General features: G+C 39.0%; 2 protein-coding genes across 4 annotated transcripts in view; one reads left to right on the forward strand and one right to left on the reverse strand.

The window, feature by feature from the left end:
* MAPK14 (mitogen-activated protein kinase 14) overlaps positions 1-4,270 on the reverse strand; it is a gene marked incomplete at both ends in the record, with an annotated part of 75,487 nt that extends 71,217 nt beyond the window's left edge. For all 3 annotated transcript variants that reach the window (XM_084259597.1, XM_084259596.1, XM_084259598.1), the window contains one exon: positions 4,155-4,270. In XM_084259597.1, coding sequence (XP_084115723.1) covers positions 4,155-4,270 — 116 coding nt within the window. The remainder of the gene's footprint in view (positions 1-4,154) is intronic.
* Positions 4,271-16,181: 11,911 nt separating this feature from the next.
* SLC26A8 (solute carrier family 26 member 8) lies at positions 16,182-82,455 on the forward strand (the record flags this gene model as incomplete). Its single annotated transcript, XM_084259227.1, has 19 exons — positions 16,182-16,366; positions 21,515-21,654; positions 32,487-32,603; positions 34,079-34,260; positions 43,874-44,038; positions 44,649-44,798; positions 49,678-49,760; positions 56,210-56,357; positions 58,060-58,173; positions 65,179-65,256; positions 67,187-67,282; positions 68,674-68,780; positions 68,859-68,928; positions 69,355-69,447; positions 69,557-69,685; positions 72,543-72,914; positions 76,764-76,818; positions 76,917-77,101; positions 82,159-82,455. 19 exons carry the CDS (start codon positions 16,182-16,184, stop codon positions 82,453-82,455), a joined length of 2,766 nt encoding a protein of 921 aa, XP_084115353.1.
* Between the last annotated feature and the right edge of the window lie 44,590 nt (positions 82,456-127,045).

Here is a 127,045-nt window from a genome sequence, read left to right on the forward strand (position 1 = left end):
TATGCCTCTGTAGCCAATTGGACTGAATTCTTTCTTAAAAGTTTTTATATATCAAGAATACAGTATTTGCCATCGTGTTTAAATATTTCTTATTGGTTGGCATTGATGACATGTACCAAATACCTTGCTTTTGGTTACAAAGAAAAGAAATGGGAAGAAGGATCTGCATGGGCCCATTACTACCACTAGAAATGTAAGGGACATGTCCCTCATTGACCAGGAATCAAGAAAGTCATCTTTTGAATGGATCACGAAGATGTGGTATATATACACAATGGACTACTACTCAGTAATCAAAAATGTAAACTCATGCCATTTGCAGCAACTTGGATGGAGTTGAAAGGGATTATACTCAGTGAAGTCAGAAGGAAAAAGAAAAATATCAGATAGTTTCATTTACAGGAGGAATAGAGGGAAATCGAACAAAGCGTCAAAGAAAAAAAGACAAAACTTGCGGGCAAAATATAGATCTGAGACATACAACTGGGAAGTGAGAGGGAGAGGGATCAAAATAGGGGAGGGAAGAGCGCAAGGGACTATGGGGATGGTTCATGGGTGATGTGGTGGTGGGAGATTTATGGGCACTACACCTAAGGGGAGAAATCTTATACTGTACAAAAATGAACAGTGATATAAGAAAATAAAAAAGTTTCACTAAAAAAAAATCATCTTTGCATACTCAGTGACATATTTTTATTTATTTTTGCCCTGTTTCAATCTAAAAGAGATTTTTTTTCTTTCTTGTTGGCCATTAGTGCCAACAAAAAGTAACTTCATTTATTTGTATTATATTTATTTATACACAATCTTTTTCCACAAAATGTTTAGGAAGTTGAATTTGATTTCTTAGTAAATCCTGCCATCCTCTCACTAAAAGCCTTATGTATTTTTTATGCACTGATATTAAATATAGGCTACACAGCACAATACCGAGAACATAGCAAACCATCCATAAAATATTATTATTATTTTTGCATTAGGCTAGAAGCTCTATGAGGAGTGGAATGTCTTGTTCTATCTTAAGAAACCTAGCCCACTATCTGGTCCACAATTGGTACTGAACAAATATTACTGAATAAGTGAGTGAATATGGTTTAAGGATAATTCTCAATTCTCACCTACTTTGTGGTTACTAGCACCCTACGCCTCTAATTAACAGCAAAGGTCTTGAAAACCCATGCTCCAAGGAAAGACATTTAAGTTCCTGTTTATATATTTCCTTAAACTTACCACAAAGATTTCCCCCATCTGTTTCAAACCTACAAAAATCAATGCTTTGCAACGTGTTCTTGAACAATTTTGCATCATTTCCCCTCAGGGAGGCTGCATAAAGTTCCTTAAAACTGTTAAGACTTAGTTTAGTTCCCTTTATCCCTTAAAAAGGAAAAGGCATATTTGTAAAACCCTATCAATTCTCAAATTTCTAGTCTGATTCCTTGATCTTTGATTCACTTACAGTTGGTTATAAAAGCGGCTGCTACTTGCATTTTTTACTATGTACTTACTGTAAATTAAAATGCAAGGCTTAATGTAAAAAAAAAAATTAAGTTGCACTTCAGAGCAATCAACTTTAGAGACTGGCACATATTTCAGTGATGCTGCATTCCTTCAAACACTTTCAGAGATTCTTTTCTGGATCAGATTTCATTGTGATCCAGTTCTACAAGTCACACAAGAAATTCTGTGTCATTACTTTATACTTACAACTCCTAGTTGACCTAAAGCAGGTCACCAACCTGATTACCTAACCTCTTTCACCAGACTTGAGTTCAAATTCTCTAAGAAATTTGGATTCAATTTGATTTTGTTATTACCTAAAATCATACCTGCCCTCAGTGGATTAAAAACAGTGAAAAATAGCACAGGTTTCAAAACAGATTCTAAAAGTTCCCTAAAAATGTTTTCTGCCATAACTGAAAAGTTGCTAAATTAAAGAACAACTTCAAATAACTATTCTGAATGAGAGCACATGTACCTGTAAATCTAAATTCTGATACTGCCAATCCAAAATCAGTTACATTTGTTCAATTTTCATATAATTTCACACAATGTCAGGTAATTTCAGTTCATCCACCAAGAGATAACACCTTATCTCTACAGGTTATACCTTAAATCCCTTTAGTTGAACTACTACTGAACACAAACATACTCTGCCTTCAAAACTTAACAGTGGTTGTCTCTGAGAAAAGGAATAATGTAACTGGAGAACAAGAAAGAAAAGACTTTCCACTGATCTCCTTTTATACCTTTTGAATTTTATAAAATGTAACTATTATATATTTTTAAAAACTTGTTTAATAAAATTATAGATACTACTGGAGTCCATAAGCCAGAAAAGCATAGCACTAAAGAAATGTGGAGATCGTTTTAGTAGCACTTCATTTAAATCTGAATCTCCTGTTCCAGTGCAGAGCTATAAAAATTAACAGTAGGGAAACCTTGCAAGCAGTTTTTTTCAAGCTCAATCAACTCCCTGTAGTTGGGCTATTCTTTCCAATAAAGTTTAAACATCAGCTGGAAACAAAAATTTGATACCACAAAAGTTAATGTGTTGATTTAATAACGAAAAATGAAGGCAAACTAATGAGCTATTAAAGGAACCCAAGTACATATTTGAAAATTCTCTCTCTCTCTCTCTCTCTCTCTCTCTCTCTCTCACACACACACACACACACACACAAGTGCTGCAAATTCTTTCAAATGTAAATTGCCATACTAAAAAAATGTAGAAAAGAAGTCGAATATGGTGCCATCAGCAAGATAACTCACAGAGCTTGAACTAGAAAATGCAATATGATCTGTTACTGGACACTATTGCACAATCTCAATTACCCAGAAGATTCTACCAAACAGGAAATTCATGATGCGACTTTAAGAAATACAGGAATTATATTTAACCATTAACAAGTTCAAAAGACTGGAATTTGTTCCAAAACAAAAAATAATTACATTGCCCCCTTTTCAAATAATGCATATGCACGAACTAGTTTCTAAGCAGGCGCTCTCAATTTACAGTACATCTAAAACATAGTGTACACAATCTGAGAAGTCAGAGAAGTATCTCAGGTCCTGAAATTTTTTGGTAGCAATTTAACACACAGGGTGATTTTAAACTAAAACGTGTCTCTTCCATCCTTTGTTATTATTCCACATCCTTATGAAAACCTCAGGCTATAAATGTAGATAAGTTCCCTGTTAACTCTCTACGGGGCCTTAAAAACACAGTATTCACAAGAATTATCGCAATGTAAAAATAGTTACAATACCTCCCAGCATTGTTAATAACTTTTTGATCTTGAGGGCGTCCAACGAATCTGAATCTCACTTGCTGCAAGTGAGAAAATTGTTTTGTCAAACAATACTTAAATGAGCAGTGTGGTATGTGACTAATCAGTGAGGAGGCCAGTTTCTCAAGCTGCAGAATTCTCACAGGCACTGCCACCCCCACCCCTGCGAAAAGGAAATACGCTTTGAACAGGGTCGGAAACACACCATTCAAGTTGGCACAGTCCTCACCAAGATAAAGTCAGTATTTTAAGCTCTCTGGTTTGCTGCTAATTCAAGAGCGAATTCAGAATGAACGCTTCTCAAAATGGAATTTCGACGGAGGTTTGCACACACAAAAAAGGCCGGACAGAACGCCCTCCGTGGTCAATTTGGTTCAGATGACTGCAGTCTCCCATTTGGGCTGTGTGCCCTTCTGCTGCTCCCAGCGGCAGCCGGGACTCGTCTGCTGCGAGGGCAGGCTCCTGCGCCCCAGGTAGGCGCAGCTCCGGAGAGGATCCTTCTGCTCGAAGCCAGCAGAGAGCTCCCTAAAGAGCTCCCCCATTCCGTGCCTGGTCCCTGAGCAGCAACCCCCCCCCCCCCCAAGCCCTCTCAAGAAGGGAATGTTCAAGGAGCGAGCCAGGGCCGAATTCCAGCACCACCACCTACCACCCATCGTGGACGCGCGTCCTGCACACGTCTGACGTGGGTGTGCAGGTTGAGGGGTGCAGGGGGTACAGGAGTGCAGGGCAGGGGCCGAAGGGGCAGCAATGCCCTCCCCCGAGAAAAATTCCTGGCGCCTGGTGTACTGCTGAGCCGAGGGGGCAGGCCTGGCTGTCGGGCATGAGCGACCACCCAGCCTACCGCGGCCCAGACCTGGTGACACTCACCACACGGAGCCATAGGCGCCGGAGCCCACCGGGGACAGGTTCTGGTAACGCTCGGGCACCTCCCAGATGGTCTTGTTCAGTTCCTGCCGGTAGAACGTGGGCCTCTCCTGAGACATCTTCCAGCGGCGGCCGCGGAGCGAGGAGGTGGCCCCGCGGGGCTGTGCCTGCGCCCGCACCCGCTCCCCGGCCTCTTCGCCTGCCCAGCCGGGCGGGGACCCCGCGCTGGCTGCGGGCGCAGGTGCGGGTGCCGCGACCCCGCCGACTCCCGCGCGCGCGGCCCCTGTCAGTGCAGCGACTGATCGCGCCTCAGCTACCGGGGCGAGCCCGAGCTAAGGGCTGGGGCGCGCTCCGGGGCTCGAGGCTGCGCCCACCGCGCTCCCCCTGCACCCTCCCCGACCAGGCCGCCTCCGGGCTCTGGGGCCGGACCGTGACTCCGACTGCAGCCCACTAAGGCTCCAGTGGTCGCGGTTCCAGAGCCAGCGAACAGGAGCCTCCCGCCGTAGTCTCGCGAGAACAGCTCCCGGGACTCTCCGTGAGTCGAGATTTTACCCAATATGGAACATGCCCGCGGGAGGGGGCTCCTGAAGGAAGGGGGACGAGAAGAGCAGTTCTCGCGAGAAGAGAGAACAGCTGGCGACCAGAGGCAGGAACTCCCCGGGTCTGATCAGCGCCGAGCGGAGGTGGCGGGGGAAGATGAGCGGGCAGCGCACGTCGCGTGCGCCTCGCAGTGGTCGGCGGGGCAAATGCCTGGCTGCACGGCGAGAAGCGACAGGGACAAATAGGGTGTCAGGAAAAGAGCCAGAAGATCTTTGAACTGCGGGTCGTCACCAGCAGCCGAGCAGCTGCTCAGCGGACCCCCAATTTCCAAAGAATGCTTGCATAAAAAAGGGGAAGGTTCCTGCCAGAAAGTCGTTGCATTCCCATCTGCTCAAAAACATATGGCTTATTCTTCGGAATTCTGTCCCAAAAGCAAATATTAGCCCTGCAGTAAGACTGAGGTTTTCACTCAGACTCTCCTCATAGTTCTCAAATTTTCTGTGCAGGAGCAGCACCCTGGGAATTTAAAAATGCAAGTACCCAGAACCCAAGGAAGGTCTAATAGGATAGGTTCGTGATGAGCGCGCACAAGTGCACACACACTCACACACACACACACAGAGTGCACTTTAAAAATACATCCAAATAGTTTGATCCAGATGCAGAAACTGAATCTTCCTTAGGGAAGCATTATTATTATTATTTTATTTTTTATGTATTTTTACTTATATCTTTTATTTACATCATTGGGTATTCCCGGTAAAGTTTCCACCACCAGATCACCTGTGAACCATCACCATAGTCCCTTGTGCTCTTCTCTCCCCTGTTTTGCTCCCTTTTCCTCCCCATCCTTCACAGAATGTCTCTTAGTTATGATTGCCTGCTAGTTTTGTTTTATTATTATTGTTATTATTGTTGTTGTTTTTTCCTGATCCTTTATTTGGTTCTCCTATATTCCTCCTAAAAGTGAAGCCATTAGATATTTTTCTTTTTCCTTCTGGCTTATTTCACTGAGCATGATCCCTTCAAGCTCTGTCCATGTTGCTGTCAACAGCATTAGTTTATCTTTTTTGATTGCTAAGTAATATTCCATTGTGTATATGTACCACCTCTTCTTGATCCAGTCATCTTTTTGAGCATTTGGGTTGTTTCCATATCTTACCTACTGTGAATAGTGCTGCAATAAACATAGACACTGTTAAAAGAAATAGAAGAAGACACAAAGAAATGGAAAGACATCCCTTGCTCATGGATTGGAAGAATTAACATTATCAAAATGGCCACCCTACTGAAAGCAATTTACAGATTCAATGCTACACTGATAAAATTTCAAAGACATTCTTCAAAGAAATAGGACAAGTAATGATGAAATTCATATGAAATCACAAGAAAACCTCGAATAGCCAAAGCTCTCCTGACTAAAAAAAAAAAAAAAAGAGTATGGAGGTATCACACTCCCTGATTTCAACCTATACTACAAAGCCATAATAATTAAAATAGTATGCTACTGGAACAAAAACAGACACACACAGAGACCAATGGAATTAAATAGAAAATTTCAGAAATAAACCCACATATATATGGACAACTAATCTTTGACAAAGGAGCAAAGAATATGCAATAGAACAAGGACAGTTTGTTGATTAAATGGTGCTGGGAAAACTGGACTACCACATGCAAAAGAATGATAAGTAACTGATCGCAAAAATCTACAAAGAGCTCATAAGACTCAACAAAAACAAAGTAACCAATCCACTCAAAAAATGGGCAGAAGAGCTGAAAAGGCACTTCTCCAAAGAGGAAATGCAAATGACCAACAGGCATATGAAAAAAATGTTCAACATCCCTTATAATCAGGGAAATGCAAATCAAAACCACAATGAGATACCACCTTACACCAGTGAGAATGGCACACATTAAAAAGGCAGGCAACAACAAATGTTGGTGAGGATGAGGTGAAAAAGGAACTCTCCTACACCGCTGGTGGGAATACAAACTAGTCCAACCACTATGGAAAGCTATGTGGAGTTTCCTCAAACATGTAAAAATGGAGCTTCCATATGACCCAGCAATACCACTCCTAGGAATCTACCCTAAGGTTACATTAATTCAAAAAGGGAAGCAATTTTAAAACCATTATCCTGAAGGTCTGTAACTGACTTCTGTGGGGAAGAGCTTCCAGTGAAGATTTCAAGCTTTTAATTTTTGCCTCTCAGAGTAAGAACAGAGCATATTCTCACTAGGTAAGTCAATTCAACTTTCAATTTATACTCTTAGTTACTTCTCTTAGAAATAACTAGGTCCAGGGCCTCCCCGGTGGCGCAGGGTTGAGCGCTGGGTTGCGAAGCTGCGCGGCCTCTGCGGCGCCGGTTCAATCCCCGGCTGCTCCCCGGCCACCGGAGGAGGGTCCCACATGGAGTGCAGACCTCTCCTGCCGCCCACTGCTCCCCTCAGCAGTGTACTTCGGTCCTTCTGCCTGCTCTGCTCCCTGCTCTGGCTCTGGTGAGTTCTCTCACCCTCCCGCGCTTCTGACTATACCCAGTGCATGTATAAACAAATAAACAAATAAATAAATAAATAAATAAATAAATAAAAACATGCCTCTATTAAAAAAAATATAGACTATTAAAAAAAAAAAAGAAATAACTAGGTCCAGGGCCTCCCTGGTGGTGCAAGGGATTAAACACTGCACTAATGAAGCAATATGCAGCCTCTGCAACACAATTTTGATCCCTGGCCAGGGAGCAACCCCCATGGTACAGCAGACCTCTCCTGACTCACCCACTGCTCCCCTCAGCAGTGCATTTCAGTCAGTCTGCCTGTTTTGTTCCCCACTCTGTCTCTGGTGAATCCTATCACCCCACGTATCTCTGGCCTGGATCCCAGCTCTTGTATGCGTAAATAAATAATTTTTTTTTAAAAGAAATTACTAGGTCCAAGCCAGGGCAAGTCTCATCACGTCCCATGATTATTCTGTTTTGTGCTGTACATCCATTGGAGTGCTCAAACTGTGTGTCTTGTCCCAGCATCTACAATGTCAAACAGATTATGAATAATTACTATGATCTTTATTTAGGAGGAGGGGTAGGATTCTCAGCTCTCTTCAAGGGGGAAAAAAAAAGTCAAACCTAATGTCATAGGTGATTTGTGGAATGCTTTATTTTGGATTCAGTGTGACTTAGCCTGAATTCTCTTGCCTACTAAGACATGCTGCTTGAAAATGTTGCAACATGCAAGTTAGGGAGTTTTCTAAGAAGTAATAGAGGTTGAAGGAAGAAGTGAGAGCAAAAATGTAACTTTGAAGAAATGAGGGGTGGAATGAGTGGATGAATACAGCAGAGGAAACTTGGAAGTAGAAATCTTAAGAAAATCATATATTTATCCAACAAATAAGGATAATAAGGTGAGATTTGCTGAAAGGGTAAAGATAAAGTGAGCAGTGCATTCACTCACTCTTTTTTTAATTGACATTCAGTACAACAGGTATACAGTGAATGTTTACTAGGTGTTAGGCACTTCTATAGAAAGGTAATTAAAAAACAGACACAGTTGCTGCCTACGTGGAGCAATTACATTGACTAGAGAATAATCATTCAAAGCAAATTTATTAACTCTTAATACAACTACCACAATTTTCAGGCATTGATAATACAGCACTTAATGTAAGACATCGAAATCCCTGCCCTTATGGAGGTGAGATAATTTATAAAAAGAAACGTGTAGAGTGAATATTGTGTTAGGTGTTAATACAGTAATTCAACAGGGATAAAACCGTAAGTGGGTCAAGCAAGAAAACAAAACAAAGTGAGAGAAATGAGACAGTGACATGAGTGAGCTACAGGAGGAGGTTGTGGGTGGTGAGAGAGCAAGAGAGAGACAGACAGAAGATTTAACAGGGGAGACCTGGGCAAGAGTGTTCTTCAGTGGGGGAGAGCAAAGGGTATGCAGCAAGTGTTGGACACCTAGGTGAGTCCTAACCTCCTATTTCCTGACACGTCTTCTGACCCAGGATACAATCACTGTCTTTGAAATGCAGGGCTCCAGACCTGACATCAAATAGGTCTTCAATCAAAAGCAATCAAACCTCCAAGCCAGGGGCGGCCTGGGCGGCGTAGGTAGAGGCTTCCACGGTCCAGACACCGTCTCCCCGCCCAGGCCATGCCCCCCTTCCTAGCCCTCACTCTAGTCCCCCGCCCGCCCGAACTCTCGGGGGTTCGGCCGCAACGGCTTGGGAACCGCCGGTGTGGGGATCCGCGGCGCCGCCAGCAGGGAGGGATCCCCCCTTGGATCCAGCGCCTGCTAGGGAACCAGGTGTGCGGCCGCCGGGAGGCGCCCGGGAACTGGGGGCTGCAGATTGTGAGCGACGAGGCCAAGGTGGGTCCCCTGCGAGCGTGCGTGAGCGAGCGACCAGCCCCGGTTACACTTCAAAGTCCCGAGGTGAGGCCGTGGCCCGCAGGGCCAGGCACGTCGCAGGAGACGAGCGGAGGATATTTGTGTAATGAATAATGGCTGCCCCTGGGAGCTTATCTCTCAGAGGGATTGTCTCTGCTTTTGAAACAATGGAATGGCACTGACAAGAAACAATGTGTGCGTTTTGCGAGCTGACAGCATTGCTAACTCGCACTTCTGAGCTGTCAGATGGGCCAGAACTGGTCAGCGGCCCGCCCAACCTTACTAAGTGGCCCATCTCTCTCCTCCTGAGGCCTGATGCCACACGGGTACTTTCAGATCTCACTTCCTTTATTCACAGTTCCTTCTCACTAAGCGTTTTTCCTCCCGCGCCCCCACTTCTTATCAAATCCTTTTTATGTGTCAGTGTCCGCCTGTGAAGCCTTCTCCCACACCCCCAAAAATGACTTTCTGTCCAACACATTTTACTGGTAATGGGCACCACTTGGCATTAAAGGTAGTTGTTTAAGTGTCCAATGGTCAGTTCCTTGAAGCTGTCTTTTTTATTCATGCTCAGCCAATAGACACAGTGACCCAAAGCTCTTTGTTTGTGCCTTTATTATAATCCAAATACATTCCCATAATAATGTAGGTAGTAATGAGCAAAGGGAGGTTTCTGGTGGAATTACAAATACTATTTTGAAATTCTGGAAGTGAATTTTACCTTCCCATGAATAAAGAAAACATATGAAGATGATTTGTATCAATGGAAAGATATTATTGCAACTACAAAAAGGTTCAGCATTCATGCCTATTGGGTAAATAGAAAGTTTGTTGCACTTACATTGCTTATTTTTGGGTTATTAAAATACTTCTAATACATATATAAGTGAATAAATGGATGTCTGGATAGATAGGGAGAAGTAGTACGCGGGTAGAAGGAATAGGACAAAAGTGCCTATATTTTAACAGTGGCCCCTGAATTTATCACTGCAAACCTGACTAAAGGTAATTGGCTACATTCGCAGGGGTCCTCTTACTTTAGTGTATCAGCATCACTTGGAGGGCTTCTTAAAACACTGCTGGCTCATTCTCAGACCTTCTGATTAATTAGGTCTTGCTAGGGGGGGAGACTGAGAACTTGCATTTCTAACAAGTTCTTAAATGATGCTGATGTTTGTGGAACCAAGTGTGGGCACCAAGTGGGGGCTACAGTGATTAAACTAATTTCTCTTCAGTTAGTAGTGATTTCAGATACTCAGAATTATGTCATATTTGTAGAATAAGAAAATTAAATCTCAAGAGTTCACACCGATGGTTCATCCACCTAAATATTTTGTCTGATGGCAGGAAGCATCATGAAAGTGTTTCCTATGTGGATGCTTTTATCTTCAAATTTACAGGTAGAACATAGGACGTTGTCAGTCATACTGAATGCAGAAACCCCATGGAATTGATGACTTCAGGAGTCAGTAATAAAGACTCCCTCTTGTATTATCTGAGCTAAAAAAAAAAAAAGTCATTAGCCCATCAGTGCAATTTGAATAATTTTGTTATGAAATACTTTGCCTTATCCACACCACAGTACACCTGCAACCTGTCAGCAGGAGCTTCTGGTCATTGTATCTTGTTGGGCAGGGTACTGCTAGTGTGTGAAAATGAACCACTAGGGTTTCTATGAAATCAAGAAAAACATAATGGAGCTGGAGAAATTCCAGAAAACTACTTTTAAAAAATAAGGAAATCTGGGGTCTCCCTGGTGATGCAGAGGTTAAGTCTCAGCTCTACCAAGCCTATCACCAGTCATTGCACATGAGTGCCATCCAGGGCAGGGATCTGACCCACATAGCATAGCAGACCTCTCCTGTCTGGCCTGCTGCTCCCCTCAGCAGTGTATTTCAGTAGATTCACCTGTTCTGCTCCCCATTCTATCTCCGGTGAATACTCTTGCCCCCCACACCTCTGGCATATTCCCCAGTTCTTGTATGCATAAATAAATAAATCTTCAAAAAAATTAAGGAAATCATGTTTTCCCTTGCTGTTTTAGCCTGACATTTGAAGAGCCCTTTAAAAATAGCATTCCAACTGTCCCTCCCATCCATCTTGATTGTGGTCCCATGAGTTACAATTTGTTATCTCTCCCCTGGACTGCTGTAATATTAATGGCCTTCAAATGGTCTTTTTGCCTCAGTCTCTCCTTTCTCCAGCAATATGCAACAGAAGTTTCTGTGATGATGGAAATATTTTTATCAGTGCTGTCTAGTACTGTAGCCCCTGCAACTTGTGGCTGCTGAGCACTTGAAATGTAGGTAGTGTGACTAAGGAGCAGTATATTTCATTTGGTTTTATTTTAATTACATTTAATTTAAATAACCACAAGAGTCAGTGGCTACTGACTCTAGAGCATTCCACTGACACAATTTGTTTTCCCAAAGCATGTCCATGCAAGTTATTACTCCTGTTCAAACCCTCAAGTCCCTCCAGGACAGGTCGCAATCTACTTTTTTTTGGGGGGGGGCACTTAACATGGATTTAACACTATTGAATGGCTGGCTTTATATAGCTCTTTAATTTTATCCTATTCTCTTCCTCAAATACCGTATTTTCCTCCCTGTTTAGACAGAGCGGAACTCATATCTCCCCCAGGAGGCCTTCCTCCTCCCTGTAGGCTTAAATTATTAATACCACTCTGGAAGACCACATGATCTTAGCATGTGGCAGCTCTTTTTTTTTTAAGATTTATTTATGCATACAAGAATTAGGGTACAGGCCAGAGGTGTGGAGGGTGAGAGAATTCACCAGAGACAGAGCAGGGAAAGAACAGGGAGGTTGAGGGGCTTACCTGGTGGTGCAAGGGGTTAAGACGCAACCTATAAAGCTATCCACTGCCACTGCAGCATTAGTTGGATCGCTGGGCAGGGAGCTACCCACATGGAGCAGCAGACCTCTCCTGTCTCACCCACTGCTCCCCTCAGCAATGTATTTCAGTCAGTTTGCCTCTTCTGTTCCCCACTCTGTCTGTGGTAAATCCTCTCACCCCCCACATCTCTGGTCTGTACCCCAGTTCTTGTATGTATAAACAAATACATCTTTAAAAAAAGAATTGACAGGCAGATTGACTGAAATACACTGCTGAGGTGAGCAGCAGGAGAGTCAGCAGAGGTCTCCTGCACCATGTGGGTCACCGCCCCCCCCCCCAGCTGGGGATTGAACTGGTGCTACAGTGGTTATGGATAGCTTCATCAACCCTTTGCACCACCAGTGAGGCCCCTGGCAGCTCTTTTGGAATCAGAAAGAAAGACTTGGTTCAGATTCTGGCTCTGCTCTTTGCTGTATGACTGAAGAACTCAATCAACTCACCTGTAAAATGAGTAGATAAAGTCATTATCAGGAAAATAGTCCCTATCTCTTAAAATGATATACGTGAAGAACTGCCTATACGGCAGGGCAGCAAACATGCTCCTCCCCATCTTTGCCATCCCTAAACTCTTGCAAGCCACATTTTGGTGTCTTTAATCTTCTAAATTGTAGCATCTTTGTTCTGTTATATCCCCAGAGCACCCAATGTTCAGCAAATGTTTGTGGAATACAAACTTTTTTTAATTAATTAAAATTAATTGCCACAGGTTAACAGTATTCTTCAGTTGGAAATGAAGACCAAGAATGCATATGGCAGAAATTTGTAAAGTTGTGAAAATTAAAGATTAACAAATTCTAGCCTAGGAGGTAGGGACCTCTCCTGTCTCACCTGCTGCTCCCCTCAGCAGTGTATTTCAGTAGATCTGCCTGTTCTGCTCCCTACTCTGTCTCTGGTGAATCTTCTCACTACCACCACCCCCATACTTATGGCCTACACCCCAGTTCTTGTATGCATAAATAAATAAAAATAAATCTTTAAAAAAGATACAACATGGGCCTCCCCTGGTGGCACAGTGTTGGACACTGGGCTGCAAAGCTGCCCGCAGCTTCTGCAGCGCCAGTTTGATCCCAGGCCGCCGGTGAGGGTCCCACATGGTGTGCAGACCTCTCCTGCCACGCCCGCTGCTCCCCTCAGCAGTGTATTTCGTGGGTCTGCCTGTTCTGTTCCCCGCTCTGGCTCTGGTGAATTCTCTCACCTTCTCTATCCTTGTGATCATGTGGCTGTTTGGGAGCCAACTGGCTCCCAGCTGGCTGGTTGGGAATTGCAGCTTGCTGCCCCCGCCCAGCATCACAGGAGAGTCCTACAGCACTTATGAGCTAGCCTGAGGAAAGGTTTCAGTGCCAAATCTGAAGTGCATTTTCTACCATTTGCATATTGCTCCCGCATATCACTTTCAATTGAAGTAAAAAAATCGTTAAGTAGACATTCACAACAACTTGGATGAAGCTGGAAGGGATAATGCTCAGTGAAATAAGTCAGAAGGAAAAATATCCGATGCTCTCACTTATAGGAGGACTACAAGGGGTCAGGAAAAAAAAATAAATAGAAAACCAAAATTAACAGGTAACTATAAACCAGACACTCTGCAGGGGAGAGGGAGGGAGTGGAATCAAAACAGGGGAGGAAAGAACACAAGGGACTATGGTGGTGGTGCATGGGTGAACTGGTGATGGGAATTTTTATATATATATATTTTTTTTTACATCGGTCTCCATTTTTTTTTACAATGTATGCTTTCTCATTTCAGTTATAGTCTCCATGAAATTCCCACCACCAAATCACCCGTGCACCAACACCATAGTCCCCTGTGCTCTTCCCACCCCTTTTTTGATCCTATTCCCTTCTCGCCCCCTGCAGAATGTCTCTGGTTTATAGTTGCTTGTTGATTTTGATTTTCACTTTATTGTAATAACTTCCCCCCCCCCGATCCCTTATTTGGATCCTCTACATTCCTCCTATAAGTGAACCCATCTGGAATTTTTCTTTTTCTTTCAGGCTTATTTCACTGAGCATGATCCCTTCCAACTCTAACGATTTTGCTGTGAATGTCATGAGTTTGCCTTTTTTGATTGCTGAGTAATATTCCATTGTGTATATATATCACATCTTCTTGATCCGCTCATCTATTGTTGGGCATTTGGGTTGTTTCCATAGCTTACCTATTGTAAATAGTGTTGCAATAAACATAGGTTGCAGGTGTCCTTTTGAATTAATGTTTTTTTGTCCTTTGAATAGATACCTAGGAGTGGAATTGCTGGATCATATGCAAGCTCTATCTTTAGTAGGTTGAGGAATCTCCACACAGCTTTCCATAGTGGTTGGACCAGTTTACACTCCCACCAGCAGTGCAAGAGAGTTCCTTTTTCTCCACATCCCCGCCAATATTTGTTGTTGCTAGTTTTTTTTGATATGTGCTATTCTCACTGGTGTAAGATGGTATCTCATTGTGGTTTTGATTTGCATTTCCCTAATTAGGGGTGATGTTGAACATTTTTTTTATATGCCTGGTGGCCATTTGCATTTCCTCTTTGGAGAAGTGTCTTTTTAATTCTTCTGCCCATTTTTTTGACTTGATTGTTTACTTTTGGTGGTGGGAATATTACGGGGACTACAGCTGAGAGGAAAAAGCAAATATTGTACAAAAATGAAAAGTAATGTAAAATATATATAAATAATAAATTTAATTAAAAAACCATAAGTAGAACCATCTTTACTAGGACTGTTATGGGAATTAAATGAAATAACTCTTTAAAAAAACTCAGAAATCTCGTGCTGTGCTTGCTGTACAGTAAGTGCTCTAGAAATACCAGTGATGATAATACATGATCATTATGAAGGAAAACAAAGTTGCTGATACATTAAACTTGTTTGCAGCCTCACCTGCAAAACTTGTTTGCAGAACTGTTTGCATGATCTGCATAATTCGAGTGTTTACTTATATATTTTCCGGCTATGCAATACATTTTTCAATTTATGTGAAGAATTTTAGAGTTTGATGCTTTTTTTCTTATTCAAAAACACAGATGGTCAAAAATGGTTATATTTTCTCCCAGAGATGAATCTATATCCAACCTCATTAATGCCTTCTTTTTTCTGTAAAGAGTAGGTGACATAGTTTTTTTTTTTTTTTTAAGATTTATTTATTTATTTATACAAGCCCTGGATACAGTCAGAAGCACGGGAAGGTGAGAGAATTCACCAGAGCCAGAGCAGGGAACAGAACAGGCAGAGTGACGAAACACACTGCTGAGGGGAGCAGCGAGCAGCAGGAGAGGTCTGCGTGCCATGTAGGACCCTCGCTGGTGGCTGGGGATCGAACGGGCACTGCAGAGGTTGCGGGCAGCTTCGCAGCCCAGCGCTCAACTGCTGCGCCACCAGGGGAGGCCCTGACATAGATTTTTTTTTAAAGCTTAATATGACCCTTAGAGATCATATGGTCCAACCACATCACTTTATGGACAAGGAAATAAACTCGGTTTCTAAGAAACTTGCTCCCAATCATATACTAACTAGAAAAACAGCCAAAGCTAGAATCCCAGTTTCCTGATATCATACAGGATAACTGCTTTTTCTACTTGACAGTCATTCAATAAATATCTGTTAAGGGCCTACCGAATGTCAGGTCTAGTCTGAGCCCTCGGGATACAGCCATGAACAGTCAGTGTATCGCCTCTTGGACTTACATTTTAGTGGAGGGAACACAAGGTAGGCAAGGAGACAAATATTGAATCAGGTGCTGGTAAATACTATGAAACAAAGGAAAGAGAAAAAGGATAATGATGGATTCTATTTTAGAGTAGGAGTTACAACACATTATGACCACTTTTAGCATTCATCTGTCATTTCTCTGCAATGCACCAACATAATTTAATGAAAATAAAACTAGGGGTTTTAGCAGGACGTTTGCATTCTAGACCTCACTCTGTTGTTAAATACCCAAGAATGTTTAAAGTTGTGGTCATTGGTTTCTCCATTTGGAAAGTAAGAATAATAGACACCTTGCATTCTTTCTAGGGTGGTTTTGAGTATAAACGTTGTACAATGCGTGAGAAAATTTTATAAAACTGCAATGCATTATACAAATAAAATACATCATTACTGGAAAGTTCATTTCTATAAATGTGTGCCAAAAATCAAGTTTTTTTTAATTGTTTTCATTTCCCCTTTCTACTCATCCAGAAATGATGCACGCAGAAAGGAGCAACCAGAGTTTTGACTCTAAGTTAAGGACAGATTCTTTCACGTATGATGTTAAGCGAGATGTGTATAATGAGGAGACCTTTCAACAGCAACACAGAACAAAGACCATTTCTTCTAGGAACTTGGACATCGACATCACCACCTTCAGACACCATGTTGAGTGCCGGTGCGTGTATACTGTCCTCCATGGTCACCAAGCTCAGTGGTACCAAGCCCCTATTTGACTCTTGTCTTCCTCCTCTGAATTCCTGTCATCAGAACTCTTAGTTTGCTGTGTAATTTCTCTGCAGCTTTTTTTGTTTGTCTGTGTTGTAGCACCTTCACAATTGTCAACTTCTTAGGCATAAGGACCTTGGACGACCCACCCAACAATGGCAATTTAGAAGCAATTTATGGTTTTCAGCATACAGATGTTAAGTTAGATTTAAACTAAGTATTTCATTCTGGAGGAGACAGTGTAAATGATAATGAAAAATAGATTTGGCTTCTAAATTGCTCATTGTTTGAATATAGAAATGCAATTGACTATTGTGTTTTCACCTTGTATCCTGCAACTCATCTAAAAAAATACATTGTTCAGGTACCACGATGACCATTCCCCCAACAACCACAACAAAAAAGCAACCATGGCGGACTAAAGAAACAAATGGTAACAGAATGAGATCCCTGTCACCTTGAATCCACTACTTGTAGTCATCAACATGAACACAGATCCCCATGGCTCTGATACTCACTGTGACCAGGGCTGCTTAACCTATTTTTGTGCTGTGAAGTTTTTGTAGTGTGGTAAAACTCATGAAGCTCTTTTCAGAATACTTTAAACTTTCCCTATTGCAGTAAAGTATGTAAATTGGCCATTTTAACCACTGTGGATATACAAAATAGCATGGAAGTCATTCTGAAGGCTGTACAACCATCACCACCACCTGTTCCCAAAATGTTTCACCACCTCAAACAGAAACTGTGTACCCATTAAGCAATTATTTCCCATTTCTCCCTCCCCTCAGTCCCTGATAACTTCTCTTCTACTTTCTGTCTCTATGAAATTGTCTATTACAGAGATTTCATTTAAATGCAATACTTATCTTTTGTCTTTTGTATCTTGCTTCTTTTATTTAGCATAATGTTTTCAAGGTTGGTCTGTGATGTAGCATGGATGGACAGTACTTCATTTTGTTTTATGACTGATGATATTCCATTGTATGCATCAGATTTTATTTATCCACCAGTTGATGGACACCGGTTGTTTCCACCTTTTGGCTTTGTGAATAATGCGGTTATATAAATATTTGCATAGGAGTACCTTTTTGCCTCTCTGTTTCCAATTCTTTTAGGTATATTCCTAGAAGTGGAATTGTTAGATCATATGTGAATTCTGTTTATCTTTCTCACAGTGTCTGCATCATTATACATTAACACTAGCAATATACAAGGATTCTTATTTTTCCATAGTCAGTCCAAAATTTGTTATTTTCCATTTCTTTGATTTTTGCCATTCTAAGTCGGTATGAGGGTATATCTCATTGTGGGTTTTTTTTTCCATTTCCCTAATAAAATATGATGAGCATCTTTTCATATGCTTATTGGTCATTTGCATGTCTTCTTTAGAGAAATGTCTATTTTCGGTGTCTGTTTAAAAATTAGGTTGTCTTTTTGTTGTAGAGTTGTTGGGGTTCTTTATAAATTCTGAACCCTGATTACATGTATGATTTGTAAATACTTTTTCCCTTTCTGTAGCCTGTCTTTTCACTCTGTTGATAGTATCATTTGGTGCACATTTTTAATTTTAATGAAATCTGATTTTTCTATTTTTTTCTTTTGTTGCCTGTGACCTTGGTATCATAATTTAAAAGGTATTGCGAAATCCAAGATTATAAAGAACTCCCCCTAAAGTGTTTTTCTAAAAGTTTTAGTTCTTAAATTTAGATCTTTGATCCATTTTGCACATGGTGTAAATTAAAGGTCCAACTTAATTCTTTTCCCATATGGACATCCCATTTTTACAAGCACCATTTGCTGAAGAGACTGCTATTTCCCTATTGAATGATCTTGGTCAGAATAATTTTCTAATGCATCAAATACATAATTTTATAAAACAGTTACATTGAAATATAACTACCAAAATATGAAAAGTTCCAAAATTATGTTATTTAATAATGTGGATCTAGTAACTATAATAATTTCAAGTGGTGAAAATAAATGGTATTTTTAGCAATTTTAAGATATATACAGCAATTTTAATATCATAGGAAAATATTTGGGATTTATATTGGTGACAAAGTAAAATTCTGCTGATACTACTGAGCTTTGTTATCATAATAGCAGGAAATGCTAAATTTCAATTAGAAGGTTAGTGAAAATAAAGATAAAATTTTTCCTCTGTTCACATATCCACATGAGTTCTATTCTATCTATTTCTTGGGGTCCCATACACTTTAGGTTAGGAAGGCTTTGTGACCTATACCTTGGTATGAACCCTAGTTACTTAAGTTGTCCTCTGAATTTACTAGTCCTACTCATCTCTTGCTGAATCACTCACTATTGGCATGTGTTGAGTAACAAGAGAGGGCGATCTCTATACAACCTACTCCAGCTCTTCCCCTCTTTAAGGCTTTCTCAATCCTTAGCCTGCCTTTTGCAGATTGTGGTCATGGATATCTCTACCTGGTCCTGCTTCTCTACTCTCATTTTCTCTGCTCCAGGATGGGTCATGGGACACATGTCCCTGAAGGCATTTGGGGACTACATTGGTTTTGTCTCTACAAAAGGATAGTCTTTTTCCTGACTTACCTTATTATATAAACATATTACCAAGGAAACTTCAGCCTAATACCCCTCTACCTGCCCTAGCAGTGGCCACTTAAACCTGACCTGTCTGCCTCCCGTGGGTTTTTATAACAATGCTTATTCCTTATTTTTAAAACATAAAATTATATCCATTTATGAGTTTTAACCAGAAAGGTAGCACAGCACAGTGGTTAAAAACAAGAAGCCAGATTGGCTGACGGAATCCCAACTGTGACCTTAGTTAAGCTATCTAACCTACTGTGCCTCAGTTTTATCACTTGTGGAATGGGGGTGATAATAGCATCTATCCCATAAAGTGATTGTGAGGGTTTAGAGTATTCCTAAAGCAACTAGCAAATAGTAAGCACTATATAAATGAGGTATTTTTAGTTGAGAAAATACATTTCTTTGAACTGCATCTCTTCTTTTCTGCAGAAAACCTCATCTCTTTTCTTCCTCTTATTTAGCAATTGCAAATATTTCCTTTCTTGTAAAAATCTCCTCTGTGCTTTTACATCAACTCTTATAATTCCCTCTTGCAGATTCCTTAGGTAAATCCAAATTCACATTGAAATGCCCATGTTTCCCCATCAGCTTCAATTGCTATTGCTCTGAAACTTCCCCTTCCCCCAAACATACTTGATTACTTTCAGTATTAGATCTTCATCCTTTTATATCAGTTTTATCTTTTTCTATGCTAAAAAGCTTTGATGACTTTGCCTAGGGTCCCTCGGGTGACTGGTCTTCTGCCAAGTGGCACATGGAGAGGAGGGGAGACTTGGAACAGGTGAAGAAATAAGTTGTCCCAATCCTATGCACCACTCTCCTGCATAGAGGGCCATAACTGGAGAAAACAACTGTGCATCTGCCTTATACTGAAGGACTCTCATAAAATAGCGGTGTGATATTCCTTCCAAACCAATGGTCTTGCTTCTGGCACCTGAGCAGAATTTAACAACTATCAGTACAAAGAGTGAGGAAATAGGGTGGATAGCAAACCAATTCTGCCCACACTTAACTGCTGTGACTTTGGCAAAGTCACACTTATTTGACCCTTATTAACTTAGGGTTTATAATGCTCATAGTGGTGAGAGTCAAACATATGTGAAATACTTATATCCGGAGCACACATTTTGGCCGTGCATACACTAAAATTATAATAGTTGCTGTAGTTGAATCCCAAGTATTTAGCCAACACATGTATGAAAAATCTTCATACTCTTTGCTTTCAGTTCATACTAAATTGGAAATAGCAAAAAGCAATTGAAAACCAAATTAGTTTTACTAATTGATTAACTGATGATTGATTAATGATGATTCTGCTGTTTCAGGAGATCTAAAGATTATAGTAGATTTTCTCAATCTCAGTATGATGACATTTTGAATCAGAAAATTGTCTCTTTCAGAAAGCTCTAATGTGCATTTATCAGCATCGCTGGTCTTTTCCTATTAGATGCCTGTCGTGATAATAAAAAATGGCTTCAGACATCACCAAATGTTCCCTGGGGAGCAAAACTGCTTCTGGTTGATAGCCACTGAGTTAAAGGATAATAAAATCTTATTTTGGGCCTCCCTGGTAGCGCAAGGGGTTAAGATGCAACCTATGAAGCTATCTGCAGCCACTGCAGCACAAGTTCAATACCTGGGCAGGGAGCTACCCACATGGCAAAGCAGACCTCTCCTGATTCACCCGCTGCTCCCCTCAGCAGTGTATTTCAGTCGATCTGCCTATTCTGTTGCCCTCTCTGTCTCTGGTGAATCCTCTTACCCGCCCCCCACACACTTCTGGCCTGTACCCCAGTTTTTGTATGCATAAATAAATACATCTTTAAAAAAAAATTTAAAAATACACCTTATTTTACTGCCTTTTCTTTACATGACTAACTCAAGCATGACTCCATATTCTATATTTTCTATAAATTTTGACATATGACGGGACAAAGCCACATAAAGTTAATGTCTGGTAAAAATTCTAGAATATGGGAAAGATGTGAATGTGTTAACTGCCCCTGCAACCACATCTCAAAAAAACAGACCTTACTGGGAGAAAACAGAAATGTCTGTTTTTCTATTGGAAAATTAGTAGGTTTCATTCTTACCAAACATCCTGTAAAAACACAGATCTATATTTAACCTATCTAACCCCACTGTGCCTCATTTTTACCTTATTCTTATGCTGGACTTACAAGGCTTAGTTCTTGTCATACACACAGTGCTGGTTCTCAGACTGAAGGCAATTTTGTTCCCAAGAAATATTTGGCAATATCTGGAAACACTTTTGGTTATCACAACTGGGGGAGGGAGTGCAATTGGCATCTAGTGGATAGAGACCAGGGATGCTGCTAAACATCCTGTAATGTACAGGACAACTCACCAACAAAGAAATTTCTAGTCTAATGTGTCAAAGTGTTAATAGTATGGACAAGAAACACTGCTGTATGGGGAGGAGAATTATGAACTGTGCCTTTTCTTGTCTAGGTGGGCATTTTCTTGAAGAACCTAATCAAATCTCTGTTCTTTCTCACAGCTGCTCATCGCCCAAGTTCCTAAGATGCATGCTTACACTCTTTCCCTTCCTAGAGTGGGTATGTTTCTACCGATTCAAGGACTGGCTTCTTGGAGATTTACTTGCTGGTTTAAATGTTGGCCTTGTGCAAGTTCCCCAAGGTAAGGAAGATATAAAGTCTTTTCACCCACAGACAGTATATAAGACCTTAACCACTCGCCCAGAACACACAATTATGTTGTGCTAGATGAATAGAAAAAAAGGGAATTCCATTTGTTCCCTTACCTGCCAGATTCCTAACTCTTCTAAGCTAGCTCCAAGAGACTCAGTTTAATCCCCTGAATAATTTTAACAGTATTTGCAATTCCCACTTAAGGCCATCATTTGTTTAATTAGTCATTTCATACTCACAAGAACACAATAGACCTCACTTGGCATTGGTTTTTCTTAGAAAAGTGAAGGAAAGGAAACAGCACAGTCATCTCGTCTACAAGTCACACGCACTGCAGTCAAAGGGTTCCTCTTTGGACTTCCAGGTGGCACTTCAGATATAAGACAATAAGATCACACAGAGCATTCTGGGCTTTGGAAGTCTGCGTTCCCAAATAGGAACCAACATCTTTTGGAAATCCCCAAAGTGTTGCTTCCATAAGCAATATGTCCAACTACAGAATTGTTGAGCTCGGAGGAGCCCAAAGCTAGAATTTCCTACAGGATATTTTTCTTTCATTCACAATCCTCTTGGTCCAGACAGGGTATAGTAATTGTGCTCACTTTTATCATAACCAGTGTTGACTTGTAACACAACTGACATTTCATCATTACCAGGTTTCTAAAGAAATAAAGCTAGAAAGATACCCCAAGATTAAATTTATCTACAGAACAAGTGGAGAGATTTTTAATCCTTCACTAACAGTAGTTCGCAATCCCCTACATAGTCTTTAAACACCTCCATTTCATTATTCTAAGGTGCCACTATGCCTGGCAAGATTGAAACTTATGATTATACAGGTTGTACAAAACACAAAAGAGACCAATCAAAGGAGCAGGTGGTAGTTGAAACTCAACATTGACACAGAGCTGTTAGCTAGGGGGAAAGAGATCTCTTTTTACAGATAATCATCATATAGTAAAACTGACATTTTTTTTTCTATTGGTATACTGTTCTATGAATTTAAACACAAATTTAGATTTGTGTAACCACCATTACAATCAAGATACACAACAGCTTCATGAGCCCCACAACTGTCTTAAGCCATTCCTTTTTAATCACATCCTCCTTTCAAATCTAACCTCTGGCAACTACTGGATCTGCTCTGCATCACCATAGGTCTGTCTTTTTGAGAATACCATCTAAATGGACTCATACAGTGTGTAACTTTTGAAGGTTGGTTTTTCTTAAATTCAGCATTATGTCTTTGAAATTAATGCAAATTGTTATATGTAACTATACATATATTATTATATGTATAGTTTGTTCTTTTTTATTGCTGAGTCATATTCCACTGTATGGCACAGTATGTTTATCCAACACTTATTTAATGGGCACTTTGTTTCCAGTTTCTGGCTATCATAAATAAAATTGCTATGAACATTCATGTACAGGTTTTTGTGTGTGTACAGGTTTTTGTGTCATATACATAGTTTTCATTTCTACAAGGTAAACCAGGAGCGGTTTTGTTTGTCATGGTAAGTGTATATTTCACTTTTTAAGAAACTGCCAAACTGTTTTCCAGAGTGGAAATAATACAAGTGTATAAGAACACATGTTCCTCCACACCTTTGTCAAAACTTAATATTGTCAGTATTTTTAAATTTTGAGATAATTATAGATTCATATGCATTTGTAAGAAACTACAAAGAGATCCCTTATACACTTTAACTAGTTTACCCAATGGAAACCATTCACAAAACTGTAGTTCAATTTCATAGCCAGGATATTAATGTTGATACAGAACATTTCCACCACAAGGATCCCTCATGTTGCCTTGTAATAGCCATCTCCATTCACCTCCTATCCCCTCCCTAATTCCTGGCAACCACAATCTATTCTTCATTTCTATAATTTTGTCCCTTCAAGGAGGTTATATAAATGGAATCATAAGTAAGTAAACCTTTGGGGCTAATTTTTTTTTTTACTCATCTAAATCTCTGGAATTTTACCTGGTGTATATATATATATATATATATATATATATATATATATATATGGGTTGCTTAATGATGGTGTTATGTTCTGAGAAATGCATCATTAGGTCATTTCATCACTGAACAAATGTTATCATGTACTTACATAAACTTAGATGGAATAACCAACTATGCACATAGACTATGTGTGAGGACCATGATCATACATGCTGTTGGTCATTGACCAACATGAGGAGTTCACTCCTTTTTATTGCGGAATAGTACTCTATGGTCTGGATATACCACAGTTTAAACACTCACCCCTGAAGAACATCTGGATTATTTGCAGTCTAGGGCTGTCAAAAATATAGCTACTATGTATGTTCATGCATGGATTAATGAACATGTCCTCATTTTTCTAGGATAACTGTCTAAGAGTATAATTGTTGGTTTATATAAGTAGTTGCATGCTTACTTTTTAAAGAAACTGCCAAGTTGTTATCCAGAGAGGCTGTGACATTTTACATCCTTAACAACAATCTTCAAGTGATCTAGTTTGCTCAGTATCACAACTAGCATATGGTGTTGGCACTATTTTTTTTATTTTAACCATTCTGATAGGTATACAGTGCTATCTCATTGTGGTTAAATGTTTGCATTTCTCTAATGACTAATGATGCTTAACATCTTTTCATGTGCTAAGTTCCCATCTGTGTATTTTCATGAAATGTTCTTCCTGCTTTTTGCCCATGTTCTAATTGGACTGTTTGTGTTTTTACTTTTGAGAGCTCTTTATATAGCCTATATACTAGTCTTTTGCATTTTGCAAATATTTTCTCCTAGTCTGTAGCTTGTCTTTTCCTCCTCTTAACAGAGTATTGATAGAGCAAGATCTTTAATTTCAATGAAGTCTGTTTTTTAGTATCTTTTATTTTAGCCATTCTAAGAGGTATGTACTTGTATATCATATGTAGTGGTTTATCATCATGGTTTTAATTTATATTTCCCTAATGGCAAATAAGGTTGAATTTTTTTGTATTTTATTTACTGTCTTCTTTGGTGAAGTGCCCACTCAAGTGCTTTGTCTAGTTTTCTACTAAGGTAACTCTGGTTTACAATATTGTGTATGTTTTGATAGTGCAGGTTCACGTCCCTTCAAATGCATGTTGCCACACCATGCCCACCACCAAAGTACCAATAGCCCTCCCCACAGGCTACTGAACCCCTTCCACTCTTTGCTTCTATGTCCCTCTTTTTTTTAATGTTTATTTTTTGCATTTTTGTTTATTTTTTGCATGTTTATTTTTTGCATAGAAGAACCAGGGTGTAGGCCAGAGGTTCAGGGGATGAGAGGATTCAATAGAGACTGAGTGGGGTGAAGAACAGGTGGATTTACCAAAATACATAGCTAAGGGGAGAAGTAGGCAAAACAGGAGAGGTCTGCAGTGTCATATGGGGGTTTGCTACCTGGCGGGGGATTGAACTCAGGCCATAGCAGTGATAACACGGAGGCTTAACCCATAGGCCATGAGGGAGGCCCCATATGTCCCTCTTTATGTGGTAACTGCAGTTCTACAGTCAGATTCAAGGGTTGGGTTTGTTTTGTTTTGTTTAAAGATTTATTTATTTATGCATACAAGAGCTGGGGTAGAGGCCAGAGATGCGGGGGATGAGAGGATCCACCAGAGACAGTGGGGAACAGAACAAGCAGATTGACCAAAGTACACTGCTGAGGGGAGCAGTGGGCGTGTCAGGAGAGTCTGCTGCACCATGTGGGTTGCTTCCTGGCTGGCCAGGGATCAAACTTGTGCTGCAGAGGCTGCGGATTGCTTCATAGAGAGGTGCTGAACCCCTCGTGCCACCAGGGAGGCCCTGTTTTGGTTTTGATTCTGTCTTTTCCTTTGCTTTGTTTTTTTCATATTCCACATATGAGTGAAATCATTCACTATTGTCTTTTTCCTTCTGACTTATTTCACTTGGCATAATTCCCTCTACTTCCATCAATGGTACCACAAATTGCAAAATTTCATCTTTTTATAAAATCTCTGAGCAGTATTCCACTGTGTATATACCATATCTTTTTTATTCAATCACCCATCATTGCCTTTGCCTATATTTTAATTGTAATTTTATTTTCTTATTGTTAATTTTTTAAAATTCATTACTTATTCAGGAACACAGATGGTAGAAATCAAGTACTGTCCAAATATTAACAATGATGTAAGAAAATAAAGTAATTAAAAATAAAGATAAGTACATTTTTAAAAGGAATTCTTTACATACTGAGGATTTAGGTCCTATGTCATAAAAGTGATTTGCAAATATTTTCTTTCAATCTTTAACTTACCTTTTCATTCTCTTGATAGTGTCTTTGCCAAAGCAAAAGGTTTTAATTTTGATAAAGTTCAATTTACATATCATTTTGCTTTTATGGATTATGCTTTTCTATCACATATAAGAACTCTTCACCTAACCCCTTGGTCACAAAGATTTTGCCCTATGTTTCCCTCTAAAAATCTTACAGTTTTATGTTTTACATTTAGATTTGCAATCCGTTTTGAGTTAATCTTTATATAAATTGTGAGGTTTAGGTTAAGGTTTATTTTTTGGTTGTATTTTAAACATAATTTTTAAAGAAGAGTATCTTTGTACTTTTGTCAAAGATGCAATAACAATTTTGTGAGTCTATTTCTAAACTCTCTGTTTTGTTCCATTGATCTATGTGTCTATCCTTTTGCCAATATCATGTCTTGCCTAAGACTTTATAATGAGTCTTAAAATTGCATAGTTGGGTTTCTCAAACTTTTCTCTTTTTCAGAATTGTTTGTTATATTCTCATATAAATTTTAGAAAAAGCATATCTATACCTACAAGAAAATCCTACTGAGATTTTTGATAATTGTTGCATTAATTCCACAGTCCACTTTGAGGAGGACTGATTTTGAGTTTCTAATCCATGAGCACATTATATCTTTACATTTATTTAGGTCTTTTATTTCTTTCATTAGCCTTTATGGTTTTCAGCATACAGATGTTATACATATTGTGTTAGATTTAAACTAGGTATTTCATTCTGGAGGAAACAGTGTATATGATAATTAAAAATACATTTGGCTTCTAAATTGCTCATTGTTTGAATATAGAAATGCAATTGACTGTTGTGTGTTCACATAGTAACCTGCAACTCATTTATCAGTTTTAAGAATCCTGTAGAGTCCCTGATCTTTGGAGGAAAGCATTAAATCTTTCACTATTAACTGTAGGATTTTTGTAGATATTGTAGACATATTCTTGCATTCCCAGAATATAGGAGTACCTTTGAAAATTTCCACATGGCAACTGCAAACTGAAACGATTCAATGTGTGAGTACATTCACTTCCAGAGTAGTATCAGAATGTCTCTCGGGCATTCCTATGGTACTGTAGTGAGAGACCTGAACTCTTGGCACTTTTACTTTAATTATGAGTACTCTACTGACTCCCATTTTATCAAAGGTGTTTGTTTATGGTCAAAATTTGGGGATATCTCAATGCTAAATTATCAAGTAATCAGCATAATTTAGTACCAAAACAAGAATGGCATCCAGATGTGTAAATGTACCTAGCATACAACACAGTACCTAACACATAATAGGTACACAAAATATTTGCTGAATAACAATGATTATGTAACTATATGAATGAACCCAAGCAACTCTTACAAACTGACTAAGGGATTATGTATTATTTTAAGGAGTGTGAATAATGAAATAATTTGTAGTATAAATAATACTTACATTTGAATTAATAGCACCTAACAACTTTTTAAAAAATATTTTATATAATTCTTACATCATTTTTTATTTTTGCACAATGTATGCATTTTCATTTTGGTTCTATTCCCCATACAATTGCACCCTCCTTATTTTGACCTTAATCCTTCTTCTCCCCAACTTAATTTTTCTTAAAAGGTGAAGACCTTACTTAAAAGGTACTATATTTTCCTTACAGTGGAGTCTTGACTTATCAATGTAAAAGAAAACAGAAAATCACTGCTAGGGAAATACCACCATAATAATTAACTCTACTAACAGATGTTTAAATTAGTTGAACATTTGCAAACCATGTAATGGGATTTGCATAGTTTCAAAGTATCTTCCTCATGATAGTGATTAACTGCTCTACCATTTTACAGTAAAGAACCTGGGAGAAACCAATTTTAGCAAGTGTTAAATCCAATATATCATCATCAGCAAGAACACATGTGGGATATCACAAATCCTATGATATGATGTCTTAACAAGAACACACTATCTTTTCTGGTATTCTCACCAAAACTGTATAGCATTAGCACAATCACAAGGAAATCTAAGAGAAAGGGTATTTGACAGAAGTGCATTGGTAGTGGGTGTGGTATGATAACATACAGTGAGGAAATGTGATCTTATGTCTATGAATCATATATAGCTATGTAAATCAATGTTACCTAAACAATTTTTTAAAAAGTGTCAGAGTCAAGAAAGACAAATAAAGACAGAAACTATTGCAGATTGCAGGACTAAGAACTAAATAGAATGTGGGACTTTGGATGGAGTACAGAATAGAGAAAGTAAGTTAGTGAGAGAACTAATGGGATATAAATAGTCTTTAGTTAATTTCCAAGGCTAATTTCCTGATTTTGAAAATTATAATGATGTAAATATTAACATTAGTGGAGCCTAGGTCAAGGATATACGGAATCCATTATTTTTGTAACTTTTCTGTAAGTTTAAAATTAGTTCAAAATTTAAAAATTTTTTAAGGCATTGAAAGTTTGGAAACTTGGTTTCCCTCTATTTCTCCACAGTCCAAACTTAACTGACACTAGACAACAGTCTCAGGCTGTTACCATGTAATTCTTACCTTCCCTATATTTTGATAGGTTATTTGAAACTCTGCTTTTCAAAAGACTTTCTATTCAAGCTACATGGTGCTTGACAAGAGTAAATAAGGGCTCTTAAATATTATACTGGAACTCAAAGGCAAGTGTATTAAAGCAAGAAAAAGAAATATAAGCCACAAAGATTGTAAAGGTAGAAATAAAACTTATTCATGGATGATTTTTTTATGTAGAGAATTCAAAATAACCTACAAAAAAACTAATAAAATTAAAAAGATTTTGTCAAGGTTTCTGGACACAAAATCAAAACAGAAAATTCAACGATAATCCTATATACCTGTGGAAACATAAAGTGAAAATTGATTTAAAGATATCATTTACTAAAGCATGATAAGTATGAAATAAATTATAACAAAACTCAGAAAAGATGTGTAAGACCCATATATTGAAATCACGCTAGTATTAGTAAGGATCTAAATTCACTGAAAGATAACATATTCATGGACTAGAAGACTCAGTATTTAAAGATCTCAGTTATCTCAAAATAGATTTATAGATTCATTACAATCTTAATGTAAATCCCAACAGATTTTTTTAATGGAATGTTATAAACTGATTTTAAAATGTAATGTGTAAGTGCAAAAAGTCAAGAGTTGCTAAAAATTAGTCCTTTTGAAGAACAACAAAATGGGTGGACTTGCTTCTCCAGCTATCAAGGCTTACTATAACATTGTAACATTTAAGATAATGTCCAGTGACAGTAGAAAGGATAAATATTCATATATTCACATATTGGAATTCACAGAGGGAAAACAATCTTAAGCAACTCACTGCAACATGAAGACTTCTATACATAACATTAAGTGAAAGAAGCAAAAACAAAAATTGTGTACAGTATAATTCCATTATTATAAAATCTAAAAGTGAGCCAAACTAAACTTTATTGTTTAAGGATATATACACACCAGTGTGTGTGTATGTATATATATATATATATATATATATATATATATATATTTAAAAAGCAAAGCAAAAATTATCACAAAAGTCAAAATAACAAATACCTCAGTGGGGAGATATGGAGCTGCAATCAAGCATGGTAACATGGTTGTTTGTTTCATAAATATGTATTAATCTCAACATTTATTTTAATGCACTTTATAGTTGTATGTTATATGTCACAATATAATGGGGATTACTAAATTAATTAAAACAGTCACTAAACTAATTATGAAAAAGTAATTAACAGTGTATCTCAAAGACAGACCATTAGGCCAATGGAACAGACTAGATATACACATGTAAAAGTTATGTGGTTTATATATCACATGTGTCCCTATGGAAATAGGCTTTTTAATAATTCATGTGAAACATCATGAAGAAAATTTTAGAACCCTACCTCTTATAAAAAGCTATTCTGATAGATTAAAGACCTAAATGTGAAAAGTAAAGCAACAAACATTTTTGGGAAACATATAGAATAACTTCATGATCTTGAAGTAAAAATGATTTCTTAAGCAAGACACAAAAAACACTAGCCTAAAAGGAAAAGACTGATAAAATAAGTAAAAATTAAGAGCTTCTGTTCATTCAAAGACATCAGATTGAAAAACAAACCAAGATGGGAGAAAATAAAACAAGGTGGGAGAAACATTTGCAACACATCAACTTAACCAGACTTAATCTACTTTCTATACACACACACACACACATACACATGCATACACATATACATACATACATACATATATATACACACATATAGATCCCTACAAGTCTGTAAGGAAACGACTTGGCAAGGTTGAGCAACATTATTGGTATTCAGTGAAGTTAAAGTTGAAATTAAAATGAGCTACACACTAACTCAAACACACTAAAATTAAAAATCTGACAGTATCATGCTAATGAAGATGTGGGTGATAGGAATTGTCACACAATCCTGAGGGCAATATAAATTGTATGACCAAGTGGAAAACAGTCTGGCATTTTCTGGTAAATATCCCAAGGTATAATCTCCAGGTTTTTCCATATCTATGCGCCAGAATGTACAAGAATATTCTTAACAATACTTTTCCTAATAGCCCCACACTGGAAACAGAGAGGAGACCATGCAAATGTGTGGGGAAAAAAAAGGGGAGGTGGAGGAAGTACCTACCTTGGATCCTGATGCCTTTTTAATTCTGTTTCTAGTCTCTGGTGAGGCCCAATTGCCCTTTATAGTCTTTTAATGCACTTCCTATTTTGCTTAAATTAATTTGAGCAGATTTTCAGTTCCTACAATCAACAGAAAACTGCTTAGGAAAAAAAAAATGTAGAAAAGGAACCTATAAATTACAAAAGATTTAAGAGACTTATCAACTAATGTGAAGACTTTATTTGAGTCCTGATATAAACACACAGAATGTAAAAGAACTACAACATATAACAGCAAAGTTTTTTTTTAAATCACCCCAAAACCCACCATACCTCTAGCTCAATGCCTTTCATGAAGTTGTAGTCAAATTGTCAGTTATCTCAAGGTTCTACTGAGGCTGAAGTATCAGCGTCTAGGCTCATTCATCTTTCTGCTGGAAGGCCTGGGTTTGTTGCCATAAGGGCCTCTCCTTGGGTTGCTTGAGGATCCTTACAACATGGCAGCTGGCAGGACCAATGACATGTAGGACCCCATGCAAAATGAAATGCAGGGCCCCTAGTCAAAAAATTAACCAGAATTTCAAGGTGGTTGAGTAAAATATTAAGCCAAAGGGTGGGGCCTTCTGAGACCAGCGTTCTGAGACCAGTGTGATCGTATAGGCCACACACTCTGACAGTGACCTGAATGAAGGAGATAGAGCACCACGGAAGAGTCAAGACAGAAACCAGTGTTCTTGCAACCTAATCTTAGAAGTGACACCCTATCATTTTTGTTGTAGTCTGTTTATGAGAAGCAAGTAACTATATCTATCCCACACTTAACAGGTGAGGATCTCACAAGGTCTTGAATACCAATTAGCCATTGTAGCTAAACTTACAGGCTTTTTCCACAAAAATCACTTGTGAGACAAGCAGGGAAATTAGAACATGGGCTGGATGTTTGATAGTGTTAAGGAATGATAATTTCTTAGGTATGATGATGATACTGTAGTTAAATTAACAAAGGGTCTTCTTATGTACTGAAATACAACAGACAAAATGATTTAATGGATTGGATTTGCTTAAAAATAATATGAAGTGGTAGAGGAGTGGGAGCATAAATGAAATAAGATTGGCCATGAATTGACCATTCTTGAAGAGGATAATAGTACCTGGGAATTCATTATACTCTATTTTTATAAGTTTGAACTTTCCTATAAGAAAAAAAAGAGCCTTGCTTGTCAAAGATAATGAATCAACTCACTGGACTCAACTGAATTCACATGAGCGCGCTAGTGTTGTAAGTTGAAGAGAGTCTCTCAGGGCAAGAATATAGGCTTGAGACATCAAAGGATGACACCATGCATGTTAATCCATTTGCTTTAAAATTTCCAAATTTTCATGGTGCTTCTGAGAAAAGAAAGTATTGAAGAAGGAGCTGAAAGAAAAGACTTCAGTGATTGGTATATGGAAGAGAGACAACACATTCCAACTTCGAGTCAAGTCAGTTAAGTGTGATTCCTCCCTTGGTCTGCAGGTTTATCTTCAGACCTGAAGGATTTCCAGGGCCTTCTTGAACTTTCCAGACTGGGGGTGGGTGTGGGGCTGCTTCTGAGCTGTTGGAATTAAAGGCCTTATTGTTCTGATGTTTGCTTTCCACAATTAGCATATTTAAACCTATGATTTAGAATTGAGGTATAAAAAGCGTGTGGTAAAATAGGAGAAGCTAGTTATAAAAGGTGCTAATTAAGAGCTGCATACCAAGGAATACTATTACCACAGTCAGCTGTACACATGATCGTTTTATTTTATTTTAAATATTATTTGCAATTTTTATTTAAGGTGACTTTTTAATGCTATGTTACTTTTTCTTACTTAAATTATCTTGCTTTTCAGTACTGACGTTTGGTTTGCTGGCAAGGCAACTGATTCCTCCTCTAAGTGTCTCTTATGCAGCTTTCAGCTCTTCAATAATTTATGTAATTTTTGGATCATGTCATCAAATGTCTATTGGTGAGTTCAGCACTGGAACCACAGGAGACAGATGAAGTCTCCACCTGAATAATTTACTTATTGCTACAGAACCCAAGTTAAAACTATATTATATATAAGATAAAAAGAAAGGAGGCAAAAGAATGGCTATCCTGTGGATAGAATTATCCATAAGATGAATGTTCAGATTTTAGTAACTGAACACTTGTAGTGTGTCATTATTAATGTCATCACTAAAAAGTCCAGCAAGCTGATTTCCAAAGGAAGTAAAGGACAGAGGTATTTTCCTTGGTGAAATCACCACACAGAGGACTCTGACTGCCCTCAACCTGGAAGGCATGGAAACAATTTTGACAATACTTCCAAAGTGGATCCATCTTTATGTAGACTCATAATAGCCAAACCCCATGGACCTGATTTACAAAAATTATGTCAATTTCACTTGCAATGAGAAAATGCTGATATACTAATCAAAGCAGTCAAATCCAGAGGATAAACACTTTCCTTCCCTGAATCAAAAGTCTATCTACTAATTTACAATTAGAAATGACTGTTAGAGGGACCAACTACTTAGAGGTCATACAGTCAGCACATTATTTCACCTAGGTGAACCTGTACAGAAATCAAATCGCAAACCCCCCAATTGTCTCAGAAGGGCATTGCCAACATTCACTCAATAAGTGCCTTTTCCTGGACTTTCCCACAGAATAATTGTCCAAGCAAGCAACACTGATCATTCTGACTATACACCTTTTCTCAAGATATGTTTGTATATTTGGTGAGTTACCATCCTCTTCTAGATGTGGATGGTGCTAAGAGTATTACTCTACCTTTTTAAAGGACAGTACAACATATCTTAATTTTAAAATCCATTATTTACTGATTTTACATTTAAACCAAGAGAATAATTTCGTTCCCATATTTCTAAGTTCCCAGAGCACATAAAATACTGATAGTAAGAGTTATTAGAATTTTGTTTCCATTAATCTAAAAGTAAGACTTGTTTATGCTCCCATATGCATGTATATCAATATGAGGATTAAATGAAGTTATGTTTGAAATAGGTTTAGCTCATTGTAATTTTGCACACAGTAAATCTTTCATAACTGTTTGCTTTCTTTCAAAGTTATTTTTCTTACTATTGATTAGCTTTGTCTTCTGATCCTGTCACTGCCTTCTCAACTTTCACCATCTCTAAGAGCAGGTACAGTGACTGAGCCTGATACACATTTCCAGTCTTTATGAAGCCTACACCATATGCCCATAATGCAGATGTTGATACCTGGACCACCAAGATCTAAATTTTTCAAGTTGATCAGAGTATGTGGAGCCAGATTTCTTTTCTCTGTTCTTTCGTACTCCTCACTGGTCACTTCTCAATAAGAAAAGTCCTCAGGTCAAGGACAATACATCAAATCATATCTTGCTTTAGTCAGTATCTGTCCATTTACCTGGACTTAAAACCTTACCTTCTGCTTAAACATCATCTTTCATAGGTAACTTCTTCCTTGTAAGTGCACTCATGATCAATGTCCTGAACGTCTACCCATTCAACAATGGCCACCTGCTACTGGGAACTTTCATCAAGGGTGATTTTTCTAACCCTGCCTACATTATGGCCTATAACAAATCATTGAGTGTGGTGGCATCCACAACTTTTCTGACTGGGATCATTCAGGTAGGACCTGGGTCTCTGAACCCCTGAAGAATGAAAGAATGAATGAGCAGGCTACAAGTGTGTCCTTTCTTTTAGCTGTCCCTATTATTGATTGTGATATATCTGGAACTTGAAGGATTTTATGTTTGGAAAATGTGTGGGATATCTAGTTAAGCTGTCTCCTCAGTGACAAAACGCCCTTCTCCTCTAAGATGTAAAAAAAAAAAAAAAAGTACCTAGGAAACTATAGAGTTCAACTCGTGAATCTATATTTTTAAAAAGTTCTTCATAGAATAACACTTATAGGCTAAGATGCTATGTTTTAAGTTAATAAGCATAAGAATCAGACCTGGAACCCTTCAGCTGCAATGACAGGACCACCGCTAAAAGACAATAATATCAGTGATTCAGTAACACATCAAAATTTAATTTTTTCAGTGTCTTTAATTTCCCCTGAGATTCTACCATCAAATAATCACCCACTGGATTAAAGTCACATATTTCAGATTTATTTTTCTTTCTTCTTAACTAACCCACTCTCTAGCTATTTTTCACTTATCTCCCCAGTATCATCTCTCATGAGGCAAGGATTTGTTGAGCGCCTGCAAAGGCAGCTATCATAAGGGACTGACCCTAGCCCTGACACTTACAAGATATATGAACTTACTTAAATTATCTTATCTTTGTGGGCCTCAGTTTCTTCATGTGTAAAATGGGAATGATAATGTTCATTTTGTAGATTCTGAAGATTCAGTGAGAAAATGCATGTAAAATTACTTAACCCTGAGTCTGTCATGTAGTAAGCATTAATAATTTATAATCACCAGGTACTAAGAAGTTAATTTGGTACTTTAATAGAGATCAGAAATAAAAAATAAGATATAGTTCCACTAGTTAAAAAAAATCAATCTTATAATAGAAGACTAAATAACAGGCAATAGCAACCTATTATCTAAGTGACTTTGTGAAGCTTTTCTTCCCTCATTTGAACATTTTCCATCTAACAAAGGAGGAAATATTCTGTTTCCAGGAAGACGAAATAAATGTAATATGGAAGATGGGATAAATTAATTTTTCCCAATTCCTCCTGCTCAGCAAAACTAAAAAACAACTAAAACCTTGGATCATTATATATAAAATAAACAGCAGATAACTCTGAAAGATGGAAAGAAGGCAAACTGGCTTGGAACTTTAGGATCCAAGGAACAACACTGGTGAGTTGCTGAGGTTTCTTTTTGCCTCATTTATCTGAAACTTGGAGGTTAAAAACAAAACAAAACAAAAAACCAAAATGCCAACAGGTACAAACAAAATAAAAAAGTCTGTCCTTTGTTGTCATAAGACCAGGAAAGACTAGCAAAACTGAGAATTTTTACATAAAAACTTTTTTGCTTTGGACAAACACAAAGGAAAAAAACTGTGGGGTTATACCCACTCCTATCAGCAAAGGCCAAGTAGGGGGCCTAGAGTCCCCTCAACCAACTGCAATGAGATTCCTACACACCCCAATTGGGCTGTTGTCAGAGAAGATCAAATAGGGAGTCAAAACTCTCACCCCCACTGGAGGGGGTGGTCTCACAGAAAACCTAAGAAGATTCAAGTCTTGCATCACCATTCATTATTCATGAGGACAGCGCCTCTCTATTGCAGTATCAGTGGAGGTGATGTGGGAAGAAGTAAAGTCATTCCTGTATCTCCTAAGCAGGATGGTATTAGAGGAGACTGAATGGGGAGCCACAACTCCCATTCCTGCCCAGAAGTAATGAAGAATCTCTATTGTTTCAGGTATTAGTGGAGGCTGATACCTGAACTTTTACCTCTATCAAGCAGTAACAAGTGGCACCTTCCCCTTGCATCCCTGTCCCCCAGCACTTTGTCAAAATAAGCAAGCTAAGTAGAAGTTTTAAATAAGATGCAACATTTCATGGCATGGTACCCCAAATGTCTGTGATAAAATTGAAAAAGATGTCAATACTGAGAAGACAGAGATGTCAGAATTATCTAGCAAAGATTTTAAAGTAGTCATCTTAAAAATGCTTCACTGAGTAATTATGAACATGCTTGAAACAAGTGAAAAAATAGAAAATCTCTGAAGACAAATAGAAAGCCTCAGGAATAAATAGAAAATATAAAGAGGGACCAAATGGAAATTTTAGAATTGAAAAATTGAGTAACCAAAATTAAAAATTCAAAGGATGGGCTCAACACTAAATGGAGAAGACAGAGGAAAGATCCAATGAACTTGAAGAAATAACAGAAATCACTCAATCTTAACGAGAGAGAAAAAAGACCAAAAAATATTAACAGCCTCAGGGACAAGTAGAACTGTAACAAAAGACCTAACATTTGTTTCATAAGAGTCACAGAAAAAGAAGAGAAAAAAGATGGGTCTGAATTTCTTGAGGAAATAATAACTGAAAACTAACCCAAATTTAACAAAAGATATAATCTTACAGATTCAAGAAGCTGAAAAAATTCCAAGCAAGATAAATCCATGAAAATCCACACCAGGACAAACCAAAGTCAAACTTTCGAAAACTTAAAAGACAATGGGAAAAATATCTTGAAAGAAGTGAAAGAAACATTTTAAATGGGGGACGGGGGAGATAGGGCTAGCAAATGGGCAGATAACTCAAATGACAGCAGATTTCTTACCAGAAACCATGGAGACCAGAAAGAAGTTGTACAATTTTTTTTAACTTGCTAAAAGAACTGTCAATCCAAAATCATATACTCAGTGACAATATTCTTTAAGAATGAAGACAGATAGGTATTTACCCAAAGGACACAGAAACATCAATTCCAAAGAACACCTGCACCCCTATGTTTATAGCAGCACTGTTTACAATAGCTAAGCTTTGGAAACAACCCAAATGCCCAAAAATAGATGACTGGATCAAGAAGATGTGGTACATATACACCATGGAATATTATTCAGCATTCAAAAAAGATAAACACATGCAATTTGCAGCAACATGGATGGCGCTGGAAGGGATCATGCTCAGCGAAATAAGCCAAAAAGAAAAAGAAAAATACCGGATGGTCTCACTCATAGCAGGAATCTAGAAAACTTAAATAAGGGACCAGGAAAATGAATAACTATAAGAAAGTGAAAATCAAAATCAACAAAAAACTATGAACCAGAGACACTTTTAGGGGGGCGGGGGCGGGAGGGGAGGGATTGGGGTCAGAATGGGGGGGCTGCAATTGTATGGGGAATATAACAATAAAATTTATTATAAAAATAAATAAATAAAAAGGAAAAGGACAACTATAAAAAAAAAAAAAAAAGAATGAAGACAGAGCCTCCCCTGGTGACTCAGCGGTTGAGCGCTGGGCTGCGAGGCTGCTGCAGCCTCTGCAGCGCCGGTTTGTTCCCGGGCCCCCGGCGAGGGTCCCACCAAAAAAAAAAAAAAAAAGAATGAAGACAAATTCAAGACCTTCTCAGATGATAGAAAACTAAGAAAATTTGTCACCAATAGACTTAACCTAAAAGAATGACTTCAGGAAATTCTCAGGAGAATTTTGGAATATCAGGAAGGAAGAAAGAACAATGGAAACTATGGCTGAATATATTTTCCTTGTCCTCTTGTGTTTTCTAAATTTTGTCTGATGATTGAAGCAAATTATAATAATGTCTGATGTAGCTCAAAATGCATATAGAAGGGCCTCCCTAGTGGCCTAGGAGTTAAGTGTCAGCACTATCATCACGATGGCCTAAGTTTGATCCCAGGCAGGAAGTTAAGCCACATATGGTACAGCAGACCTCTCCTGACTTGCCTGCTGCTCCCCTTAGCAGTGTATTTCAGTAGATCTGCCTGTTCTGCTTCCTGCTCCATCTCTGGTGAATCCTCTCTCTCACACACACCCCCCTCACACACCTCTGGCCTATAACCCACTTCTATGCAAAAATAAATAAATAAAAAGTGACGTTTGCCTAAAAAAACATATATAGAAGATATATTGAAGATAACTTTTATAGACAAACATAATGGGAGATAAGTTTCTTATACTTTGAACTGGTAAAGTGTTGATACCAATGGACTGTGATAAGTTAGTCATATATGTACAATGAAAAACCTAGGAAAACCATTGAAAAAGCTCTCACTTTTTATCATGTAAAAATTCTCACTTAATCCCATCAATAGAGTATTAAAAAATTGTGACTTTAAGATACAATGCAAGATCTACATGTTCTGTTCAACACCAGCGGGGTATTTTTTTCCTTCATCAATGCTGTAATATGATGTTGAACAAAACAATGTTATTTGAGGACCTGTTGTACAAAGAGATATGCAACGGATAAATTAAATGAGATTCTAAGAAATGTTCAAGTAACACACAAGTCAGGAAAAAGGAAAGTGACAAAGACAGAGAAAAACAGAAAAATTGCATATTTATGCCTTAACCTGTCAACTTTTACATTAAAAATAGAGATTGACATATTTACACATATGCTACATACAAGAAATATCAAATATAATGATAAAGACAGCCTAAAAGTAAAACAACAGATATACTATGCAAATGTTAATAAAAAGAAAGCAGAATTGACTGTATCAACCAGATACTATAGACTTTAGAATTGAGAAAATTGCCAATTGGTATAGAGGAACATCGCATTATTCTAAAAAAAAAAAATCAATCTACCAAAAAGACAGCAATCCTATGTATGTATGCACCAAATAAAACTACAAAATGTGTAAAACAAATCTGATGACATTGACAGTTACAGTTGGAGACTTCAACAGCTCTCTCTCTCTTAACATTTAATAGAAGTACATAGAAAATTGTCAGGGATAGGAAAAAAAAATTCAACACCACCATCAACCAATAGGATTTCATAGACATTTACAGAACAGTCCTTCCAACAGCAGCAGAATACACATTCTTTTCAATGACCCATGAAATGTTTATCAAGTAGACCATATACTGAACCTAAAACAAATTTAAAAAACTGAAACCAACAGTGTTTTCTGACCAGAGCAGAATCAAATTAGAGCTTGATAACAAAGTTAACAGGAAAATCTCCAAATATTTGGATACATAGACAACGTACTTCTAAATAACCCATAGAACAAAAAGGAACTCAAAAAGGAAATGTTAAAAAAATACATGGAAGTAAAAGAAAATAAACCATACCAAAATTTGTAAGATGCAGCTAAAGCAGTGTGAGAGAAAATTTGCAGACCAAAGCCAAAATAAGCAGAAGGAAGAAAATAGGAGTAAAAAAGGAGCAAACATGAATGAAATTAGACATAAAAAAGTTTACATACTGATAACTCCATTTACATAAAATTCTCTTTTTGAAATCAATTTCTTTATTTTTTTATATCATTGTTCATTACATAAAATTCTTGAAGTGACAAAATTATAGAAATGGAGAACAGATTAATTGTTGCCAGAGATTAAGGGTGGAGGTGGAAGAAGGAGGCCAGAGATAGGAGTTTGGGATGGGAGGTAAGAGGCAAGTGGGTGTGGCTATAAAAGGACAAGAAGGATCCATGTGGTGACGAAATTATTTTGTATCTTGGTTGCATCAATGTCAATATCCTATCAGTGTTATTGCACTATTTGCCAGATGTTGCCATTGGGAGAAACTGGATAAGGAGTACTTAGGATCTCTCTGTATTGTCTCTTATAACTGCATCTCAATCTACAATTATGTATAATTAAAGTTAAACTTTTTAAAAGTCTAAATTAAATAATATCTAATATCTATTGTGATATTAAATAATATCTAATAATAATATAATATGAAACATAATATAAAATATAATATATAAAATATATAATATAATATAAAATAATATCTAATATCTATTTAGATATTAAATAATATCTAAATAATATCTATTGTGATAGGTTAGTCACTGTTCACAACACTTGTGTTATTTCATTTGATTCTCACAATATCCCCCTGTATGAAGGTAAGTGTTATCATGGCCTTTATTTTAAGGAAACAAAAGATGTAGAAAGGATAAGTGAACTGGTTAAAGTACATAGCCAGGAAGATCCCAAACTGTGATTCAGGGTTGTCAGCCTCTGGAATGTGTGCTCTAGATAATAAAAAGGAAATATTAGCAAAAGTGAACAGCACTGTCAAAAGAACATGAAGTAAAGAAATAACCTTTATAGGGTTGGAGCTGTCTGGGAGGGAAATTAGCATTTATTGAGTTTTTCTTTCATTCGTTGAACATTGAGTATTGCTTTCCATAAGAATGACAGAGAAATTCGATGTCATAGGCTGTAGAGTAAATGGTTTTCAGGCTTTTCTGCCCTCCCACCTTTAGGATTGCCCTGCCTGATGGGGCACCTGAAGTTGTTACATTGTTGTAAGCTGTGTTGTTTACTTCTGAGGGCCATGGGAGGAGTATTGAGATAGTCCCCAAGAGAAGCAGGAGAAGAGGCAGGAGAGAGAAGGGCAGAAAGAAGCCAGGGAACCCAGAGTGAAGACTTGCTGGGGGCTTGGAGGCCTCAGGGCCTCCTGCCCGCCCTGCCACCCCTGCCTGCTGTATACCTGGTTGCTGCACTACATATAAAAGCTCAATAAAAGCCTGAGAAAGCCACCGAGGGCTCCAGGACTCTTCCTTTACCCCATCTGCCAGATCAGAAAACCTGCTCTGTGGCCTTCCTGGCACTACACAGGCCAACTCTGACTGGATGATAATGGCTACCTAGAAAATTATGTTAACACAGATTCTGATGCCACCTCACAGCAGGACATGGAAGAATTCTATGATTAACTAGAGATATTTGCCATTTATGATGTAGAAAAAAGGGATGACATGAAAGATGAGTGATAAGCATTTGCATCTGTCAATCTGTCACTTATCCAGACTTAAGTGTTTTACATGTGTATATAATGTTCATGTGTATAATTCAGACATAACACGGCATGTTGACTATTACCCACATTTTATAAATGAGGAAACTAAGGCTCAGAGAGTTTAGTTAATGGGTCTAAACTCAGTCAGCAAGTGGCAGAGCCAGGATTGAAACCAAGTTCACCATCCCTAGGTATCTCGCTCTTTTCACCAAACCTGGAGAAAGAGTTTTACTGAGCTCTTAAAAGAGATCGTGGACATGGATCAGCAGAGATGGCAAAAAAGAGGGGTTTAGGCATTAGCACAGGAGGACTCAGCCAATCACACAAAAGTCAGGAGGCAAACTAACCTCAGAAGCCATTGGGCAGTGATGACAGGAGACTAAGCAGTAACAGTGCCAAAATGACCTAAAACTTTGAAAACTTTGAAAAACTTTGAAAGCTAAAAGATTTATTATTCTAATAAGAATTTACTTTTCTGTTTGCTTGTTTTCTGAGAGCTCCTACTGCAGTGGGCAATGAAGTGATGACAATAATAGGATTTTGTTTTTCTTCACTGGGCTCTACCAGTTTTCTTATCCTATCTTTTTTCTTTCAAAGAATTAATTTTTTAAAATTTTAAAATTGAATTCTAAAAATCAATAAAGGTGGGGGAAGGGAGAAGTGTTTTTATGTAGTTAATGTAACATGCTGAAACCCTTATTGAGAAGTACTGAAATTTCAAGTAACTGTAATTTCAAAGAATTCTTTTTTTTTTAATTTATACAATAGCTGGGGTACAGGCTAGAGGTGCGGGAGGGTGAGAGGATTCACCAGAGACAGAGTGGGGAGCAGAACAGGCAGACTGACTGAAATACACTGCTGAGAGGAACAGCAGGTGCGACAGGAGAGGCCTCCTGTGTCATGTGGGAATCTCCCTGGCCAGCCGGGAATCAAACCCGTGCCGCAGAGGCTGTGGACAGCTTCACAGCGCTGAACTCAACCTGCTGCACCACCCAGGAGGCCCATGTAATTTCAAAGAATTCTTAAGAAAACTAATAAAATTTCCATTTAAGGATAACCATTAAATGAACTAAAACACAACAATAGCTTCCAAGTTAGAAGAGAACATAATAGGGAGACTAAAGAAAGTTTTGTCAATCCAGTAGAAGCCAGGGAAGGAAAAGGAAGCAGCAATGGGGAAAAAAAGCAAACACAATACATAAAAGATGGCTCATTTAAGTACTAATATTAATATATCAATAAATAACTAATGAAAGTATAAGTTATCTATTAAAGACAAATGTGACTATATTTAGTAAGAACTAGCCAAGTTGAAAATAAAAAATGCATTGAAATAAACACATGGAAAATACTTTTCTTGCAACCGTAAGCCAAAATAGAAACAAAGTTAGATTAGAGATACTAATGTCATACAAGGAAAAAGTAAACTTTGGGATAAAGAGGAAAACTACTTGGCAGTTAAAATAAAAAAAAAAAATCAAGGGGGCATCCCATGGTGGTGCAGGCGGTAGAGTGCAGCAGTGTGAGGCTGTCTGCAGCCTCTCAGCCCTGGTTCGATACCAGCCGGGCAGCGAGGGTCCCACAAGGTGTGGCAGACCTCTCCTGTAGCGCCTGCTGCTCCCTCAGCAGTGTATTTCATCAGTCTGCCTGTTCTGTTCCCCACTCTGTCTCTGGTAAATCCCCTCACCCTACCATGCATGTGGCCTGTACCCCAGTTCTTGTATAAATAAATAAATAAATCTTTTTTTTAAAATCTATGAAGATATAACAATCATAAACCACATGTGCTTAGAAAAAAATCAAAACATAAAAACTAAGCATCAAAAGCCTACAATACAAGGAGTAATTGAGCAATCTATAATGCTAATAGAATATGTTAACAGACCTATATCAAAACAGATAGATGGAATTTAAAATAAGTAAAGAATAGAAATTGTGGAAAACATCTTAAACTTGAAATAAGTCTAACATTGCATACAAAAAATAGAAACTACTTTCTTTTAAAATATATATGAAATTTTCACAAAACTGAATATTAGATTCTAATAAGACATTTTAGAAATTCAATAAATTACAGACCACCTGATCATAACAACATCAATTTTTAAATGGACCATAATATCATAGCAAAATTCAAAAGTATATAAATTATCAACTGTTTCCCTCAACTTTTAATCCCATTCCCCACAAGTGACTTTTGTCAATAGTGTCTACCTTCTAGATCTTTGGTATGTATATATGTAGAATTTATTACATATTAGAGAACATTTTAAAATGTATATCTATACTATGCATGCATGTTTATCTAAAATACTTTTTCATGTCTTTAGGATATATAATCCTGAAACATAACTTGAATGGAATCATTCTTAGTAAAGAGTCAAAGGCTAAGTAAATTTTGAAACTGCAACCCAATTTGTAAAATTTTTCTTTGTGAAAAACTGCATTCCTCCGGGGATATTAACATCTCCTGTAAGGGGTTATCAAAGTTTCTGGTGAAAGAGTCCTTGAAAGGGCTTGCTCTTATCATTTTGTCACTGCTAACCCCACAGTAGAATTTAAGCATTTAGACTTAAAAATGCTCAAAATTCTAGTGTGGTCTAGTGGCCAGTAGGGAGCGTCAGAATCAACACTGAGAACTTATCTTACCATATCAACTTTAGTTGATTAGGGAGAGAGACAGAAGCGTTATCAAAGGGGCCTGACCTAACATCAAAACTCTGATGTGCGCCTAGTTGTTGCAATTGCTATTTTGATGACGTTCCGCTTCACTCTGGTTTTCTTTTCCATCTGACCCCGCCACAGTTATGCATGAGTGCATTAGGTTTCGGCTTCGTTGCCACTTACCTTCCTGAGGCTGTAATCAGCGCTTACCTGGCTGCCGCAGCATTGCACGTTATCCTGTCTCAGTTGGCTTTCATCTTCGGGATTACGATTAGTTTCCACGCTGGTCCTGCCTCCTTTTTCTATGTGAGTATTTTCCACCCTCACCAAAGTTATAACTGCCTCTTTCCTGGTCTCCAAAAGGAAGTAGACCCAAGTGGAGAGACTCCTGCAGAGGGAACTGAGTTAAGAGGGTCCTTTGGAGTTATCTCTTCCTAACTTATGTCTTGATTCATTGCATATAGTGCTGGACCATGTTCTCAGTTGCATTAACCATTTCACCCAGACTTTCAAACTAACATGATTTATGTTAAAATTTGTTCTTTAAGACAGTGTATCCGTGACATGCCTGGTAACATACATGGATCCTAAAACATCTCAGGATATAAAATGCTAAGTAGTCCCTGAATGCAAAAAGGGTGTAGGAGCCAAGCTCAAGGGCATATATGGTCCAGGAAAATTAACAAAGATTAAGTTACTAAACAAAATTTCAGGGTTCTTTCTGTGTACTAAGACATATAGGTGTATTCTCTCCCTCCTTCCTGGGCATTTTTAATATCTCATTTTCAACTTTAAAAAAATGTATCCATCCATGTCTCTCAATGTTCTACTTAGTAATGCTCATAAAGATTTTTTGTATAGATTTAGACAACTGTTGTACATCTTTCTTAGCCTCTGTAATTTTGTTTTCTTTCAGAGCCTGGTTAACTACTGTATGACTCTCCCAAAAGCTAATTCCACCAGCATCCTACTATTTCTAACTACTGTTGTGGCTCTGAGAATCAACAAATGTATCAGAATTTCCTTCAATCAGTATCCTTTGGAGTTTCCCATGGAAATTGTTCTGGTAGGTGTTTTTGATGCCCCAGATTCTTGGTTCAAATAATTTTAAATATCTGTTAAAAACTAAAAAGAAATAACCCAGAAAGGAAAAGATTCATAAGAGATTATAAAAAATAAGCATTTGAAACTATGTATATTGAATTGTAGCAAGGCGGAATACATTTAGTTTTAATAAAGTTAACACGTTTATTTCAAAGTACTTTTATCTATTACCTCTTTTTTATACTATTTAAGTTATTTCAGAAATAAGTTTTTTTTCCTTATGAAAGAAATACAGGTTTATTTTAGTAATTTTGAAAAAGAGAAAAGAAAAATACTCCTGTAACTATATACCCCCCAAAGTGAACTTCAATTGATTAGTTACTTCTTTCAAAGAAATATCTATGTGTTGTTCAATTTCCATTTTCTTCTATGTAGAGGTTTTGTTTCTGTTTTATTAACACATGTTCAATTTTCTTTCATTCTCATGTTACTGTAAAGAAATTGAGAGAGATGAGATATTAAATAAATCTCCTAATCCCTGTCACTAGTAAGTGACAGAGCTGGGGCTCACCTCTTTCTAGTGATAATATTTCTTGCTTCTTTTTTTAAAATGTGACAAAATTCATCTTTGAAGTTATAATTAACATTTTTACAATAATAAAGACACTTTGATAAATAAAGTTCAGATTTGTAAGTCAGCATTCCTCATATTAGCATCACTAACTCCTTGTGTGCCCACAAAAATTAACTTTCCCCTTAAGAACTGTTCTGTGGCAGAGACATTAAAGTTCACCGAATACCCATGTGTCCCATGTGTTTCCCAGCCTCCCTTGTAGTTTAGGCAGGACTATGTGATTTTTGGGCCAAAGCATAGAAGACTAGGTATGAGTCCCCAAGTTCTTTCTTCCCCTGGTGTGGGACTCATGGTGGCTGTATGCTGAGATAAGAGAGTCCCAGCTGAAATAAGTCTGGATCCCTGAGGCACTGTTGGCAAAGAAGCTGACCTGGGGAGACACTGACCCATATTGAGGTTTCTGGGACAAAAAAAAAATATGTGTGTGTGTGTGTGTGTGTGTGTGTGTGTGTGTTAAGACCCTAAGATCTCATGGTTTGTATGTTTCCACAGCATAACCAATCTTCTACTAACTAATTCAGGTCTATACTCTTCATGAGTGAAAGAATATGGGAATCACTTCAGAAACTGAGAGCAACCTCTGTCCCATAACCACTGTCTACTTCTTATGGAGGTGCATGTTCTTGCTTCCTTTGAGAAGTTGAAAAGTTATTAATTCATAAAGGCCAGCCCTAAATGGCTGCTTTTTAAAAAGGCTTTCCAAAACTGTGTACAAAGCGGTGCCCTAGAGCCCACAGGACAAAGTGCTTATGGGGTTTGGGGGGTGGAATCAGGGGCAACCTCTCCTTTTCTTTTTTTCTTTTTTAAGATTTATTTATTTTTATACAAGAACCGGGGTATAGGCCAGATGTGCGGGAGAGTGAGAAGTTTCACCAGAGACAGAGCGGGGAACAGAAAAGGCAGACTGACGAAAAACATTGCTGAGGGGAGCAGCGGGTGAGACAGGAAAGGTCTGCTTCACCATGCGGGATTCTTGCCGCCGACTGGGATCGAACCTGCGCTGCAGAGGCTATGGACAGCTTCGTAGTACAGTGCTCTACCACCTGCGCCACCAGGGAGGCCCCTTTTTCTTTATCTTTAATGAATTATTTTATATAATTCTTACATCATTTTTCATTTTTGCATAATGTATGCATTTTTTATTTTGGCTATATTCCCCATACAATTCCCACCCCCTTTTTCTGATCCTAATCCCTCTTCTCCTCCCCTGCCCTCCACTGTAGTGTGTCTCTGGTCTATAGTTGCTTGTTGATTTTGATTTTTACTTTATTGAAATTAGTCTTCTTCCTGGTCCCTTATTTAGGTTTTCTAAATTCCTGCTATGAGTGCAACTTCTCCTTTTCTTAGATACCAACCCTGCTCTGGCATTTAGGAAGCTGAGGCTTCGGAGTCACCAGCAGATGGCATCTGTGACATAGACATCAGTTTGCCCTCTCTTCCTCTAATTTCAGTTTTACTGAGCAATAATTGACATATAAAATTATAAGATATTTAAAGTATACATCATGGTGATTTGATATTTGTATACATTACAGTATATATTACATATTACAATTATACGCATTATGAAAGGATTCTAATTGATTAACATATCCATCACCTCATTTTATCCATCCATCCATCCATCCATTAGTGAGAACATTTAAGTTCTATTCTCTTAACAGGTTTCAATTATACAGTATGTTATCAACTACTCACCATGTTTTACATTAGATCCTCAGACCTTATTTATCTTACAGCTAAAAGTTTTGCCAGCCTTTCCTTATGCACCTTATGCACCCCCCGAGTCCCTGGCAACCACTTTTATAGTCTGTTTCTATGAATGTGACCAGTTTTTTAATTTGTTTTTTAAAAATATATATTTTATTGTTTTTTGAACATCCTTATTTATTTTTTCACAATATAACATTTCTCCCCTCAGATGTGGGCACCGTAGTTTTCCCACCACCAAAATACCCACAGTCCTTCACCACACTTCACTGCACACTCCTGCCTGCCCTCCCTCCTGAATATCTCAAATATAAAATCTACTTTCAAGTGTCAGTCTTATAATTTGTCCTTGATCCTTTGTTTGGTTTCTCTAGATTCCACATAAAAGTGAAACTATTCACTATTTATCTTTCTCCTTCTGGCTCACTTTGCTTAGAATAATCCCTTCTGGCTCCATCCATGTTACCACAAAAGGCATGAGTTTATCTTTTCATTGCTGAGTAGTATGCCATTGTGTGTGTTGGTTTTGTATCCTGCCACTTTGCTGAACTGGTTTGTTGTTTCGATTAGTTTTTCGGTGGAGTCTTTGGGATTCTCTGTACGTTATCATATCATCTGCAAATAATGATAACTTTACTTCTTCCCCAATTTAGATTCCTTTTATTCCTCTAGCTGGGACTTCAAATACCACAAAATGTTGAATAGTAATTATGAGGGTGGACATCCTTTTCTTGTACCAGATCTTAATGGAAAGAATTTCAATTTTTCTTCATTGAGAATTTTACTAGCTGTAGGTTTATCATATATGGTTTTTATTATGTTAAGATAAGTTCCGTTGCTCACCAGTTTTTCAAGGGTTTTCATCATAAATGAATGCTGAATCTTACAAATACTTTCTCAGCATCTGTTGATATGATCATATGGTTTTTATCTTTCCTCTTGTTGATGTGTGGTGCATTACATTGATTTTCAGATGTTGAACTGTCCTTGTGTCCCTGCTATAAAGCCCACCTTGTCATGGTGTATAATCTTTTTATGTATTGTTGCATTCAGTTTGCTAAGATTTTATTGAGGATTTTTGCATCTGTGTTCATTAAGAAGATTGGTCTGTAGTTTTCTTTCTTTGTGTTTTCTTTGGCTTTAGTATTAGTGTACTATTGGGCTCATAAAATGTGTTTAGAAGAATTCCTTTTTTGAATTTTTGAAAAGTCTGAACAGAATAGGTTTTAAGGTTTGGCCGAACCCATTTCTGAAGCCCTCTTGGCTTAAACTTTTGTTTTTTGGGAAAGTATTGATTACTTTCAATTCCTTGCTTGTGACTTGTTTGTTCAGGTTTTGTGTATCTTCCCTATTTCAATCTTGCATGATTGTATAATTCTAAGAATCTATTCATTTCATCTAGGTTATTGAATTTGTTTGCATATAATTTTCACATTTTCTCTATTTTCCTCTATGAGCAAGAATTAACTTTATACTGGGAATAAAATTGGATATTTATTACACTTCTTGTCCGTTAACAACTAAAAACCAAAACTCATCTCTAATTCAAGCTATGATCCAAATTCTTCCTTCCATTTTGATCTACAGGCTTCCTAGGTGTCTTCATCTAATTATAGCATCACAGATAAACCAGCTACTATCCCACTAAGTGTCTCACTGAACTCTTAGAGTAGATGTTGGGAAAAGATTTTTTGTGTCAATAGGTATTGAGTTCTCCTGTCCAGTTTATTTGTTTTGTTGTGAGGTCTTTTAGATGGTTAACAGCTACTAGGTTGTTTTATTTTTCTCTAGTTGAAAAGGAAGGAAGACTTACTGTTTTAGAAATAAAAAAAAAAAACAGCAAGTAATTGCTTTGCTTATGACATTTTCCTTTATGCTATCAAATGCTTTCCCATATTATTAAGGGTTAGGTAGTGGTATGATTCTCCATATACCTCAACAGCTCCCCAGTTTTATTTATATTGGTATGGTTGCGAAGCTGCCCGCAGCCTCTGCAGCACCGGTTTGATCCTGGGCCATGGGCGAGGGTCCCACATATGGTGCGCAGACCTCTCCTGCTGCCCACTGCTTCCCTCAGCAGTGTACTTCGTCAGTCTGCCTTCTGACTGTACCCAGTGCTTGTATAAATAAACAAATAAATAAATAAAACAACTTTTAAAACTGAGATTGCGATTCAGCCATTACCTAAAAACACAAAACACATTTATATTTGGTCTAGATGTTTGAAGTTGGCAAGGAAAGAGAAGCATAGGGCGTCCATTTGTTCCCATTATTATGTCAGAGACCAAGAGAGACCAAGGCTGAAGTTACTTTCATTGTGGCTACAAGGCTAAAGAATAAAAATTAAAAAGCTAAGGGAACAGAAAGCATTAAGGAGGACTTCTGCTTTTCTTGCCCCACGGAACTGAGAGCTCTGCCTTTCTCTCCAACCTTCATGCATAGAGACTGCCATTCCCTGTGTTGCGAGAGTTATGAATTATGGGTGCATCTATTCCTGGAGGCAATACACAATATTCAGATTATCACATGCCCTTTTTTTTTTTTTAACTCCCTACAGATTCTTGGCTTCACTGCTCTTGCAAACAAGGTAGGCATGGCCACAGAGAACACAGAGCTAGTCATGGATATGATTCCTTACAGGTAGGTAATTCCACTTTTCAAGTCTACTTTTCTCTTTCTGACCATATCGTTTGATTGATGTTCTCTACAAGCAGTTTATGACTACAGCCCAAATGCACAACTTAAGCGCAAGTTCATTTCAGAACACAGAGGTTCATGAAACGTAAAGATAAGACAACCCCTTGTTTCTTCTCTGGTCAGCATCTGACTCTCTTCCCATGCTGGGGCCAATCCCCTTACCCAAGTGAACTGTTGTTTGGACTGATGACCAGAGATTCTCATGCATTTTTTCCAGAACACATTATGGTCTTCTCAACCTCCACACCTATCCTATTTACTCTTTTTTTTTTTTTTAAAAGATTTATTTATTTATTTATTTGTGCGAGTACTGGGTACAGTCAGAAGCGCGGGAGGGTGAGAGAATTCACCAGAGCCAGAGCAGGCAGAAGAACCAAAGTACACTGCTGAGGGGAGCAGTGGGCGGCAGGAGAGGTCTGCGTGCCATGTGGGACCCTCCTCAGGTGGCTGGGGAGCAGCCGGGGATCGAACCGGTGCTGCGGAGGCTGCAGGCAGCTTCGCAACCCAGTGCTCAACCGCTGCGCCACCAGGGGAGGCCCTATCCTATTTACTCTTAATGATGGGACAACAAATGCTTCTGTTTCCTAGCCTCTCTCCTGAAGCTCAGTGCTCAGGAGGTGAATTTTCCCTTTGTCTTCATCTACTTATATTGAATTGGTATCCTTAAGCAACATGGATTTATTACTCTAGTAGAAAGCTATCTTCAAAGTGACAAAAAAAAAACTAGAGGATTTAAAAAAAAAAAAGAAAGCTATCTTCAAATAGACTAGCATATGGAGTTCCTAAGGGCTTGCAATTCACTTCATAATTCATACTAGTGACTATGGGACATCACTCTTGCTTTTATAAGGAAATTATAATTTCTTCTACCTTGATAAGACAAATAAGATGAAGGAAGAAATAGACAGTTATACAATAATAGTTGACAACTTCAATACCTCACTCTTAATGATGGATAGAACAGTGAGGCAGAAAATAAGTAAAGAAATAGAAGGCTGAACCAAGACGATAGACCATCATATACAGATAAATACACTCACCAGCAGCATAGACATTCTTTTCAAGTGCACATTGGACATTTGGGATGATAGATCACATGTTTGGTCACAAATTAAGTCTCAATAGGTTATAAATGATAAATATCAGATCAAGTATCTTCTCTGTCCACAATGGGATAAAGTTAGCAATCAGTAGCAGTAGAAAATTTTAAATTCACGGATTTGTAGAAATTAACATACTTTTAAAAATTCAATAGATCACAGAAGAAATCAAAGGAAAACTAGAAAACACACAGAAATGAATAAAACAAACAGTATTTAAAACTCATGCAACACAATAAAAGTAGTGCTAAGGAAGAAATTTATAGTCATAAACACATTAAAAAACAAAGAGACCTTCCTGTCTGCTCCTGGCAGAATGGCTCCTACAAAGAAGTGTGGAAAGAGTAAAGGCTATACTGCAATTAACAAAATAGTGACCAGAGAATATACCATCAACATTTTATTTTTTTTTATTTTATTTTTATATTCCCCATACAATTGCACCCCCCTTATTTTGACCCCATTCCTTCCCCCACCCCCCCCCATTATGTGTCTCTGGTTCATAGTTGTTTGTTGATTTTGATTTTTTTCTTTCTTATGGTTATTTTTTCTCCTGGTCCCTTATTTAGGTTTTCTAGATTCCTGCTATGAGTGAGACCATCTGGCATTTTTCTTTTTCTTTCTAGCTTATTTCACTGAGCATGATCCCTTCCAGCTCCATCCATGTTGCTGCAAATTGCATGTGTTTATCTTTTTTGATTGCTGAGTAGTATTCCATTGTGTATATGTACCACATATTCTTGATCCAGTCATCTATTTTTGGGCATTTGGGTTGTTTCCAAAGCTTAGCTATTGCAAATAGTGCTGCTATAAACATAGGGGTGCAGGTGCTCTTTGGAATTAGTGTTTCTGTGTCCTTTGGGTAAATCCCTAGGAGTGGAATTGCTGGATCATATGCAAGCTCTATCTTTAGTAGGTTGAGGAATCTCCACACAGGTTTCCATAGTGGTTGGACCAGTTTGCACTCCCACCAGCAGTGCAGGAGAGTTTCTTTTTCTCCACCTCCTCACCAACATTTGTTGTTGCTAGTTTTTTTAATATGTGCCATTCTCACTGGTGTAAGATGGTATCTCATGGTAGTTTTGATTTGCATTTCCTGATTGCAAGTGACCATCAACATTTTACATAAAATGGGATTCAAGAACCATTCCCCTTGGGCACTCAAAGAGATCCAGAAATTTGCCATGAAGAAGAAGGAACTCAGCATGATTGTATTGACACCAAGCTCAATTCATTTCTATGGGCCAAGGAATGATGAATGCCTCAGATCATATTCATGTGCAGTTGTCCAGAACACATTGTGAGGATGAATATTCACCAAAAAAGTTCTACGTGTATGTTACCTGTATACCTATAACCACTTAAAATAATATACAGTCAATGGGGATGAAAACTAATGACAAACTGTCAAATAAAATTTTGAAATTATAAAAAAAAAATAGAGAAAATCAATGATGCCAAAAGTTGGTTTGCTGAAAAGATCAACATGATTGACGAACCTTTATTTTTATCTAAATGGATTAAGACAAAGGAGAAAAGACTCAAACCAGAAATGAAAGTGGGGAGAGGTGGGAATAGGGAGTAATCTCTCAGTAGCAGAACATTTGACTGCAGAAATCGAAGTAGGGACAGCACTACTGATTCTACACATATAAAAAGGGTTATAAGACAATACTACGTACAACTATAATCAATAAATTTGGTAACCTAGATGAAATGGAAAATTTGCTAGGAATATAAGACCAAGACTAAATCATCCAGAACACATTATGAAGATGAATATTCACCAAAAAAGAAACAGAAAATCTTAATGGTCCTATTACAGTAAGGAGGTTGAATAATTAATTTTAAATCTCTTAACCAAAAAAAAAAAAAAAAACACTCTGGATCTAATGGTTTCGCAGGTAAAAATCCTTCTCAAACTTTCAAAAAAAAATCAAAGAAGAAAAAACACCTTGAAGCTAGCATTATCCTGATATCAAAGTCAAACAAAGACATTACCTGAAAAGAAAATATTTATGAAAATTGATATAAAACCTCAAAATATCCTAGCAAATAAAATTCAGCAACATATTAAAAGAATTATATATTATGAAAAAGTAAGCCATTCCTAGAATTCAAGGGTGGCTCAACAAACAAAAATAAATCAATGTTATGTGCCACATAAACAGAATGAAGGAAAAAATACATGATTATCTCATTTGATATAGAAAAAGCATTTGACAAAATTCAAAACCCTTTCATGATTGGGAAAAAAAACCCATTCAACATGCTGGAATAGAAGGAAACAATCTCAACAAAATATAGCCACATATGAAAAACTGATAGCAAACGTCTTATTCAATGATGAAAGAATAAAAGCTTTTTCTCTATAATCAGGAGTAAGACAAGGATGCCTAGTTTCTCCACTTCTTTTCAACATCATACTAGAAGTTCTAGTCAAAGCAATTAGACAAAAAAAAGAAATAAAAGTCATTAATTATTAATAGAAGTGGCCTCCCTGATGCCACAGGGCTTAAAATCTCACTGCCATCAAGCTATCGCCAGCCATTGTGGCCTGAGTTTGATCCCTGGCCAGGGAATTAACCCACATGGTGCAGCAAACCTCTCCTGTCTTGTCCGTTGCTTCCCTCAGCAGATCTGCCTGTTCTGCTCCCCACTCTGTCTCCAGTGAATCCTTTCACCCCCTCCACACACACCTCTGGCCTATACCCTAGATCTTGTATGCATAAATAAATAAAATAAATCTTTTTAAAAATAAATAAATTATTAATAGAAAAGAAATAAAATTATCTCTATTTGCACATGTATATATATTTATGTATGTATTAAACCCTATAGATTCCATACCAAATGATGGTTTATTAGTTAAAACTAATAAACTAAGCAGCAAATTATAGACTACATAATCATACACAAAAATCAGTTGTTCTACTGTTACTGTGAACAATCTGAAAAGGAAATTATGAAAATAGTTCCATTTTCAATACTATCAAAAAATATATATGTTTTGGAGTTAACCAGGGGGGTAAAAATATTGTACAATAAATACTACAAAACATTGATAAAAGAAATTAAAGATCTAAATAAATGGAAATACATCCCATGTTCATGGATTGGAAACTTAATATAGTTAAGATGTCAATACTACCTAAAGCAGCCTACAGATTCAATGTAACCCCTATAAAAATTTCAATGATGTATTTTGCAGAAATTTTAAAAATCCACCCTGAAATTCATATGGAATCTCAAGGAATCCCAAATAGCCAAAGCAATACTGAAAAGAACAAAAGTGGGGGATTCTTGCTTCTTAACTTTAAAACTTATTATAAACCTATGGTAGCTAAAGCACTGTGGTACTTGCTTAAAGACAATGGAGTAAATGGAAATCTTCAAAATAAACTTTTGCATTTATGGTGATATGACAAAAGTGCCAAAACTATTCAACAAGGAAAACGATATTCTCGTGCAAAAAAATGAAGTTGGATTCTTATCTAATAGTACAGACAAAAATTTATTCAAAATGAATGAAAGACCTAAATCTAAGACCTGAAACTATAAAATGCTTAGAACCAAACATACAGCAAAAGTTTTACAGTTTTGGAATTGTCAATGATTTCTTGGATATGTCACCAAAAGTACAAGTAACAAGAGGGAAAAAATAGATAAATTGGACTTCATGAAAATGAAAACATTTGTGCATCAAAAGACACTACTAACAAAGTAAAAAAGCAACTTCTACTTTTCTTCACAAAAAGGAAAAATATTTGCAGAACATATATCCGACAAGGCATTATAATAAGCAAAATATATAGAGTACTCCAACAACTCAACAACAAAAAATAACTTCACTCAAAAAGGGGTAAAGAACTTGACTAGACATTTCTCATTTTTTAAAAAAAGGCCAAAAAAGATAAAATAAATAAATAAATAAATATCCAATAAGCACATAATAAGATATTCAACATCACTTAATAATTTGGAAAATGTAAGACAAAATTGCAACAAGATATTTCTTCACACCTATTAGGATGGCTGCTGTTTTAAAAAGAGAAAACAGCAAATATTGGCAAGAATATGAAGAAATCTGTACTTTTGTACACTTTTGGTGGGAATGTAAAATGGCATGGTCACTGTAGCCAGCACTATGACAGTTCCTTTGAAAATGAACAGTAGTATTTACCATGTGACCTAGCAATTCTACTTCTAGATATATACCAAAATTATTAGAGCAAGATCTCAAAGACATATTTGTGTACCCCTGTTCATAACAACATTATTCACAATAGCTGAGGCATGGAAGAGATCATAAGTGTCAACTGGTGGTGAATGGATAAGCAAAATGTGATGTGTATTTATATAAATGGTATATATATATATATATATATACACACATATATGTGTTCAGAAAACATATATGGGTTGTCAGAAAAGTCATGATCTATTTTCTAGTGCCATCTGCTGCAAAAATGTGTCATGACTTCTCCAACAACCCAATGTATAAAAAATAGAATATTATTCAGCCTTTAAAAAGGAAGAAAAATCTGATATATGCTTCAACATGGATGAAACTTGAGGACATTATGCTAAGTGATATAAACCAGTCACAAAAAGAAAAATACCATATGATTCCACTTATATGAGATATCTGTAATAGTCAGATTCATAGAAACAAAGTAGAATAGTGATTGCCAGGTTTGGGGACAGGGAAAATGGAGAGTTATGTTTAATGGTTATAGTGTCATTTTTACGAGATGAAAAAAGTTATACAGTGGATGGTGGTGATGGGGGCACATTAGGAATGTATTTGATACCACTGAGCTGTACATTAAAGTGGATAAGATGGTAAGTTTCATGATATATATGTTTTACCACAACTTTAAAAACTTGGGAAAGAAAACTAGAGGAGGGAAGGTATGGGATTAGAAGTAATGTGTATAAAGTATAATGACTAAAATTATGTCTTGAAAGATCTGAGTGTGAATAGAAGGTAGTTCATTTAGCTTTTTACCTTTAAAACATCTGTTTTAAGCCTGTTGCTTGGTGTGATATCAAGCAATGTAAATAAACCAATTTTCATCGATCTCGGTGGTTTTGCCTGTCCTGTTCCATTGTTATATGGCAGAAACCTGTTTTTGTAACTTTGACAGGCTGCTGCCTCAGTTGTGTGACTTACCTCTTATTGTTACTTTTATAAAAAGCCAGACCTGTTCTGTATGAAAAGGATGGCGTAGGGAAGGTGCCAGTAAATGATTTCTGTTATCCAGGAATAATTCTGCCATTTTATTTCAGCTTCCTGTTTCCTATAAAGCCAGATTTCAGCATTTTTCGTCAAATTATTTTAGAAGCCATCTCCTTGGCACTAGTGAGCTCCTCTCTGCTCATCTTTGTGGGCAAGAAGATTGCCTCTTTCCATAACTACAATGTCAATTCCAATCAGGTGAGAGGACAGATCTTCTGCTACTTCAATCTTTGTTCTCTAGTCTGAGCCTCGCCAACATGAAGACATGATTCTTCTGTGATCCAGTCTTGAACCACACTTTGGGCTATAGTTCCCAAAGGATTTTTTTTTAAGATCTATTTATTTATTTACTTACTTACTTATTTACTTATTTATTTATTTGTTTATTTATACAAGAATCGGAGTACAGGCCAGTTGCACGGGAGGGTGAGAGAATTCACCAGAGACAGAGTGGGGAACAGAACAGGCAGACTGAGGTAATACACTGCTGAGGGGAATAGCTGGCGAGACAGGAGAGGTCTGCCGCGCCATGTGGGACCCTGACTGGCCAGCTGGGATTGAACTGGCGCCGCAGAGGCTGTGGACAGCTTCACAGCGCTGCACTCAACTGCCTGCGCCACCAGAGGAGGACCTACCAAAGGATTTTTGAGAAATGTGGCAAACTGAAGGTTGAAGCCACTCTAGTTAATGTGAGTGCTGTTCACCTAGAGAGGATATGTTGTAGGGAGAGAAGAGGATAAAAGATGGCATCATATTTTAATTAAGCTAGCAGAATGTCCCTTTCCTCTGTATTTTATCTTCCTTTCACCAAGTCCTCAGAAGCCAAACATATACTGAGGCACAATAAGAAAAGCTATGGATTATCAAAACCATACTACTAATATAATTAAGCTAGTCTCCAAAAAATAGTTTTTGTCTTTTTTTTAAAAGATTTATTTATTTATTTATACAAGCACTGGGCACAGTCAGAAGCGCGGGAGGGTGAGAGAATTCACCAGAGCCAGAGCAGGGAGCAGAGCAGGCAGAAGGACCGAGGCACACTGCTGAGGGGAGCAGCGGGCAGCAGGAGAGGTCTGCGCGTCATGTGGGTCCCTCCTCTGGTGGCCGGGGAGCAGCCGGGGATTGAACCGGTGCTGCAGAGGCTGCGGGCAGCTTTGCAACCCAGCGCTCAACCGCTGCGCCACCGGGGAGGCCCTGTCTTTCTTTCTTTTTTTTTTTTTTTTTTTTTAAAGATTTATTTATTTATTTATACAAGCACTGGGTACAGTCAGAAGCACAGGAGGGTGAGAGGATTCACCAGAGCCAGAGCAGGGAGCAGAACAGGCAGACTGACGAAGTACACTGCTGTGGGGAGCAGCAGGCGGCAGGAGAGGTCTGCACGCCATGTGGGACCCTCGCTGGTGGCCGGGGATTGAACCGGTGCTGCAGAGGCTGCAGGCAGCTTCACAGCCCAGCTCTCAACCGCTGCGCCACCAGGGGAGGCCCTCTTTTCTTTTCTTTAATCTCTGAGTTTGGCCCAGTTCCTTGGAACTCAGAAGGGAAATATGGAAACAAGTGGATCCCACTTTGACTTTTAGGATAATATTGAAGGAAGGAAGAAAAATGATGTCATGTTTCTCTGTCACTCTAAGTCCCAGTGATTGTGTGAAAGAGAAAAATAAGCAAAAGTCTCACTTTCTCACTTTGAAATAGTGCTTTCCTTATGATCACTAGCTAAAATATTCAACTTAATCTAAAATCAGGTTATCATCCTTTTGCTCTAAAAATATTTTTATTTGAGGTGATGTAAATAGTCTTATCTTCATACACAGAAATATCAATATATGCACCTTAGTTTCAAACTCAAATTAGCATTTTTCGACAAATAGTAGGTCTTACTCCATTTTCTGTTTCTTTGTAGGATTTAATAGCCATGGGCCTTTGCAATGTTGTCAGTTCATTTTTCAATTCTTGTGTGTTTACTGGTGCTATGATCAGGACTATTATCCAGGATAAGTCTGGAGGAAGACAACAGGTATGTTGAAGTAGAATTTGATCTCTAATATATAAAGGTATTTATGTCTATTCATAGATCTATTCATAGAAAGGAATTATATTAGCTAAATCGTGTTGCTGTTTTAATGTTAATGTTTTTTTGGAAAAGACCTCTTGGAGGAATTTAGATTCCATGCTTGCTTTAATTTTGTTTAAATTTTGTCTTAAAAGCTATTTGTCCTTTGGAACAGGAAAGTCATTTTCTATAGAAGTATTCTATGCAAGAGGCTTCAATGTAGCCCACAAAAACCTATTTTTCCATGTAACATACATACCTAAAAGATAATATTTCAGGTAAACTAATCATCGCCTACTAACTTTTTTTTCCTATGGGCAGTTGTATTTTTGACCTAGATTGGAAAGAAATAAACAAATCTCTCCATCCTAGCAACAGGATTAGAAATTTTTCTAGTTTCCACAAACGGTATGGCAGCAGGCTTTCACGATAGAGTAGTAGATCTTTGTGTAGATGAGCCTAGGAATTTATGATTAGTCTACCTTTGTATAAGAGAAAAATATCTAGACCAGACTCTCTTCAGGTATTCTGAGTTAGTAAACTAAATATATTTGTAAGTGGAAAGGAAAGGGGAAATAGAGAATGATGGTAGAAAAGACTCTAAAAGCAAACTCTAATTGCAGGCATGAGATTTTGTAAATTCAATGTTTCCAGTTTTGAGTTGACTAGATAAAAGATAGCTTTACAACATGAGAGGTGTCCCATCACAGCTATGTAGCATGATGAAATGTCAAAGAACTATCGAACTGAAACTGGGGTAAGCCCAGGGAATGAGTCAAAGAAAAGCTTCAGCCACAGAATTATGGTTGGAGTCTATGGTCAGAGGCCGACGTGTCAGAACAATGACATTAAATTTTAATAGGGAACGATACAGTTGAAACATAAGATAAAAGCTAATAGAGTACACAGGGGCAAGAGCATGAGTCTAGAGTAAGATAGTGCCATATTGTTTTATGTGGAGTGAATTTTGTTGTAATAGAGCTCCTTCCAGACACATTATCCTTTAAGGTATAGCTCTATCCCACTGCTATTTGGCAGAAAGAAGGAAGTTGGGTTATATTAAAAAAAGAAGAAGGATGTTCTATGCAAGTGTGCAAAAACTTTGAAATCAAAATGAAAGATTTTTAAGAAATGTAAATGGTAATTCTAGACATTCATTTCTTTAAATTTATTTTTATTAAAATAAATGATACACATTCATTGGTGGGATTTTTTTCCCCACCACCATTCCTTGTGACTCCTTGTCCCTTTTCTCTCTCTTCTCTCCTAACCATGGAGGGAACCACCCTCAGGATGTTTGTTAATGTCCACTACTTTTTGAAAGTGTTTAATGTCAAATTGTCAGTTCTGTGAATGTCTAATATTTGCTCTTATCATTTTGACTTATTTTGCTGCATATAATTCTCACAAATTCCCTCCATTTGTTAAAAATGGCTGCATCTCACCCTTTCTTCTGGCCATGTAATACTCCATGGTGTGTATGTACCACATCATCTTGATCCATTCGTATGTTGAGGATTTAGGCTGCTTCCATGTCCTTTCCTAGCTATTGTAAGTAATGCTACTGTGGATGTCATGGAATATGTGGGTATTTTTGTTGATGGTTTCATATTCTGTGGATATGCCCAAGAATGGGATTTTTAGTTTTCTCAAGGTCAATCCAGATTGTTTTCCATGTGAGTGTCACTAGTTCACATTCTAGTGGCATAATAGGGTTCCTTTTTCTCCTCATCCTCTCCAGCATTGTTGGGGTCTTTTTAATATGTGCCATTCTCACAAGTATGAGATGATATCTCATTGTGGTTTTAATCTGCATCTCTTTTATTAAGATGAACATTTTTTCATATGTCTTTTGGCCTTCTGGATATCTTCTTTGGTGAATTCAGACTTTTTTTTTTTTAGCTTTTTGCAACATCTTTTAATTCAGAAGATAAGCATAATATAAATTCAGGGAGAAAAGATGCACACAGAAAAAACAAAATTACAATGTGAGGAAAATTAAGGGCAGAATAAGTAATATAAATTAACAGTGCCATGAATATTGCAAGGAAAGGAATGATGGAGGAACTGGGACTTTTGTGGATTTTTAAAAATTAATTAATTTATATATATTTTATATCATTGTTCATTTTTGTACAATGTTTGCTTTCTCCTCTCAGGTGTGGTCCCTGTAGAATTCCCACCACCAATTCACCCGTACACCATCCCATAGTCCCTTGTGCTCTTCCCACCCCTGTTTTGATCCCTCTTCCTCCCCCTCTCCTGCAGAATGTCTCTGATTTAAGCTGCCTGTTAATTTTGTTTATTTACTATTATTTTTTTCTGATCCCTTATTTGGTTCCCCTATAGTCCTCCTGTAAGTGAAACCATCAGATATTTTTCTTTTTCCTTCTGGCTTATTTCACTGAGAATAATCCCTTCCAGCTCTATCCATGTTGCTGCATGAGTTTCTTTTTTGATTTCTGAGTAGTATTCCATTGTGTGTATATATACCACATTTTCTTGATCCAGCCATCTATTGTTGGGCATTTGTGTTGTTTCCATATCTTACTTATTGTAAATAGTGCTGCAGCAAACATGGGGGTGCAGATATTCTTTTGAATGAATGTTTTTGTGTTCTTTGGGTAGATTCCTAAGAGTGGAATTGCTGGGTCATACGGTAGCTCCATTTTTAGTAGTTTGAGGAACCTCCACACAGTGTTCCATTGTGGTTGGACCAAGTTTGCATTCTCACTAGCAGTGTAGGAGAATTCTTTTTTCTCCACATCCTCGCCAACATTTGTTGTTTCATATACTTGTTGGCCATTTGCATTTCCTCTTTGGAGAAGTGTCTATTTAGCTCTTCTGCCCATTTGTTTTTTGACTGGATTGTTTACTTTGTTTTTATTGAATCCTGTGAGCTCTTTGTAGGTCTTTGTGATCCGCTTCTTATCAGTTGTATGAAGTGCAAAATTTTTCTCCCAATCTGAGGGTGTCTCTTTGTTTTGGTTAATGTCCCTTGGTGTACTGAAGCTTTTTAATTTGATGTAATCCCAGTGGTTTTTCTGTTCCTTCATTTGCTTTGGGGGATAAGTGTTTAAAGATGTTACTGAGATGTGTGTCATGTAGTTGGGTTTTTTTTTTTAAGATTGATTTATTTATTTATACAAGCACTGGGTACAGTCAGAAGCATGGGAGGGTGAGAGAATTCACCAGAGACAGAGCGGGGAACAGAACAGACAGACTGATGAAGTACACTGCTGAGGGGAGCAGCGGGTGGCAGGAGAGGTCTACGCACCATGTGGCACCCTCACCGGTGGCTGGGGATCGAACCAGCGCTGCAGAGGCTGCGGGCAGCTTCACAGCCCAGCACTCAACCCCTGCACCACGAGAGAGGCCCTGTGTCATGTAGTGTTTTACCTATATTTTCTTCTATATCTTTTATGGAGGTCTTACATTCAGGTCTTTTATCCATTTTGAGTTGGTTTTTGTGTATAGTGTGAGGTAGTGGTCCAGTTTCATTCTTTTGTATTGTGGTAGTCTAGTTTTCCCAGTACCATTTATTGAACAGACTGTCCTCATTCCATTGCATATTCTTTGCTCCTTTGTCAAAGATTAGTTTGTCAAAGATACTTGTGTGGCTTTATTTCTGGGTTTTCTACTTTCATGGAGTTTTGCAGGAGGGCTAGGAAGTGCATACATGGAGGAAGGAAGATAAGCTTCAGTTCAGCTCAGTGTTGCTTTTCTCCTATAGAACTAAGAGCCTGCCTCCAAGGCAGCCTCTGACTCTCCTGTTTTATGCTGCTGCACTGTTTTCTCGAGCAGCTCACTCCCTTACCATAGGCATCTTGCTCTGGTGAATGATGCTTCACAGGGAGCCATTTCCCTAGTGATGCTAGTAAGCCTGTTCCTGACACCTTGATGTGCCCAGTGTGAATTGCTGGGTCAAGCGGACAATGTTGCTGACCCCTGGCCCTCTATATTGAATCTACCCAGCCTCCACCCTGAGTTTCTGATGTGGACTGTCAAGGACCTCTGAGTTGCATTCAACTGTCTTCTTCCCATAGCAGTGGGGTGTTCTCTCCACACCTACCTTCTTACGGTTTTGATTTACTCTGCCTGAGAACACCCCCGCTTCTTCAAAGTTCCTCAGAAGTACAGGAAAGAGAAACTAGGTGCTGAGCCTCTTGTCATCAAGGGCCATTTTATTTTCTTTTATCTGGCATAAAAACCAGTTGCTTTCACTGGTTGCAGCAAAATCTCTCAGCTATTTCAGCCATGGCCTGAGCTTAAGGTATTGGCAGGCCCATGACACAGAGAGATGTGAAGAGCCCCAAACTTGTTGTCAGACTTTCCCCACTCCACCTTCCAGCACATCCAGTTTTGATCACTGTGCTTCTGGTTCTCTGTGATTGAGTTCCCTTCTTTGTTCTCTGTTTTCCAAGGACTGCCTCTTTGCCTTGTCCTTAGGATCCCAGGTGCTCTTAAAAATTAGCTGCTATAAAAGAAAGAATCATTAAAAAAGGAAATATGTTGTTTTCTTTTTAGAGGAAATAGGGAATAGAAAACCAAGATTTTGGGGTCAGATAGGTGGGTTAAAGCCATGCCTTCTAGCTGTATGACCTTTGTCAAGTTCCTTTTGCTTTCTGAGGCTCTCATTCTCATCTGTAAGATGGGAGAAGACTAGCTGTTCAGTTGTGAGAATTAAACTGGAATGTAACATCACAGTATCTTTCACTTGGATATTCCTATTCTGGGTCCTTAGTGGCCTCACTGGTACTTGACATGTCTACTGATGGAGCCCACTATTTATGGAGTGATTGGGGTGTGAGGGCCTGCCTGTCCATAGTGGCTGGTTGTGGGAACTCACATTGCCTTGAATCCCCAGAGAGAAGGAAAAATGTGTGTTTGTTTAAAAAAAAGCCTGGAAAAGTGATAGAAAATTAAAACAGGAAAGCACAATATGCATAAGATATAAAGTTCTACATGCTTGCTGTTTTTAGACCCTGGCACTGAGTCTGAGACTCTTAAGACTCATCAAGCCTCTTTCTAAGACACTGTGCCACCAAGGATGGTCCTCTGACCCTAAACCCCACTACTTTGGGTACAGTCAAAACAGAGGGGCACAACTTATTGGGAGATCTCTCAACTCCCTCTGAATGGCAGCAAATTTTATGGAATTCAGTGTCTGGTTTGTACTCCTTTTATTCTAGGTTTTATATAACTTATTTTAACATTTGTATGTCTTTGTTTCCTTAAAAATTATCAGAAGAATTTTGGAGGAAAGTAGTAGTTGAAAGGGAAAATCTGGATATATTTTCTTGCGCTAATCAAAGTGGTGTTTTGTTTTTAATTTTTCCTAGAGTGCCAACCCTTAAATTAGATCCAGCAGCAGGCTGGTGTGTATACTGGCAGGAGAAGTTTATGGTCTCAGTTGCCTGTCTCAGTTGTACAGTGTATAAAATGTTAGCCATTAGAACTCCTAAGTTTCAGTTACAGTGATCCATTTTCCTGAATTGTTCCTCCCACACTACTTTTACGTCACTCACCTTTCCCAAATCAGGATGCTTCTGTTAGCTGTGAATCAGCTGGGATGAGGAAAGAAGGAAGCAGGACATTGATTTCATTGCCGTATTTTCAGTGATGCAATTATGAGGCAATACCAGCAGTGAGTGGTGAGAAGAAATCCACTAAGAAGTTATCCCCTCCCTACGCTGCCAGCACCCAAGAAATAAAGGGGAAAATTAGACAATCATTGCTAAGGGTCATTTACTGGTTTGATTTGAGGGACTCTTATAGTTCTTGTTTGTATATGTCATTGTTTTGATATATAGTTATTTATAGCTTTATTCTCTATCCCTCTCCCCATCACAGTGGAAAATTACACTGCTTTCTATTATTTTATCTTCCTATTAGGAACTTAAATGAAAATTTATCAGTAGAAGAAAGAATGAGTTCAAGACTATGTCCAAAGAGCTTTGAGACTGTAAAGGGAACTTTACATAGTTTCTCCCAGTATTTGCCAAATCAGATTCACTCCTTACCAGGTCACACTGGGTAGTCAATGCAATTGGGATACAATCCAGAGCTGCTACAAGCCATGACTCATCTTTGTAACTTTTTGTGATGGTAACAAAGCAGAGCAAAACTGAAGTAGGAAAATCAGAAGTGATTATCATTGTATTTTTTTTTAAATATTTATTTATTTATTTATACAAGCACTGGGTACAGTCAGAAGCGCGGGAGGGTGAGAGAATTCACCAGAGCCAGAGCAGGGAGCAGAGCAGGCAGAAGGACCGAAGTACACTGCTGAGGGGAGCAGCGGGCGGCAGGAGAGGTCTAGCGCGCCATGTGGGACCCTCCTCTGGTGGCCGGGGAGCAGCCGGGGATCGAACCGGCACTGCAAAGTCTGCGGGCAGCTTCGCAACCCAGCGCTCAACCGCTGCACCACCGGGGAGGCCCTATCATTGTATTTTTAAGATGAAAGTTCAGTGATTTTAAGATGAAAGTTCAATGCAAAGCTATCCAAGCTCTAACAGGAGCATGAGGGGTGAGATATTCACTGGTATGGGAGTGAGATGGTTGAGATTTTAGGGCCAACAGTGAGGGATCTTAGTAGATTCCATTCTGAACTGTGCAAGAAGGGATATGGAGAGAATGCAAGTCAGATTTTTGGGAGAGCAGATTCATAGTGCAAAGCCATAGCAATAAAGATTCAAATACCTAAGATGATTTGGAACTTTTCAGAAAGCATTCGTGTATTCACTCAACAAGTATTTATTGAGTATTCATTATGTGTGCACCTTGACAAGAGCTGAAAATATTAGCCCAACAAAAATGCACTTATGCTGAATGGTTACACTAAACTCCTTTTAAGAAAAAAAACAAAAAATGGCATGCTTCTCACCAAGCAAAAGGCCCCAGCCTCAGCTGGAGACAGGGACCAGTGCATTCCTGATGGTCTCTCTCCAACCGGCTCTGTCTCCTCAGTTTGCATCTCTGGTAGGCGCAGGTGTGATGCTGCTCCTGATGGTGAAGGTGAAACACTTCTTCTACGAAATGCCAAACGTAAGTAGAACCGATCAATTTACTGAGAGAGAAAGACTGGCTTTCCACATTGCATCATGGTGGGGCATTTTCCAAGGAGAACTGCAAACTCAGCTTATCAATCGGGGGTTGCCTCAGCTGACCTCTAGCCCCTTTCCTTTAAGATAACAGTATCTGCCTCACAGGATGGGGAGGTAATGTGTATAGAATATTGAGAATACTGTTGAGCTTCTAGTAAGTGTTCAAGAAACACTGGTTATTATTGTTATTATTCTCTTTCTCATTAATCTTTCTTTTGTTGCTAAAGCTATACAGCAAGGTTTATAAGTAAGAATTCAGTTTAAAACGACCAAAATAGACTTCAGATGCCAGAACGCCCATTACCAACCCAGGCTTGGAAGCTCATTGCACATTCATGCCATCTGTTTCCTACACTGTTTCCAGAAGGCCTTGTTTTGCATCCACGTGAACTCAATCCCTCTCTTGCAGCTACACTGCCTCTTGGTTAGCTCACAATACTGAAAGGCATGGTCTGGAAGTTGAGTTTTAACTAACTGTGCTCAGCTAGGATGCCCTATGTACTTGGGTGCCACTTCTTCCATTTGGATGAGACCCATCACCTTGCACTTAGAGATGTCAGAGGCATGATTTCTTGGCTATAATCAATTTGTTTTAAGTTGGGATATAGATCATTGCTCAGAGACCATAATTTCCTCTTAAATTTCCTCCATGTTCCTGTTAGCCATTCTGAGAGAGTGCAGTGGGAGATGGGAGGAGGCGTCACTTCTGGGGTAGCAGCAGGGCCATATGCTAAAGCTGGAGAAGTGGCAAAAGTTATCCACATCCTCTGAACACATCCATTCCACCTGGTGAATATCAGGTATCAGTCAAGCAGAACCACCTCAAGGCTGATGCTGCCCTCTGCTCTCGTGACTCAGGGGCCTTGGAACCCAATCATGGAATCTGTGTGTCGAGGGTGGGATTAAGCGTGTGTTTATCATACAAACAATCCTCTGATTACAGCAGAAATCACGTGGGCAATTTAGTTTCTACAGTGTGTTGGAGCTATAACTCGTGGAGTCTATTTTTGGAGGGTAACTTTCTAACTTAATTTGAACACTCATATTTTCTCTTTATAGCTAAAATAATTAGAATTTTGTCAATGCCAAACAAAGAAAAATTGGTCTGAATTCACTGAAGGGAAGTGGCAAAAGTTGGTAGCATTTCCTTGTTATAAATATGGTGAGAACAGAACAGCCCTCGCTTTTGGCTAAACATGATAGATCACATTATTTTTACAGCATCTAGTTTAGGACATTTCTGGGTAAGATACAAACACAGCCTGATCAGTGGAATAGTTGAATTAGTATAACAGTGGACTGTGAGACTCAAACTATGAATGAGTCCTTCCTTCCTTGAGAGGCTGTAGATGACTTGTTGCAAGGAGTACTTGGCTGGGCATCCACACAAGCATCTCAGCTTCTTAGCAGGGGAGAGTCAACACAAATTTTGAAAAAGAGGATACAAAATAACATACTCAATATTGTTCCAATTTTGTGGAAGAAAATATAAAACATGTCCTGTCCCAATGTTAACAATGGTTATCTGCTAGATCATGGAAATCAGGCATAAGTTTAACTGTTCTTTACATAGCTAGTATGTTTTACCTTAATATTCTGAAAAGTACAGATTTTTTTCTGCAAAATGTTTTGTGAAAAGATATGTTCCCTCCTCACATTCCTGGCCTTAAGCTAGAAATCTGGCAAAATTCCTATGAAGGCAAGTGTATGTATTTGATTAGACAGTCAGTGGAAGCAGAGACATGATGTTGTTACGGGCTATCAATACAAAATATCCGTTGAGGTTGACTAGCTTTTTGTGGTTCTTTGTGAAAATTTGGGCATTTTACCCCCAGAGGGAAAGCAAAGCAAGGTTTCCCTTCTCTTCACAGGCTGTGCTGGCTGGTATTATTCTGAGCAACCTCCTACCCTACTTTGAAACCATTTATTATCTACCCAGTCTGTGGAAGCAGAGTCAATATGACTGTGTGAGTACAGAGGCACCGGCTGAAGTAGGGCAGGACAGAGGGGAGGGATCGAGAGAGGGAAAGATAACAAATGAGAGATCAGCCACAAAAGAACAGGCAGGACTGGCAACTCTTTGATGCCTAGGACTCTATTTCTGCTTAAAAAATGGAGTCACGGTTGTTAGGGCATAAAAATATTGTGACCTCATTCCAACTATGCAAATCAAAGAAGGGGAATGAAGTGGTTGTGGTTACATACAAATCTGGTAAAAGAAAAAAAAGTTTGTTACACATTGCATATTTGAAAAACTTTTAATCCAGTTAATATGAATACTTCCCAGCATAGGAGAGACAAGTCCTAAAAAAAGAAGGGGTGCCTTGCCAGGCAGAATAACTGACGGAGCATCCTCTTTTTGCCTGGAGCACAAGGCTAGAGAACATAAATAGGAAAGAGCTAGAAATAAAAGATAGGAGATATAAGGTGATGAGAGGACAAGGACCCAGTGGAGGCAGAAAAATATGAAAGAGAAGAATTTGGGAGCTGGTCTCTGAGGAGCTAAAAGGGATGGAAGCTAGTGCACAGGTTGACCTTCTGGTCCTGAAGGGAGAGTGAGCTCTTCCAAGAGGACTGAAGAAAATGAGGGAAAGTTGAGTGAGTGTAGTGTCTAACAAGTGGTAGGTAGAAGTAAATATTTTTTAAAGATTTATTTATTTATGCATTCAAGAACAGGGGTACAGGCCAGAGGTGCGGGGGATGAAAGGATTCACCAGATGAAAGGATTCACGGGGGAACAGAACAGGCAGACTGACTGAAATACACTGCTGAGGGGAGCAGCGGGCGAGTCAGGAGAGGTCTGCTGTACCAAGTGGGTATCTCCCTGCCCGGGGATCGAAGTCATGCTGCAGTGGCTACAGATTGCTTCATAGGTTGCATCTTAACCCCTTGTACCACCAGGCCCGGAAGTAAATATTTAAGGGAGTTTTGACCTATCTTCTCCATGAGAATGAAAGTTAAGTCACCCACTGGGGTGGGGGTTTGAAAAGGATGTTAAAAATCCCCAATAATCAGTGTAGATCTTAAAACAGCCATTACCAGTTGGTGAGTGTTCTGGGTTGCTTTGCAAGTAGTATTTCTTCCCTCAACAAAGCCTATAAAGAAGATATAAATTAAATAGCACTATTTTGCACATAGTGAGGATAGTCAAGAGAGAACTGAAGAGAGATGACCAGGTACGCATCAAAGAATTGCTAGACGGCTTTGGGCCCAATCATTGGTGAGGAAATCACTCCACAGGGTGTGGAATTTGTTCCCTAAACCCCAGGTGTCTGGAGGGAGGCGGTGAAGGTGAATGGAGGGATAGGTCTTCAATTCTGTTTGTGTTTATGGTTTTCCTTTTCCCCCTTTTCCATAGGTTATTTGGGCGGTGACATTCTTAGCTTCACTTCTCCTGGGACTCGATCTTGGACTACTCATTTCAATAATGTTTGCCTTCTTCATTGTTACCGTTCAGTCACACAAGTAATTTGTCTCAGGTAATAGATTAGCCATGTCAAAGTAAGGTAATTGTGACCTAAAGACAAGTGCATTTCCTTTCAGAACTAAGATTTTCCTCCTGGGTCAGATCCCTAACACCAACATTTATAGAAACATCTCGGACTATCGGGAGGTAAGAACCTAAATAAGTCCCATTCTTTTGCCCAGGGATGGGGTGGACCAAGCCTGCTACTTAGTTTTTCTACAAAAGTCCCTCTGTTGCTTGCTGCACTACAGATGGACATTTACAAAGATGTGGAAAGTGATGTATGATGGTAGAAGTGAGTAACTTAGTTAGGTAAACCCTCATAGATTGCAGCCAGTCAAGTGTAATATTTAATTGTGTTGTGTATGAAGAACACACACAAAAAAGAGACAACTGAAGACGGAGGGAAAAATAAGAATGCAGGAAAGGCAGGGGGTAAAATAGGAGGAAGGAGTTTGCTAGTTCTTGCTTGTTACAAAAAAGAATATAGACTCCTCAAATTCAAAAGATTTTTTTTTCTCACTGCATAAAAGAGTTGAGAAGTTTTCCCTCAACTTTGCATTTGTGTTGCAGATTACGAGCATTTCTGGGGTAAAGATCTTCCAGTGCTGCAACGCCATTACCTTTGTAAATGTTCACTACCTAAAGCACAAGCTGCTGAAAGAGGTGACGCTTTCCTCACCTGCCTTACTCCACCTGCCTCCTTCCCTCTCCTCAAGCATGCCTCTCCTGTACCACTCCCCATTTGAAGGAGACTCCTCTGATACTTTTCCAGATTGAAATGAAAAGGGTGCCTCTTAAAGAAGAAGAAATTTTCAGACTGTTCAATCCAGGCCATCACTTCCAGAGGGACCACATTTGGAGATGTTACTGCAACTGTGATGAACTGGAGCCACTGCCCAGGGTTAGTGATCCCTCTTCTTTTCTGTACTTCTCTCCACATTTTATGAAGAAGTGCACTAGTAGCTTTTTTAAAAAGTAAACAGAAAGAACATCAATCCCCCCACCTCAGGAATGTTGACATTTAGATGGACTGGAGATACTCAGAAATGAAAGATTTCTACTCAGAAATGAAAACATAGGTTCCCCTTTGAGGCTGACATCTTGACCTGAAAGTAGGTGGGAGGAAATTCCTTTGAGTCCCTATGATGACTGTGATTTCTGACTGCAAAGCATATGTTCTGCCTTTTGAGGTTGTCAGTAATTCCTCGTGGTACCTATTTTCCTAACCTTTAGCTGCTAGGCTTTAGATTTCTGAAATCAAGTGACTTTGGGATTGGATTCTATTTTTTTGTACTAATTTACTTATCTTTAACTGAAGTGACATGAGGACCTAGTGTCACACGGGGTGACATTAGGTATTACCACCATAGTGCAGCCACCACAGACCATTGTGCTTCCTTCTCTCTTTGTGCTTACCCTTCCTTCCCTTGGTGCTTCAGTTCTATAGTCAGCTCTCAAGGGTTAGTTTTAAGCATTAGTTACTTTATATTCCACATATGAGTGACACCATCCAGTATTTTCCTTTCTCCTTCTGACTTATTTCTCTTAACATTATAGGGTTGTATTCTAATTCCATCTAATGCAGAGTCAAGGGGGCTGGGATTCATAAGGGTCTGCCAGGGTCTCCTGATGTCTGCCTGTGATCAAGGAAATGATGAGGGAGTGAGGGACAGAAAAAGGGTAAACATAAATAAGGATTTTGTAGCATCCCAAGGTTATTTTAGCTGATAACTAACTTGAACTTGGTCTAAATAGTCCCTTTCCTTAGAACAAGGTTGCTCATTTCTGGTTTTGGACCTTTCATCCAATCTACACCTACAACCTGGAGAGACTGCAGAGAGAGAGCAAAACAGAGATTTACTCACACAGTCAGATGCCTCTCCTCCTCTTCCTCACACAGGCAGCAACAAACACTCTGGTTCCTATATGCCCTAGTAGAGAGGAGGTTCTGCAGAGCTCCTCAAAATGTTAGCTTTCCTGCCAAGAGGACAGAATTAACAACATACCTCATTTTTGCTTTGTATCCACATGCACTGTATACTGTGGAGGATGATTACAGGACAGCCGCACATTGAAGTCAAATAGGATCATCTAGTATTTATTCAGCACCTTCTGTATGTCCAGAGCTATAAGAAAGGGAAAAGAACTTTAAAGGGCCTCTAGCTTTAGGTTATTACCTTCTTCATTTTCCTTTTTTTTTTTATTGTAATTTAAAAAAATTGCCAATATACACATTATTTCCTGCTACAAATATTATTTTTTTAGCTTCACCATTTTTGAGTAAACGTTTCAGTAGTGTTAAGTACATTCACAATGTTGTGCAATCATCACCACCACCTATCTCCAGAACTTTTTCATCTAACAAAACTAGAACTCTGTACCCATTAACAACTCCGCATCTCCCCCTCTTCCCAGCCCCTGGCAACTACTATTCTACTTTCTGTTCTATGAATTTGACTATTCCATATATCTCACAGAAGCAAAATCATAACAGTATTTGTCTTTTTTTGTGACTGGCTTACTTCACTTAGCATAACATTCATCCAGGTTGTTCTTTTAAGAGAATGCTTTTTTTCCCTGGAAAAAAACATACACATATAGAGACAAGTATAATGAGTATATATGCCCACCACTGCCTTAAGGCTTATCATTCCATATTCACTCTTGTTTCATTACATTTCCACCCACCGGTAACCCCTTGAAATCACAGGAATATTTTTAAGCGATTCATGAAGTTTTAAATCAAACCAAGGAGCGAGCGCTCTAATAATGTGACACATAAAGCTATGGTTGTATTTTATCAGTCCTAAAAACATACATTTTTCCACATCTATGATATTTGGATGCATTGTGCAATTGAAGGCGTTATTATACTTTAACCTACAGAATTTTTTTCTTGATGGTGCAAAAAAAAGTCATCCATCTTATAATTGACAAATAGGATAGTAACGGGTACCATATCTTTGTGTCCTAAATTGTGTGCTTAGATTGTAACAACTCTTACACTTCAGGTAAAGCAAGCTTGACATGACCTCAAAAAGTCAGGGACAGTTCAGTGTAGCAATGGACTTGAACTGGGCAGTAAAGAGAAATTTGGATGAATCCTCATCCTTTTTACATTTGCCTAACAATTCTTGTTCAGATATGTTGTTTATCCCTTGAATGGATGCATGCCCTCGCCCCAGGTAGACTCCTGGGTTGCAGGACAAGTTGGCATTCACCTCTTGCATGCCATTGCATTCAGAATGCTTAATACTGTCCTTAAATTGTGGCAGGCACCCCAGGCCCATTAGGAACATGACAGGAGTTAAAGCCCTGTTCAAATAATTTTCTTAAGAAAGTCTGACCAAAGACTATTGCACCAATAAAAGATGGAGGTATTGAGAAAAGAAACTGATGGATGCAGTATTTCAAAGTATCGGTAGGCACTGGAGACTACATAGAACCCAGGAATGAGGGAAAGGAATCCATCAAAGGTGATCTTCAGCGTGGCTCACTAGGATAATGATGTCATTGATGCACACCGGGAAGCTGGAAGGGGGGATATTGAGTGGCGAGGATAAGGAAAGATGAATGTAGTTCTTAGACAAGAGCTTGAAGAGACAGAGGTCCAAGTCAACAGTGTACAGTACCTAGAGTGGGGGGACATCCCTAAGAGGGAGAGAAAGTGAATGAATAGATAGAAACAGCACAGTTGCAAGTATTTCCAGACCTTGCTTGAGTTTTATCACAGTCCTCCCCTAACACTGTTGTTCCAGATTGTCTACACAGAACGATTTGAAAGTAAACTGGGCCATGATACATCCTCCATTAACCTGATCCGCTGCTCACGTTTGGAAAGCATAAACATGAGCGAATCTTCGTCTGAAAGACAAATACCATTCACAGTATCTTCCATGTCCCGGAGAATTCCAGAGCAAAACTATGAGGATGTGGAGGACCTTTGGTTTCCTAATAATGTCTCTGGAAAGAGCTCGATTCCACTTTCTGCTCCAAATGAAAGTTTGATCAGGGACACAGCACTCGCCCCTTACTCAAGCATAACTGTTCAATCTGCCACCCACACCATCATCTTGGATTTTACCATGGTGCATTATGTGGATTCACGGGCTTCAGTCATATTAAGACAGGTGAGTACTGGGAAGGCTTTAACAATAGCTCTGATCCCCTCTCACCCCCACCAGCCCAACCCCATACCGATTGAATCCTGTTAGTTATGAATCAGCTTCTATGTGATTCCTAGATGACTAGAAATTGGAAACGAAAGACAGTTTAAGGTCAAGCAAAATAAAAACAAAATGAACCAACTTTAATTTATGAACTGGAGTTGGTTCCCTAAACATAGCAAATCTTTTTTTTAAGATTTATTTATTTATGCATACAAGAACTGGGGTTCAGGCCAGAGATGCGGGGGGGGGGGGGGAGAGGATTCACCAGAGACAGACGAAGGACAGAACAGGCAGACTGACTGAAATACACTGCTGAGGGGAAGAGTGGGTGAGACAGGAGAGGTCTGCCTCAACATGTGGGTTGCTCCCTGCCTCGGCCAGGGATCGAACTCAAGGGATCGCCCCTTACTCAAGCATAACTCAAGCAGAGGCTGCGGATTGCTTCATAGTGTGGTGCCACCATGGAGGCCCTGACTACAAATATTTTCAAGGAATAGGATCGAATGCTACAAAAAAAAAAAAAAATCACCAAAAATTCTCCCGTTTAGCTAGTTGAGCTACACATTGTAAAAGGCACTTAGGTTTGAAGAGGTTGTGATGAATTAGCACCCCATGCCTGAGGCTGCCTCTTCCAGTACCTGGAGAAACTTCCCCATTCCCTTTTCATTTCTTGCATCTTTGGGTAAAAAGAGCAAGGAAGGGTTTCCCTTCAAAAATTGCATCCTTGAATCCTGATTTCCTTCCTACTTTCAGTTTTCTTTGACAGTTTTCATTTTTTTCCTTCTTATACAAAAGAAATAGTTCAGATACACAAATAACCATATTGGTTTGATTGTTTAATGTTTCATAAGTATTATATCTTTGTTCAGCCAGTTTAGTTCAGTTCATAGCTCTCTATCTCCTGCTTACTCCTGTTGAAACATCTGGAACACTCACTTCCAAATTCTGACTGCATCCTCCTTTTTCTTGAGATATGTCATTCAGCTAACTTTCCCTCTTCCCTCTTCAGATCCTAAAGGATTCTGAAGGAATAGGAGTTCCTCTTAAGTGAGTCCAACTCCCCTTCATTCTGAGTTTCTTTTAGCACAAAGAATTGAGAATGGTGGTCCAGGATCTGGGCTCTGTCCTGGCTTTACTGCTCTCGCTGCCTTGAACCAAAGGCAACTTACTAAATTGCAAGGGTCTTGGCTTCCTTGACTAAAATAAGAGCCTTAGAAGAGATCAATGTGATTAATGTGAGATCAATGAGCTCTTTTCCTCTCACCCCATTTTCAGACTTAAATATACTTGATCATGTCTTTTGGTAATTTCTTTTTTTTTTTTTTAGTGATTTTTTTTTTTTAGATTTATTTATTTATTTATATAAGCACTGGGTTCAGTCAGAAGCGTGGGAGGGTGAGAGAGTTCACCAGAGCTGGAGTGGGAAACAGAACAGGCAGACTGATGAAATACACTGCTGAGGGGAGCAGCAGGCGGCAGGAGAGGTCTGTCGCGCCATGTGGGACCCTCGCTAGTGGCCGGGAATCGAACCGGCACTGCAGAGGCTGCAGGCAGCTTCACAGCCCAGTGCTCAACTGCTGTGCCAGCAGGGGAGGCCCTCTTTTGGGCATTTTTATCTTCAGTCATTCCCTGGACTGTGTTCACTTTCTCTCTTTCTCTCTCTCTCTCTCTCTCTCTCTCTCTTTCTCTCTCTCTCTCTCTCTCTCTCTTTAAGATTTTATTTATTTATTTTTGCATAGAAGAATCCTCTGGCCAATCCTATATAGTTGAATGCCTACGATATGCCAGACTGAGTTGGGCACATTTATATTCACTATCTCATTTAATTTTCACAACAGCTCTGAGAGACCTCCATATATCGCTCTAAGAGTTCTAGACTCGGGCCTCCCCCATGGTGCAGCGGGTTGAGCACAGCACTATGAAGCTGTCCGCAGCCTCTGCAGTGCCGGTTCAATTCCCGGCCAGCCAGGGAGATTCCCACATGGCACAGCAGACCTCTCCTGTCTCGCCTGCTGCTTCCCTCAGCAGTGTATTTCAGTCTGCCTGTTCTGCAACCCAATCTGTCTCTGGTGAGTCCTCTCACCCCCCCACCCCCACACCTCTGGCCTTTACCCCAGTTCTTGTATGCATAAAATAAATCTTTAAAAAAAATAAGGGTTCTAGGCTCATAGCTAGAATGTGGCCAGTCTATCATTGGAACTTAAAGTATCTGATTTTATGTTACTCTTCTCCCTGTTCTATAGGACCATTGTGCCGCCCTCCTTCTCCGTCTGCTCTCTTGCCTTCCTTTTTCTGTGGCAGCACCTTGTCTTCCCATCCTTAGCACAACCCATCCATACTTGACCTATTTTGATCACTTTCCCTCCTATTCCAACGTGGAAGCAGTACCAGACACTTTCAGTTTACAGCTTTCAGAGTTCATACAGCACTTTCACACCTTAAAAATACAGATCTTGCTATGAGTGAGACCATCCGATATTTTTCTTTTTCTTTCTGGCTTATTTCACTGAACATGATCCCTTTCAGCTCCATCCATGTTGCTGCGAATGACATGAGTTTATCTTTTTTGATTGCTGAGTAATATTCCATTGTGTATATGTACCACATCTTCTTGATCCAGCTGGGGGGGAGGGGAGGAGGGATTAGGGTCAAAATAAGGGGGGTGGAAATTGTATGGGGACTACAACCAAGATGAAAATGCATACATTGTGCAAAAATGAAAAATGATGTAAAAAAATATATAAAATAAAACAAATGTAAATTATCAAAAAATACAGGTCTTTTCATTCCTTTTGTGATTGTTCTATTCAGCCTTATTGGGGGGAAATTGGTCTGTTTCATTGACTTTAAAATTGAAAATTTAAACCTACTTTAAAAAAATCTCAGCAATTGTTCTTATTAGAAACAAGCACTCAGTTTAAGCTTCTTGATTTATGGGATTTCACACTCCCATTGCTTGTCATGTAGAGTCTGTCCATCGTGGCTCCTTACCATATGACTTTATGACTTAGCATATGATCAATCACTTTCTTGTTTCCTTTTGGTAGTGGAATAAGTACAGACTTGTCTCTTTTATTTGTTTCTTCTGACATTTTAACTTAGTGCCCAGGATTAGCGTCCACTCAATCCTAGAATATTAAAGTTAGCATCGATTTGCTTTGAGATGAACTTCAAGATTTTTTTCCCTGTGTAATTATATTGCATATATATTCACTGAAATAAACATAAAGTCAGTGTCTGATGTTTAACACCCAGATACCAAATAGCTGATATTTTACGGCAGTCTAATGCAAATTTGCAGAAAAACTCTGAATATAAACATCAGGGTTCCTGACTTCCATTCCCTACTTTAGCACTTGGCTATCTCTAGGCCACATTTTGCCTCCTCTGCTCAGTGAATTCCAGATATAAGGGGGTCACATGCAAATACTAAACAATAATACCAAGACACAATTATTCCTTAGACTCTCCAGTGTGTTCCCATCACACCAATGCATGTATCTTAGTGCCGTCTGTACATGAACATTATCTCTTTATGGAAACTGCGTCCCCCTTTGAGAGCAGAGGCAATCCTCCCTCTCACTTCCCACCCACAGAGACCATCTGATTCTCTTTATATTTCTAGCACTTAAGACATTTTCTGGCATATAGAAGGTCACCCATCAAATGTTTGTAAAGTCGAACTGGAATGCAAAGGTATATATACCCCAGGACAAGCAAGTGACCAAAGGGGTGTTAAAACTCAGCTAATCAGAATTCCTTTGCTGGTGAATGTGCAGATCTTTAACACTGATTTACTCTCCCCCACAGATGTGCAATGCTTTCCAAAACGCCAACATTTTGGTGCTCATTGCAGGGTGTCACTGTGAGTATCCTTCACCCTATGAGAGGGCTGTGTTTGCACCCTGGACGCTCTCCTCCTCAGGTGTCTAACCCTGTGTGTGTTCTGGGTTTGGTTTGTAGCTTCTTTGGTCAGGTCATTTGAGAGGAATGATTTCTTTGATGCTGGCATCACCAAGGCCCAGATGTTCCTCTCCGTCCACGACGCTGTGCTGTTTGCCTTGTCAAGGAAGTTTGCAGACTATTCTGAGTTAAGCTTGGATGAATCTGAGACAGTGATACAGGAAACCTACTCAGAAAAAGACCAGGTTGGATGATATGAACTATTGGGGGAGGGGAAGGCGGGAGGTAAAGTGGGGACACGTCTGACTAGATAGAGATGAGTTTTTGAATATGGTTATGCTAGACTTTGAGGTATTGAAATACTCCCTTATCTCTTAGTAAATAGCAGTGGACCTGAATCCCAAGTTTCCTCATTGTCATCGCATCTGGGTGACATTCAGGACCCATTCCTAACTAAAGAGAGGGTTACCCAAACCAGCCTACGCCTCAAGGATCTTTTTTCCAGCAAGCTTGGTTACAGTTGCAATGCCAATTATGAAATATTTCAATATAAATATTGCATATTTGAATATAGAGTACTAAATACTTCAAATATCTCCTCTAGATATACCTATAAAATCCATCCAAAGGAGGAATAAAAACAATGATGAATTAGCATTATTTACATTGTGAGTAATATGAGATTTATTCAACCTGACCAAATGCAAAGGAGAATGATGAATAAGTCAGAATTTTTAGCCATTTGAATACCAAGTAAAGACCTGGGCATTATTTCAATGTTTTCAAATCAGTATCTGCGAAGGTTAAAAGCTTCCTAACTAAGGGAAAATTAAAGCAGATGGGCACCAAAACATTGTCTACTGACTAGAATTTATTTTTACATTTTTTTTTAATCATCGAAGTCGCCCTATGTGGTAAGCAATTTTCTAAACTTTTTAAATTAAATCCCTGACTCTTTGACTTAATATTCTTTGACTCAATATGTTTAATTTTTTGTGATAAGGCAAGTATTACAGAGTAATAAGTGTTTGAAAAAAAAAACAAACTTGGAGAAGTAAAAAATATCCAAGTTTGTAAAACATGGCCTTTTTCTTTTTTGAAGTAATGTGTTACAAAGTATTTCCCTTGCCTTGGTGAGAAGACTCACAGGTTATATGCTTTGGCTTATTCATAACAACTTTTTCCCTGATTGCAAGATTTGAACATATTTTTTCTATTTTGCTCTATAATCTATTCCATTTACAAAATCAAAGCATCACAAAACCTTTCAGTTGGAAGAATTTTCAGAGTTCATCCAATCCCTCCGCACCTGGAGCAAGAATTCTCTTAACTTTTCTAACCATATGACCTCCTGCTTATGCTTGGCAATGTCCAGTACTCTCAAATTTGAGTATACATCACAGTCACTAAAATATGCTGTTAAAACACTAACTGCTGTGCCCCTCTTGATTACTGATTCAGCAGGTCTGAGGTGGGATCTGAGAATCTGCATTGCTAACAAGTTACCAGGTTAAGCTGAGGGTACCAGCACAAGCACATGTTGAAAGCTACTGCCTCACATACTCAACACCCATCATTCACTAGCAAAGTTTAGTATGCCTAGTATTCTTTGGGTATGTGCCAGACATTGTATTTGGAAATGTTTGTACAAGTAATTTGAGGCCTGAGATGAACTTTTTCTTCCAGAAAGAACTTGATTGTCTTGCCAGATATCTGGAGGTACTAACATTCCAGGGTCACTTTGATCTGATTTCAGGGCTTGAGGATTTCTAAGCCATCCAGATAATCCAAAGCCCAGTTGCAGTCAGTGGGGGCATTTACCATAGTCTTTTTCTTGGCAAGCCCTGGAATTTAATTGTGGCAGCCCTAAAACCTTAGAACTGTCAAAAGCACTACTCTGCTTGTATGTGCTTCTCAAGACCAGCAAATATTTTCTATAAAAGCCACCCCAAATACCAGATTCATCTCTCTAGATTACTACTTTTTCTAAATCTTGAACTAGTAGTTCTTCATGATCTTCTTAGCTTTATGGAACCTTCAAGAATAAGTTTTTTAAATATTTGCACAGTTCATCTAGTCCTCAATGGATGGATTGGTGTAAATTATGTAGTCTGCTTATAGTGGAAGTATATATATTTTGTTTATTATGATACATTTGACACATTTGTTTTTTCATATTATATAGTCACTCCTATATTAATCTTTCCTTTTGTTATTTTTCATGTGCTTTTTGTTTAGAAGGTTCATCTCATTTAGGGAGTAAATAAAACTATATTTTCTTCTAGGTTTATATATTTTAATTTTTACATAGTATGCTCTTCAATCTAGTTAAAATGTATTTCAGTGTATGATGTTGATGAGTAATCTTTATTTTTTTAATTAAAATAGTTGACCATTTTGAGCTATCCCCTCTATTAAATAAACCTTCTTTCCCCACTGATTTGAGATGTTATTTTCATAAAATATTATATTATTATGAAAACTAAAATCTATTTCTAGCTTACTTATTCATTTCACTGTTCTGTTTAGCTTCATTATCACACTGTTTTAATTACTACTCTTGTATAATACATTTTAACATTTGGTGCAGAAGTCCTGTGTCATCAGTGCTCTATTTCAAAATTTGCTAAGACATCCTCACCAATTTATCCAGCTCTTTGAATCTCTTGTCAGGACTCCTTACAAAAACAAACCCTTTTGGAATTTTCATTAGAATTGCATTTAAAATATAAATAATTTGAGAATTGATATTTATAGTATTCATTCTTCCTCTCCAGGGACATGGACTATTTCTACACTTATTCAGTCTTTTTTTTTTTCTTTTAATTGAGGTAATAATGGGATTACTCCAATGAGGTATTACCATCATAGTATTCCCACCACCCACTCACCCATATTCTACCACCATAGACAATTGTGCTTCTTTCCCTCTTTGTTTTTACCCCTCCCCCACCCCCTAACCTCTTTGGGGGCTTCATTTCTGTAGTCAGCTCTCAAGGCTTGGTTTTTCAGCTTGTCTTTATCTGACTCTTAGTTTACCTTTATCTGACTCTTTAGTTACTTTATATTCCACATATTAGTGACACCATCCAGTATATTCAGTCTTTTTTTAACTGTTGCATTCATAGTAAGGTTCTGTGACTTTTCATATAGACAAATCTTAGGTATTTTACACTTTATGCTTTACATTTTTGTCTTAAAATGAATTTCCTTTGTAATTATAAATTTATTTTTATTTTTTAAATATTTATTTATTTATGTATACAAGATCTGGGGTACAGGCCAGAGGTGTGGGGGGTGAAAGGATTCACCAGAAACAGAGTGGGGATCAGAACAGGCAGACTCACTGAAACACACTGCTGAGGGGAGTAGCAGGTGAGTCAAGAGAGGTCTGCTGTACCATGTGGGTTGCTCCCTAGCCATGGATCGAACTCATGCTGCAGTGGCTACAGACAGCTTTAGAGGTTGCATTTTAACCCCTTGCGCCACCAGGGAGGCCCTTTATTATATATTTCTGACAATTGCTAGCATCTAAGAAAGTCATTGATTTTTATAAAATTATTCAATAACGTTTGTAAATTCTCTTACTAATTATAGGAAGTTTCACTGTTAATTCTCTTGAGTTTTGTAGAAAAACAAATATTTTCTACAAATAACAAAAACCAAATTTTCAATTGTTAGAATTCTTATTTCCATATACTATATTTTATGGCATTAACTAAACAATTTAAGTTATAGTGACAAGCCTTATCTTACTCCTGAATTTAATAAGAAATTTTTCTTATGTATCTTTATTAAGGCTGTTTTAGTAACAGTTGACTTCAAGTAGGCATTATAGTTACTATGTTTTCCTGTTTACTAATTTTCTTACCAGGACTTACATTAGGAATTGGTATCAAAAACATCTCAATTTTTTTGCCCTGGTATTTAAGATAGGGAAAACTAGAAGAGAAGCAAGTTCTATTTTAGATGTATTAAATTAAAGATGCCTAGTAAAGATCCAAGTGAAGAAGTCAAGAATGGAAGTGGATATATGAACCAGCAGATTAGAGGATGGATCATAACCAAAGAGTCATTGACACATAAATGGTAGTGAAAATTATGGGACTAAATTGCCTATGAGGAGAGTATAGATGGAGAAAAGAAGTGTCCTGGCATCAATCCCTGTGGTATACCAGCATTCAGAAGTCCAGAAGAAGAAGTAGAAGAGACAGCAAAGAGACCAGAAAGAAGCAACCAGGAAGGAGGAGGAAAAGCAAGAAAGTTCATTAATGGTGAAAGAGAAGAAAATACTTTTTTTAAAAGATTTATTTATGCATACAGAACTGGGGTACAGGCCAGAGGTGTGGTGGGTGAGAGGATTCACCAGAGACAGAGCGGGAAACAGAACAGGTAGATTGACTGAAATACACTGCTGAGGGGAGCAGCAGGCGAGTCAGGAGAGGTCTGCTGTGCCATGTGGGTAGCTCCCTGGCCAGGGGTCGAACTCGTGTTGCAGTGGCTGCAGATAACTTCATAGGCTGAATTCTAACCCCTTGCACCACCAGGGAAGACCAAAGAGAAGAAAATATTCAGTAAAGGTGCCAATTGTTAATTTTATAAAATACTGCAGCAAGGCTGATTGATGAAATCTGCTGGGCATCTGCTGTATCTCAGGCTTACTGCGTGGTTCTGAGGATATCATGATACTAGGCACTGCCTTACCTTAAGCAGCTGAGAATCTAATAAGGGATATGTATTTACAAATAAATAAAGCAATGCATTGCTGGTAGCATGATAGAGGTATGAGTGAGATATGGTTGGAACAGTAGAAAGCCAAGTAGGCACAGGGAGCAGTATAAGCAGAGGTCAATAATCAAGCATCTTTGGTGAACTGTATGGCTAGAGTAAAAGGTGGGATCAACAGAAAAAGATAAAGATTGAAAGAGTTCGGGTCATTAAGGTCCTTACATGCCCTGCCAAGGGTTGCACTGGGGGTGGAAAGATTAGATCAAGAGGACGAGATGTTTCAGAATGCTGCCAAGACTATTGCAGTTTAAATGGTTGTCCATGAAATACAGTCTACATAGAAAATCCAGAGAAATTAGAAGTTTTGCATTGATTGAGCATGAAGAATAGCAGGTAACTGAGAAACCAAAGGGTACAAAGATGAAAAGCAACTTTAGGCCAGAAATGTTTTCTCGTATTCTAGCAATCTATGATTTCTGGTACCTTAAGTCCTACTATATTCTGATATTACTTGACTGTTCAAAAAGTTAAATTTAATTGGAATTTTTAACCAATTTAATTGTATGTATTTCAGGTAGAAGACTTAAGACATCACATGGACAACAGTCCTCTAGAAATGTCCTCAAATATAAATCCAGACTTCACACTCATGGACTCAGTAACACAGCAGAAGTCAGACCTAGACATGGAGCTGGATACCAGGTTGGAGTCAGAACAAGATTCTGAAATAGACCAGTTTAATGAGATGGACCCTGAATCTGAATCCAAGCCTGAGCATGAGCCTGAATCTGAGATCAGGCCCAGGTCTTATACTTATCCTCAGAAACAACACAGATCAATCAATGCCTTCCAGATCCCCAACTTATCCTAGGACATGGTCAGTGGACAAGAGGCGTCAAAAGGTGAATTCATATCCACCCATGCGCAATGACTCTGAAGATTTCTTGGATGTAATATGAATGAGAGGTTAGATTCCCTTGGCAAATCCTCCCCACCCCACTGGGGTCACTTGGTCAGGAGACTTAGACTAATGACAAACTAGCAGTACTTGCTTTAGGCTCCACCTGCCAACTTTTTCCTTGCTCAGCCCTGCAATCTCACTCCCACATGAAAATACTAAATACCAAGAATTGTCTCTGAATTTCCTTCCCAGGCTCACCTCATTTAGCAGATTTTCTAATGAGGTATTTCCTTCTTCACAAATCCTACACCTCTGGGGGTTTTACCAGGCCACCTCTAACTTACTCCTCTCATCTCTGTTCCCCGTCTTACAAAGAGATGAGGCTCAAATAAAATATATAGCTCTAGGCTCAAATAAAATATATAGCTCTCTTATATTTGGACCCTTCCTGCACCTTCTCCCTTCTATGTATTCCATATGTCCAAGGAAATGTCAGGTGGAAGAAATTCCAAAATGGATGGACATGGTGGGAAAAAGATGAGGAAGAAGAAGAAAAAAGACTGGAGAACATTTGTATTTTACATGCAAGTTATCTTCATTCAATGATGGTGCAAACTGGGGAAAATTGGCCAGCCTGTGAGACCTGTAGAACAAGGAATTGTTAAGCTGAAAGTACTTTTACCATCACGCCAAGGTCAGGATCTAGCCTTGGTCTTCAGATTCACATTCACCATGACTTTTTCTTACAGGTTTCTAAAATACAGACAGCCTAGAATCTGTATTCTTGATGGACCAAACCTAGCTAAAATCTGTGACAGACACATATCCCTTAGGAGTTGGAAGTCAATCATAACTAGCTTGGTCCAAATCCATTCAAAAAATTTCACTTACCCCCATTTTTAAAAATCTTGTATTAAACTGCAACAAAAGGGAAATGTATATACCCAGGCAAAGGTATATTTCCCACTCAATAAACAGTACTCCTCTTGCTTGGGTACTCAATATCTCTTGCCTGTTAGAAGAAAGTCTTGTTAAAATATAGGTTTTTCATCACAGAGATAGAATGGGCATTCACTCATTCTACAAATTTACTAAGTATCTACCACATACATGGTACCTCAAACTGTGGGGTAGTTAAAGCAATATTATTCCTACTTTACACATGCATAAGCTGAGACTCAGGTAAGAGTTTTACAATTAACTCAAGTGGTCATATATAATAATTATACCCTAAAAGAGGTGGGGGCCCAGTCACAGTCACCAAGTCACCATTTATTCACTCAACACATTTATTGAACTCCTGCCATGTGCCAGGCACTGTCACAGGTGCCAAAGATATAAGAACAGAAAAAAATAATTTGAAAATTTGACAAATAGCTTGAAGATAAATTCAGGAAACTCTGAGGGCATATATCAGGATGACCTGAACTATCTTGGGCATCAACAAAATTCTTCAGCTATGACATAATATCTGGCATCTGAAGGATGAGTAGGCATTAGGCCTAAAGAAAGTTCCAATGACTACAGGGAGGGCAGAGCCAAATGTAGGAACAAAAGTGGTGACCATGGGTGAGTATAGACTCTGGGAACTCAGGGACACAGCCACATGAAGTCTAAGGGCAAGTACCATGTTACAAGGGTTCAACCAGAAACTGGGTAAAACCAGGAATGAATTTTCAGGTTGGTAGGGACAGGAACAGACATGTGTCAAAGCCAAGGAAATATTTCACATTTAAAACAGGAAACTAGGAAGTGCATGGAAAGTTCCATTTTTGTGAGCTACCTCCTCTTGCTCTAACTCTATTCTAGTCCCACATTTCCATCATAAGAATGTCTTTAAACACAGAATAGTGTTTGACACTTAAAGCAGCAAGTGCTAAAGATTAGACTTGGGTCCTTCCCTGCTTCAACTACAACATAACTAAATATTGCCTTTGATATATGATCTCAGAAAGATGTTTGATTTATTGTCTATCTTCAAAGAAATATGCTATAAACTTCCATAAAGAAAAATAGTCTCAACTGTAAGTAGCACAACATTAAAGAAAAAATAAGTAACAGAGCCTCCCTGGTGGCGCAAAGGGTTAAGACGCAAACTATGAAGCTGTCCACACCTGTCTGCAGCACAAGGTCAATCCCCAGGCCGGCCAGGGAGCAACTCACATGGTGCAGCAGACCTCTCCTGACTTGCCCAATGCTCCCCTCAGCAGTGTATTTCAGTCAATCTGCCTGTTCTGCTCCCCACTCTGTCTCTGGTGAATCCTCTCAACCCCTACACCCCAGCTCCTGTATGAATAAAAACAAATATATCTTTTAAGAAAAAGAAAAAGAAAAAATTAGTAAGTAATAATTCAAAGACTGGGTCATTTTCCAAAATTCAGATCACCTAAAATTCTAAGATGTGAAAACTACAAAATTCTGCAAGTTAGCTTACTTTTCATAGCATGGTTATAATTGCAGGTTTTATCACCCTAATGAGAAATGGAAAAAAAATTCTAAACACTGAAAAACTAGTATAGACTGGACCTGAAAGTATGTCTTAACACAATTTTTTCATTACTGATTTTTTTTAATCCTTGGGGGTTAAGGCATGATTTTTATATGTGATGAATTAAGTTGAATCAATAGAACTGCAGAAAAAGGTTTGGAAGAGAAATTGGTCAACATAGATGACCCAAGGTAGCTGTCTCTAATATGTTCAGTATCACAAAATGCAATGAACCATGCTTGAGTCTCACAATCTGATTTAGATTATATTTTGATAGTCTTATATCATCTGAATTGATGACATGTGAGATAGACATGAATGTTGGGGTGCCAGGGGCTGTATGTTTGGTCACTCCCAAAATTTAGATGTTGAAATCCTACCCCACAAGGTGATGGAATTAAAAGGTAAGGCCTCTGCCAAGGGAAGAAAATATGACAGGCCCAAGAGGAAGGCCTGGTCCCCACGGGCTGCTACTCTTGGAGCAGTGAATCAGAGGGACTTGTTTGACAGTCTCCTGGATAAGAGTGGGATTGATTATCTCTTGGTCAGTAGAGATGAAGACAGTCTTCAGGCTTGACACTGAGGAGATTCACACCACATCAAAGAGGAAGAAAGTGCAGAGGAACCTGGGAGTCGTGGTCTGGAATAGGGGATACTTGTGGAAGGATTGTCAGCTCAACCAGGGGTTCTGGAGAGGAGAAACAGAGATTATGTGGAGGCACACTCACTTGAAAGAGAGGAAACTTTATGGAGGATCAGGAGTGTTCTATACAGGCTGGTCCATGGTGGAGATAATATTAAGAGTAGGTGTTCTGTTCTATACTCCCCCTTCCCACATCCTGGGACTGATACTTTGTGAGGCATACTGAGAGCACAGGGACTGCTGAGTCTCTCATATCAAACCCCAGAGAGGAAAGTTATTGGGGTGCCACAAACACAAGCCAGTCCCAACCTAATTCATCCACACTAACATCTGGATCCCTCCAATTTCCTACCCATCCTGCATACTCAACCACTACAAAATAGATTTTAGTACATACAGAAACCAGCCAATGCATAAATAAAATTCTAATGATATTTAAAAAAAAACAATATAATAGGAAGACCTCAAGTAGCAAAATGAGCAGACAAAAAAAACACCTGGAAATATGGGACCTCAAGAGAGTATGACATCTCAAGGGGAGAACGACTCTCTAGAATAATAACACAAAAAGATGGAAGCACAATCTCCCTATTCAAATAAAGAGTTCAGAGCAGCTATAATAAAATCAAAGACATAGAAGAAACTCAGAAAAGTAAGTCAAATTAGTACAAAATAACCTAGGAAAGCAAGTCAAAAAAAATACAAGAGGAATAAGAAAAACTAATCAGAGATACAACAAATTGAGAAAAATTAATCAACTCAAACAAAATGAACAGAAAGTAGAAATTGAAACTTTAAGAAAATAAGAAATTCAGGAAGTCAAGAGCTCAATCAACCAAGAACGCTAGAGAAAGCTGTGAAAGTTGAATAGATCAAATGGAGGATCAAATCAGTGCTCTCAAAGATAGTAATACAATAAGTGTCCAATGGAAGTAGAGAGAGAAACCATATATTTTAAAAAATGAAAAGGCAATTTGAGAAATATCTAACACCATTAAGAAAGCCAACATAATGTTAATGGGTATCCATATATATGTGGACAGCTAATCTATGACAAAGAAGTCAAAAACACTGAAACAAGGAGAGCCTCTTCAATAAGTGGTGGTGGGACTGGACAGCTGCATGCAAAAGAATGACCATGATCTCACACTATACAACAAAGTCAACTAAAAATTGGTCAAAGACTTGGATGTAACCTGAAATCATAAGACACATAGAAAAAAAATAGGCAGAACTTTTCATGACACAAACTCTAGCGATGCCTTTAGGAATTTGTCCCCAACAGCCAGGATAATAAAAGAGAACATAAACAGCTGGGACTATAGCAAACTAAAAAGCTGATGTATAGTGAAAGAAACCATAACTAAAATGAAATATCACCCTACTGAATGGAAGAAAATATTTGCACACCATACATCTGACAAAAGACTGATATCAAAGATATACCAAAAAAAACCAACTCATAAAACTACAAAAATAAAACTAGCCCAATCAAAATATGGGCAAAAGATTTAAACAGACATGTCTCCAAAGAACACATCTCCAAACAGCCAGCAAGCACATTAAAAAATGTTCACAATCACTTATTATTAGAGAAATGTAAGTCAAGACCACAATGAGATACTATCTCACACATGTGAAAATGGCCCATATTGAAAATAAAACAGAAACAAGTAGAATAAAGGCAACCCTGCTACACTGCCAGTGGGAATGCAAACTGGCCCAGCCCTTATGGAAAGCAGTACAGAGGTGTCTCAAAACATTAAACACATATCTGACATTTGACCCAGTAATTTCAGTCCTACGTATCTATCCCCCCCCAAAAAAATCAAAAACACTAATTTTAAAGAAAGCTTGCACTACCATGTTTATTCAAATGTTATTTATTATAACTAAACTGTGGAAACAATTTTAATGGCCCAAAACAGATAAGTGGATCAAGAAGATGTGGTACATATACACAACGAAATACTACTCTACAATCAAAAAAGATAAACTCATGCCATTTGAAGCAACATGAATGGAGCTTAAAAATATAATGATATGTGAAATAAGTGAGAAGAAGAAAAATAGATACCAGATGGTATCACTAATATAAAGTGAAATATAAAGTAACTGAACTAAGATTCAGATAAAGACAAGCTGAAAAACTAAGCCTTGAGAACTGACTACAGAAGTGAAACACCAAGGGGGGAAGGAGTGGGTAAGGGAAAAGATCAAAGAGGGAAGAAAGCACAATCATCTATGGTGGTGAAATGTGGGTGAGTTGGTGGTGGGCGCCCAACACCAATATTCCCTCAGTTAAAAATTAATAAATAAATAAACAAGGGGGGAAAGAATAATATGTATCCCAGCAAGGGAAGAGAGAATGAGGGAATAGAGAGTCTATTCAAGGAAATAATAGAGGAAAACTACCCACACCTGGGGAAAGAATTAAATACACCAGTCAATGAAACTAAAAGAACACCTGGTTACCTAAATATAGCAAAACTTACATTAAGACACATAATATTGAAACTAGCAAGCACTAAAGATAAAGAATATTGAAGGTAGCTGTAGGAAAAAGCAGGTAATGTATAAAGGTATTCTCATTAGGCTTACTTCAGACTTCTCAGCAGAAACCTTACAGGCAAAGAAAGAATGGAATGATGTATTCAAAATACTCGAAGATAAAACCTGCCAGCTAAGAATACCATATCCTGCAAGACTCTTCTTAAGATGCAAGGGAGAAACAAAAACCTTCACAGATAAAACTTGAAGGAGTTTGCAAACACTTGGACTCCCTTACAAGAAATGCAGAGAGAAGCACTCATATCTAAACCAAACCAAAGAAAATTCACAAAAAATTAAATGAGGAAATAGATAAAACCAAAAAACTAAAGACAAAATGGCAGTAGCAAATACACATATATCAATAATCACTCTAAATGTACGTGGAATGAACTCACCAATCAAAAGGGAGAGAATGTGTGGTTGGGTTAGAAAACAAAACTCAACTTTCTGTTGTCTCCAATACATAGGTTTAAAGTAAATGCCTGGGAAACAATCCTATGAGCAAATAGGACCTAAAAAAAGAGGGAGACAGGTAAAATCATATTGATATCAGATAAATTTCCAGTTAAAAAAAGTTACTGAGGCATGGTTCCTTTACATGGGATGGATAATACATAATGATTAAAGGATCAAAGCATCAAGAAGATATACCATCCATTAATATATATGCACCAAGTGAAGGAACACCAAAATCATAAAACAAGTATTGACAAACCTAAAATCAGTCATTGGCTATAACACAATAGTTGTAGGAGACTTCAATGATCTACTTAGGTCAATGGACAGATCAATCAGACAGGAAATAAAGAAACAATGGGCCTGATGAACAGATGGGCCTGTTAGACATTTATAGCACACTCGAAAAAAACAAAAACTGAGTACACATTCTTCTCAAGTGCACATGGAGCATTTTCCAGATTAGAGAACATGTTGGGTCACAAAACATGTATCAATAAATTTTCATAAAGATTGAAATAGCAAGTATCTTCTTTGGTCACAATGCCATTAAACTAGAAATCTACCACAAAAAGAAAGCAGGTAAAACCTCTGATAAATGAATAACACACTACTGTATGACTATTGGGTCATTAAACAAGAAATTTAAAAATATCCAGAGACAAATGAAAATGAAGACATGACCTACAAGAACCTATGGGATGCAGCAAAAGCAGTATTAAGAGGGAAATACATAACAATACAGGTCTTCAAGACACAATAAAGAGCTCAAATATTTTAAGGAACTAGAAAAAGAACAAATGAGACCAAAACCAACAGAAGGAAGAAAATAATAAAAACTAGAGCAGAAATAAATGAAATGGAAGACAGAGACAGTTCAACAGATCGATGAAACCAAAAGCTCGTTCTTTGAAAAAATAAACACAATAGGGCCACCTTGGTGACACAAGGGGTTAAGCACCACACTATGAAGCAATCTGCAGCCTCTGCAGCACGAGTTCGATCCCTGGCCAGCCAGGGAGCAACCCACATGGCACAACAGGCCTCTCTCGCCTTGTCTGCTGCTCCCCTCAGCAGTGAACTTCGGTCAATCTGTCTGTTCTCTTCCCCACTCTGTCTCTGGTGAATCCTCTCACACACACGTGCCACACACCTCTGGCCTGTACCCCAGCTCTAGTATGCATCAATAAATAAATCTTTAAAAAAAAAGAAAAGAAAAAACAAACACAATAAACAAATCTCTAACTAGACTCACTAAGATAAAGAGGAGAAAACTCTAATAAATAAAATCAGAAATGAAAGAGGAGAAGGTACTACAGATACCTGAAAAATACAGAGGATCACAAGATACTACTTTACCAGCAAATTGGAAAATCTGGAAGAAATGGAAAAATTCTTAGATGCATACAACCCTCCAAGCCTGAGTCAGGAAGAAATAGAAAATTACAGCGGCAAGATTACAATAAAGAAATTGGAGCAGTAATGAAAAGTCTCCCAAAAAAAATCAAAATCCTAGGATCAGATGATTTTATTAGTGAGTTCTACCAAATCTTCAAAGAGGAACTAATACCTATCTTTCTCAAACTCTACCCAAAAAGTTGAAGAAGAGGGAATGCTCCCAGACACATTTTATAAGGCCAACATTACTCTGATACTGACAGCAGACAAGGACATCACACACACAAAAAAAAAACAAAACTCACAAAAAAACCACACAGACCAATATCAGATGCAAAATCCTCAACAAAACCTTAGCAAACTGAATTCAACAGTACATTAAAGCAATCATATATCATGACCAGGTGAGATTTTATTCCAGGAATGCAACGGATGATCTAACATAGGCAAATCAATGTAATTCACATATAAACAAAAGGAAAGATGAGAATCACGTGATCAGATCATTAGATAGCAAGAAGGCATTTAACAAGATTCAACATTCACTTGTGAGAAAAACTCTTAGTAAACTAGGGATAGAAGGAATATACTTTAACATAATAAAGGTCATATATGACAAACCCACAGCTACCATCATACTCAATGGTGAGAAACAGAAAATTTTTCTCCTAAGATCAGGTATATGACAAGGATATCCACGCTCACCATTACTGTTCAACACAGTATTGGAAGACTTAGCTAAAGTAATAAGGCAAGAGAAAGATATAAAAAGAATCCAACTGGAAAATAAATCTATCACTGTTTGCAGATGACATGATAATATACATAGAAAACCCTAAAGACTTCTCTAAAAATCTTAGAATCATCCAATCAGTGCAGTAAAGTGGCAGGCCATATACAAAATTTGCTGCATTCTTATATGCCAATAATGAAATAGAACAGAAAGAAATCAAGACAATAATCCAATTTACAGTAGGATCCAAAAGAATTAAATTCCTAGAAATAAACCAGAGGAAGTGAAAGACCTATGCAATGAAAATTATAAGACATTGTTAAAAGAAATAGAAGAAGATATAAGGAAATGGAAAGATATTCCATGATCATGACTTGAAAGAATTAACATTGTAAAATATCCATCTTACCCAAAGCAATATATAGATTTGATGGAATCCCTAAAAAAGCTTCAGCAGATTCCTCAAAGAAATCGATCAAACGCTATTGAAACTTATAAGCAACCACAGAAGACCCCCATATAGCCAAAGCAATCTTGGCAAAAATGCAGAGGAATGAAGGCATCATACTCCCAGACTTTAAATATACTACAAGGCTATAAAAATAAAGAGAGTATAGTATTGGAATAAAAATAGACAGATCAATGGAATAGAATTGAGTACCCAAAAATAAATCCACTTTTATATGAACAATTAATCTATGACAAAGGAGCCAAGAGTATGCATGGAGAAAGGAAAGTTTTTTCACCAAATGGTGCTGGAAAAACTGGACAGTCCTGTGCAAAAAAAAAAAAAAAAGAAAGAAAAGAAAGAAAGAAACTAGACCACTCTCAACCATACACAAAAATTAACTCAAGATGAATTAAAGACTGGAAATCGTAAAACACATAGAAGAAAACACAGGCAAAACCCTCCACAACACTGACTTCAGGATCTTTGGGGCCTCAACTTCAGTGGCAAAGAAAACAAAAGCAAAATAAATGAATGGGACTACATTGAGCTAAAATGTTTCTGTACAGTGAATGAAACTATAATTAAAATGAAAAAGACACCCTAATGCATGGGAGAACATATCTGTACATCATAGATCTAACAAGGAACTAATATCCAAGCCCTATAAAGAACTTACACCACTCAACAAAAATGAAACAAAGAACCCAATCAAAAAATGGGCAAAAGAATTAAATAGACACTTCTTCAAAGAAGACATACAGATAGTCAACAGGCACATGAAAAATGTATAACATTACTCATTGTCAAAGGAATGCAAATCAAAACTACAATGAGATACTACTTCATACCTGTGAGCATGGACCATGTCAAAAAAACAGAAACAACAAATTATGAGGGTATGGAGAGAAAGGAACCCTCATACACTGTTGGTGGGAATGTAGATTGATCCAATCCTTATGGAAAACAGCATGGAGGTTCCACAAAATGTTAAAAGTGATATACCAAATGATCCAGCAATTCCACTTTTAGGCATCTACTTGAAGAATACCAAATCACTAATTCAAAGGAACATATGCACTCCTGTGTCCATTGCAACACTATATACAATAGCCAAATTATGAAAACATCCTAAACGCACATTGACAGAGCAGTGGACCAAGGAGATGTGTATAGAAACACATCAGAATACTACTCAGCTATATAAAAAAAAGATGAGCTCCTGTCATTTGCAACAACATGGATGGAACTGAGTAGATTATGCTAAGTGAAGCAAGTCAGCAGGAGAAAGACAAATAAATACTAGGTGATTTCACTCATATGTGGAATAGAGAGGGAGAAAAATCAAAGGAACTGACAAAATTAAATGAAAATAAGTCCCAGAAATATGACTGCAGCATCGAGACTACTTAAGGAGGAGGTAGGATAGGAAACAAAGGGGGGGGAGGAGGTCCAGTGGCCTACACAAAGGACTGTGGTACTTTGATGGTAGTCTGGTGTGGTAATAGACATCTGAGAGGTGTGCTGTAAATCCATATACAGAGTTGTAAACCAGTGTTATCTCAATAAAGAGAGAGAGAGAGAGAGAGATAAAAGATAGGGCCTTTTGGGGATGATTACATCACCCTTCTAATTATTAATGTGATTAATATCCTCATAAGAGAGACCTCGGTTAAAAAGGAGGTGGGGACAGAGAAGGGGTCAAAAGGTATAAAGGATGGTGGCAGGAAAAAAAAAACAATAATAAAAACAACTCTGTATAATCAGACAGCTCCAAACACATAATAAGGTCTATAAGTACAGATAATGATTGTGATATACCATAATAACCAATAATAACGTAATTATTATTAGTTATGTAATCTGTGGCTGACGCCAAAAGACTGTTACAGGTGTTGCCCCTGGAGGGGGTTGCTGGTGAGAATAGATTGCCCCAGGGAAAATGCTAAAAAGTATCACATTTTGGGGTGGGGCAACTGATAAGTAATATAAGGGACTGCAGAAGGAGGTGTGGATCTATTCAGTCTTTGGGATTCAGGGTTTTTGAATCTTCAGCATTTTGGGGCCAGTGGACTCCGGCCCCCAACTTGCCAGTCTTCCAAAAGGCTGTTGCAGAGCTCTGAAGGTGGAGGCCTCCAGCAGCCAACCTCAGAGAGGAAAAGTTCGGAGGCTTTGCAATTAGCCAAGTGTCTGAAACTGTTCCTGGTTTTACTGCTGTTACAGCCTGGCAGATTAAGCTGAAGACCCAGAACCTGGCACCTTGCTGAGCTGGGTGAGTATGGCCATTTGTCGGGTCGTTCAGCCACTGCAGCTGCTGTTTAGAGTGTCGCTTGTCAGGTGCTGCACTGGGGCATCCCTGCAGCTCTGGAGAGTCTCTCCTGCTGTGTCTTCTGTTGTCTTTCTGTGTTGGAACCTGGCCTAGAGCAGCATTTAATCCAGGGATAATTTCCCTTCAATGTTTATGTAAAAATTTTCTGAATACTCTACCCACTGCCCTGACTATTGGACTTAACATTTAGATAAAGGATAGAGAGATTTAACATTTAGCATTTAGACAGATAAAGGAGTAGTTTTAATTAACTTTGTGATTTCATAAATCCATGGATGAAGAAGTTTGAGCTCATGATATAGGTTTGTTAAAATATTTTCATTTTGAGAATCATACTTACTCTTTAATGAAAATCTACAAAGTGCAGATGATAAGGGAGGAGAGAAATTCCTGTATTGTACCCCATGGAGGTAAATTCTGCTAATATTCTGGGGTATTTCTTTTGCTTTACAAGTTAAGTATGGGTTTTGTCACAGTGTGAAGGGATTCTCCCCTCCTCACTCCAAGTTAGAGAACATTAAAAAAAATTGAGTAAATTAGGGAGTGCCTTGATTAAACGAAAAACAAAAATAGCCCATCCTAACATGGATTTCTTGTTCTCAAAGAGACTAAGACAACCTGGGACACCCTGCTGGCTGTCAACACCTGGCCCCAACCCTTTAGGCAGCTTCCAGGCCTATGGGTTTGTTTCTAACATCCCTTCTTCAAATTTAGTAAATTTGAGGAACTTCCAGGGAGTTGATAGAAACTACGGCTATTCCCTCACCCTCTCCAATTTTGCTTTTGGAAGCCATGGTCCACAGATGCCCCTTCAATCTCAGGGCAAGCTGTTCTTGGCCAAGACATGACATCAGCAGCTTATCTCCAGATTTTTTTCACTTAAGGAACATTCAACTTCTAGCCAAATGCTGAGCCTTATGCTTGTTGGGGTTTTACAGAATGACTCCCTACTCGGAAGGAAATCACAGGCTAAGGGAGAGAGAGCATATTATCTAAGGACTGTAATGTTGAGTACCTTGGTCCTCTCTGTTGTTTCAGAGATGCTGTAGTAGTACTTTGAGAACAAGGAGGAAGGCAGGATTTTACCTTGCCTCCTCCTGACGATATTAGGAAAGTTTTGGTTTTGTTGTGTTTTGTTTTTACAAGAATACCAAATATACTTACCAGCACATCAAAAATGAAACCATAACAAGGCACAGCAAATAGAAGCATATATTAGCAAAGAGTGAATGTTGTATACTGATATTCTTTTCCTTTTTTTTTCACCCTTGACAATAGCCATCAGGACGTAAAGTAATGTTTGGTAGACACAGGTTAGGAAACCAAGGTGAACTCACCAGTGGTTCCAAGCACATTAACAAAAAGACACAAGAATGATTTGGCTGCTTTAGTGAAAACTGCTTAGGATGAATAGTAAATTCAGTTCAATTCTAAGAAGAACTTGATATTACTTCCAGAACAGTTCACCCAAGTAGTATTGCATAGTATTATTCTAAGGAACAAAAATGTGCTAAGTAACATTATTTACAGATAAAGTGGTTGTACAGTACCTCTTAAATCTGCAATTTAGGTTTCAGATTTTTCCATTAAAATTTAACTGCACTATTCCACTCCTAGTTTATTTACCCAAAGGACACAGAAACATCAATTCCAAAGAGCACCTGCACCCCTATGTTTATAGCAGCACTGTTTACAATAGCTAAGCTTTGGAAACAACCCAAATGCCCAAAAATAGATGACTGGATCAAGAAGACGTGGTACATATATACCATGGAATATTACTCAGCATTCAAAAAAGATAAACACATGCAATTTGCAGCAACATGGATGGCGCTGGAAGGGATCATGCTCAGCGAAATAAGCCAGAAAGAAAAAGAAAAATACCAGATGGTCTCACTCATAGCAGGAATCTAGAAAACTTAAATAAGGGACCAGGAAAATGAATAACTATAAGAAAGTGAAAAGCAAAATCAACAAAAATCTATGAACCAGAGACACTTTTGGGGGGGTGGGTGGCAAGAGGGGAGGGATTGGAGTCAAAATGGGGGGGTTGAAATTGTATGGGGAATATAAAAATAAAATTTATTTTAAAAAAATTTAACTGCACTGAGGGCCTCCCTGGTGGGGGCAAGGTGTTGAAATGCAACCTATGAAGCTATCCACAGCCACTGCAGCATGAGTTCAATCCCCAGCCAGGGAGCTTTTTTTTAAACCTCTTCTGACTTGCCCACTGCTCCCCTCAGCAGTGAATTTCAGTCAGTGTAACTGTTCTGTTCCCCACTCTGTCTCTGGTGAATCCTCTAACCCCCCCCCCCACACACACACCTCTGGCCTGTACCCTGGTTCTTGTATGCATAAATAAATAAATCTTTTTTCAAAAAAAGTTTAAAAATTAACTGCACTGAAATTCCACAAATTGTACTTAAGCAATTCAGTTTTGAGACTTTACAACAGAGATAAATACTGCCATCTCAAATATTAATGATTTTAACAATAATCTCCTCAACATCAACATTTACTGTAATTATTATTACATGACTTGCCGAGGCCCCTATTAATCTCACCTTCTTTATGATTCTCTGTAGAGTAAATAAGTTAATCTGATTTTTTTTGTGCCCTCCTGCCACTACCCTTTATGATTGCCACCTGTGATTCTTGTGCTTCTCACAAGTTTATGGACACCTGGACCCAAAGAGCACGGGCACACATATGTGTAAATGTGCACACGTGGGCCTAGGAGGCGACACTGAGATGAGTTGGGTTTTTTTTTTAAGATTTATTTATTTATACATACAAGAGCTGGGGTACAGGCCAGAGGTGTGGGGAGTGAGAGGATTCACCAGAGACAGAGCGGGGAACAGAACAGGCAGATTGACTGAAATACACTGCTGAGGGGAGCAGCGGGCAAGTCAGGAGAGGTCTGCTGCACCATGTGGGTATCTCCCTGGCCAGGGATTGAACTCGTGCTGCAGTGGCTGCGGAGAGATTCATAGGTTGCGTCTTAACCCCTTGCACCAACAGGGAGGCCCATGAGGTGAGATTTTGAGACAAGATGATGAGAGACAGAAAGGAATAAGCCAGCCTTTGCCCACCGACCTGACCTGCCTTACTGCTTGGCACTAAGATTAAGATTCACAAATTCAGGGCCTCCCCGGTGGCACAAGGGGTTAAGTCACAGCACTATGAAGCTATCTGGTGCAACCCACATGGCGCAACAGACCTCTCCCGACTTGCCCGCTGCTCCCCTCAGCAGTGTATTTCAGTCGATCCACCTGTTCTGCTCCCCACTCTGTCTCTGGTGAATCCTCTTGTTCCCCCCCCCACCCTGCACCTCTGGCCTGTACCCCAGTTCTTGTATGCATAAATAAACCTTTTTTAAAAATTCACAAATTCACATGGCATAGGAAAGGATCCAACTTTAATAAATCAACACTTAGACTGCAAATACCTTTAAAAATCACACAAGTCTATATTGCAACAGTTATTCCAAATGTCTGTTTTAAGTTAGAGCTGTCATTTTAAAAATTTAATACCCAGAACTAAGTTTATATCAACCTCAACTTCTTTTCTGATATGGAGAATTCAAAAGGCAAGGAGACAGTGCCTAGGGGAGAAGCCACACTGCAGCAGAGTTCAATGACTCTCTTGGGATCTGAGGTATGAGCTGATTTCTTTTTTAAATATTTATTTATGCATACAAGAACTGGGGTACAGGCCAGAGGTGTGGGGGGGTGAGAGGATTCACCAGAGACAGAGTGGGAAACAGAACAGGCAGACTGACTGAAATACACTGCTGAGGGGAGCAGTGGGCGAGTCAGGAGAGGTCTGCTGTGCCATGTGGGTAGCTCCCTGGCTAGCCAGGGGTTCAAACTCCAGCTGCAGTGCTGCGGATAGCTTCATAGTGTGGTGCTTAACACCTTGCACCACCAGGGAGGCCCTGTGAGGTATGAGTTTATGATCCTGTGGCAGGTAATGTATTGTGGTGGGTGGACACCAGAGGAATGACTGGCCAGCTCCTCTGTCTACAGTGGAACTCCTCAAAGAAATAGGGAGAAGAAAACCTTACTATCCAATGTAAACCTGTGTCCTACAGGAATAGACGACTTCTAGTGAAAGCACAACTACAAAAAGAACTTCAGCATAGGGAAGCACACCAAAAAAGAAGTGTGAAAAAAGACAGTGCTTCCTGTAAGCGAAGACACAAGACAACGACAGTGCAGAACTTTGGAAGATGAGACCAATTCCTCCACTACACTCTAAATGCTACCAGTCAACCTGCTTCCGAGGGACATTGTGCTGGTCTGAGCACCAAAGGCCAGCAATTAGAAGCTTCTATGTAAGAGAATCTGTGAATGTGCATCTCCAAATCAGGACATTCCAGACACCACAAAGGAGGCAGGGATCCTGAAACAATCACAGAGAAATGCAAAGATAGGCAAAGAGAAAATATCTCTGGAAAGTTCCTATAATGGCTGCTTCTCCCAAGAAGGGGAGACCTCTGCCTGTACTGGAAGGGTCTTCTTCTCTTGAGGGAGTCACTACAGTGGTACTGACAACTTCTGCCCCAATGCTGTGTTTGCCTCTGGGACTAGAATGGGAGCCATGGCTGGAAAGACAGAGAAAGTAGAAATACAGTCACCAGTTGACAGGAGTCACACGGTGTCAATGGTGTGTGGTCCAGGGGCGAAGTCTCCCTGCAGACAGAGGGTTGGGTTTATCTGCAGTTTCTTGGGGAACAAACCTGGGTGCCTGAGAAACAAAGGCAAGTGTGCTCTTTCTTCCTGCTCCCTGCCTGCAGTTTTCCACCCTCACACCTGGAGGACATCATGTTGTGCCCCAAATGGGTCCAGTGCAAGAGGTTATTGATGAAAAATCTCCAATGAGATGTCAATACCAGGATAAAGGGCTTCAACTAGGATTAATTAATGATCAAAAAGATGAGTACATTCAACCCCAAATTGTCATGACACCTCCACACCGCTCCATGCTTTCTGCATTCTAAGTTTAATGATTTCAAGTATTTTAGGCAAAGCAAAAGCTGTTATTCTCTTACCAGTGCCCAAAACATATTCTTAGGTATAGAAAACAAACGTTTTCAAAGTTTCCTTGATAAACTGAGACTTATGGTATGTTTCTAGGATAAAAACACAGGTTACTTTGATATTATTTCCATTTGTAACTGTTTAAGAAGTAGTAGCTACTTCTTAAAAATGCTTTATTTATTTCTAAACATTATGCATAATTTTTGCATTTAAATTGATATATAAAAATTCATTATATTTTAGGAGACTTTTTCATTGTGTGTAAATTATTGTGTACTTAGTAGGATTAAACCAAAAAGCATGAAAAAGTAACACCTAAAGCTTTTAAATAAAATTTTACTACCAGTCTTATAAGTCTGAAATTTTAAGAACTACTGCTAGTTTGCTTAAGAAAAAAGGAGACTGACTCTACTATAGCAACTTATAAATGAACTGTACTATGTCCTTGAGGCTAGAAAATTGCAATTTTTTCTAAAAGGAAGGCAATCTTCATGGATTTCCAAAGATTACTTTATAGTAGTGACAGACATCCCCACTTTTGAAAGTTTATAGAAAAAGTCTTAGAAAAAATCAGTCACAGTATTGAAATACTCATTCAATGTCAATAATTCATTCTACAGTAAGAAATAGAATTATTGGGCCTCCCCGGTGGCACGGCGGGTTGAGCCCAGGTTGAATTCCTGGTCGGCCAGAGAGATACCCACATGGCGCAGCAGACCTCTCCTGTCTTGCCTGCTACTCCCCTCAGCAGTGTTTCCAGTCTGTCTGCCTGTTCTGCTCCCCGCTCTGTCTCTGGTGAATCCTCTCACCCTCCCGCACATATGGACTGCACCCTGGTTCTTGTATGCATGAATAAATAAATCTAAAAAAATAAAAAGAAATTTAAAAAAAAGAAGCAAATCTAGTTAATACCCATTGGGGACAGAAGAGTTTACCTCCTCTTAACTGTTTCTCATTCTAGCCAGTGAACTTTAAGTTATTGTTTATAATGAAACTTTTTTAAAAAATCCTGTAACTTTGGTGGTAAAGAGAGCCCATCAATTCATGATCTGAGTATTATTGCATAGTAGATATATTGCAGGCCAAAAGGGAAATACCTATTTAGCAATATCATATGTAATGATTTTTTTAAATGGTTATAATATTCCAGAAGTTCAATTACAGTAGAGGGGTGAAATAAACCTGGTCATGAATATCAAAATTAAAATTGGGGTTTCACCATTTACTTTGGGCAAGCGGGAATCTGTTGTATTTTTATTAATAATTTATTTCTTTTTATTTATATTTTTTACATCATTGTATATTCCCTGTAAAAACCCTACCACCAATTCACCCATGAACCATCACCATAGTCCCTTGTGCTCTTTCCTCCCGTTTTGATCCCTTTGCCTACCTCTCCCTCCCAGAATGTTTCTAATTTATGGTTGCCTGCTAATTTGTTTTTTTATTATAATTTTTTTCTGAGCCCTTAATTGGTTCCCCTATATTCCTCCTATAAGTGAAACCATGCGATATTTTTCTTTTCCTTCTGGCTTATTTCACTGAGCATGATCCCTTCTAGCTCCATCCATGTTGCTGCGAATGGCATTTTATCTTTAAGCGGGGATCTGTTGAAGAGAAAGAAGTTTGCAAAGAGGTAGTAGTCTTCCTGCACAGACTCCCTGAGAAGAAAAGTGCTTAGATTTAAGGACTTCTGCTTTTGTAAAGACACATCACTTCTCAGTAACAGGGATTACCTGTAATCTGAAACAAAGTGGCCGGAAGGCAGTGAATATAATCAATCTGTATATGGACTTTCCAACTCTCTGCCTGCAAGTGTGGCATGGCTGTCCCCAGACCTGATATTCCTTCTGTCTCCATGTAAATACAGAGTAATTATGTTCTCTTCTGAGTCACAATCAACTTGTGAAATTGCAGAATTGTCCAAGAGCTAACTTTGGTCATCATTTTTATAAAGGAATGAATAACCTATGTAGTGGCTTCAACTGCATGTATCTGTGCAATGACAGTGGGGTCAGCCCCTTCCATACTAAGCTGCCTTCTCTATGTGTATCTCCTTCATCATCTGTAGAAGCCCAGGATGGATCAAAAGAATCTGAAAAATGCTGAATGGGTGTTCACCAGGGCTTTATGTTGTTTAATCAAATGACATTTTTGGACTAAATCTGAGCCAGTAGGAAAAGGGCATTTCTCAAGCATTAATTCGGAAAGGTGGATTTTTCTTGGGTTAGAAAAGGAGGGTTTTAACTGCTTCTTGTCAGTGCTTATGGGAAAACACAAGCCGCAGTATTCTGCAATCTCTGAATCAGAGAGACCTTTCTGATGAATCTGCTGGAAATGTGCATATCACATGCAGAGTTTATACTGAATCACCTCTCTCTCCTTATAAGTCCACTTGCAGTTCTACCAATTTTTTTGCCAGTATCCAATGAACTCTTTGTCTTTGTAGAACAGGAATATTCTTTCTTCTCACCTTAGGAGCATGATGAAATTGGAATCTCTTCTTGCAAGTCTTGTTCTTGGGGCGAATGCATGAATCATTATCTTTTTTGGTGCTTATTTCAACAACCTGAGGAATATCAGTGGTACAATTTTGGTTTATCTTGAAGAAATCATTGAAGGGTTTAATCCTAGTTGTAAGGCAATATTCTCTGAAGGGTCTGCTCTGTTGCTGAGGAACTGAGTCTCCTACACTGATGTGTTTCCTGGACAAACATCTGTTAGTGTTCACGTCCTCATTTGCACTACCATCTCCTCCTTTATGACTGCAGAAATTCTGACACTTGTATTTGAAGTTATTCTGTAACAGGGTGGTCCCCAGGAAAAGGGCAAGTTCCAGGTTCCCTGCCCCACCCAAAGGAGGGTGGAGCTAAAGAGAAGAAAGGAAGCTGCAGAGGAGACTGAGGAAGGAAGGAAGCAGGATGGAGCCAGAGGGAGACCTGGAGGAGGCACATGGAGCAGAGAGACATGTGAAGAAACTGCGCTTGCCTTTGGTCATGGACTGGGTGACACAGACGTGGGTGAGAGACCCAGGGGGAGGATAATAATGGCAGCTTTTATCTTGATTTTGATTTTGCTCTTTTCCTTCCAGACTTGTCTGGTTGTTTCTGATCCTTTTCTGTGGGTCCCTGTTGGAAGGTGTTTTAGACTCGTGGCAGGCTTTGGGTCCTTGCTCTGGGCCAATCCCGTTTGGGTGGACTTTTACCCATGAGGGGACGGGTAACTGTTTTTTTTTTTTTTTAATTTATTTATTTATGCATACAAGAGCTGGGATACAAGCCAGAAATGAGGGGGTGGTGAGAGGATTCACCAGAGACAGAGTGGGGAGCAGAACAGGCAGACAGACGGAAGACACTGCTGAGGGGAGCAGCGGGCAAGAAAGGAGGGGTCTGCTTCTCCATGTGGGTTTCTCCCTGGCCAGCCGGGGATCAAACTTGTGCTGCAGAGGCTGCAGATTGCTTCATAGTGTGGTGCTTAACCCCTTGAGCCACCAGGGAGGCCCAGGATGGGTAACTTTGGATGTTTGATTTAGAAACTATATTCTTTGCCTTTCCTGTATTGTTTACTAATTGTATTAAAGTTCCTTTTCATTAAAGTCTCATATGTTTTGTGTTAATGCAGCCGATGACAGAACCTATTTAGAGTAGGCAGGTTTGCAGGGTCTGGGGTGCCCCTCTCCCTGCCCTGTAACAACTCCACATTTCTACCACTTTATCCACTGATTGTGACCAACAGCAGGTAGAATTTTGGAGGGCTGGAATACCTTTGGAAGGGCTTTGGAAGTTCAGGAACCCTGAAGAAAATGTGTATTTCTTTTGGCTGCAGATACCAATGATATCCTTATCCTGCTCCACCCACTCAAAGTCAAACATTGGTTTTCCTTCCTCCACAGAATCTGACTAGTTGCCATCCTGAGACATCTTATAAATAGTGTGTGGGAGACAGGGCAGCTGAGAAGATCCCCATGAGGTTTCCACTGTGCTTTACCTCTGGGTGCCCCTCTTCTTCCAGGTACATGTATTTTTATCAATGGCAGTCAGACTGAAATTATAACACTCGTTTATTAACACTTTGTGTGTCACACTCTGTTCTGATCACTTAGGAAAGATAACACATTATTCTACACAATAAACCTATGAGGTAAGGCAGTTATTTCCCCGCTGATAAGGAAATGCAAGTATAGGAATGCCCCACTCCAACTCTGCCACTTTGTCTTCTGGTAAGTATCCTCAGTAGTAGAAGTTTGGAATAAGGTCAACAGTACAAATTCCTGGCCTACTAAGAGGGGAGGATAATACACCAAGAGGAAAAGATGCAGGATTCCAATGAAGGACAGTTCATATTTGCTTGCAATGATACAGACATTTATAAGCATTATTATGTTTTTAATTGTCTAAGACCAAGAGTTTTCTCAAAGTCACTACTATTCAATATCAATGTCAGAATTCAAACCTAGGTTGAATGACAAAGATCTGGCCTTTTTCTACTCAGTGCTGCTTGATTGGAGGACCTTTTGATGCCTTTGAACCGAGAAACTCAAATTATATGTCTCTGCCTCCTCTCCTTTTCACCACTGTAGATGACCAGACACCCAGAGTTTTTTATATATTTCCTAACATCCCACTGATAGTCATTGAACATCTACTGGTGCAGGTTTAGGCCCTGCAGATACAGCAGTGAACCAAAAACAAAGATCTGTGACTTTATGGCGCTCCCTTTCCAAGAAGTGGGAGGGCCAGATAAAACAAACAACCAACCAAAGGCTCCTCCTCCCCCAAAGAATCCTTCTCAGTTTCTCTCCCAGGCAGTATATAAACCTCTCAGGTGTTCAAACAAAGGGATATATGGAAATACTGGTACAGGATTGAAAAACTTTAATGAATGGATAACACATCTTTTTGCAAGCCAGATGGTTTCCAATCATTTGCTTTTGACAAAGTTGAATAAGGACCTCCTGGAATCACCAGCTGATGGGTTATTAAAATAAGTTTTGATGATTATTATGTGACTTTTAGCACACTGTTTAGAAGGTATTCCAAATGATCTGCTTTTGGAATAGCAGAAGCCTTTCCATTCCCATCTACTTACTTTATGTGAGCAAGTATTTTAGTCATTCCAACAAAACAAGAATAGAATGGCGTAGACCTTGTTGACAAAAATCACCTATATTGCACCAATATACATTTGCAATAAAATTTCATTTATCAAAAAATGATGCCTTATGTTATTTACATTCATCATGCAATAATAAAAATATTTGCAATGACAGGTTAGAAAGTTTTTATTTTTTTATTTTTTTTAAATAATACATTTTATTTTTATATTCCCCATACAATTGCAGCCCCCCCATTCTGACCCCAATCCCTCCCCTCCCGCCCCCACCCCCCAGGTTAGAAAGTTTTTAAAAGATTATGATCTCAAAGAAGATGTGGTACATATATACCATGGAATATTACTCAGCATTCAAAAAAGATAAACACATGCAATTTGCAGCAACATGGATGGCGCTGGAAGGGATCATGCTCAGCGAAATAAGCCAGAAAGAAAAAGAAAAATACCGGATGGTCTCACTCATAGCAGGAATCTAGAAAACTTAAATAAGGGACCAGGAAAATGAATATAAGAAAGTGAAAATCAAAATCAACAAAAAACTATGAACCAGAGACACTTTTTGGGGGGTGGGGGGCGGGAGCGGAAGGATTGGGGTCAGAATGGGGCATTTGCAATTGTATGGGGGAATATAAAAATAAAATTTATTATTTAAAAAAAAAGATTATGATCTCAGAAAATGTTTTTTGCAAATTAAATGTCAATGCAAATGCATCTTTATGTAGTAGAGAACTATGATAAGATGATCAGCTTCAAGCATAAAATTATAATACCTCAAAACTTCTGTAAGAGTAAAATGAAATAAAAATACAAGTTCAAGGAGAAAAAGGAGTAACGTGAAATTTCTTATAGTTAAAGTGATTTGACTTTTTTATATACAGAAGTTGTTGATGGCAGGTATCAAATTGCTGTAGTGTTCCTAGTGGGAATACAAACAGGTCTAGCCACTATAGAAAGCTGTGTGGAGTTTTCCTCAAAACACTAAAAATGGATCTACCATATGATCCAGTGATTCCACTACTAGGAATCTACCCAAAGGACACAAAAACACTATTTGAAAGGAAATCTGCACTCCTATGTTTACTGCAGCACTGTTTACAATAGGCAAGACATGGAAACAATCCAAATGTTCCAAAACAGATGCGTGGATGAAGGTGTGGGGTGTGTGCGTGTGTGTGTACATATACACACACACACACATATGTGTGTGTGTATATATATATATATATATATATATATGAATAATAACCAGTAATCAAAAAAGATAAACCCATGACATTTGCAGTAACATGGATGGAGCTGGAGTGGATTATGCTAAGAGAAATAATTCAGAAGGAAAAAGGGAAGTATTGGATAGTTTCATTTATAGGTGGAATTCAGTGAAATCGAACAAAGGGTCAGGAAAAAAATAAAACACGCAAACTAACCATAGATCTGAGGCACACAGCAGGGAAGAGGGAGAGAGAGGGGCTGAGGCAGGGGAGGGAAGGGCACAAGGGACTATGGTGAGGGTTCACAGGGGCTATGGTGGTGGGAGAACTATGGGGTTGATACCTGGAGGGAGAAACCAATTATTGTACAAAAGTGAATAACAATGTAAGGAAATAAATAGTTGTAAAATTAAAATAAAATAATAAAACTTAATATCATTTTATAGGAAAGTTTGATACATTGTTTATATAGTAATATGCAGGGAAAAACCAAGTTGCTCTAATGTTTCAATTCAAAATTGTAACACTTTTGTTATGGATTTCTTTTTCAATTTGTGTGCCTTCCTTTTAATTTTCTTTGCCTTGTGACCCTGGCTAGAATATCTAGGATAGAAATGGTAAGAAATGGGTATCCTCATCTTGGTCTTAGTCTTGGGGGAAAGGCATTCAGTCTTTCACTATTAATATGATGTTAGCTGTGGATTTTTTCATAAATAACCTTTATTGGATTGAGGAAGTGCACTTCTATTTCTAGTATATTGAGTCTTTACATGGGGGGTAGTTCTAAAGGTTATTTGACTAAGAGAGCAAAGTGTTTGCAAGCTCAAGTTCAAGTTGTGTAGATGCTTTGTCCCTGCTGTGCACACAGCACCAAGCACAGTGAGCCCACAGAAGAGCCTAAATAAACATTTGTGGAGCAAACTGTCTCCCAAATCCCCCCTTACATTTTACAGTTTTTCCCACATACAATGATGTCTCCTCTGGTTGGATTTTCTTCCTTCTCTTCTGTTCTCAGCTGGTACCTATTCAGATTTTCCAATGCTGTTCAGCTGTCCTTCCATTCAAATACCTCTTTCCTCACCCTTCTCAAATCCTGGGTTGAGTGGGCCTCTTTCTGTGCTATGTGGTACTTTGTGCATCTACCACTGGCCATTGTGCTTATTTATTCATGTATCCACCCCCACCCCACCCCTAAAATAGATAGGCCATATGTACATGGTAAAGAGTATGGATTGAGGGGCCTCCCTGGTGGTATAAGGGGTTAAGTCGCAGCACTGTGAAGCTATCCACAGCCACTGCAGCACGGGTTCAATCCCCAGCCGGGAGGTGGCCCACGTGGCGCAGCAGACCTCTCCTGTCTTGCTCACTGCTCCCCTCAGCAGTGTATTTCAGTAGATCTGCCTGTTTTGCTCCCAACTTTGTCTCTGGTGAATCCTCTCACTGCTCCCCCCAACCCCCACACCTCTGGTGGTTTTAAAGATGCTTCTAAAAAAAAAAAAGGCATCGAGGCTCTAAGACTCTGCCTTTACCCACCTACCCAGATCCATAGAGAACCTGCTCTCTGCCTTGCTGGCACTACAGACATGATAACACCTCTCTTACAGAGTTGCTTGAGGGTTGAGGGACAACAGTGTCCAGTAAAAATATGATTAGCATATAAAAGTTAGCTATGAAGTCTTATAGGGCAAGGCCTGTGCCTTTTTCCTCTCTGCTTTTTGAAGCACTTGGTCCAATGCTGGGCCCGCAGTGGGTACTCAATGTATGTTTGTCAGGAGGGTGAGCATGGTGGCAAGTATTTGAAAGAAGGAAAAGAAAAATGGATTCAATATTGCATACCAGGTAGAAATCAGGACTCACACATGTAAACCATGTTGCCCATTCTAAATTGTCACCTTAAAACATTTTGGCATTCATCCTTGGAAAGCAGGCAAGGGAATAATATTTTAGGTAAGGATGTTTAAGAAAGCTCTTCTAGTACTTCCAGAACCTTAGATAGGATCCAACTTGCTCCTATTTTGACAATTCACAAAGAGGAGACACGCTGTGAAACTTTCCAACCATTCCCCTACCTCTGGACTCCCAGATTACTTCTATCTTCTTTTTAATACTGGCACTTTCCAAAAAGTGAATCTACTTTCCAAAATAAAATATGTGGGCATATTAAAACTTCCGGCAAAGAAAGGATGACTTCTGTCAGTGTAACGTACTTGAAGTTATACCCAGGTACAGGTAGCATTCTTAAAAAAAAAAAATTTAGGGCCTCCCCTGGTGGCGCAGGGGTTGAGCGCTGGGCTGCAAAGCTGCCCGCAGCCTCTGCAGTGCCAGTTCTATCCCCAGCCACTGGTGAGGGTCCCACATGGCACGCAGACCTCTCCTGCTGAGCCTGCTGCTCCCCTCAGCAGTGTATTTCATCAGTCTGTCTGTTCTGTTCCCTGCTCTAGCTTTGGTGAATTCTCGCATCCTCCCGCGCTTCGGACTGTACCCAGTGCTTGTATAAATAAATAAATAAATCTTTTAAAAATAAATAAATAAAAATTAAAAAATAATTTATTTATATATATTTTACATCATTGTTAATTTTGTTTTGCAATGTTTGCTTTTTTGTCTCAGGTGCAGTCTCCGCAGAATTCCCACCACCAATGCACCCATGCACTATCACTATAGTCCCTTGTGTTCTTCCCACCCTCATCTGGATCCCTCTTCCTCCCCCTCGCTTGCATAATGTCCCTGATTTATAGTTCTCTATTTATTTTTGTTTTGTTTTGTGTTTTTTATTGTTATTATTTTTTTTGCCTGATCCCTTATTTGGTTCCCCTATACTCCTTCTGTAAGTGAAACCATCTGATATTTTTCCTTCTCCTTTTGGCTTGTTTCATTGAGCATAATTCCTTCTACCTCCATCCATGTTGCTGCAAATGTCATGAGTTTATCTTTTTTGATTGCTGAATAGCATTCCATTGTGTATATGTACCACATCTTGTTGATCCAGTCATCTATTTTTGGGCATTTGGGTGGTTTCCTAGTCTTACCTATCATAAATAGTGCTGCAACAAACATAGGCATGCAGGTATTCTTTTGAATTAATGTTTTTGTGCCCTTTGGGTAGATACTTAGGAGTGGAATTGCTGGGTCATACAGTAGCTCCATTTTCAGTAGTCCGAAGAAATTCCACACAGCTTTCCATAGTGGCTGGACCAGTTTGCTTTCCCATCAGCAGTGTAGGAGAGTTCCTTTTTCTCCACATCCTTAGCAACATTTGTTGTTGCTCAGCTAGCATTCTAATCATCAATTCCCATGCCAGGAGTGGCTAGCAAACATTCCAATCAAAGGTATCTTCCACAAAATGGTACAGACTGGTTGAAAAGCACAAATTTCGCCAATGACTTAGCTCTTTTATAATATCCATTAGATAAACGAACAAGCAACTTGTTTCACCAGTGAAAACCTGTTTCTGAAGACACTTCTGGCACTGATCAGGACTGGAGCAGCATAACAAAGGAAGATTCCATCTCTGGTGGCCTGATGGCCATGCCGTAATGCAGTGACAGACCCTGCCTCTGGGATATTTGTGACCCCACCTTGAATAAATCTTGCATTCATGCTGTGGCCTGAGCATCCAAATGGACAGCAAGAACTCAAAGAATTTAAAAAGGTCATAGGAGCTGTTTTCTGCCTGCCTGCTAATGAATTTTTTAACAAATATTAGGTGTATAGCAGTTTTTAAGTCTGAAACTTGTTTTCCTTAGACACCAGGAAAGAGAATGGAGGTCAGGCAAATCTTCACTACTTCAAACTTCTCTGGCTGATTATCAACCAAAAAAAAAAAAAAGAATGGACATGATCAACTTAGGCCAGTTTGCAACACCTTCTGCTTCCCCAGAGCATTTCCTGGGAGCAGAGCAAGGGCCTTACCTGCCACCAGAGCACCAATCTCTGTATCTCCTTGTTGCTAGAGAACCCTCCCACCAGCTTCCTCCAACCTTCATGCTTTGGCCAGAGCACCCTAGGAACAGAGTTGAGAATGCAAAAAACTGACATAGTTTTCCACCCACCAAGACAAGGCCTTTATTCTTTTATCTCCTCCGTCTTCGCCCCCCAGCTCTTTATTCCAGTATAATTTCACTGTGAAGCTTACACTTCACAATGAAGAAGAACAAAACCAGAAAGGGGCTGTCTCCAAACAGCTTCTGCTCTCAAGTCTCTCCAGGGATCTGGAAGCCTCAGAAGCTGACTTATTTAGAAATTGCTAGCTGCTTTGGGTGCGTCCTGCAGACTGCTCAGACAGGCTGTGCTGGATATGCTCTGATTGCCCCTCCAGATTCACCCTCCGCCCTCCCCACCCTGCTTTGTGTTCTGGGAAGCTAACTTAGATGAACTGTGACACCCAGACACTCATGCCTTCTAACTTCCACTTTGTTTTGTCAATGGGAGGAACTAGCTTGAAAAGATGAGAAGAGAAAGAAGTGGGATATTTTTTTCTCTGCTGGCAATAGTTATCTCTTTATCAAAGGGCACAGCTCCTGTTTAGGTAGCACTTTTTAGTGCTATAGATGTTATGAGTTTGACATATTGGATATAAGAAGATATATTGGAGTCCCCAAAAGATATATTAGAGTCCTAACCCCCAATAACTTAGAACATGACCTTAAGTGAGGTAGGGTCTTTAAAGTGGTAATCAAGTTAAAATGAGATTAGAATGAGCCCTAATCCAATATGACTGGTGTCCTTACTAAAAGAGGAAATTTGGACACAGGGATTCAAGCCTAGAGGGAAAATGATGTGAAGAGACACAGAAAAGACAGTCATCTACAAGCCAAGGAAAGAGGACAGATTCTCCCTCACAGTCCTCAGAAGGAGCAAATCCTACTGAAACCTGATTTTGAAGTCTAGCCTCCAGAACTGTGAGAAAAAAAATTTGTTGTTTCAGCCACCCAGTTTCTGTTACTTTGTTATGGCAACTGGAGAAACTAATACAAGCTCTCTTGTGTTCTGGTAATGTCTCTTTGTCCTTGTTCCTTGGGTCTAGGGGTTGTAAAGTCTCCTGCTATTGCTGAACCCTGGATACTTCACCATTCTTTGGTTTCCCTTAACCCCTTCTACACTTCAGTCCCTTCATTCAATTCTCATATTTTATTCTGTTGTATGTGCCACATGCTTGCTGATGCTCAAACCAAGACTATAATTATATTTTCCTAATATACTTTGCTAAATTGTCACAAATAAAGTTCTGTCGGGGTTCTCCAACTATGCAGACGTGTACTGGAAATAAATCTTATTCAAAACAAAACATCTGAAATATTTTCACTTGCTCTTTTGTCCACGTAGGGGGAGTACTACTTCAAATTTAATTCAAATCAAAACTGGACAAAATGTAAGCGTCTGTGATAATCAAGCAGGAAATGTTGGGTATGATGAAACATGTGTCCTAAATGCTAAATGACTAGATTTCAAAAATTTCAAAGGCATGTTAGGGAAGATCCCAGGGAAGTCTTAAAAAGTAAGCTAGCTCAAGAGGAATGGGATCTTTTCAAAAATTAAATCCTGACAGTATCCATGAATAATGAAAAATACTGTGGCTCATGTTCTCTGAATAATTTCACTTTTAGAATTTTCAGAAAAACAATTGTGGCAAGGGGCATACATGTTATTGAGAATGCATATCAAAGAATGGTTACTTATAAGAATAATTTCCAAAAGGGTAAAATCTAGTACAGGCCAAGTTCTATGAAATGGATGGAGGGGGCGGAGTGATTTTTAAAGTTACATTTAAATCAAGAAGCGCAAAAAAAAAAAAAGTATAGATTTAAAATAGGGAGGAAAACAAAGTAACTTCTATGAACAATTATAGATATCCTAGAAAATATGTGGGGAAATCTAAGCATTTTGGGCAATGGAGAAATAAAAAAGGAGAAGTGGTCACTTCTCAGAACTCATTCTGGTGAACTTGACATTGATTCTTGAAAAATTCTCAAATGAGTTATTAAATGGATGGTTAGTAAGCTCTTAGAGAGAGAAGCAATTGTCACACAGAGTTAGAACAAGCATGACCAATTCATGCTGCACAAAAGATTTCTATTTTGATGGATTTGCACTAAACCATTCGAGTTTTAGCGTAGTCCTCATATTAACATCCTCCATGTTTTCTCTCTCTTGTCCATACCTTTCTCATGAACTAAATATCCTTCATTCTTAGTTCAGACAAATATTTGAGCATCTCGTAAGTGCTGGGCGCTGAGGCTACATCAAGGAAACCCCAAACAGGGAACTAATCTCAGAGTTTATTTTGGGGTGGGAGCACTTTCCTAATTTTGCAGTCACCATGCTCTTCTACCTCGTCTAGTCCACATGTGATTTCCTCAAGCTAGCAGCATCCTCAGTCTCTAGGGCTTCACTGACCCAACTCTCATTGTTTGCAGGTATAGAATGGAGTGGAAACTGTCTTGCTGTCTTCCTTGGTCAACAGGTGCTGGTCTCTTTTGTAATGTACCCAGAAATGCTATCATTCAGGTTCTATGCAAGCTATTAATTACCTAAATTTCAAATTTAGCAGACCTACCTTTCCAGCCTCACATTCCACTTCATCCTTTCAGTCATTACCAGCCCCAGCCCTGCCCAGAAGTTTCTGAGTCTATGCCTTTTTGTTCATTCAGGAATGCCTGACATCTCCTTCTCCACCTGTGGAAACCCTACCCATTTCTCAAGGCACATCTCAAAATTTGCCTCCTCCCAGTCTGGACTTAATCAGTTTGCTCAATAAATCCCACCCAGGTCCCCACGTTAGACATGCACACTACTGTTGTGTTTTCCTCTTCTTTTCTCAGGCGATTACTTGTCTTGTCTTCTCCACTGGACAAGAGCCTTCAGAGATTCCACCCCGTGCAGCTGCAGTACTTTACAACTCAGGCTGGCAAACTAAAGCTTGAGCTAAGAATGGTTTAAAAGGGAAGGCGGGGTGGGGGGTGGGGTACAGGGGGATCAATAGAAGAATATTTTGGGACGCAAGAAAATGACATGAATCTAAAATTCAGGGTCCACACGTAAAGGTTTATTGTAACACAGACCGCCCAAGTTTTCTGATGACTGCTTCTGAGCTACAGGGGCTAAGCGGAGAGAGCAAGCTGATGGCCCACAAGCCTTGATGTTTACTACATCACTCTTGCAGAAAAGCTTTACTAACTCTGCTTTGCAATAAGGATTTGATCATTGCGTACCAAATTCTAAGTACGAATTCTTCTGAGTACATGTCCCCTTCAAATTTTATATTTGTATACTGGAGATAACTATCTTGCCTTTAAATTGTTATGAACATCCAATAAAATAACACACTTCTGAAAGCATGAAGATACCCCTATAAACAAAAATCACTTATTATGTACTGAAAAGATGATCAAGTGGGGAAATGAGGAAACATTTCTCATTTTTATTCTCCCTCTTCCTCCCTTGAGGGTCCTTATTTAAACTAGAACTGTTAAGAGAAACTTCACTTTTGAAGTTGTCGCTCTTAATGGCACATGCGGTCACAGGTTCCTTCCTTCCAGTCTTTCTTTTGTGTTGCCCCCACTTCCGTTCCTCCCGCCCCCCCATTTTCTGTGTATAATATCTCAATTGGCCCTCACAATAGTTCAGCCACGGAACTGGGACACGCCTGATTAATCCATTTTACAGACCAGGAAACTAAAACCAAGACTGCTGTTGGCTGCCGACTCCGAGGCAACACGCGGGGAGCCCTCAACACCACACTCCTCCTTGCTAAGAGGCAGCCGCCGGGCAAACGGAGCAAACCCGACCTCGCCAGGCCCACGCGCTCGCTCCCAGACACCCCCTCAGCATTCACCGTCCGAATTTCCCATTCCCCCAGCCCCGGCCCCGGCTGGCCCCTCCCCCACCCCCCACTGCCCCCTTCCCGCGAGCAGGTGGTAGGCGCCACGCTCAGCACGCATGCGCGCCGTCGCGGGGGCGGGGCGGGCGGGCGCTGGGGGCGGGGTGTGCGCGGGCTTGATTTGGGGCCGCGGCGGGAGCCAGAGCCGCCGCCACTCGAGTGCGCAGGCGCCAGGCGGTTACCGGTCTCGCCATGGAGCGGAAAGGTGAGCTGTAGAGCGGCCTCCGCCACGAGGGGCAACGGCCGCCGGGGCGAGGCCCGGGTCTGCGCCGGGGGTTCCCCTAACCGCCGCAGTCGGGGCCCGGGGCGTGCAGCGCCCCTCCGCTGAGGTGGCGCCGCCCCTCACCCCCCGCTTCGGGGCTGCGAGTCCGCGCCCCCCGGTCCGGGCGTCCTTCCGCGCCGGTGGTCAGCGCCCCTTGCGCCCCGCCAGGTCGGCCCGCCGCTCGGGGCCAGGGCAGGGCTGGGCCCTCGGGCGGGGCAGCTCCCTCGCGTCTGCCCCCCGACTCGGCCGGAGCAGCGGCCGGCGCATCCCGCCCGCGCCCGACCCCCGACCGGCCGCCCAGCCGGAGCCCGGGCGCTCGCCCCCAAGCCGCCCCTCAGGCCGGCCGCGCACCCGGGCCTGGCGCCCCTGCCGGGTCTCCACCCTCACCTTGGTCGCCTCCTTTCCTGTGCGTTCGTCCTTCATCCATCCCTCTCTCCTGCAGTGCTTGCGCTCCAGGCCCGAAAGAAAAGGACCAAGGCCAAGAAGGACAAAGCCCAAAGGAAGTGAGTCTTGTACCCCAACATCCCATTCTTTGGATTTCCTCCTGCACCTCCTCAGGTTTCACGTCTTGAGCGTGCACCGGGTCTGGACACCCTGCGGCCCAAGCCACATGGCCCCGGGACGGCCTTGGGGGGCCGCTCTCCATGAACCATGTGGAGGCGAGTTTCTGTTGAAGGCCAGGCCTGGGTCTGAGCAGCCCTAGGCCTGCTGGAAAGGGCTGTTGGAGGAGGACCCAAGCCCGTGCCCAATTGCAGAGAGGCGGCACAAGCTCCCCTAGTTTGGGCCTCCCACCGGAGCTGGTAGATCATTATCAGTCTGTGAACTCTAGTCTTTTTTCCATAACTGCTTCCCAGCGTCTTAACTTGCCTTCTACGTCTGCACGGTAGGCCGGCAGGGAATCCTTGAATGAGTTTTCCGTAATTTGGTCGGCCAACCACCCGCTCCCTCTCATAGGGGAGTGCTTGGAGCTTTCCCCAAGGTTAGTCAACTTCCTGAGCCTGCAGGGCGCCTCGCCTGCTTTGCAATAATGCAGGCAGACCACTGTGCCGACTGCCCGTGCCGGGTCTGCTTGTCTTCAGCCCTCGCGCGGAAGGCAGAGCGCTTTTGGCAGCAGCCTTTGGAGTGGGCTTCGCAGTAGTGACTGTTGATAATTCTGGTTTGATGTGTTCCGTGCCCCATGTCCGGTTTTAACGGCAGGATGCCTGGCTAGGGTTTAGTGGTGTTACGGGAAATACAAAAGTTGGCCACAGCTTAGTAGAAACGCCCTGTAGAGGGCTTCTGCAAGTGAGGTTTAGGCTGCAGAACTTTTATCCTGTGCTAACGTCCAGTAATGAAGGGTCTTGGAAATTAGCATTGTAGACAATTTGTTTTCAGGAAAAAATGGATCATTTTCTTGTTACTTTGCCATTTACTGGATGTTTATGTGATATTGTATCCTGCCTCATTCTCTTTGCACTGATAAAACACATACATGACTTTCCTAGGTTGCCTTTCTGAATGACAGTGCCAGAGGGGGGTGTGTGTGTGTGTGTGTGTGTGTGTGTGTTTTGTTTCATTTGTTACCTAATGTTTGAAGAGAGCACATTATGACTTCCATCTGTAGAGCTGAAGTGGTAGGTGACCACACCTCTTGCTCCATTTCTTTTACTGTCTTACTGAAATTTCATATTTTGTAAAGTGTGTGGTGACCAAAGCATTTACATGTAATTTTAGCTTTATGTGTTCGTGTGTTTGCCTCTTGATGATTCATGTATGGATTATTCAAAAACTAGTTTTTAAACCCAGGCCAGTTTAATGAGAACAGCAAGGAGCTAACCTGGTTCTAGTTTGCAGTGGGAATTAAATGTGTGTGTGTGTGTGTGTGTGTGTGTGTGTGTGTCTTAGTTCTATTGTTCCCTGGGGAGTTAGTATGACTGTGTAACAAAACTCTCTCCATGTGGAACTTAATCTTTATATTAGTCTGAATCAACCTATACTTTGGAGGTAAGTCAGTGTGGATGTTCATATACTTTATTTTTGACATCATAATATTTTTTATTCTGGATTATCTATTTAGACCATATGCTTTGTTTCTAACGCCAAATAAGATAATGTGCTATAGATTATCTGTACTCAGTTCGCTACTCTGGGTATGGACAACCCATACCCAGTTGTATTTGTGTTCTTAATTATTTCCATACTCTAACAAAAGCAAATGAGCAATATAATAATATAGCACTTAACCATTTCATCTTGCACAACTTTGACTCCTGAAAATAATGAGTGAATCACCTTCTTACTTGTAATTTCGGAGGTGCTTCATTTTTGTTTTTGTCTCCCAGTTAAGTAGTCTCAGTCTTTCTTGCTAGTTTGCCTTTCTTTTTTGTTTCTCCAGCTTCCTTTTAAGTAGCTGAAATGTTTAATTAATTTACTTGGTTAGAGTACTATGTCACAAGTTCAAGCCCCACCTGACTCAGGTAACTTGACTCGGTTCCATGACTCTTGACTGAACTCCTGACTTCCAGTCATTTAGCAAAGTAAAGCTCCTGCTAGTTATCAGATTAATCGGGGAGAAGGTCTGAGGAAGAAGCATGCCAGAGAGTTTGAGCTTCAGAGTGAATCAGATTGGGTTTTGAATACTGAATATGCCACTTTTTAGCACTCATATCTTGACTAGTTAAGGAAATATGTATGTTGATATGACTTGTAGCACAGTCATAAATGAAAACTGATCAAGATCAGATTACAAAAACCAAGAATTTAAATAGAAAATTTTAAAAATATCTGGGAGTAAAATGGGAATTAATATCTAGTAATGTAGTCATTAGGTGGTGTGGGTAGAAAGGATTTGCAGTTCTCTGGCTTTTACAGCTCTTGAAGCTGGAACCTTAATATACTAGAGGTGAAATGATACACCACTAGAGCCGGTCGCATGATGAGGTAAAACTGAAATTAAGGACTTCTGCCTTCCAGCTTAGTGCTCTGTATGGTTTATTTCCTTTGGGTTCTTTCGCTGTGCTGAAAGATTTTTAATTTCTTTTCCATTTCACCTTTTCAGGCTCTGTACTCTTATTTACTACATTAGCTAGTTGTTGGTTGTCACTCTTACTTTATATCAATAGATTTGGAAATGGGGATTTGCTAGATTACTCCCCCAGAAAATGTAAAAAGCTAGAATTCCAACCTAGGTCTGATATCCCTCAAAGCCCTGAATACTAATCAATGCTGTCTCCAAGTGACAGTTCTTTTAGTGTGTCTGAAGATAAATAAGGTAGAGCTTGAGTGAACTGACTTCTCAGTAATGGACATAAATGCCTGGATGTTTTTAGGTGCCCTTCCATGGCCACTGGCTATGTTTCTAAAAGGTCACAGTGTACTCACTCCCTTTAACTATTTAGTTTCCAAGATGTATATCAATAGCTGTGTGCCTTTATCTGTCTGTCATAACCTTGAATAAGAATACATTTAATGTATTCTTAAAGTACACTTAACTGTACTTTGGAAATCTGTTCTATGTCAGTTTCTTATAGGGCACCTTTTTTTTTTTTTTTTAAGTCTGCCTTTTTTGTAAGTCTTAGAAATGGTTTCATATCAGGACACGAGAGAATAGCTTCTTTCGTTATATTAAATGGATGTACCTTAATTAAGTTTATTAATCAACACATACTTTCTAAGATGAAAATGATATTGTTGGGTATACCTTTTTCCATTTAACATTACCATGAACATTTTTCATAGTATTAAATATTACATATCATTTTAAATGGTCCACTGTCAGCTGACTCCAGTTTTTCACAGTGCACGGGGAATATGAATCTTTTGGATAATCATTGTTCACATCAGATTTTCTTAGGTTCAAGTCTTAGAAGTGATACTACTGGCATGTAACATTTTAAAGATTTTTTTTAATTCATATTGGCACTGTATTCTTCAGAAAGAGAGTTACCCAGTTTAACCCTGATTCACTAGTTTGTGAATGCCTACCATGTCCCAAGCGCTGTTTTCCATCCTTTTGATATGATACATCAGTGAAAAAAAAAGTCTGCATATAGGAGCTTTATTTTAACGAGGAAAGGCAGAATAAGCATTAGGTTTAACTAAGTAGTACATTAGATGATAAGGTAGAAAAATAGAGGAGGATAAGAGGGGTTGAGAGCTGGGAATGAGGGGGTAGTTTTAAATGGAGTGAAGAAGGTCTCTCGTGAAGGTGCTGAAGGAGGCCTGCTCTCGCAGAGTATTGGGTGTGGGAATGTTCCTGCAGCTCCTGGTTAGCCACCTGAACTGGGCAGTGTTACTTGGGAAAGCTTTCCCAAATCTGATCATCTCTAAGGCACCTTTTTTTTTCTTTTACTTATTCTTACTTAATTTCTTTTATTACCAGTTGGGTTGACCATTTGGGAGATAAATGTATTGTATCCAAAAATACATGTATTTTTATATTGCGTTGTTCATCTTTTCTTGATTTTAAGAGCTGTTTGTTAAGCCTGTACCATTTATTATGTGGACAGATTTGTGTTTCTCAGCTTTTTGTTAGGGTTTCAAATTTCATTTATAATACATTTTTGACATAAATAATTTTTTTTTTAATTGCTAAGCTCTTGCATTTTACTGTTGAAAGTTTTAATGTCAGCTATCATTTTAATTGATTGTGTTTAAAGTATGTACTTGAAGGGGCTCTCTTTGTGGGCAGTAAGTATGTCAGTCTTATATAAAGTTTGTACTTGAAAAATTCAATTTCTAAAATTGCACTTGTCAAAAAAAATTTCTTGTCCTCTTTTCTTCCTCAGTAATTTGACATATGTTAGTAAATTTTGCTTCCATTAATGTTTCACTGCAGTGAGACATAGAGACTTGCCATGTTACCATATTCCTTTAGATTACTTGAAACCAGCAACTTGTTCAAGTGCTAAAGTGGTATACTTAGGGACACCTTTCTTCAAAATGAAGGAAAAGATAGCTGTTCAATTAGAATCAGTTTTTATTATATTCTTTAGACTTGGTGGCATAAGTACACATTTTTCTGCATTTCGTTAGTCTTTGCTCCATGTTCCCAAATCATCTCTACCATTAATACACTTACCTTGGAAAATAAGTTTGTTTTTATTTGGGCTGAAGTATTAATTAAATGCTTCACTGTAACTGAGTTAATTCCAAACAAATAAGAAAATCCAGATAGATGAGAATTTTAAAACTCTTACAGGTACAGTGCAAAAAGTTTAGTTAAGAAGAATAGATAGGGGCCTCCCCGGTGGTGCAGCGGTTGAGCGCTGGGTTGCGAAGCTGCCTGCAGCCTCTGCAGCGCTGGTTCAATCCCTGGCTGCTCCCTGGCCATGGGAGGAGGGTCCCACATGGCGCGCAGACCTCTCCTGCCGCCCGCTGCTCCCCTCAGCAGTGTCCTTCGGTCCTTCTGCCTGCTCTGCTCCCCGCTCTGGCTCTGGTGAATTCTCTCACCCTTCCGCACTTCTGACTATACCCAGTGCATGTATAAACTAACTAACAAACAAACAAACAAATAAATAAAACATGCCTCTATTTAAAAAATAAATAAATAAATAAAAATAAAATTAATTTTAAAAAAAAGAATAGATAGGTGGATATATTTATTATCAAATTTTTAAAAATTGTTAAATTTAAGATGTTGTTTGTTTTTAAATACACTATTTTATGTACCATTAAGAAAAAATACTCCCAGTTAAACTGACACATGCTTGACAGATGTGTCTTTCTTGATTTTAGAGATGTAAAATGGTGGGAGAAATATTCATGCTTGAATTTGTGAAATGCATTAAGTTCGATGATATGTAGAATTGGCAGCATTGTTGCCTTCTAAAAAATATTTTTGTGGAAAATTTAAAATACATACAAAATGAGAAAATAAACTTTTGTGTATCCATCTTACCTTCAGCAGTTATCAGTTGTAACCAACATTATTTCGTCTATGTATTTGCTACCTACTCACCTCTACCTTTTACTTATTTATTTTTTTGTTTATGCAAGCACTGGGTACAGTCAGAAGCACGGGAAGGTGAGAGAATTCACCAGAGCCAGAGCAGGGAGCAGAACAGGCAGACTGACAAAGTACACTGCTGAGGGGAGCAGCAGGACAGCAGGAGAAGTCTGCGCACCATGTGGGACCCTCGCTGGCAGCCAGGGTTCAAAGGGAGCTGCAGAGGCTGCGGTCAGCTTTGCAGCCCAGCATTCAACCGCTGTGCCACCAGGGAGGCCCACGCCACCAGGGAGGCCCTCTCCTCTATCTTTTAAAGCAAATCCCAGACAGCATTTTGTGCGATATGGACTCTTAGTTTTTAAAAACAGTACTATTATCCGCAAAGGGTTAAGATGCAACCTATGAACCTAGTGGCAGCCACTGCAGCACGAGTTCCATCCCCGGCCGGCCAGGGAGCAACCAACATGGCGCAGCAGACCTCTCCTGGCTCACCCACTGGTCCCCTCAGCAGTGTATTTCAGTCAATCTGCCTGTTCGGTCCCCCACTCTGTCTCCGGTGACTCCTGTCATACCCCTTCCCCCACACCTCTGGTCTGTACTCCAGTTCTTGTATGCATAAATAAATCTTAAAAAAAAAAGTACTATTATCACACCGAAATTCTTAAAAATCAAGTCTTTAATATAAAACATCCAATTAGTGGATATTGCCCTGCTAATTTTAAGTTTCATCTATAGGTTTTCCGTGGATTTTTTTTTCCTTTGTTCCTTTGCAATTTTTTTTTTTTCCCTGGACTGGAGGTAGTCTTGTATGTTTCTATCAGAAGGCACCTACAGCCTGGTTGTCTCTTTTTGTGTGATTTTTAGTGCCCAGTGATCATTGTCTAGATCATTATTTTATTTAAGATTGCAAAGTGGTATTATTCCATAATTTATTAATTATAATACCTCTATAAAGAAAACCTTCATTTCTGGTTACCCAGAGAAACAGTTCTATATATAGGGAAAACAGTAAACCCTTTTATTTTCCAGTTTTCAAAATAATGGATTCCTCGCATTCTTCAAAATGACAAATTAATATTTGATTATAAACTCACTAATTTATATTGTGATTCAGTCATTCATGGTTGAGGGAGTTTTTAATATGCTTTTTGGAAGTAGAATTTGCATACATAAAGTTCTCCTGTTTCAAGTGTACAATTCAGTAGTTTTTAGTATGTTCAGAGTTGTGTAACCGTCACCATAATCTAAGTTTGAAATGTTCATTCTCAAAAGAAACCCTACGCCCACTAGCAGTCTTTCCTCATTAACAGTTCCTCTTCTCCAGTCCTCGGCAACCATTAATTTACTTCCTATCTCTATGGGTTTGTCTATTATGAGCATTTCATATAAAGGAATCACACAATATGTGGCATTTTGTGACTGACTTTCTTAACAGTGTTTTCAGTATGTTTGCATGTTGTAATATGTGTAGTTATTTTTATTTATTGTCCTGTCTTTGGCCGATTGGAGTCTCTTCATGATGACTGAGTCAGTGTGAGGCATCTTTGGTAACTTTTTTTGCTATCTGGTAAGACAATTTGTCCAGACCTCTACATTTTCTGCCCTAGACCTTTTTTCTTTTAAAAAGAGACCTTTGGGCCTCCCCTGGTGGTGCAGGCGCTTGAGTGCAACGCAGCTCTGTGAAGCTATCCGCATCTGCGGTGCTGGTTCGATCCCGGCCGGCCAGTGAGGGTCCCACATGGAGTGGCAGATCTCTCCTGCTGCACCCACTCACTGCTCCCCTCAGCAGTGTATTTCGTCAGTCTGCCTGTTCTGTTCCCTGCTCTGTCTCTGGTGAATCCTCTCACCCTCCCGCAAATCTGGCCTGTACCCCGGTTCTTGTATAAATAAATAAATAAATAAATAAATAAATAAATAAATAAATAAATAAATAAATCTTTTTAAAAATGAAAATAAAAAGAGACCTTTGAGTGGGATTGGTATTTGGAGGTCTTAATTTAGGCACTTCAGGTGCTTGTTGTTACTGAGTTAGTCATTATTTCTAGGCCTTTTTTTTTTTGTTTTTATGTGATTCTCTAGTATTCACAGCTATTTTGACCTTTTTTTAACCATTGTAAATGGAAGTTACAATGGCTAAAATGGAAGGATTTGAACTACAACCTGCCATAGAGTCTTTCCGGGAGGGTTAGACATTCGTTGGCTACCTTCTCCTGAAGTTACAGTAAACATAGTTGTGGAAGAGTCCTGCACGTCTATGTGCCTTTTACTGGAGGTTTAACTTTGGGAATTTGGCAAAGACCGGTAGATTAGCCATGAAGACCCGAGTATCCAGCTTTCAACTACTTTAACAAGTAGTTGTTTTTTTTTCAGAAAATTTATTAGAAACCACAAAATAACTTAAATATACTTTGTTTTCAGAGAAGTTTGGTAGCACTGAGCACAGAAGAGTTAGTGGGAGTTAGATAAATAAAATGATGTTCATTTGTATCAGTGATATGCTTTTAGGTTTTATTGTTTTTTTTTTTTAAGATTTGTTTATTTATGCATACAAAAGCTTGGGTGTAGGCCAAAGGTGGGGGCACTGGGTGAAAGGATTCACCAGAGAGGCGGACTGGCTGAAATACGCTGCTGAGGGGAGCAGCAGGCAAGACAGGAGAGGTCTGCTGCAACATGTGAATTAGCTACCTGGTTGGGGATCAGTGCTGCAGTGGGTGTGGATGGTTTCACAGAGCTGAGACTTAACCCCTTGCACCACCAGGGAGGCCCCACTGTGCTTTTAGTTGTATAGATGAGGTCCAGATATAAGTCATTGCTATTAGGTAGTAAATTTATTGGTGCATTAATTGCCTTGGACAATAGATGGATATTTCAGGATAGCTCAAGAAGGTTGAGAACATTTAAAATGTGTTTTAGCTACCATGTGAGTCACCAGTAGTAGTGAACAGGCATCAGTGCCATGAAGTTTGATATTGTATCTTGAGTCATGTTGATGATCTTTACACATTTATTTAGGTTATTCAAATTCTAAATTCTTTCTTCTGAGTGGCTAGGCCATTTAAAGGAGGCCACTAGTCCTGTTGGGGGTGGCCTTGTGAACTTTTTATTTCATGAAATACTAGAGTAGCCTTATTTTGTAATTGATTATAAATTTATAAATAATTGTACCTTCTCATTCTTTGTTTTTAATGTGCTGCTCTTCAACCTGTGGATGTTCTTGGCTGTCCTTTCAACCAGAGATGTCAGATTCTTTCCACTCAAAACTCACTTGATACTACTCACTTGATACTAGTTTTCCCTTATGATTTCCTGTGTCTTTAAAAATAGATTTAAAAGGAATTGTACTAAGCATATTCCTTTGCTGGTATTAAGAATGTAATGGGGGCCTCCCCTGGTGGCACAATGGTTGAGCTCTGGGTTGCGAGGCTGCCCGCAGCCTCTGCAGTGCCAGTTCAAAAACCGGCCACCTGCAAGGGTCCCACCAAAAAAAAAAAAAAAAAAGAATGTGATGGGAAAATTCAGTTGCTCATGTTTCCAAGAGTAAGCATAATATAGGTGTATGCTCCTGTACCAAAAAAGAACTTGTCCATTTGAACCACACAGTCTCAGGTTCCAGTTTGCTCCCAACACCATTGTTACATGAACTTGAACAATGTCTTTGACTCCCCTGAGTCTTGAGTTGCTGATGGCGAGGTTCTGAGGATGAAATTGCATGAGTCTCTACCCCAGTGCTGGGCTGGAGTCAAGTCCTCTGGTGACTCTTGCCCATGCTTTTTCCCTTAGTCTCGGTGGGTTTACCTTTGTCTTTATGTGACATTTCTTGCTACTATTTATGTATCAAACTAATGGTTTTCACTCCTTTGTTGGAATTTTCTACACGTATATCTGTATCATATCTAGTTTGGGGTATAGTTGCCTAAAGATCAGAGATAGCTTTATATTTAATTTGTAATTTAGGCACTCAGAAATTAGCGTTGCCAAACCCTACCTTTAGTCTAGGATTACTGAGTTGAGATTACTACTGAATATGTCTTGGTAGTTAAATTCAGATAAAATTAGATATGTAAAGGATTATGTTAATTTCAAAAAAGAAATTATCTGTCAGAAAAAACATATGTGCAAAAGGCAGTGGGTGCAATTTAACATTTATTGAGCTCCACTGTGTGTAGGTGCTGGGACTTAAAAATAATATCTTATTAAATGTTTGCGTCAGATCAGGTACTCCAAAAGGGATACAATGACAACCTAAAATACAGTCCTTCCCCTCAATGGTGGTATAATGTCTTAATGGAGAAAAGTATACAAGTAAGGTTTTCTTTTAGCCATGTTAGTTTGCTGGGGTTACTGTAACAAAGTACCACAAACTGGGTGGCTCACACAACTGAAATTTATTGTCTCATTGTTCTGGAGGATAGAAGTTCAAAATCAGGTGTTAGCAGGGTTGTCACCTGAGAACTAAGAGAAAGGATCTGCCTTAGGCCTCTCATCCTAACGTGGATGATGATGGCTGTCTTCTCCCTGTGTCTGTGTATCATCTTCCATCTATGCTTGTCTCAATCTATAAAAAATGTATAAAAATTTTTATATAAGTACACCTTTTTAATAAAAATTCACTAGTTGTATTGCATTAGGACTCATCATAATGACCTCATCTTAATTAGATTACTTCTACAAAGAGTTTGTTTCCAAATAAAGTCACATTCTAAGACACTGTGGGCTGGAGGAGACATCCTTTAACCCACAAAACAGTCCCTAGAAAACATTTTTGTAAATTAGGGTATCCTCCAATTCTCCTACCTCCAAGACAGAAATTGAAGGCTAAAATTTATATGTAAATAAACTAGCCTTTCTAAGATGTTTTTTCCAGTCAGCTTTTAGTTTGTCTTTGAAGCCAGACATTAGTTCTTCCCCCTGAACTTGTTTTATTTTGAATCATTCCAAATTAAACTCCAATGCTCACCTCTTTATTCAGATGTCACAAACCTATTTAAAATAACACCCCAGTACTTAACTTTTCTTTATAATCCTCATAGCCTGACATTATAGACCTTGTATCAGTCTCCTTACCACCTCATGCTGGAATGTAAACCAAGGGCTTTTCCCCTCCTTCATGGCTATAATTTCCAGTGTCTTCAAAAGTGCTTGGCATACCCAAAGCCCTGCTTTTGTCGGTTCACACTGCTGCTTAGCTCTTGATAATTCCCACTTAAATGACAGGAGTGGTAGGGGAGTGCAGTGCGATTACCCTCAATCACTTCAATTGAAGAATGGTGAGTAGTAGCTAAAGGTAAAAGAGAAGGCATTTGGGACAGACAGTGAGCAAAATAGTCTATTTACATGTACCTTACACTTTGGGGAGTGTGAAGAGTAAAAATAAAATGTCAGGTATGGAAGAAAAGGGGACTAGGGAAGGTACTTGGCAACTGCTGCTTTATGAATCAGGGAAATTCTCTGTAAAGGCACCAACCCTCCCACCACCCCCCTTTTGTGGGTCATTTTGATTGAGGTAATCGCACTGTATGATTTAGGGGATAGGTTCACATCTTTTCAGACCACGTTGTGGTCTGTCACCACAACACATTCACTAGCAAAACACCCGTGATCTTGTATGACTTTAATACAAATTAGGCCAGAGAGGGGATGAATTTGGAAGGCGATGAAAATTCATATCATGTAAGATTTTGTTTTAAAAGATTTAATTATGCATACAAGACCCAGGGTACAGGCCAGAGGTTCAGGGGGTGAGAGTAGTCACCAGAGACAGTGGGGAACAGAACAGGCAGACTGACTGAAATACACTGCTGAGGGGAACAGTGGCGAGTCAGGAGAGGTCTGCTGCTCCATGTGGGTAGCTCCCTGACCAAGACTTGAACTCATGCTGCAGTGGCTGTAGATAGCTTCATAGGTTGCGTCTTAACCCCTTGCGCCAACCAAGGAGGCCCATGTAAGGTTTTGTAGGCCAGTGTACAAATGCCTTTTTGAGTGTGGTGATTGCCTAGTATTAGTGCTTTGTTGTTGTTTTTTTACTTGATAGTATATTTTTATTTAGCTTGTTTTTACAAATTTCTTTTTTAATTTGATTAATTTTTTATTTTATTACATTGTTGTTCATTTTTAAACAATATTTGCTTCCCCCCAACCCCCCAGGTGCAGTCCCCACAGATTTTCCTTCCCCAGTGCACTTGTGCACCATCACCTCAGTCCCCTGTGCTCCTCCCTCCCTCTGATCCCTCTCCCTCCTCCTCCCCTGCAGGATGTCTCTGATTTATAACTGTTTTTGCTTTGTTGTGTTTTGTACTGTTATTTTCTTTTTACGCTGATGTCTTATTTGGTTCCCCTATATTCCTGCTAAAAGTGCTTTGTTAAAGATAAGGTTTTTCTGTTTGTTTTTAAAGTATAGTTCATTGTAAGGTGCCTGCAGTTCCTGTGGGATTAGAAGAGCACAGCATGCCATCTAGTGGTTGGTTGTCATAAATGTGTGTGAGCCTTCCAGAAAATGAATAGGCTCTGCAGAAGTTTGTGTTGCCAGCCCAGTTGTATAAAGGGAAAATGTTGATGCCTGGAAAAACCTTTGTTAATAAGCTATTTGAGAGTAAGTTATAGACATTGTGTCCTTTACATCTAAATACTTAATTAACATTTCTTTAGAGCAAAGGAAATATATAACCAAAGTATAATTAGCAACAGGAAATAAAGCATTGATTTAATTTTATTATTTAATCTAGACCTTATTCAAATTTTGCCAGTTGTTCCAATGATCCTCTCTATAGAAAAAAAAATTCTGGTTTAGCATCTAACCCAGGATCATGCGTTACATTTTGGTTTTGTATCTTATTCTAAAATATTTCCATAACCTACTTTTGTCTTTCCTGATGCTGATCATTTTGAAGAACATATTCCATTTATTTTCTAGCATGTCCCACTATTGGACTTTGTTTCCTTGTGAAGTAAATTGTATTTTTATTTAGATTGTTTTTACACATTTCTTTTTTTTTTCTTTTTTAAAATTTTATATTTTTTTTACATGTTCTTTTTTTTAACTTTTTCTTTTTTTTAAGATTTATTTATTTATACAAGCACTGGGTACAGTCAGAAGCACGGAAAGGTGAGAGAATTCACCAGAGCCAGAGTGGGGAACAGAACAGGCAGAGTGACGAAATACACTGCTGAGAGAAGCAGGAGACCCGGCAAGAGTGGTCTGTTGCGCCATGTGGGACCCTTGCCGGCGGCCGGGGATCTAACAGGCACTGCAGAGGCTGTGGGCAGCTTTGCAGCCCAGTGCTCAACCGCTGCGCCACCAGGGGAGGCCCACATTGTTGTTCATTTTTAAACAATATTTGCTTCTCAATATTTCGTGTGTCATATCTGGAGACACATTTTATCTGTGGCAGTATTGGTGATAATACCTTTGTAACATTTGATCACTTAAAGTGGTGACTACCTTCAAAATATAATTTCCTCTTTTGCATTCTGGAAGTTATTTGTGGGGAGATACTTGAAATTTTACTGCTTTGTCATCTGTTGTTGATTCTTGCCTAAATCAGTTATTAATATGACTGCAAAATGGTGAATATCTGGTTCTGCTATCTCCTTCTGTAGTTACTGGTCAGCATTCTGTCAGAACATCCTTTTTCACTTACTCTTCATTATAATCTTCATTGGTATGAACTGATGGAGTCTATTTTATTCAGTGAGTTTTCATCTATAACTCATTATTTTGATGCTCAAGTTCTTCTATAGTTGGTTCTTTTAAGCTGAAGTGTAATAATAAGGATGTGGTGGTACTGCCCTATCAGGTCATTAAAATGTTATGAAATTATAATGCTTAAAATTTCTTGCTATTGATTCTTGAGTAGATCATACAGTGGAATTGAATAAAGAGTTTAGAAAGAACCAGATGCATTGGAATTTGGCACCATAAAAGAAAAGTTATATTCTTGCCCTGTTCTTAACAAGATTAAAGATTTAAACATTAAAAGAGAATCCATTAAAAAAAAGGTATGAAAGCTAAAAATAAAATAATCTAGGAGTAGGGCAAAACTAAGGATCACCAAAAACTATGTATATAAAGACTGATATATCTTGT

Source organism: Talpa europaea, assembly GCF_964194135.1.
Source record: "Talpa europaea genome assembly, chromosome: 2".
Lineage (NCBI taxonomy): Eukaryota > Metazoa > Chordata > Mammalia > Eulipotyphla > Talpidae > Talpa > Talpa europaea.